Source organism: Eschrichtius robustus, chromosome 5 (assembly GCF_028021215.1).
Source record: "Eschrichtius robustus isolate mEscRob2 chromosome 5, mEscRob2.pri, whole genome shotgun sequence".
Classification (NCBI taxonomy): domain Eukaryota; kingdom Metazoa; phylum Chordata; class Mammalia; order Artiodactyla; family Eschrichtiidae; genus Eschrichtius; species Eschrichtius robustus.
The window spans coordinates 20,362,871-20,507,049 of record NC_090828.1 but is presented as its reverse complement, the minus strand read 5'-3'; positions in this window follow the sequence as shown (position 1 = coordinate 20,507,049).

Here is a 144,179-nt window from a genome sequence, read left to right as displayed (position 1 = left end):
CTAGAACCAATTTTCTGTCTTTGTAAGAGGCCAATTGTTTCTAGTCTTGCTGCCAACATGGTGGTCAAATAGTCACTTGATAATCCCATAGCCACAGTACCTGGCACCTCTGTGGATGAAGCAAGCTGCAGAGGTCTGGTCTTCAAATATTGTCTATTATTATTAGACCACATCTTTGCAGCTTGATTCACACACAGGGGTGGAGAGAGTTTCTCTCCCTCCCATCAGCCTCTGCTAAACACATGGTCTGAGTCCTTGAGCATTTCAGTGAAGGGGCTTGATGGAGGGGCTCAGATAATGTGTTTATTCTTTCCCAGACACCCTGCTCCCATCTTCAGCTCCAAATGCATTTATCTCCCCCATAGAGTGCTTATTGACAGAAAACTTGAGTGCTCAGAATGGTGCCAACTGAAGAAGGGCCTCTCCACGCAGAGCAGTCATGTTTCCCCTTGATCTCTCCAGGCTGAATCCACAGCAGCCATGTTTCTGTCTCAACCTCAAGGATTAGCTCAGAGACTCCCCCTCCTCCCACCACCAACTGCTTTCTTGGGTCATTGATTTTTCGGGGAGAAAAATGCCTGTGGTAGAGGCATGAAATAGCACTGCTTAGCTTCAAGAAGAGGTTTGCAAACTCATTCAGCCAAAAAGTAATTTTATCACGCCTCTCAGAGAGCCTCGGCCCCACCTACATTTGCAAACACTCTCTTACTATGCACTCAGCTTTTAAGTCTCTCTAACACTGACTCTTCTTTTGTTAGGTTAAGAAGAATATGAGTTTCCAGGTGTGCAACAAAGAAAGTCCATCAAAAATAAGATTGAAGGAAGAGGTAGAGCTTTGCACATGCTTTTGAGCCCAATGTCTGATTTCACGTAGACTGCAGCCTGATTTCTCTTGGGTCGTTTCCCCGTAGCCAGGGACTACTTAAAGGATCTGATCTGGTTAAAGTCTGTCATCAGACTGAATTAGATACAGTCTCCCTTCTACAGGAAAGGTAGAAACAAATGACTTCCAGCTTCACGTTCTCCTGAACTCTGTCATCAAGCAGGACCCTCGTTCATGCAAGAAAAAAAAATAAAAAAATAAATATATATATATATATATATATATATATATATATATATATATATATATATATATCAAGCATCAGCTACTATTGGTAAGGCACTGTTCAGAAGTCACACAGTTACACAGAATAACCTCTACTTCAAGGAGTTCAAAGTCTAGTAAAGAAGCCAAGAGTTTCAGTGTAGCCCTTTGTTCATTGGAGAGACAGAGACCCAGATTCCAATCTGGTCTTGTCACTTACTTTGGTTATCTTGAAAAAGTCACTTCACCTCTTTGTACCTCAGTTTTCTCATCTGCAATATGTGGCTAATAATTGTCTGTATCTCAAAGGGTTTTTGTGAAGATTAAAGGAAGTAATGTAAAGCACTTAGGACAATGCCTGGCACCTAGCATTGCTTTTAGCTATTATTATCATAAGAAAGCAACAATAGGTACAACATGTAGCAAAATACTGTGAGTTGAGGCCCTATTTATTTAGGGAGAGGACAGTATGAAGAGTGGGAATATATTCCCAGTAGATGCTAAGCAATAGGCGATGAAACCCTGAATTCTACTGTACTGTATAGTACTGTACACTGTACTATACTAGTGTGAAGAGAAAAGACTCCACCAATTTTAAGAGATATTTTAGTGGTAGTATCAACAAGGTTTTGACATACATTAGATGGAGTGGACAGTTGACAAGGAGTTAAGCACAACTCCAAGTATTGAGCCTTGGCAAGTTGAGGAATAATGGGATAATTAATATCAATTGGGAAGTCAGAAAAACAAACTTGTTGTGGAAGAATTGGACAAACTTGGTTTTGGGTCATGCTGAGTTTGAGGTACCAGAGGAGTATCCTGGTGGGGATACCTAACCTACAGTTGGAAATTATGTTCAAGAGAAAATGTAAGTTTTGGAGATATGAGTTTGAAAGTCATCAGGAAAAAGACATAGTTGAGAATTTAGATTAAGATAACCAGGCAAAAGGTGAATGTAGAATCTTGGACTAGGTGTACATTTAGGGTTCCAGAATAGAAAGAATAGCTATCAAAGAGAGGGAGAAGAGTCCTTTTCTAGAAAGACAATGCATCAACTAGCCAATTAACATAGTTATTCCAGGCTCATTAGTAATTATGAATGGCTTGGTGAATTGGTTCAGCAAACCATCATTACTCAATTTTTTTTCTCCAATAATGATCCTGGTATACATTAAACATTCAGTGTCCACGACCTGGTCTAGAAATATTTTGTCAGAGTTATTCTTCTCACCTGATCTACCATTCCCATTTGCATTGACTCTGGATCTCTGAAAGAAGTACCTTCAAATTCCAGAATTAGTGCCACAGATCCTGCTGGGTTTTCCATCTTTCCCTCTCTTTTGGTCAACCCAGCCAATTCATTGCTTCCTGTTCAGCGTTACTCTCTTAACACTGTTTATATTATTAACACTCTTTACTGTTATTCAAGCATACCTCCTGCCATGCTCTTTCTCAAAAAGGCCCAATATTTCCTTATTGCTCAGTCACTGTGTGTAAACTCCTTATCTTGACCTTCAAAATCCCCCCCCTGTTATTGCTTACCCTCAACTAACTGTGATTTATATTTCAGACAAATAGGACCCTTGATGGTTCTTGAACTCCATCCATGTGTCCACACTTCAATACCAGTGCTGTATCCCAAAATGAAATCTTATCCATACTTTGTGAAGCAGCTGTGTTTTACACCCATATAAAATCTATTTCTATTCCCTCAACTAGATATAAACTCTTTTGGGATCCAGTAGAGTGCAGTGGCCAAAAGCTTGGATTCTAAAGACCAACTGTATGGTTCAAATTCCACCTATACTATTAGCTGACTGTGTGACCATGAACAAGTCACTTTTTACTCTGCATCTGTTTCCCAATCTGAGAAAGGAGGAATATTTATCAAATATTAAATGAAATGATACACATTTAATCTGGTGCGTGGAATCCTGTAAACATGCACAAGTTTGAGCTATTCTAACAGATGCTGTTGAGAGCCCACCCACCTCCCCTTGGTATTCATCTCTACCATCTCAAGGCTGCTTATGGAAAACATTTGTGACTCTGCATAGTCATGAGAGCATGCTTAGCTCCCATGTAGGACAGACCAGAAGTGTCTGAGGCGTAACCCCTCAGGAAGCACCCCTCAACTAATGACAGTTGGAGAGTTAGTGGATGAATACCCCTTGTTTGGAAAAACTCTGAAGTATATTCTACATATGGACAGTATAGAATCTCTATTGTCTCCAGAGTTCCCAAGAAGGCTCTAACACCAGTTGCCCTTAATGGTAACTGGTTTGATATGTGCCCTTTATCAGCTCCCTTCCCTTCCCTGATTTACTATTCACTCTTCTACATGTGTTTCCTGGGATCACCTCGTAAGTAAACTACTTGTACTTGAATTCTTGTTTCAGGATAAGCTTCAGGAGGAATCTAAAACCATGACAGTGGGCTTCCTTCATGGTTCAGTGGTTAAGAATCCACCTGCCAATGCAGGGGACACAGGTTTGCGCCCTGGTCCAGGAAGATCCCACATGCCACGGAGCAACTAAGCCTGTGCGTCACAACTACTGAGCCTGTGCTCTAGAGCCCGCGTGCTGCAACTACTGAAGCCCACGCACCTAGAGCCCATGCTCCACAACAAGAGAAGCCACCGCAATGAGAAGCCTGCGCACCACAATGAAGAGTAGCCCCCGCTTGCCACAACTAGAGAAAGCCCGCGCACAGCAACGAAGACCCAACACAGCCAAAAATAAATAAATTAATTAATTAAAATAAAATAAAATAAAATAAAACCATGACAGCTCTAATCATTAGAGATGACTTCTGAAACCATCAACATACTTCATTTGCATTAGTCTTCTGGTAATCAGAGTCTACCCTCATTAGACTTGAAATCCAACAGAAAAATTAAGACTAGAATGTAAATAACTCTAAAACTTTATGTGCCCCTCACACAGAAGTTATTCAGTCTGTATTTGGAGAACAAAGAATAAAGGGAAATAAAAAAGTTACTTAGTGATTATAAAAATAGAGCAAGAACGGTATAGTGGTCACTAGGAGTATTTGGCTAACTTTTGTGGTCTGACACACCATTTCTCATAAGGATGGATCTGCCTAAGTACACGTGCAGCCACTCAAGATCCCCTCCCTGAGACGTCAGGACTCCCCACCCTCCTTCAGCTAGATCCCACGAGGCATTCGTCATTACCTTATTACCTTTTCTCCCGTCAATGTACTTGTGTAAACTTTTGTATTTTCCAAATATGGAAAATATTTTACAGGGATTACATTTTAGGCAGGCTGCTTCCTGAAGACCTAAAGTTTCTCACTCTAATCTTATTAGCACATTCCTCAGATCTCACTGTGGGGTGGGTGACTTTTGAGAGACTTTTCTATAAATGGCTAATCCAGACTTGGGTGTGGTTTCTTGTAACAGCCAGTCAGGGAAATCTTCCTCCCCAAACTCCTGGCCTGACCCCTCCCCAAACTTTGCCTCCTAATCTTGGGGTCTGCCTTATGTGAAAGACAAGTTCTAGAATCAGTGAACTGTGAACCAGAGCCATAGGATTATCAACAGGTAATGGTGGATTACTCTTGGGTGGCTGCATAAAATCTCTGATTACAAATTGAGATTAGCTACAACCTTTGTGCTACCAGCAGTACCTTTCAAAGCTACCCTTCCACGATAGTGTTTCTCAAAGTGTGATCTGTGGACCATCTACATTAGAAGGGCTTCTGGCACTGCATAAAATGCAGATTTCTGGTCCAGCTCTGGCAGACAGAATCAAAAACTCTTGTGAAGGTGCTGCAATTTGCATTTTCAACAAACTCCCTGGGTGACCAACTCATCCTAGTTTTCCCTGGACTGTCCTGTTTCTAGTATTCAAAGTGTCACATCCTAGAACTCCTTCCATCTTGGGATGGTTGGTCACCCCGTGGTCACATCTTATAAGCATTGAATTTTTAGAGCTATCTTACAGACTCCAAGGTATACCACACTAACAGATGCCACTTTTACTTGGTAGAAGTCTCTCAGCCCTTGAGGTGACTTTAATGGAGTGTGACATTGGGGTGGGGGAGCTCCCACAAACATGGATCTTGGTGAGAGCCTTCTGTGAGGGCTTGAGTATGGGGAGACCTAGGGTGTTTGTTTTGTTACTTTCCTTTTCCTTTCTTTTGAACCTCGAGTGCAGAGTTGAACTTGATCCTGAGTTTCTAGTGCATCGTTTTCTTCTGTGTCTGCAAGACCTCACTCTGGATTTATATAGTTATTCATTCTCATTTTTCCTTCACTCTCCATGCCCAACAGGCAAACATCATGATGTGATTGTTAAATACCCTTGAGTTTGTTTGCATCCTTATAAAACATGTACCCTTGTTTCCTCTGTATTTTAATGTATACACTTTGTATTCTGCTGCACATTTCATTCTAACTCCTACCTTTTTCTGTTAAGTATTATATTTAATGCTGTGCGGTTTTAAAATTTCTTGCTTCTTGTGATAGGCAGCTCCTAAGGTGACTACAGTCTCTTGGTTTTTGTGCCCTGTAGAATCACCTCACCTTGACTATGAGCTGGATTGCAATATATTTTGCCAGCAAGGATTTGAGATCCTCAGTCCAACAGTGTGAGGAACTGAATCCTGTCAACAGCCTTGTGAGTGAGTTTGGAAACAAATCTTCCCCCGGTCTGTTTATGCCTCGAGATGACTGACTGCAGGTCTGGATAACACTTGATTGCCCCCTTGTGAAAGACCCTGAGCCAAAGGAACCAGCTAGAACATACTGGCTCCTGACCCACAGAGATGATAAATGTTTGTTGTTTTAAGATGCTATATTTGGGGTAATTTTTTACACAGCAATAGGTAACTGATTCACTCCTAATAATCGCACGGTATCCATAACATGCTTCTACCACATGTACTTGTCTGTTCCCGGCAGATAGCCAGCTGACTGAATCTAACTCCCACTACTGCAAACACCACTGCAGTGAATACCTTGAGCAAGACCCCCGCTCTGGACCTGTGTGGACATTTCCTTAGGGTGTACATGCACAATGGGACTACTGGGGAAGACCCAGAGACTACAGAAGCACTTGGAACAACACTCTCAACTTTCTTCAATTCCTAAATTTTTCTCACTACTTTTAAAAGACTTCTTTCCCTAAGCATTTTGTTCTAAAGGTGGATAGCCCTTGGGGGAAATAAAGAGACCCTCTGATTAATGGTGAGCCATTTAGATGTGAGATGGTGAGCCAAGGAATAGTCAGGGGTGGTCTTTGGAACAACGTGGAGGGTGGATATCTTGTCTTGAAAAGATGCTCCAGTATGTCGCTTCTTCTGTGATCCAGGCTGACTGATTCATGCTGGGCTTCAGACACAAGGGGCTAGGCCGGGAAGAGGGAGGGCTTGTTCAAAGCTGAGTGGACACATCTATAATCATTAAAACAATGTTTCTCTGTTTGGATTTAGTAAATGGCTTCAAGTTCCTGGAAATGTGTGCAGAGACCCCCGTGGCCATGAGAAGATCTAACATTTTATTCCTTACAGTAGGCTGAAATATATTTAGAAGTCATTGGACTGTGGCTGTCCTACATCAAAAGGCATTTCATAACAAAACACCATCATACCCCATTTATAGAAATGGCGTGCTGTGCTTGGCGGCTGTGGGCAAATAAAATATGTTCTTGTAACATAAACAGCCTCACCTTCCCTCTAAAACTAAAGGGTCATAAAAGATTTATTTAAATAGGCTTTTGAAATATAGAGACACATATAAAACCATGTTAAATATTTATACATACATATATGCATGTATGTATGTATAGATTGATAGATAGCACACACAAGAGATACTCTCATAAATGGACTTTAAAATCTTTTAGATAATATTCAAGGAGAGGATATCAGAGCCCAAAGGGACAATAAAAATCTTCCAATCCATTCATCTCACTTTACAAAGGAAGAAACTGAGGCCCAGAAGAAGTGATATGTCCAAGGACTGTGGCATGCCAGGAGCGGTGTGTAACATAGAACCTGAGCCTCCAACTCCTGGGCAGTTCCATCCCAGACACTCACTCACAGTTAGCACAGATTTAAATTGTTTGCAAACGGAAAATGAGTTATGTTCTTATCTCTCTTGGATTTACTAATGGCTGAATTTCAAACAGATGAATAGTGCTCCAGCTGATAGAGCATGTGATGACTTTAACACATGTCCGCAAATTCTTGATATTTCTTCCTTCAAGAGTTGGAGCTTAAATCCCCTTCCATTAAGTGTGAACTGGACTTAGTAACTCACTCCTAAATATTAGAATATGGAAGAAATGACAGCATGTGGCTTCTGAAACTGGGTTATAAAAGGCATTACAGCTTCCTCCTTGGTCTCTCTCTTGATCACTCTCTCTGGGGATGTCAGCTGACCCTTCACTTCTATGTGGTGAGGAACTGAGGCCTCCAGCCTCCAGCTTTGTGAGGACACCATGTTGGAAGCAGGTCCCCCAGGCCCAGTCAAGCCTTCAGTTGACTGCAGACCCAGCTGACATCTGAAGCTTTATAAAGGACACCAAGCCAGAACCACTCAGCCAAGCCACTCTCAAATTCCTGACACACAGAAACTCAGATAAAATTTTGTTGTTTTAAGCCACTAAGTTTTGGAGTGATTTGTTATGCAACAATGGATAGCTAGTAGAGAGCATTAACCTGGCTCCCTGAACTCACCATCATGAAAGCAGCTACCTATTTTATTAAAAGGTAAAACTAGCCTTTTGAAGAACATTTTTTCTACCAAGGCATTGGCACTTGAGATTCAGTAGCAAGAATAGAAGAGGGAGTGCTTTCTGCCTTCCCATTGTTGCCTGCGTCTGGTCTGCAGACTGATAAGCCTGGGTTACTCAGCCAGAGCACCCTACGTGAGACTGACATGTGGGAAAATGTGTCCCTTCTCAAGGTTTGACTCTGGAGCATTTGGGAAAAAATCCTAGATTTGAACCACATTAAATCAAACATGAGACCTGAGTTCTAGTTCCAGCTCTGCCCAGATCTGAATGTGTCACATTGACAAAGTCTTTTTCTCTTTGTAGATGTCAAATTTGATCTCTTTAAATAAGGGACCAACTATAAAAGATTCTTCCTTGTTCTTTCATATATGCTAGTCAATGCACTAGTAAGACACCCCAACTAACAGCTGGCCAATGTGCTGGGATTTGAACACAGATTGACTAGCTTCCAAGCTTCATGTTCTTCCTCTGGGGTGGCTTTGTCTTCTAACTTCCTCAGTAAAACAAGGAGCTGAAGACACTGGACATAATTGCATGACTAATGGACTATTTCCTCTGCTTCACCAGTATTTATAGTCTGGTCCCTCTTCATCTCCTCCCATGCCTTCCCTTGGCTCTGGGTACTGAGTCCTCTCTGCATGGGCTCATCAATGAAATTAAATAGGAAATACAGCCAAGCAAATACAGTTCATTTAGAAACTCACCTGTGGGCTATGGAAAGATGATGTTACTCAAGAAGACTGAATCTGAGTCAAATGCCTGGAAGTACATTGTCTTGTCTTCGCCACACACTGGCTGTGCAATCTTGGACAATTTTCCTCATCTACCTCAACCTCAGCTCCTTCTTCTTTAAGAAAAAATTAAGTAATAATAACAATAATTATAATAGTCAACTTTTATTGATCACATTCTAAGCACTAGATTACATAAGTTGCATGCATTGTCTTTAACACAACCTAATAAGAATTATTATTATCCATATGTTACAGATGAGGAAACTAAGGCTCAGAAGTAGTAAGTGATAGAGCCAGGATTCAAACCTAAGCTCTTAATTACCAAAGTCATAGTAATTCTGAACCTGTCTCAGCTTGAACTGGAACTATCCAGGTGCCAGGATTCAGAAGATATGACATATGTGGAAGACTGATGAGGTGAATCTTCTAGGTATTTATTTATACAAGAAAACATGGAATGAGTTTATTGTCAGGGCACATGTGTTCACTTCAAGGATATGGTCCACTGATTTAGAGGAAAGGGAAGATTTCCTTTCCCTGATACCAGTCACTGTGATTTTTTGGAACCAGTAAAAGAGCAAAGTTAAAACAAAAGGGCTGGGATACTGGCATGCAGGGCATCTGCAGAATTGACGCCAGTATCTTCAGTAGTAACTGGTGAGGTTGCCCTACCATAGACATCAAAGCTCTTGACATTAGGCAGTGGCAGGAACTAAATGTCTTCAGCAGACATCAGTGACAGAGTTTCAGAAGCAATGGGAGTCATTACCCCAAATAAGCCAGCGTGGAAAGAGATAAAACACCGGATATCACATAGTAGCCCAGAGGACCGGCTTGCAGAGCATATAATGAACACTCTCTGCTCTGAGGCTACTGATGGATACCACGAGAGACAGAAACCCAGGACTACTGGGAAGAAATTTGAGAGGGAGCTTAATTTTTTCAGAACACAAGTGTAGTTTCCTGGAGAAGTTCTATGTTTACCCTTGGGATCATATTTTTATCCTCAGGCTTGGTGGTCTGAAAAATGTAGGTTACTGATTAAATGAAAGGCTGCTACTCCACAATGCTCTATATGGATCTTTTCACTTTGCCTTATGATTCCCAGAATCACAGAATATCAAATGTGATTGACAAAAGCACTAGGGCTGGCAGATGACTATACAGGCTCACTGGTGAATCTTGAAAGGATTTCACTCTCAGGAATAACTGGTATTGAACTATGGTTATCCCTAATATAGTGGGTCCCAGTGCTACTTGTAGAGAAAAGTGAATAATTTCTCTAACTGGCCATAGTCCTCTCCAGGGAAAAACATCTGATCTAGGGCAAAGAGGCTTTGTTCCTCCACTGACAGTTGGAAAGTGCAACTCCTCTGGGGGAAGGGGGTTTGCAGCTATCTTACTGAGGTGAGTGTCTGTAGGGGAGAGGGGTGGGGGGAATGGTGGTGAGGACTACATTCCTCCCACGGGAAAAAGGAGCTGGCTTCCATGGGAGGCCTGCTTTCTGCTGCAAAAGGGCTGGGTGAACCATCTAACCCCACCTTTTGCCTGGAAATGAAGAGCGTCTCCACCCCAGAGGAAGGAGAGGGGAGGAGAGGAGGGAAAAGGCTGCAGGGCATACTTCTCCCCTTCCCTCTCAAGCAGAAAGAAAAGCTGTCTTCAATTAGGCCTGGAAAGGAGATTCAAAACATCTGGCGGGAAAGGAGCTCATGCTGGAGGGCCTTGTGAGGGTAGAACAAGATGACGAAGGGGAGATGAGTGGACAGTGGAGGCTTCTGGACAACCTGTTTGCCTGGGCTGACCTGCCTGCCACTGTCCTCCAAGTCCATCACCACTTTTTCCTCTTCACCTCTGCCTCGACTCCTTGTCAGGACCACGGCTGTCTCCTGCCCAGGCTAAAGGGAGCTGTAACAGCAACCCAAGCTGGGCAGCACAGCCTACAACTTTCTGGGGGTCCTTAGGTAATTTGCACAATAGCACAGACCACCCACTGAGTGGGTACACAGAGTACACAACTTCTAGCATTCAGACAGCTAATCAGCTTGGTTTTGCCTGTGGAGAGCTTCCTCTTTAATCTCAAATTTGCCAAGCTGCCTTCCTCCCCCTTCTTTAAAACACTCCCAGGCTCCCACTTCCTCTAAGAAGCCTTCTCAGATTATCTCTACAGAAACTGCATATTCCTTACCCCCAATCACATACAAAATGTCAGTGCTGTGAAGTTGCTGTTCTTTAGCTGTTGCTTGCATCGACTTTGGACTGCCGGCCTTTCCCAGCCCAGGCAGAGCTGATGGCTGAGAAACGTTGGGGTTGCAGATAGGGCTGTGGTTAATTCCCTGGAAATCAAGCCCCTATCCCTAAGACCCCAGGTTTTGAGTCACAAGGCACCAAAGCCTGAAGGCTCCTTAAAGATTACCTACTGAGTAGGATTTACTACATTCCCCAAGAGGTCATTGCCCAGGGAGGCTCTGATCAGGATTCCCCTGGGGAGTGGGTAGATTAGGTCTGGAAATGAGGCCTAGGTCTATTTGAAGAGATCAAAAGCAAGGTCCTTTCCATTTTCTCAGTTACTAACAGAGCAGGGCAGTGAGCTGAGCAGGAGCTGGGCATCACCAGGAATTGTGCAACTGTGGGCCTGGGCCCAGCATCTGTTTTCCATCAGCATCTTTCATTGAAACGTGGTGGTGTCTTCTGGTTTTTCAGTTTGCATTGAGCATCCAGACCCTGAAGAGTCCTTTGTCTCATGGAGAGTGCATTTTCCATCCCACTACAAGCCACAAAGTCATGTGTCATGTCCCAAAGGAGCAACCATTAAAGACAGATGCCAAAGCATCTTCTCTGCTCTATAAGCAACTATGGCTTCCAAGGGTTACTGCCATGATGGCAGTAATCAGTTGATTATAACTTTTAAACCTCGGCTAGTTTGTGTACAGGGATATAAGTTACTGTCAAGTTATAGCACCAGGGACCTTTAAAAAGGATTTTAAACATTGAGATCAATTTTTGTTTGATGCTTAAAGAAACTAAGGTCCAGAGAAGTTACACAGTTTGACCAAGGTCATACAACCAGTTAGAACACTTAGGTTCTAGAGTCTCCTCTGCAGTGACCCCTGACCCTGGGCTGTTTCCACAATATTTAGGGTCAGAATAAGACACTAAGAAAGTGTAGGTATGAAAAATAAACTAATGTGATGTTCAAAATAAACACCAAATATAAAAAGACAAGAACTACAAGTTTTACTGAAGTGAAAATAGTTTTTTTCTCCTTAGATATTTTGCTTGCAAAATCCTGCAAAAGGTCATTAGAAATGAACTTTTCTGTTTTCTGTCTATTTCCTGCTTAGCTGGTACCTGTAGCACATGTTCAGTGCTACCAAATGAGTAGATAACCCACAATGATACATGCCATGTATTTTGAGAATGAGCATATTTAAATAATGAGGGTCCCATACTCATTTTCCCTTTGGTTCTTCTGTGAGGCTCTGTGGAGAAGGAGAAATCTCAGGAGTTGTTGAGGGCTGGAAAGGGAGCACAGGACCAGGATCCCTGAGCTAAGTTAGGATATGGCAATATCATGATAACAATAGCTCCTGGTCACTGGATACCTGTGCCAGGCCATGGGTTCCTTGGGGATCTGGAGAAGCATAGAAGCCTGCTTGGTGTGATTGCTTCTTCTGCCCTGTTCTTGCATTGCTAGCTAGCCAGGAACCCAACCCAATGGATGAATGAGCAAAGAGCCAGGGAGACCAGGCTGATGGACACCAGGAAGTGGACTAATTTTAGGTCTGGGGACTGGATGGGGATGAAGTTTCAGGGTGGAGATCTTGAATGGGAGCCACTGAGGATTCAAGGCTGAATGCTAGGGCCTAAGATTCTCCAAGAATATGTGAGAGGAAGACTTTATAGGTCCCCTGGAGTGGGCATAAATGGGGGAGTCAGTGATAGGCATAGATGTGTGAAAGTCTCCTGCATAAAGCAGAAGAGGTCTTTTCTGTCTAGAAAATAGACATATCAGCTCCCTCCAATCCAATCTCCTCCTCCGTTTCCAAAGCAGAACTGGCTCTGTCTGCATAGCCCTTTTAAACTGATCCTTTTAGAGCTAAAAGGTGCCTGTAACTTGATAGACCCCAAGAATTGAGGAAGACAGACAATAAAAATGAGCACGAGTGACTGATCATACCATTAATGACCAGTTACTGCTCACCCTTCCAGAGTTAAAACTGACTGTAAAGATAGGAGATTTTGCCCTTCTTTTAGTATTTTGAAGTTGTTATTTTTTTTCAAATCATTTTAATTTGGAGATTTGCTTGCTTAAAATTTCCAGAGAGACAGCAGGAGAAGTTCAAAGCAATATCAAGAACATTTTGAAAGCTAGTCTCATGGTCAAGGTATGAGGTGAACATGGGATTCTTTCATTCTCTCACTGGGAAGTTGCAGTTGAGTGTATTTAGGCTCTTTGCCCCCTAATTTCTAAAACCCACAGGCATGCTCTAGTATGGGACCAACCTGTGCTTTAGTAGTTTTGAAAAGAGCTGACAGTGAAGAGATGAGATGGAGGAAATAAAGAAAATTTCTCCCTGAGAAAATAAACAGGTCCCTTTTTAAAAAAATTTTGGTGATCAATGCTAATCAGATTGGCTTTATTTCAAGGCCTGGAGAACCACATATTATCTGAAATCTTGACTCCAAGTAATGCCATTTGTGGAATGCTGAGCTGAGCCTGAGAAGTTAGAACCAAGGTCTGCTTGGGGAAGGGGTACACAGTGCATGAGGAAGAGGAGGAGGGAAGCCTTGTTTTCATTTGGAAAAAAAGCAAGAAAGTCTTAAGACACCCCTCTTAGGCTGGTGAATATTGAGGTTAATTGCAGGTGGATTAAGTAGCCAGGGAGTCCAGGAAATTTCTAGTCCAGTGACTTTTTGAGAAATAAAGGATTGAAACCTTGAAGTCACTGCATTGACCTGACCTTTTTATACAGAGAGCCGGGAATTAGAGTGCCTGCTAGAGCTTACCTCTCGTCAACCTCCTGATCCAAGCCGGTCCCCCAGAGCCACATATGGGGCCCAGCTGAGCTGCAATGCTAGAAGGGTTTATCACACCCATCCTCCTCTAATTGCCAGAGGTGTCAGGGGAGAGAGGCTCATCAAGGCAACAGAGGGACCCCCCTTCTCTTGGGTCACCCTCTGAGATGAGGGACATATGGAGAGTGAGGTTGAGGGATCCCATGGGTCAGCAAGCTTTTCCAAAAGGGTGCTGCTCATCCACCCCTTTAGGATTTAAGGGGCCATTCTGACACCACCACCCAGTGGCCCCACTAGAAGTAGGTCCATTGAGAGCAGGGACCTTTTCTATCTTGTTCCACTGCCTAGCACAATGCCTGGTACAAGTGGGAATTCAACACATAATTTGCTAAGTGAATATGATAATGGAGGAACAATGCTCCATGGGGCCCAGTCTTCCCAGTAATGCTTCTGCTCTGGATTTATCAACCTTCTTTCTTCTACCTCCCACCAGCCCTCCCCCCACCCCCCTTAACTTAATCTAAGCCTCCCTCTTCAGACCACTTGGAAGAGCATGTCTAAGATCGGGTGACTGCACAGGGCTGCACTCATTCCCAGGTGTATGAGTGTACTCAGGCTGTCAAACTGGTAACTTAAACAAAAGAATTTTATTTTCTCATAGTTCTGGAGGTTGGAAGTCCAAGATAAAGGTGTCAGCAGGGTTGAGTTCTGGTGAAAACTCTCTCCTTGGATTTTAGATGGCCACATTTTTCACTGTGTCCTCACATGGCCTTTCTTGTGTGAGCATGGAGAAAGACAGAGACAGACACAGAGACACACAGAGAAAGAGATCTGGTGTCTCTTCTTCTTCTTATAAGGACACCAGTCCTATCAGATCAGGGGCCCACTCTAATGACCTCATTTAATCTTAGTTACCTCATTGAGGGACCTATCTCCAAATACAGTCACATTGGAGGTAAGACCTTCAACCAGTTTTGAATGAATCTGGGGGGCACACAATTTAGTTCATAACAACAGACAAGAGGAGTGCTGGTCTGGGCCCCACACTTTAGAGGCATCACTCTAGCCCTCCTCTGGTTGCATGAAGATCTGCAAGATCATGAGATCATGCTCACCCAGAGCTGGTGCTCCACCTTCTAGACCATGTTCTGGGTGCTTGAGACTCCAGAGTTCCCTTCCCAAAGAAATACCATACCTCTCACTCAGGAGGTAGCCAAGAAGCAGCTATTTCTAGGATCAGGAACAGAGCTTGGAACCATGAGCTGGGGTGTATACGCACATGCCTACCAGGTGTGAGAAGGTGCTTGGCAGGAAGCAGAAAGGGGGTAATCCAGGGATCAGGGATTGGGGCTGAGGGCCAGCTCACCACAAGCCACCATATTGTTGCAAGGTCCTCTGAGGAGTCTGAAAGCTCTACATGAACTTGACCTTCCAATGTCAGTCAGAAAATGTCAGAAAACTAGTTCAACAAAAGGAATAATAATGCATAAAGAATAAAAATATTTATGCATATCTAAAATAATGAACAAAATAAGCTCATGAAACTTTCTCACTGCCTCCCAGAGCTCTAGGTTATGGTCTGGACAAAGGTTTGGGGCATTTTCTTCACCTACAGCCAAGTCCTTGCTTCCAATTAGCACTCTTGTAACATCACTTCCTGGGGCCAGGAGCATGAGGAAGCTTAAAAACAGGTGAGGACCCAGTTTTTGATTGGGTTGTTTGGTGTTTTTTTTGATATTGAGTTGTATTAGCTCTTTGTATATTTTGGATATTAACCCCTTTTCGGTCACGCTATTTGCAAATAATTTCTTCCATTCTGTAGGTTGTCTTTTCATTTTGTCACATTTATTTATTTTTGCTTTTATTTCTTTTGCCTTAGGAGGCTGATCGAAGAAAGTATTGTTACAATTTATGTCAAAGAGTGTTCTGCCAATGTTTTCTTCTAGGAGTTTTATGGTTTCCAATCTTACATTTAGGTCTTTAATCCATTTTGAGTTGATTTTTCTATATGGTGTTGGAGAATGTTCTAATGTCATTGTTTTACATGTAGCTGTCCAGTTTTCCCAGTACCACTTGTTGAAGAGGCTGTCTTTTCTCCATTGCATATTCTTGCCTCCTTTGTTGCAGATTAATTAACCATAAGTGTGTTATAGATTAATTAACCATATTCTATTCCATTGATCTATGTGTCTGTTTTGTACCAGTACCATGCTGTTTTGATTACTGTAGCTTTATAGTATAGTCTGAGGTCAGGGAGCATGATACTTTCAGCTTTGTTCTTTTTTGTCAAGATTGCTTTGGCAATTAGGGTCTTTTGTGGTTCCATATAAATTTTAGGATTTTTGAAGGCAAAGTATCTGCATAAATTATTTGGAATTTTTCTGCACAGGAGATTTGTCACTTTTCCCCAATGTACTTATTTATTCAGTCATTTATTTATAGCAGTATGAACCCATGGATATTTATTGTATACATTGTGTTATCATTTATATTAGACTGCTCAGGCTGCCATAATAAAATACCATAGACTGGTAGCTTAAACAACAAAAATTTATTTTCTCACGGTTCTGGAATTTGGGAAGTTCAAGATCAAGGTGCTGGCTGATTTGGATTCTGGTGAGAGCTCAGTTCCTGGCTAGTAGGCATCTAATTTCTCACTGTGTCCTCATGGCAGAGAGAGAGTGAGCTATCTCAAGTCTCTTCTTATGAAGACACTAATCCTATTAGATCAGGGCCCTACTCTTATGACCTCATTAACCTTAATTACTCCCTAAAGATTCAATTTCCAAATACAATCATATTGGGGTTTAGGGCTCCACCATATGAATTTGGAAGGGACACTATTCCGGCTGAGACATAATCCAATACTACTTTACTTTTTTTCAATAAATTATTCCAGTTTTGACCATTGAGAGCTTTTTCAGTTGTCTCTTGTGTCCCTTTGATACTATTCCATCACTGTGGGGTTTTTTGAGCACTTCTTTACTTTGCTTTTTACTTTTTAATTTAATAATCTACTTTAGAAACCATCCCCATTGAAATATTTCTCATTTAACTCAGAGCTGCAGAGAATGCTATTGAACAGTCATTTGGCTAACTAATCACTTATTAATGAACATTTAGGTTATGTTCAGTCATTTACTATTAGAAGTAATACAGTAATGAGTAACATGATATGTATGTTGTTATATTGTCAGATGAATTCCTGGATGATGAATTGCTGGGTCAGAAGGATGCATGTTTGTCCTTTTGATAGATATTGCCAATTGCCCTTCAAAGAGGCGGCACCAGTATATATTTCCAAAAGTAGCGGATGTCTTCTAATTTTTATCAGGAGTGCTCTGCATGATGCCTGCCATCACTTGGAATCCAGCATCTCCCTTCAGTAAAAGCCTCTGAATTTTACTGAAACAAGCAACCTACTGATTTAAAGAGTGAGACCTACCCAACAGGGATTAAGTTTCCTCTCCTTGAAAGAAGTTATTAACCTTATAGGAGACCTGGAATCAGAACTTCTCTGCTGTGTGACTTGGGAAAGTCCCAGAACGTATGATGTTGGAGGGTTAATAAAAATTGAAGAGTTGTATCCTGCCTGTCTCACAGAGTCGGCAAAGATGTCATAGAAGTTACCACAAGTACATCTGAAAATTTGACCAACAACAGCAGTGATAGCAATGTCTTTTATTTACAACTTCCATTTGTTTTTATTGAAACAATTACTTCTCAGTGGTGCCAGAAGCCAAGCAGTGGACAGCTTTGCTTTTTCTGATTTTACTTCTCCATTCTTGGGTGACCATAAACAACAATTAACAACTTTTCTATCATGCTTTTTCATACCTGCCTTCTCCCTACCTGTTTTCTCCTTGCTGTTTCTCTCTCCAGCATCTTTTCCCCATTATGACCTTGTACAAATTCCTTCCCCTCCCAGGGCTCAGTATCCTTATTTGTACATTGAAGGGACTGCATTGGTGAGTTCCTTTCTGATACTGAGATTCCATGATGACCTTACCATTTCCATATTATTTTCTCTCACTCCCAATAATGCAAGAATTGTAGTCATAATGGGTTGGGAGCCTGACAGTTTCCTCCTTGCAGAGGAGGCCTCACAATACATACTCCTTCTCACCTCCCATCGCTACCTCCAAGATGAGTCTGAACCTCTCCATGATCCAACAGCTAAAGCATAAATGCTTGATCCAAGAGGAATCTCCATTCCCTGATAAAGGCTGCCTGATGTCCTTTTCCTTTGATCAGTGCCTATGTCTTACCAGTTGTTATGTACTTTGAATATATCCCACTATATTAACACATAGTAGAACACTTTGACTCAGCACCTTTTTTGTTCTCCTCTTTGCCCAAGCCTCCCAAGATTTCCACTCTTCCTGTTCACTGCACAGCCAAGTTGGCCTGAAGCATCCCTATCCCCCGCCTTCCTTATTCAAAACATGGTTCCATCCAGTTGGAACTAGAAAGAAGGAGAATGATCAAATTCACACTGAATTGTTAATGACTCATAATTTCCAGGGATACCTGTGTTTTAACAATAGAATGCTTTAATTTAAAAGAGCGGTTGGCAAGCCATGGCCCAAAGGCCAAACCCAGCTCACACCTTTTTGTGTATAGCCATCAAGAAAAGCATGGTGTATACATTTTTAAATGGTCAAAAAAAAAAAAAGAAAACAAAGAATAATATTTGACAGAGACCATAAGTGGCATGTGAAGCCTGAAATATTTATTATCTGAGCCTTAATGGAAAAAGTTTTCTGGCTCCTGAATTAAAGCAGAGATGCTCTCATGGTGGAAATTCAAGCATTAATAATAGTTTAGAGACATTGATTTTGGAGAAGGTGGACTGATTGGAGAACTAGACAGTAGGGGCTGTCCCGAGTACCACAAATTGTGGGTGGGTAGAGCCTGGCTTATTGGGGTGATGTTCCATGAGACTAAATGCAAGAGCAGGGGGTTATCACCTACTCAGGGGTCAATGTTAAAATTGGAGCAATGAATAAACAGAGACCAAAACTAAGTGAGAAAACTGAGGCAGTTGGCAGGCTCATCAAATGGCAACCAGAGTGTCTTGCTTTGAAGAGTTGAAGACAAGTGTAATGAGGCATGGGCATATGAGGGCAGAGAAGGTGGGTCCTGGAGCAGTTGCCCAACCCACCCTCTGGTATATCCCATTTCCTTTAAGAACCCAAGAGCTGAGGATCCCATGAGAAACAAGGGTAGAAGGAAGTGGAACAGGCGACAGTGAATAAAACCATGTAAAACTAACTGACCTAACTGGGGACATGATTGTTAGTTCTCCCCTTACCTTGACATACTGGTAAAAAGGAGATTAGAGAGTTTGACTGACATGTTCAAACCAACAGATATTATTCTACGAAATATTAAATGTTAGTGAAATTGGTACCTGATATGGCCTGGAATTGAAGTAAAGAAAGATTAAAATTACAACATCAGTAAGAACATTTCCTGGAGAGGACTGGGAAGGTGAGAATGATTTTCTGGAGTAAATGGAGTTTCTCTTTATAGAGACACCCTCACAGAAGATTGTTGCAGCCAGGAGTGAGGACTTCCTAGCACCTGTGACTCCAGTGTGGCATTTCTGCCCTCATGGAACCCCAACACAGAGTGCTAGAAAGCAAGTATCTGCCAAGTGTCATTGCCTGGCATTTCCACTGCGTGTTCGCATACATTTTTGTTTCTCAGGGAAGACTGATGTGTGGGGTGCCGTAGTCTGGGAGACAGTGGGTAGTAAAAGTTTCCAGGAGGACAGAGACAGGCCAGTTGGCTCAGCTGGTTAGAGCGTGGTGTTAATGAGGCCAGGTCATATCCTGGTCCCCCACCACACCCAACCAGCCGTCTCCATTCTGGGGTCACAGATTGTACTCTTCACCAGAAAAGGAGGGGCCAAGAAAGAAGATGGGGATAACTCCATGTAAAACCATGACATCTTCTCTTTATCATGTCTCATTCATTTGGGGCATGATCACATAGCGACACTGTATCAGTTAGTCTGGGCTGCATAACAAACCATCTCAAAAACTAATGGCTTAAATCAACAACCATTTATTTAAACTCACAATTCTCTGGGTCAGCTGCACAGTTCTTCTGGTCTAGGCCAGCCCATTAATCCTTCCTGGGCTTACGTATGCATCTGCAATCAGCTGGAGAGTCATCTGGGGGCAAGATGATCTAGGGTGGCCCCACTCACATGGTCTGGCAGTTACTGAGCTACCAGTCATGACAATGGGGTCCATGGGACAACATGTCTCGTGTCCTCCAGCAGACTAGCCCAAGTTGCTTCACAAGACTTTGATGCTAGAGGACACGCTCCCAGGCATAATGGCATTTAATAGTTACCAAGATATTGACTTAGATTTATTCTAGAAACATAAGTGATAAAACAGTATTACTACATTTTTAGTAAATGGTGGTTATTTTAATGCATTAGGAACTATGCTAAGTGCTCTCTACACATTATCTCATTTAATCCTACAAGGTAGGCAGTAAAGGATTTTATCCAAATTCACTGTGCTATAAAGTAGCAGAGCCAATATTCAAGCTCCACATTTAAACCACCATAACACACAATCAGAACTCACGCACTTGGGAATTACATGCCTCTCCCAACAATGCCACCATTGTTCAAAACTACACTGTCATTCCTCTTGTCAAATCCACAGAGTCTTGACAACACTGAGGCAACTGGGCAGAACAGGCATTGCTTCCTGTGGCTGCTGAACAGGAATTGGATTTGGCTCAGATATACCAGATGACTAAAATGAGCGATCAAGCTGGATATTTTTGGACGACAACTGAAGAGTATAAGAAAGAAAGCAGATTCAGTTGTGTAAATAGTGCTGTGTACCACCTAATTTTTTTAGAGTTGAAATAGGGATTTTTTAGCAGTGCCAATTCTGCTTGGTCTTCCTAAAACATTAGGAAAATTTGCTCCTCCTTCCATGTTTCTGTTTTCTCCTCTGTATAAGAGACTTAGACTATGTGGTTTCTAAGGTCCTTCCAGTTCTAGAAATCTGTGATTCTACTATATATTGTCCCTCAGAAGAGAACATTTTAACTACAAATAAGGTAGATCTCTCACCTTCAAAATAAAGATGTGCCTTTGCTGCTACCCCACTTCAGACCTGGAGGAGACTGAGGAGATGCTATTTAGCAATGAACAAGATTGCATTGGAAACAAGGGTTTGGGGGGGAATATAAACATCACATTCATGCCAGGAATTCAGGTTTGAATGCTGCAAGTCTTGCTTCTCAATCATCCATGCACTATAAATTTTATCATTTATCCATTGACTTTCCTGAGCCAGAAAGAGGACAGCTAAAATAGTATATGATATCCTTTTTATTCCCATGCAGATGTCTGAGGCTTCTTTTTCCTTTGGTCAAATCTGATTTTTATTTCTTCTTGGTTAATACCCCCAGAGCACTGCAGCCTGCTTTCTGCCTGAATGTTACATAAATAAAACCATATAATCTTGCAAGGGTGAGCAGAAGTGGGGAGTCAGCAGGGACTGAGTCGCTGAGGACAGGATGAGCCATTCCATTTCCCTGCTTCCCAGACCTTGTTCTTGCCCTCCTGCAAAGCCTTAGGAAGGCCTCATGGGGGGAGTTTGAACTCATTCCCACTCAATCCTGCTGGTTTCAGCTACTCGAACTTTTACTAAATAGCTCTGCACAGCTGTTTCTCGTTAGGTGTCTGTTTATGTTGTTGGCGTTCGTGTGCTTGTGTATGCTGTGTGTGTGTGCCTTGTCTCTTTGGGTCCTCAGCTATCCAAGTCCCCCAGCAAATCCACTTGGGGTCATTTGGAATCCCAAATGGAGGGAATCGCAAAGCAACATAATGTTCAAATTCAGGAAGCATTTACAAAGGTTGTATTTCTTTTTTTTAATTAATTAATTTTATGGCTGCGTTGGGTCTTCTTTGCTGCACGCGGGTTTTCTCTAGTTGCGGCGAGCAGGGGCTACTCTTCATTGCAGTGCACGGGCTTCTCATTGAGGTGGCTTCTCTTGTTGCAGAGCATGAGCTCTAAGCACGTGAGCTTCAGTAGTTGTGGCAGACGGGCTCAGTAGTTGTGGCTTGTGGGCTCCAGAGCGCAGGATCAGTAGTTGCGGCTCATGGCCTTAGTTGCTCTGCGGCATGTGGGATCTTCCCAGACCAGGGATGGAACCCATGTCCCCTGCATTGGCAGGTGGATTCTTAACCACTGTGCCACCAGGGAAGTCCCAAAGGTTGTATTTCATAGAGCATGCTCTCAAGTCATTCATAAATACAAGGGGAGTTAGAATTGAAGAACAGGGATGCAAAAACTTGTAAATATCTTCAAGCTCCAAAAGAGTAAATTCTTTTCCTGGAGTAAAATTAGATCGTAATCTTCTTGAAACAGGTATTTTTTCCTTTCTAAGTTTCTTTGATGATTAATTTAAAACTTATTCCCCAACTTTACCCATTCATTTGTTCATTCATTCATTCAGCAAACATTTATTAAGTCTCTTCATGTGTACTGCACCACTCAAAGCTCTGTAAGAGATACAAAGGTGTGTTTTGCTCCCTGTGAGTAGAGCAGTATCCCTCCAAGCCAATGGCCTTGGCTAGGTTATAGAGGGGCTTTTCTGCTTGTCTTCGACTTTAGAGACCAGTCTAAACATGGGATGAAATCACTAGTACCCCTGGAAGGGGAGGGACCCTATTCCACACCCAACACATCATCCTAAGTGGTAGGCTTTTAACACAGTCCCATTAAATAGTGAGACACAACCCTGCCTAGGTTTATATAATCAGTGCTACAACATTCAGATACTTTGCTTTTCAAGGGTCAGTCATCAAATCCAGTGAGAACCTACCAATGAGTTTAAAAGGGTTTATTGTCTAGAGACATGCGCCCCATTCTGCCTGCCACAGTTGCCAAATGACAATTTTCTAATTTCATCATCCCTTCTACATTTGTTAAGTGACTTTCTAATATAAGGATGAGCTTTCACTTCTGCTCATTTTATAGTTAGTGGCCTCCTGTTTTATTCAATAAGCTACAATCCTTTAGTACCATAATTTATTTTGATGTCCAAACTGTCCCACAGCTTCCCAGTGGAAGCTCCTACAAGACAACTTCTGTACGCTTTGACATTTCTTCATCATTCTTTGGGCACCTTCTTACTTTATGAAGCAAAAAGATATTCTAGACTCATCTTCTACTTTCCTTCTAGCCATGGAATCACAATTTCATCAAAGACTCATAATTTCATTTTTTTTTAATTAATTTATTTATTTTTGGCTGCGTTGGGTCTTTATTGCTGCGCACGGGCTTTCTCTAGTTGCGGCGAGCAGGGGCTACTCTTCGTTGTGGTGCATGGGCTTCTCATTGTGGTGGCTTCTCTTGTTGCAGAGCACGGGCTCTAGGCACGCAGGCTTCAGTAGATGTGGCACGTGGGCTCAGTAGTTGTGGCTCGCGGGCTCTAGAGCATAGGCTCAGTAGTTGTGGCACACAGGCTTAGTTGCTCCGTGGCATGTGGGATCTTCCTGGACCAGGGCTCGAACCCGTGTCCCCTGCATTGGCAGGTAGATTCTTAACCACTGTGCCACCAGGGAAGCCCCATAATTTCTTTTAATTGTACTTAGAAACTAAGATCTGGAAGCCAAGTGTGCTCATTGCTACTGAGGTTCATTGATTTAGGCCCTCTAAGAGGACAGAGATAGGAAATAGATGTATATGTATACACACACACACACACACACACGTGCACATCTACAACCATATACATCTCTATATTTATGTGCACATCTGGTGATGTCTCTCTCTTTCTCTATCTATGTAATATGTGCCATGAGTTCAGACTGAAAGTTCCAATTCAAATCCAACACCACTGAATTCACTCTATCTTTTCTCCTTACCATGTTTATGGCTCCCTTTCTGCAGATAAGAACACTGACTCCCTTTATCTATAATATATTTACTTATTTGTTCATCACTAGAATTCACACAAAGTAGTTTCAGAATTGCTAACCCATGCCTGTGATGAGCAAGTCTCACTCTATAGCACAATGATTGTTTAGACTTCTTTTATCGTTTGGCCTGAGGACATATAGTCAAAGAATATATTAATTAGTTCTTTGTTTAGCAGCAGGTTAAAGCACCAGCCCTATTTCCTCTCCTGGGTATCCCTTTGAGACATTTCCCTGAAGCCTTTTCTTTGACATCTTCAAAATAAGCTCAAGTCTCATTCCTGGTGCTCTGGTACTAGAAAATACCAAGTAAATATGCAATGCATGTTTGTTTACTCCGCCTGCCCCTGAAGTTAATCCAACAGACTGTAGAAATATCCTCATTCCCACAAACATACTTGCAAGCTTAAACTAAGAGCATTATCTCCTAGGGCTATCCATATTCCCGTGGTTTCTCTACATCCATATTTAGACACCAAAATCTTTCTTCTCTTCCAGAAAAAATACTAACTACTCTTCACTATGAAAGCTTTGCAGTACCTTTCTCCTTACACACCTGGCATGGGCCCACAAATGCCATGTCCACAGATTTAGAAACTTGTTTCATATTTATCAAGTTCTCACACTCTCCATCTTCCATATTTTAGAATATTTATTTAATTAAATTTATGAGCCAGAAATTGAGAAACATGTTGAATTAAGGGAAGGAAAGAAAGAAAAAAAATATATAGCTCATTCATTCAACTTTTCCCAGCTGCCATTCCTGAATTGGGATATTTGGCGGAGCTCTCAAGTAATGCTTTGCAATAAAACTTCCATAACATGCCAAATTTAGGTCCAGCATGAAAAGAAAACAAAATTCCTCCTACAAGATAAACTGTTCAATTTGGAAATGGGATTTTTCTTAGGGTGCCGCATTAAACCTTCATAGTGATAGTTTCCACAAGAGTGAGAATCAGCTCCCCTCTTGGGGAGTGTCTGAATGGGGCTATGTAGAAAATTTTTTAAAGCATTCATTTCCCTGAATGGAGACCTGTTTCACTTGGGGGCTCTGTTTTCTCCTTTTTTGGAAAGAATCCACTTTGCCATACCCTGGTTAGAGGAAGAAAAGTTGTGGAGTGGAAGCAGGGAGGCCAATTCCAGATGCAAGAGATCTTGCACAATGAGTCCCATTTTTTGCTGTTTGGAATCCATCTTTCTCCAAATTGGCTCACGAACAGTCCATCTCCTTTTGCAGGTTTCCCCTCTAGACTAGCCTACAAGAATTTGGGTGTACACCTTCTTGATATATATAAAGTCCAAGATGTGACAAGTGAGAGAGTAGGATGAACCTTCCCAGACTGACATGAGTGTTATACAGTTTCATATATAGGCTGATTGCTTTTATTATTGTATCTATACCTATGTACATAGGTAGATGCATATATATATATATACACATAACTGTTATCTATCTATCTATCTATCTATCTATCTATCTATCTATCTATCTACTTATCTAAGGAAACCCTCAGTCATAGATACACTGGGGAATTGATCTCTCTGTGTTGTAGAATTCCTCAAATGGCAAGGACTACTTACATCTCATATATATTTATGCCCAAGCTAACATGTTCTGAAAACACATCTTCCTTACTAGTTGGAATTTCAGGCTTATTCCAGGATTCCTTTGACCTATTATCCTGGAGAATAACTTATGACTACAAACTAATCTGGCCAATCTCCTACAAGCAAGGAAGAGCCCAAATGCTCCCTTTAAGACCAAACCATGAAACTAGAGGGCTGAGTGGCAGGTACTCAGGAGACCTGCCATGTCAAATGACGGTGAACCTGGGGCAGCAAAGCCAGAAATGCCTCTCACGGCCCTTGTGTGGTAAGAAAGACAATGCTCCTCTGTGCTTCACTTCACTGCTTGAGCCCCAGAATGTGGCAGCATTTATAACTATAACATTTCCTCACCTGGTCCAAGTTCACAGGACACACGTGCCCATTTGGATCTGGAAGTTCCAGCTCAAGGGTCACATTGTGCCTGTTTTCCCTACCTTCTTCTAGTGGTTTAGACCTTGGTGCAGCATCTAGTTCATAAGTCCAGACTGACCATTCCCTGGGAGCAAGTCCCTTCTCAGGAGTCTCACTCTCCTGTCCTGTGATTTGTCTTCAGTAGGACATCCCAGTCCATTATACATGAGGTGGGGCAACAATCATGTCCCCCATTCCTTTGCACATCCATGGATGCATGGGCACCAGGGGAAGGCAGATCATCCAAATCCACTTGCCAGGACCACTTGGACGCCAGAAGAAAATTTATCCATCTCAGACAGTAGGGAAGGAGGAGTTTGTGAGAGGGACTCTGCCCATTGCATTTGTGCTGCAGACCCTAAAACCAGCCAAAATACCTTGCTGCATGACATTTGATAGCACATTACCATCATCTTAGTTAGTCTGGGCTGCTATAACAAATAACCATAGATTTGGCAGCTTAAACAGCAGACATTTATTTCTCATGGTTCTGGAGGCTTGGGAAGGCAGAGATCGAGGAGCCAGCAGATCCAGTGTCTGGTGAAGGCACTCTTACTTGTTTGCAGATGGGCTTCTTTCCTTATATCTTCACAAGATGGACAGCAGAGACAAAAGCAAGCTCTCTGGTGTCTCTTCTGGTAAGGGCACTAATCCCATCATGAGTGCTCCACCCTCATGACCTTACCACATCCCAAAGGTCCCTTCTCCAAATACCATCATCACATTGGGGATTAAGGTTTCAGCATATGAAATTTGGCAGGGATACATTCAGTCCATAGCAGCCATTCATAAATGGCTATACTGAAAGGAGATGTAAAGGAGAGAGATATGTGGGAGTTTACACTTTGTTCAGCTTCAAGTTCATCTAATATAAAATTTATCTTCTATAATATCATCAAGTTCTCTCATCTGGTTTATTTATTTCCTGCCCAAACACCACAGTTTGAATTGGTTGAAACCATTTTCTAATTGGAGAAAATGTGTATCTTGGGCTACTAAGTTATTGTCCTGTGGTTATTTTGATAATTCCCATAATGCTGGCAAAATGACCACTATTATTCTCATTACAGTCAGTATTAGCAGTGGCAGTAGTATTAACAATAGCTAACATCTTTTTAATAGCATGACATTATCAGTCTCATAGGACAGTCCTGCAAGAGTGGGTAATTGAAGGAATTACATGGATAGCTTGAGATGGTAATGCATTTATAAAGAGAACATGGAGCCAAGAGGTGGCTTGTTTAAGGTCTCACAGCTAACAAATGGTTCTTCCCATTTTTATTAAATCAGAGAGCCAAAAACCTCCCTGAAGTCAGCTACTTCCAGGTCACTTAAACAGAGAGATACCTTTGAGAGAAAGGGGAAAGCTTCAAGGGAAATGTTGAGAAGAAACTTTCTAGCTGTTAGCAGCAGGAGCAACTCAGGGAAGGAGGCTTTTTGAAACCCTGATACCTGATGCCGGAAGCTCAGCCTCTGTACACTGGTGCCGAATCTCTGAGACAGAGTTTTGGGTGAAGTAGAAAAGAATAGCTTTATTGCTTTGCCAGGCAAAGGGGGACACAGGAGGCCCCTGCCTTCGAAAACTGTTTCCCAGCCCGGGAGGATTTGATGAGGAGTTTTATAGCAAGGGTTCAAGGGTGGGGTTGCTGATAAAATTAAGGTGTGTGCAAGGCCTCCACTCTTCTAATTTGGTCTCGGATAATCTTCTTGATGAGTTTCTCTGGTTCCTTTAATGTAGCCTCAGGTGGTCTTTCTCTGATATGAGGAATGCTGACACCTTAAAGACATTGTTATATGTATCCCTTGAGGTGGAACCAGGACCCGCCCCAAGCCCACACTATTGTTTCCTGGCTGCCCTTCCCTTGTCTTTGCATGCCTGCTCTTCCTGGATTAGCAACTGTGTGAATCTGCCTTTTGGAACTCAGGGAAGGTCATGGAGGCTGGAGTCAAGAAATGGGGGACAGAAAGGCTTCTGTACCCAGGAGCCCCACAGGGTCCTGCTTGGTTTCATAACTTTACAAAGGCCTTTATTATATGGAAGTTCTGAAAGCTTCCCCCATCTACTTTAAAGCCAGAAGAAGACCCCCATGCAGAGGAGACACAGGAGATGCAATTCTGTGCAGATGTCCCTAACAGAATAATACTTCAGCCCTCCCCTTTAAAGATGAAGGTCATTGCTACCTGGGGAAAGGTTGGAAGAGGGTTATCCTTGGCAGATGCCCTCTGCCTCTCCCCTTGCAAAACAATTTGCATTATTTTCTCTTAGGAAAATGAATCACATCAACAGATTCATCCTCCTAGGAAAGAAATTTTAGCAATCAGTAGTGCTCAAGCAGACCCCTTGGGGGTCTCACATTGTCAATTTGCCCCTACATCCCCTCCCCCTAGCCTTCCCAACTCCAAGGAGTGTTGTCCCTGGGAAATTCAATTTTATCCATTTTGCTGCATTTCCAGTGCAGTTTAGCATCTTGTAAGGACTAGGATTTTAAGCAGCTGTTCCATAAGCCTGCTTCTTTATCTGTCTTCACATTTATACAGACATCAAATTGTATTAGAATTATAAATGGATGGGGGAGGGAGGGGGAGGGTGGAGATAACCTGAGTAATCAATTTGGTTCTCTCCTGCCCTTAGGCAATTTGGTTCTCTCCTGCCCTTAGGCCGTGTTGACACAGCTTAGCTCTTGCCTGCTCCTCCCAGACAAGCTTATCTTCTGCAGTCTGAACTCCATTAATCTTCCTGAAAGGCAAATGCAGTCAGGACAATGTTAACACTTACCTCTCCTAAGAGAAGACAGATACTGTGAGATGCAGAGGACAGGACTCTGGGGCCTGCACTGGCAGCTCAGATGGGCCTCAGCAAGACGGATTCCACTTGGAGAGAGAGTGGATAGCAGGGAGGTGGGCTCTGTAAACTTAAACACCAGTGTCAAACCAAATCAAACTAAACTAGACAAAACCAAGCGAAAACCAAAAATAAACAGGGAACAAAACCAGCTGATGACGAGGACAACCAAATAAATACCTGGGCTATTCTGAGGCAACATTAGCCAGATTTATCTTTGGGGTTACAAGTTGGCAAAACAGCACTAACTGATAATTGTTTTTTTAATTTTAGTAAGTGATTGGTGTTGTGCAAATAGTCTACACAATAATAGTAGATAATTTAAGAGAAAGAAGAATTACGGACTATATATTTTTGGACATTAAGATACCTAAAGCACTTGACTTTGATTTTATTGCATCCTCCGCCTTGCCAAACTCGGCACCCTCCTCACACAGCCAATGGGAAGATGTACCCAGCCCTGTCCAGGCCCTGTTTCAAAGTCCTTCCTGACTCCAGGTTGTCTCTGGGATAAAGACTTCCTCTGAAAAGAAGAATAAATTGACGTCAGCTGTGCCTCTCTTTGTGCTGATCCACTCATGTCATTCCTGTCCTCTCTGGCTCATTCCTTTTCTCCAATAATAAGAACATTTTATAGACTATTCTTGTCATTTGTACATCTACAACCCCTGATTGTGTCCACCTGCCAGCGACCCTGAAAGACACAGAGTAATTTGTAATGTGTTTGGGGCAGGAATTTGAATCACCATCTAGCTCTCTCCTGTACCCCAGTATCACAGTGTCAATCTGTGTGATTCAAATTGACTCTGGAGTGCATACTTCTCAGTACGGCTTTTACAAAAGCTATGGGGACAGTTAGATGAAATTACATTAACTTAGATTGGGGGATTTTTTTTTAAGGCCTCCATGTATCCCTCACAAACATCCAGAGTCTATGGTATGTATAGTTACCCCAGTCCCATGCTCACTGTATTATGCCTCTGTGTCTGCACTTATGGTGTAGCCCCAGAAGGCTTTTCTCCATGAGCAAACCCATAAGGTGAATTTGAAGAACCACCTCCATGAGATGGCTGTGTTGACAACTCAGAGAGTTCGCCTGCAAGGACTGACTCAGAGCCTGTAAAGGTTACAGCTCGAAGAGAGGGAACAAGTGCAAAGCTCAGGTCAAACTTTGTAACCGTGGCCACTGTGACATTGGTTATAGCCAACAGATCTGCACCACCATTGTTCACAATTAGGCCAGCCTCTGCCGTATTGATCTTGTAAATACCTTATAACCACTATTCCCATAAACGTGCCTATAGATAATTTGTGTGAAAGGCTTGCCTTTGTCTACATATAACCCAGATGTTGCCAGGCTCTCCAGCCAATAGGCTCAATGAGGTAGCACACGTATAAGGAGGAAGCTTCCTTTTCTAACCAAATGACTGCCTTGGCACTCAGAGAAAGGAACGCTTGTCACCTCTTAAAGCCTTCTTTCCACCCCTTACTAGCTCTCTTCTTAGAGTAAAGGAGTGATTTATCTAATTAATGAGGGCCTGATGGCCAAGGGAGCACACTGCCTGTGCTACTACATAAGGTGATTTTGCTTCAAATGCAAGAAACGTTCTCATGCTTCTATGCTTTCCTGGTCTGTGGTGGACTCGCCTTGCACTGATAGTATCTGCAAACTAAGTTGATAGGTGATAATCTTTGCTCTCTCTTTTCTTGGTTCTCCACCAGTGCTTGGGGAGGGAAGTTGGAGAGGTATGTCACACTGGAGGCCAATTAGTTCACTTCAAAAGGTGAGAATAAAAATCCCAATTTTGGCCTCCCATTTAATCTGCAACCTCAAGGTGGTTTTCTAGGAAGCCTTATCATCTGGATATCAGAATTAATATTTTGATACCATTTGACTCAAGTCTTTGTGCTTATATTTGATGAGCCAGAGCCCTGGAGGGAAGGAGGACACGAGGTACCTTCACCCTAACTCTCACCAATGACATTAGTAGCATTGCATGGACTTCTTACACCTACTGACCACAGCCTCTTCTCAAAGTCTTCCTTAGTAGTTTCTGTGAGGCATTGGTGGAGTCTCAGTTGCACTCAGAAACAAGTCCTTTCCTGTTCCAGCCTCCTCACGGCAAAGTGATGCCCACAGGTCTTTCAAGGAAACACTGCAGGTGCCTTGGTGAGAACGTTGCTCCTCTGGTCCTCTCTAGGCCACTGCGAGCTCCCTCCTTCACTTTGCTGTTGGGCCTTGCACAGAAATGGAAGGTTTGTTCTCATGTTTATTCTGCAGTGAATTTTGACATCCAGTTTCCAAGAATCACTTCTTATGGCCCAGATTTTGGTTAAGATGCCTTAACCAAAACAGCACCTTCAGTTTCTGCTGATACTTTCTTTCTATATCTGGGTCAGTCCTCATCTCACAGATCCTCAGGAGATTGGAGTCTAACTGGTTCTAGAGCTTTATCTTTATTTTTCGTTCCCCTTCTAAAGTCATTTTAAAAGGCCCTTATTCAAATAAAGCCCTGGTTGCATGATTAGTCCCAAATCTCTATTGCAGTTCACTAGGTCTATCCTGGCTCCAGATTCTAACAGAAATAAAGAAGCATTGGGAGAATTATGGAAAAATAAAAATTGTAGAATCCTTCTTGATCATTCACAGGGGGAATTTATCTAGGCATTTCCTCCTAGAGTAAGATTAAGGTAAACAGATAACTGTACCATTCAAACATCAGCCAAAACTCACTGGAATCCTAGAGATGTGGATATACCACAAACAGGTTCAAGGAAATTTACATTAATATTACTGATGTATTTATATGCCACCTCATGCTCAAAAAGATTTGAGGTAGCTTACAGCACAATACTCAATGAAAGAAAGACTAAACAGGAACAAAGGAAAATGGAAAGAGAAATAGAAAATCTAGACCATGACAAGGAAGAAAACAGATATACAGACCATAAAGGCTAGCATAAATATGACAAAAGAGTTCAAACTTCCTCGTGAGTTTCTTGGCATCACGAACCATAAGTGACATAACTCTTATTAACTGAACAAACAAAAAGCCTCAAAATGGCCATTCTTTCAGATAAGCGAGTTTGAACCAAACATAGAATTTAGAATCTCCTTTGTCAGCCAAGCTTTTGTTAGATATTGAATAGCAGACAGTTCAAGGTTGCGCTTGTTGATGAGAACTGAATAGTGGGTGTTTGCAGAAGTGTTTGAGAGCATATCCATATGTTCCAGATTTTGATGGAAAAGTTGAGTGCGTCTTTTGCCTGCCGTCTGCCACTTCCTCAATAAGCACTTTGGAGCAGATTCCAGCACACAGAGGGGCTCAATTGATTTCTCAAAGCACTCCATTATGAAGCTGTGCCAAGATTATTTAACACTGAAAAATATTCCAACCAGTTTTCAACCTGTTAAAAATAATAATTATAATTAAGGCTTTAATAATGTTCCTACAGAGTGACTAGTGATAGGGAATCTATCAGGTTGAAATAACTGCAAAATAATCTCCCCTCCCAATTAAATAATCCATCCTTCAATTTGGAGTAAGTTGATAGAAACTAACTGAATTTTGGAAAAGTTTGACAAGTGATGATAATTTCAGTTTTGAGCTTGATTTTCCATACTAACTAAGGGCTAGATCCTACTTTCAAGATCATCTTTGATTTGTGACAATGTAACCATATTATCAGTGTATAGAATCATAATTTACCTTCTATTCTTTATTGTATCAACACATGCATCTTGTTCACATAAAGAGAATTTCATTTAGTACAATTATAGGCTAAAAATAAGAGGAAACAGAACACAGTCCAGTTTAGAGCCATCAAAAGTACACTATAATCTGTCAGATAGTTTTACCCAACACTTACTTTTACAGTAGTGTTAAGATACAGAGATGTAGGTTCAATATGAAAAACACCATATAAAGGTCTAAATTATGTAGTTTGCCCCAATAATGGTGTCTGTTATAGGTCAAATATATTAAAAAGTCCTAAAGAGTTGCAAAGTCATATTATTTTAGAGAGATTTTCCTGCAAGTTATTAGAAGTAAAATAATCAGTTGTGAATTATTAAAAACCCCAATTTATCTTTCAATCTAACTTAGCTATTGAATAGATGTTTTGTTTGTTAGGAAGAAAACTGGCATTAAACATGGATTGAATGCCTACAAAAATAATGGATCTATAATTTTGAGAGAGTAGGGGATTGGTAAAAAAAATAGGCAGATGCAGTTTTGAGTTTATTCATACATTATTATACCCACATTTAGTTATAACAAAATAGATTGACAATGACTAGAGTCAGCCAATCAGAACATGGCTCAGAAAATTATAGTTTCATCTTCTGGGCAGGATGTAGAGGTCACAGCATGTCATTGTTCCCACTGCCACAGACAGAAAAAGCCACAGAAATTATGAAAAAAAAAGTCAAAATTTTAAAGGATCAGAGAACTACAGAAGCAATGAGGACTGGATCAACTAAAATTCAGAGAAAGAAAACCATTTCAAGGTGAGCTGATGAACATCAGTAATTTTTTTTTTCCACTGGGGACATTTGAAAACTTTAGTTGTGGGATGAGAATTGCCTATCCAAGACAGAGTGAATCTGCAGAAGGAAAGAGAAACAAGCAAATTTTTGGCAGTCATATGGACCCAAAGTTACCTGTTAGAAAATTTAGAAGGTTTCAGAGGCATGACCCCATGGAACATTTACTGCATTGAGAGTCTATGAGGAAGCCTAGAGAACTGGGCAGAAATCTTCATAAAGAAAGAGTGAAATCCCACACGTGGTGAAGGAAACAGACCCATGGGGCGGGAGGTCTACCTCAAGATATTTGCCAGAAACAGACCCAGAGATAATTCAGATATTGGAGTTGGGATTTAAGGGCTTTAAAATAAGTATAATTAATATTTCCAAGAAAATTGAGGATAAGATGGACAGAAGAGATGAAAGTATGCATAAATTCCACAGGTAACTTGAATTTGTAGTTTTTAAAAAGCAACAAATAAACGTTCTTGAAATCTAAAAGTACAAATGTTCAAAATTAAGAATTCAACAAATATGCTTAATGACAGTTAAGATGTTTTTGATCCAAGAGTTTTGCTTAGGAATAAAAATGTAAAAACTGTAGGAGGCACGTGGAACATGCCAAAAGGTTTAACATATGTATGATTGGCATCCCAGAAGGCATAAAGAGAGAAAATGGCCCTGAAGCAATATTGGAAGAAATAATGTCTTAGAATTTTCAAAAACTGATGATGGACACATGGTTGTAAAAAGCTCAGTGAAACCCAGGCAAGAAAAATACAAAGCAAAGCATATCCAGGAACAAGGTAGCCAAACTGCTGAAAGCCAAAAGCAGAGAGAAAATCTTAATAGCATCCAGAGAGAAAAAGACATGTACCTTCAGGAGAGCAACAATAAGACTGATAGATGACTTCTCAATAGAAATGATGAAAGCCAGGAGATAATGTATTGAGGAGATAGGAGACTGAGTTAAAATACTGAAAGAATGTAAATATCAAACAGAATTTTATACCCAATGAAAATACTCTTTTCTGAAACTGAAAGAAAAATATTTTTCAGAAATTAAAAAACAGCAGAATTTGTTAGTAACAGGTGTGCACTACAGGAAATACCAAAAGTAGTTATTCATGCAAAAGAAAAATCATCCCAGATGAAAACATGGAAATTCAGGAAAAAATAAAGAACACTGGAAAAGATAAATACGTAGGCAAATATAAATTAATATTGATTCTTCAAAACATTAACTGCAATATTTGGTAGATTTAAAAACATACATAAAACTAAAATTAATGGCAAAAATAATGCTTTGCAAAAGGAAATAATAAAATTAAAAGATTCTAGCAATGGCAAGGAAGTGGTAAAAATAATAGTCCGTTTTGACCATAATAAATCAAGATTGTAATCTCTAGGGTAATCACTAAAAAATAGTAAAAGAATATATTCACAATAAAAAAAATGGAATAATAAAAATACCTTGTTAATCCAATAAGTCAAGAAAGGATTAAAAAAAAAAAAAAGGAACAGGACATATAAGCCAAATAGCAAACAAATAATAGAAAGGCAGATATAAAAATTATATCAGTAATTACATTTAAAATAGGTTATATTCTCCAAATAAAGGAATAACATTGTCAGGTTGGATAACATGGTATGGATTCTCAAGTTCTTTATTTTTCTTTTTAACTACAAGCAAAGATGTTATTGGATCCCAGCCTTGGAGGGTCTAGGTTCCATCACATTTGACGTAGTTGATCTAGGATTACAAAGTTGGAAGGTGAAATATATCTCTCAGCCCAGGAAAATGACATCGATCTGAACCAGGTTTAGTAAATGTTTAAAAGTTCACAGAATGCTGACTGTATCTGGCTGTTTGCATTTCTTTAAAACCTAATCTAAGGTATTATTATGTTTTACACACAGAGGAATCAATCAAGAATTCAAAATGTTTAGGTTAATCTTGCTATTTTCTGTGAAATTAAACTACTACATGCGTGTTCATTAAGGGAAGGCATGTTTATGCCAACTCAAAAAAATTGAAAACTACACTGAGAAAAGGATTTCCTGTCTCCCTTTGTATCTAGGAAGACTAAAGAGTTTCCTTGAAGGAGATATCTATCCCTCACTGTGTTTCATCTGTCACTTTTTTTTTTTTTTTGGCTGCCTTGGGTCTTTGTTGCTGCGCCAGCTTTCTCTAGTTGCAGCAAGTGGGGGCTACTCTTCCCTGTGGTGCATGGGCTTCTCATTGCGGTGGCTTCTCTTGTTGTGGAGCATGGGCTCTAGGTGCTTGGGCTTCAGTAATTGTGGGGCATGGGCTCAGCAGTTGTGGCTTGTGGGCTCTAGAGCACAGGCTCAGTAGTTGAGGCACATGCGCTTAGTTGCTTTGCGGCATGGGGGTTCTTCCCGGACCAGGGCTCGAACCCATGTCCCCTGCATTGGCAGGTGGATTCGTAACCACTGTGCCACCAGGGAAGCCCACATCTGTCACTTTTTTGACTGTTTCCTGGTCAGATCCAGCTCTGTCCAGAGGTAAGAACTGGGTTGTCTTCCAAAGGGAGCCAAGAGGCAGAAAGGAAGTTGAGAAGGGGGCTTAACTAACATCTCTTGCTGATTTGGAAGGGTATTGCAATCCCAGTTTTCCAGGTGTGAGCTGCCCCTACAATGACAAAGAGGCCACTCACATATTCCTCCAGCTGACTTGGTAGCTGTCCAGGCCACAGCCCAATCCCACATGGCAGCCATGCTGCAGGGAGAGTAAGGATGTGCCTCTCTGGCTGTCCAGTTGGAAGCCTCTGCAGCCAGGACAAAACCCTCTCGAGACATTCTTCAAATTATAACTTTAAACAGAAGATGGGAGAAATAAGGCTACAAACATTGTTGGGCATTAAATTCAAAGGAAAGCCCAGTTGGTGTCTCAGAGAAAAGTGAACTTTGTCATGTCCATTCAATAGCCTCGAGGTAGCAAAGTGAAAAATGGGTAGAGGATGAGGGGAGGAAGTCCAGTCCTTCTAAAAATGTTCAGTATCTTGATGAAGACGGGTCAAAGGAATTAAAGAGACATGAGGAAGGCATTCCATTTCCCAGTGGCAGCTCCTCAATTCTAGAACACCAGGAAAAATCACAAAGGATCTGTTTTTCTGAGTTTGGCAGGTGTGACTCCTTACATGGAAATGATTGTGTGAGTAAGACTGGATTATTCTGGTTAATTGTCTGCATGCGTTATCTGAAATCTGAGCATTGCCTCACATGTAAATTATTTTATTGTATGCTAATTTCTTGAAAATCAGTAATCCCTCTAGCATAAAAACCATATGGTTTCATTTTGATTTGGTTATTCAGGGAACATACCAAAATCTTGCAATGCCTCACAGATGTTGTATTGAACAATAGTTATCTACAGGACCAAGGGGGAAAATACACTTAGTTAGGCTTTCAAAATCTTCAGATTAATTAACTCTGCATGAGTGTGGGTTAATCATAGTTTATTCAAACATTATTGAATATTCATATGTGCCAGGTACTTTTACCTGTATGTTTTATTTTAAACCTCATTTTTAACTTTTTGGGTAGATTTTGTTATTCGAGTTTTACCAGGGAAGTAACTGAAGCTACAAGGGGTTATACTGTATGTTTAAGACCACACAGCAAGTAATAAGAATTTGAACCAGGGCTTCTGCTTCCAAGCCTAATGTTCTTTCTGCCATTTCTCTTGTTTGTCCACAATTTTTGAATTTTTCATTATTGATAACCACAAATAACAGTAGAAAAAATCCAGAAAGTGGTACTTTTACGTATCTTTCCAGTCTCTGCCAGAAGATTTCATTCCATGAGCGGATTTCTTGGAAAATGAAATCTGAAATGCCAAAATGAGTTTATCATCACTGTAATGAGTTTATACTACAAAATAATAATAATGATGATGATGATGAAATAGAATAAGGATGGGGCTTGAATTTAGGCAAGGAGCTCTGCTTTGGAATTTTCTTGGTTCTTCTTAAATATCAAGGACCAGTAATTTATTTTGGGGACAGGGCCAGGAAGCATGCAAATGTGTTTTGGCCTATGGGAGACTATGGGTGTTTATGATCATGTCATTTCATTCCTGCATGTGTGTGAGTGTGAGTCTCTGGGTATTCAACAAGATCATCAATTTAGCCCCATATGCCCAAGAGCTGATTGCAATGATGGTTAAGGCAGAAGACCACTGGAAAAACAAACTGGAACAGCTGAAGGAAAGATAGCTCAAGGGTCAGCTTCTCCTGTAAAGTAGCAAGTGAACTTAGCATTCGTGAAAATTTCCAGTGCTGCTTGGAGTCCAGAGGGACCTAGGGTGTTCGTTCAGCTTGTCTCTGCCACTTCCTGGCTCTGGCTGGGACATGCATTGACCTCTGACTCTGGCCTGGCACAGCACTGCACCATGTCGAGGTCTGTGCCCTCTGTCCTCATCTTCTCCTCTCAAAGATGCCCCTTCTATGCTGCTCCAACAGTACCTGCCAATCATGATGCCAGGAAACATAGGCACCAGGCAGAGTGGGTTCAAAGAGACTGGCAAAGCAGAGGCCAAGGAAAGAGCCCATTCCCTTGGGGGAAGAGAGGAGGGAAAGTCAGTGGGGCAGAATGGAGACAACAGATGGGAGCCTTTCAGAGGTGCCACTCCCTCCTTCCCACCTCCGCAAGGACCCACACCACCAACACGCACACAGATACCGGCCTTTTCTCTGTTTTCCCAACTCTAACTAGTTACATGGCTCAAAGGGTTCTCAGGAACCACTTAATCCCAGTTTAAAACAGTTTTAAAACTGGTTTAAAGCCTAGATTTCGATCCTGACCCTCCCACTCAATAGCCATGTGATTCCGGGAAAAAACGTTAACCTCCCTGATCCTTAGTTTAATTTTCTCATATATAAAATGAGGATAATGGGTGTTCTGGATATACGTCACTTTTACTCTTCCAGTGTATCAATCAGAGTTCAGTGAGAAAGACAGAGTTACTGTAAGCGTTATAGGAATAAGGATTTTTTTACTAAGAGTTAGAGCCTGCATAAATAGAGAAGGAGCCGAGGGGTGAAGAGGGGTGTTGGACGATTAGAGATTTGGCCACTAAGTGGTCTTCCTGAGTCAGTGGTGAGTGTGGACACGTCAGAGCTTGCAGGAGAATCTGAGAAGCAAAGTGCACACAGCAGCAGAAGTGGGACCACTAATGGAGGCTTGAGGAAAGGGCTATGAAACCACTGTCTGGGGGTCCACAGCTAAGCGCTTGGTGGAGGCCAGGACCGCTGTTGTCAGCAGGACCAAGAGTAGAGAGGACAAGATGGACAAATCGAGAACAAGCCAGGCTCCTCTGTGTCCATCCATGACTGTGTCCGGCAAATGACAACCTTTTAGGGGAGTGGCTTCTGCTTAATTCTCTCCTCTTGAATCTTCCTCTTTTTGGCTAACTCTAAACTGGTACCATAGGAAGCGGTTTTGTGGAAACTTGGTATCCAGCCTTGGATGAATTGAATAATACCTCATAGTCTTTCCTCCTTTTTCTATAACTGCAAATTTGCTTTGGGAACTAGCTCTCTCACTCTCAGTCCTTGAGGTTTGAGGGGGGCTCACTCCACCACCATCCCTTTACCCTGCCCCAGCCCCTAGGGACTGGCATGGGACTCAAGCCTGGCCAACTGAACATCATATACTTGTGGCCATTGATCGGCTTGGGGATGGACTCAAGACTGAAGGATAGCTAATGAGATTCTGTTCTGAAAATTTGTCAGAGCTACGTGAGGAAACAATCCCTTTCTTCCATAGGACATAAGCCTCAAGCTACTAGTGATCAACTAGCCACCAAGAGGGAGCCTGTCTGAGAACAGAGCTAACCCAGGGAAAACTGGATCTAAGGAATGAAAGTGAGACTAAGTCCTATTTACATCATTTAAATCACATGTGTCTGGAAATTGAAACATGGTTGCATTCAAAGCCAAAAATAATGATGTGTAAACTAGCTTGATTAAGGTCTTATCACTTGCAATTGAAAGGGTCCAGATTAATACAGTAGGGTTAATTGGGGATCAAATAAGCAAGAGGATGTCATAGAGTAGTGTTCAATAAATATCAGCTATTATTACTGTTATAATTGTTACTATTATTATTACTTACATAGATTTCCATTTCTAACCCTTCTATTTCTACCCCCTCTCTTCATGTTTATGTAAAGTTTGTTAAGTAAAGTTCTGTCCGAAGACATTAAACCATATAAAACAACCTTGGAAGGTCCCTTTCCTTTTGTTTCTACAAGCTCAGGAGCCATGATCGACAGACAAAGAGACTAAACTAGAATGAGTGCTTTTACGAAGAAACAGGAAAAGAGCTTGAGTAGGAAACTTATCTCATCCTCCAATATTCTGCATCCTGTCATCCTTTCCATGACAGCTTCTTCCTGACCCTGAAGATGCCTCTTCATGGCTCTCTGCCTCAGTCCTTTTCTCTATCTCACTACTTTCTCCACCAAGGAGTACAAGAGGAGAGGATAAGCTAACTCAAACCTCAAAAGGGTTTAGATTTCTTTGAAAAGAACCCTATTAAGGCTCCACTGCCCTTAAGGTACTCTGAACAAGGATGGGAGAGGACTCAGGAGAAGCATTTGCAAGTTAAAAGACTGGTAAATGGCTCTTCTTTATATTTTCTATTGGAATTGGGATTTGCTATACTGGAAAGGAATGGTTTAGTAACAACTGATCCCTGGCTCTTAAAAAATAAGAAACTAAGATGCAGGGAAGAGTAGCCACCTGGTTGGTCAGATCATATAAAGTCCATAGGGTACACAGAATATAGGAGCTGTTCTCTGTCTCCACTGGGTTTTTTTTTTTTAACATCTTTATTAGAGTATAATTGCTTTACAATGCTGTGTCAGTTTCTGCTTTATAACAAAGTGAATCAGTTATACATATACATATGTCCCCAAATCTCTTCCCTGTTGCATGTCCCTCCCTCCTCCCCTCCCTATCCCACCCCTCCAGATGGTCACAAAGCACCGAGCTGATCTCCCTGTGCCATGCGGCTGCTTCCCACTAGCTATCTATTTTATGTTTGGTAGTGTATATATGTCCATGCCACTCTCTCACTTTGTCCCAGCTTACCCTTCCCCCTCCCTATATCCTCAAGTCCATTCTCTAGTAGGTCTGCATCTTTATTCCCGGCTTGCCCCTAGGTTCTTCTGACCATTTTCTTTCTTTTTTTCTTTTTTTTTTTAGATTCCATATATATGTGTTAGCATATGGTATTTGTTTTTCTCTTTCTGACTTAGTTCACTCTGTATGGCAGTCTCTAGGTCCATCCACCTCACTACAAATAACTCAGTTTCGTTCCGTTTTATGGCTGAGTAATATTCCATTGTATATATATATGCCACATCTTCTTTATCCATTCATCTGTTGATGGACACTTAGGTTGCTTCCATGTCCTGGCTATTGTAAATAGAGCTGCAATGAACATTTTGGTACATGACTCTTTTTGAATTATGGTTTCTCAGGGTATATGCCCAGTAGTGGGATTGCTGGGTCATACAGTAGTTCTATTTTTAGTATTTTAAGGAACCTCCATACTGTTCTCCATAGTGGCTGTATCAATTTACATTCCCACCAACAGTGCAAGAGGGTACCCTTTTCTCCACACACTCTCCAGCATTTATTGTTTGTACATTTTTTGATGATGGCCATTCTGACTGGTGTGAGATGATATCACATTGTAGTTTTGATTTGCATTTCTCTAATGATTAATGATGTTGAGCATTCTTTCATGTGTTTGTTGGCAATCTGTATATCTTCTTTGGAGAAATGTCTATTTAGGTCTTCTGCCCATTTTTGGATTGGGTTGTTTGTTTTTTTGATATTGAGCTGCATGAGTTGCTTGTATGTTTTGGAGATTAATCCTTTGTCAGTTGTTTCATTTGCAAATATTTTCTCCCATTCTGAGGGTTGTCTTTTCGTCTTGTTTATGGTTTCCTTTGTTGTGCAAAAGCTTTTAAGTTTCATTAGGTCCCATTTGTTTATTTGTGTTTTTATTTCCATTACTCTAGGAGGTGGGTCAAAAAGGATCTTGTGGTGATTTATGTCATAGAGTGTTCTGCCTATGTTTTCCTCTAAGAGTTTGATGGTGTCTGGCCTTACATTTAGGTCTTTAATCCATTTTGAGTTTATTTTTGTGTATGGTGTTAGGGAGTGTTCTAATTTCATTCTTTTACATGTAGCTGTCCATTTTTCCCAGCACTGCTTATTGAAGAGGCTGTCTTTTCTCCACTGTATATTCTTGCCGCCTTTATCAAAGATAAGGTGACCATATGTGTATGGCTTTATCTCTGGCCTTTCTATCCTATTCCATTGATCTATATTTCTGTTTTTGTGACAGTACCATACTGTCTTGATAACTGTAGCTTTGTAGTATAGTCTGAAGTCAGGGAGCCTGATTCCTCAAGCTCCGTTTTACTTTCTCAATATTGTTTTGGATATTCGGGGTCTTTTGTGTTTCCATACAAATTGTGAAATTTTTTGTTCTAGTTCTGTGAAAAATGCCAGTGGTAGTTTGATAGGGATTGCATTGAATCTGTAGATTGCTTTGGGTAGTAGAGTCATTTCCACAATGTTGAGTCTTCCAATCCAGGAACATGGTATATCTCTCCATCTATTTGTATCATCTTTAATTTCTTTCATCAGTGTCTTATAATTTTCTGCATACAGGTCTTTTGTCTCCTTAGGTAGGTTTATTCCTAGATATTTTATTCTTTTTGTTGCAATGGTAAATGGGTGTGTTTTCTTAATTTCACTTTCAGATTTTTCATCATTAGTGTATAGGAATGCCAGAGATTTCTGTGCATTAATTTTGTATCCTGATACTTTACCAAATTCATTGACTGGCTCTAGTAGTTTTCTGGTAGCATCTTTAGGATTCTCTATGTATAGTATCATGTCATCTGCAAACAATGACATCTTTACTTCTTCTTTTCCGATTTGTATTCCTTTTGTTCCTTTTTCTTCTCTGATTGCTGTGGCTAAAACTTCCAAAACTATGTTGAATAATAGTGGTGAGAGTGGGCAACCTTGTCTTACTCCTGATCTTAGTGGAAATGGTTTGTTTTTCACCATTGAGGACGATGTTGGCTGTGGGTTTGTCATATATGGCCTTTATTATATTAAGGAAAGTTAGCTCTATGCCTACTTTCTGCAGGGTTTTTATCATAAATGGGTTTGGATTTTGTCAAAAGCTTTCTCTGCATTTATTGAGATGATCATATGGTTTTTCTCCTTCAATTTGTTAATATGCTTTATCACATTGATTGATTTGCGTATATTGAAGAATCCCGGCATTCCTGGAATAAACCCCACTTGATCATGGTGTATGATCCTTTTAATGTGCTGTTGGATTCTGTTTCCTAGTATTTTGTTGAGGATTTTTGCATCTATGTTCATCAGTGATATTGACTTGTAGTTTTCTTTCTTTGTGACATCTTTGTCTGGTTTTGGTATCAGGGTGATGGTGGCCTCGTAGGATGAGTTTGGGAGTTTTCCTCCCTCTGCTATACTTTGGAAGACTTTGAGAAGGATAGGTGTTAGCTCTTCTCATTGTGTTTTCGTTGTCATTTGTTTCTAGGTATTCTTTGATTTCCTCTTTGGTTTCTTCAGTGACCTCTTGGTTATTAAGTAGTGTGTTGTTTAGCCTCCATATGTTTGTATTTCTTACAGATTTTTTCCTGTAATTGATATCTAGTCTCATAGCATTGTGGTCAGAAAAGATACTTGATCCGATTTCAATTTTCTTAAATTTACCAAGGCTTGATTTGTGACCCAAGATACGATCTATCCTGGAGAATGTTCCATGAGCACTTGAGAAGAATGTGTATTCTGTTGTTTTTGGATGGATTGTCCTATAAATGTCAATTAAGTCCATCTTAAATGTATCATTTAAAGCTTGTGTTTCCTTATTTATTTTCATTTTGGATGATCTGTCCCTTGGTGACAGTGGGGTGATAAAGTCCCCTACTATGATTGTGTTACTGTCGATTTCCCCTTTTATGGCTGTTAGTATTTGCCTTAGGTATTGAGGTGCTCCTATGTTGGGTGCATAAATATTTACAATTGTAATATCTTCTTCTTGGATTGACCCCTTGATCATTATGTAGTGCCCTTCTTTGTCTCTTATAATAGTCTTTGTTTTAAAGTCTATTTTGTCTGATATGAGAATTGCTACTGTAGCTTTCTTTTGATTTCCATTTGCATGGAATATCTTTTTCCATCCCCTCACTTTAGTCTGTATGTGTCCCTAGGTCTGAAGTGGGTCTTGTGTAGACAGCATATATATGGGTCTTGTTCTTGTATCCATTCAGCCAGTCTATGTCTTTTGGTTGGAGCATTTAATCCATTTACATTTAAGGTAGTCATCAATATGTATGTTCCTATTACCATTTTCTTAATTGTTTTGGGTTTATTATTGTAGGTCTTTTCCTTCTCTTGTGTTTCCTGCCTAGAGAAGTTCCTTTAGCATTTGTTGGAAAGCTGGTTTGGTGGTGCTGAATTCTCTTGGCTTTTGCTTGTCTGTAAAGCTTTTAATTTCTCCATCAAATCTGAATGAGATCCTTGCTGGGTAGAGTAATCTTGGTTGTAGGTTTTTCTCTTTCATCACTTTAAATATGTCCTGCCACTCCCTTCTGGCTTGCAGACTTTCTGCTGAAAGATCAGCTGTTAACCTTATGGGGATTCCCTTATGTGTTACTTGTTGTTTTTCCCTTGCTGCTTTTAATATTTGTTCTTTGTATTTAATTTTTGATACTTTGATTAATATGTGTCTTGTCGTGTTTCTCCTTGGATTTATCCTGTATGGGACTCTCTGTTCTTCCTGGACTTGATTAACTATTTCCTTTCCCATATTAAGGAAGTTTTCAACTATAATCTCTTCAAATATTTTCTCAGTCCCTTTCTTTTTCTCTTCTTCTTCTGGGACCCCTAAATTCGAATGTTGGTGTGTTTAATGTTGTCCCAGAGGTCTCTGAGACTGTCCTCAATTCTTTTCATTCTTTTTTCTTTATTCTGCTCTGCAGTAGTTATTTCCACTATTTTACATTCCAGGTCACTTATCCATTCTTCTGCCTCAGTTATTCTGCTATTGATCACTTCTAGAGAATTTTTAATTTCATTTATTGTGTTGTTCATCTCTGTTTGTTTGCTCTCTAGTTCTTCTAGGTCCTTGTTAAACGTTTCTTGTATTTTCTCCATTCTATTTCCAAGATTTTGGATCATCTTTACTTTCATTATTCTGAATTCTTTTTCAGGTAGACTGCCTATTTCCTCTTCATTTGTTAGGTCTGGTGGGTTTTTGCCTTGCTCCTTCATCTGCTGTGTGTTTCTCTGTCTTCTCATTTTGCTTAACTTACTGTGTTTGGGGTCTCCTTTTCGTAGGCTGCAGGTTCGTAGTTTCCATTGTTTTTGGTGTCTGCCCCCTGTGGCTAAGGTTGGTTCAGTGGCTTATGTAGGCTTCCTGGTGGAGGGGACTAGTGCCTGTGTTCTGGTGGATGAGGCTGGATCTTGTCTTTCTGGTGAGCAGGTCCACGTCTGGTGGTGTGTTTTGGGGTGTCTGTGGCCTTATTATGATTTTAGGCAGCCTCTGTGCTAATGGATGTGGTTGTGTTCCTGTATTGCTAGTTGTTTGGCATACGGTGTCCTGCACTGTAGCTTGCTGGTCGTTGAGTGGAGCTGGGTCTTGGCATTGAGATGGAGATCTCTGGGAGATTTTCACTGTTTGATATTACATGGAGCTGGGAGGTCTCTTGTGGACCAGTGTCCTGGACTTGGCTCTCCCACCTCAGTGGCACAGCCCTGATGCCTGGCTGGAGCACCAAGAGCCTGTCCTCCACACGGCTCAGAATAAAAGGGAGGAAAAAAAAGAAAGAAATTAAGAAGAAGATAAAATAAAATAAAATACAGTAAAATAAAATAAAATACAGTTATTAAAATAAAAAATAATTATGAAGAAAAAAAATTTTTAAGTAATAAAAAAAAATGGACAGACAGAACCTTAGGACAAATGGTAAAAGCAAAGCTATACAGACAAAATCACACACAGAAGCATACACATACACACTCACAAAAGAGAAAAAGGGAAAAATATATATATCTCGTTGCTCCCAAAGTCCACCTCCTTAGTTTGGGATGATTCGTTGTCTCTTCAGGTATTCCACAGATGCAGGGTACATCAAGTTGATTGTGGAGATTTAATCCGCTGCTCCTGAGGCTGCTGGGAGAAATTTCCTTTCTCTTCTTTGTTCCCACAGCTCCCAGGGTTCAGCTTTGGATTTGGACCTGCCTCTGCGTGTAGGTCGCCTGAGGGTGTCTGTTCTTCGCTCAGACAGGACGGGGTTAAAGGAGCAGCTGCTTCGGGGGCTCTGGCTCACTCAGTCCGGGGTGAGGGAGGGGTACGGAGGAGGCGGGGTGAGCCTGCGGCGGCAGAGCCCGGCATGACGTTGCAGCAGCCTGGGGCGCACCGTGTGTTCTCCCGGGGAAGTTGTCCCTGGATCACGGGACCCTGGCCGTGGCGGGCTGCATAGGCTCCGGGGAGGGGCAGTGTGGAGAGTGACCTGTGCTCGCACACAGGCTTCTTGGTGGCGGCAGCAGCAGCCTTAGCGTCTCATGCCTGTCTCTGGGGCCCGCACTGATCGCCGCGGCTCACGCCCGTCTCTGGAGCTCGTTTAGGCGGCGCTCTGAATCCCCTCTCCTCGCACACCAGGAAACAAAGAGGCAAGAAAAAGTCTCTTGCCTGTTCGGCAGCTGCAGACCTTTTCCCGGACTCCTTCCTGGCACTAACCCCTTCAGGCTGTGTTCACGCCGCCAACCCCAGTCCTCTCCCTGGGATCCGACTGCAGCCCGAGCCTCAGCTCCCAGCCCCGCCCGCCCCGGCGGGTGAGCAGACAAGCCTCTCGGGCTGGTGAGTGCTGCTCGGCACCATTCCTCTGTGCGGGAATCTCTCCGCTTTGCCCTCCGCACCCCTGTGGCTGCGCTCTCCTCCGTGGCTCCGAAGCTTCCCCCCTCCGCCACCCGCAGTCTCCGCCTGCGAAGGGGCTTCCTAGTGTGTGGAAACCTTTCCTCCTTCACGGCTCCCTCCCACTGGTGCAGGTCCTGTCCCTATTATTTTGTCTCTGTTTTTCTTTTTTCTTTTGCCCTACCCAGGTACGTGGGGAGTTTCTTGCCTTTTGGGAGGTCTGAGGTCTTCTGCCAGCGTTCAGTAGGTGTTCTGTAGGAGTTGTTCCACATGTAGATGTATTTCTGATGTATTTGTGGGGAGGAAGTTGATCTCCGCGTCTTACTCTTCTGCCATCTTGAAGCTCCTCCCTCTCCATTGAGTTTTAAATAAGAAATGGCTCAGCATACGATATGGGCTTCAGAGTAATCATTTGCAAGGAATTCTAGATAGTGAGCAATTTAATAGCATTAGATAAATAATGAAATTCACCAAAATACCTTCTCTGGAAAATGTTAGAAACTCAAGTACAATGACTTAGAAGCATGGAGGTGATGACTTTCAGAATCTAGTCCAGTACAGGAATACCTTTTTTTCCAAAACAGATAATCACTTTTCATGGGTCCAGGGATGTGAAATAGTCATGGTTATTAGTACAGGGAAAATATAGGAGACTTAGAATGCTCACTTCTTTTGCTTTCTAGCTGAGTATAAAGATTCTTTCTCTCATTCTGTTGTTATCCTCCACTCCTAGTTCCAACTATTTTAGACCCTTCCTCTAAATGGATCTCATAAGTGACATTTGTTTTATGTTTACAGTAGATGTTCAAGCTAGTACTGATGTAGGTTTAGTACCAATTTTAGCTGTGCTTACCAATGGGCTACCTGGAGACCCCACTTCCAAAGTCTGTTTCCATGAGGGACTGAGAAGTCTCCTATAAATGAATGAATTCATCAAAATGAATGAGTTGGGAGTAAGAAGTCTTGGCCAAACAACCAAACCCTGAAACTGCAGGGGAGAAAGGATTTTAAGTGCGGCATGGTTTTTAAGGGCAGAGCTGGCAATTCTTAGCAGGAGCCGAAGTGGTGCCCAGCACAGGTGGCAGCACTCAAAGGGACCAGCAGTCCCCTGGAGAAGCAGTGGGAGTACTCAGTGGATCCTCTGTGGGAGTTCATCAGACTTGTTCAAGGGTACACATGAAATTATCAACTGGGAGCTATAGTTTTGGGGTGGTAGCAAAAAGCAGTGAACTTGGGGTCACTATTGTTTTACACTCTGAGGGATGAAATCTAGAGAAACATGGGTTATACATATATATTGGACAACTCGTGTATTGCTAAAGATCCTATCCATTTCAGCTCTTATTCCCCCATAGCTATGGTGACCAGTTCCCTGAAGATTTCATCAAGCTTCAGCCATGAATCACCTGATAGCTCCTCACCTCCTTGCTTCATGCCCTGAAGCTTCATTGATGTCACAGCTTGGGATGTCTGTGGCAATCCCTCAACATTTCTGATGCACAGCCCCAAAGATCTGGAGGGTTAATACTTGTGGGCGAAACTCTTGAAAATGAGAAACAAGAACTGATTGATAGATGTCCTTTTGCCCCCCCAGAGGACTAGTTCTAAAATGCATTTTATAAGGCTTCTCAGACAGCCCCACAGGTCAAGTACCTAGTCACCCCTAGTGCTTACCAACCCAATGATATATTTTGGATGGCCTGTCCCTCATGCCTGTACCTTAGGATCAGATTCCTGAATAACCCACTCACATTTCTGCCTTATCTCAGATTCTGCTTTTGGGGAAACCCACAATAAGAATTCGACTTTTGAAGTTAAGCATTGTTTTCATTCTACAAAACTCTTTAAAACTGGGCCTTGAAGACATATTACCATTGGTAGACAGTTTTGGTGTTCTTCCCCTTTTTCTACCACTACCTTTGGGTTTTGTTTGACCATCATCCAGAGTTCCATGACATCTAGAGCCACTTCCATTAGAGAAGTACTTTCATCATGTTTTAAATGGTTCACCAGATTGTATCATCAATTGGGAACCAACGGAATGAATTTGCAAGCCAAGAAAAAAATATTAGCTAATATGTGTCATGGAATATTATGCCTGGGATAAGGAAAAATATTTGCAAGTGACAAAAGAGAATTAACAAATACAGCCCCTCCCTGGTAGTTTAGAGTTGGAACTAGAGCTTCTCTCTTCTTGCAGGTCCTCCTTCTTACAGATAAAGAATCTGAACACAGGAAAGTTAAGTGAAGAGCTCAGGTATTCAGCTCCCTAACCTAGTGCTTATTTTTTGAAGAGATACAAGAAGGGGTATGGATGAAGCCATAGGCTCATTTGTAGTTTCTCTGTTGATGACAGTGAGGTTGATAGAAATAAAAGAGTCAAACAGAAGAGGATACTGATTTATCAGCTCCTAGAATATGAGTTAGTTAGAAATCTAACCTCCTACTAAAGCAAGAATCTATTAGGTATGTCTAATTTAAAAAATACCCACCTATGTCAGTGAATCAAGTCAACTTCCATGCTAGTAGAATGCCATTACGGATGGACTGAGTTCATGAAATCAGATTCTTCTTGTCTCCATCCACCTCTATTGTATTTATCCTGCTTCCTGTCTGTTCTGTCCTTGCTTTTTGATGACCCACTCAGGAAATACCTTGCTCTTGGTCCTTGCACATCACTCCTGGCTTTACCACCTATATCCCTTTTCTTGACACAGGACCTCTTAGGGCTGCTATCCCAGTAACAGGTGCCACTCGGGTTGGCTCAGTTCCCAGGCCTCACCCCTCCCTGGCCCTGACCCTGGAGGACCAGAGAGGACAAACTCTCCCTACAGTATGCCTAAAGGTGGCTGCAGAGCCTCCATCTGAGCTTTTGGTGCAGGGGAACATGCTACCTCACAAGACAGCTGTGTGCTCTGTTAGAAATCTTTGTTTAGAAATTGTTTCTATCATTGCATGAGAATCTGCATCATTGTAGGTTTTGTGCATCGATTCTGGTTCAGCCTTAGAAAGCAGTTAAGCCTGCTCCATGTGAAAGTTCTTGATAGTTCAAGGCATTTCTCAGATACATTCCCATTCTTCACCTCTCAAGACTAATATCATATCCCTGAGCCCTTCCAGATTCCGTATATGATAAAGGTTCTGAACCCTACACTGTCTTATTCACCTGCTCTGTGTTCCATCTCTGTCTGCCCTCCTAAGGTACTGCACCCAGGGATGAATTCTTCCCTCCAGATGACATCTACCCAGTGCAGTCACCACGAGGTTATTACTTTTGGTTCACATTCAATCTGTGGGTTAAATAAATTCATAGATCTTTATGTCATGAACCAAATCCAAATTAAATCTCTTGCGCTAAATTATTTTGGGAACAAGGTGAGCAATAAGTAAATAAATACACAAATGAATACAAAAAAATATTTAAATGTGCTCAATATTTTCAGTCCCAGTTTGAATCAGGCATATCCCATGCTATACATTTTACTGAGAACACTTTATATGTTCAAATTATTAATATTATGATGTTATATTTCACAAGTCCCTACAGTATCACTGCCAGCTTCTTCACAAAGAACCCTGAAACCTTCATATTTCTGAAAATCTTAATTCTAGTCACAATAGGCAGCCTAGAAAATGGCAAATCAGGATCATTTTAGGCTCCTGACTATAATTAAAATCCTGATTTTTATGCAATGGAATGGGGACCATTCACTCAAAATATTTTTTTTGTGATAAAAGAGGGAAAGTTAGTAATTTATTCAGAATTTTGGTAAAAAGAATGACATTTTGTTTGAAAAACAATGGCTGGTTCCTTTTTGCTTGCCTTGTTTTTGAATTCTAGTGTGGTAAAGTCTAACACAAATGATGTGAAAGGATTCTATAAAACTAATTTATCACACTCACTTTGAAGAATTACCTTTTCTTACAAAACTGGGAAATGGACTGAACAGTAGCATTATGGAGCATCTACCAGGAGAAAGGCACAGAATGAGGCATGATGTCAATGGTTAAAAGAGTCTGTACTTAATCTCACAAAATGTGCATTTTATTAGAGGTGACACATATAAATGGAGATAAGGCACTTCAACAGCCTGGATTTGATCATGAAGAGCTTGAGAGCATTTGGAGAAGAAACGAAAATCTACAATGTTTGGCTGAGTGTTCGGATAAGGGAAGGAAGTCACATAGGATAGATGACATCTAACTGGGCTCTGAAAGGGAGGCTAGAATTTAAATAGGAAACATTATGTACATATGGGATTACAACGTACTTTCTCATGGAGGGGGGCTTCTGAGAGCCCCCCACAGTGCTCCCTTTTCTGACCATCCCTCGTTAAGGAGCATGTCAATTTGACCTCATTCTGTTGAGGGGTAGACTAACAACAGAACCAGAACAAAGTCCAAGGAGAGAGGGTTGTATAGACGCCCACCTGCCCAGTTTCTGTAGTGAGATCCAAGTCACGCAAGACTTCCATTTAATTCTTCATGCACTTGGGCTGTGAATTAATGCAAAAATTCCAGGAAATCCAGGTTTCAGGCCAAAAACTAAAGAGCAAAAGAGGATAGCCATGGGGGAAAGAGTTCTAGACAAAGTAAATCTACATGGACAGATGGTGATGAGCCTAATTACTCAGTTCTGTTCCATCTTCCCATGAAGGTAAAGATGTGTGTTCTTTTTCCTGGAATAGCCAAGATGGTCTTGTCCTTAAATGAAATTCACACATGTGTGAGTGTAGCTGTAAATGAATTGCATGGGGGTTTTTGTTTCCAGTTGAAAAGGAAAGAAGAAAGTATGTGTAAGTAGCAGATGGTGATGGAGAAGAAGATATGGTGTCTAGTACACTACTTGGCCTCATGGACCATGGCTAGCCAGGTTAGAGGTAAGTCCAAGGAAGCTACCACCAGAAGGGTCTCAGTAAGTGCAGTTTTATGGAAATGTGTGACAGACAACTGGAGAGTGCGTCATTGTCCTACCTTGGCCAAGGCCATAGCACTACTCTTGACTGACAACCTAGGGTAATGGTCCCCTTGACATAGACATTGACATTAACAAGGAGATCAGTCTTAGTGATGGCAGAATTCAGATTCCTCTAAGTGGCTTTGGAAATTGAAGACAATGATCGGGGTGCAGAGCAGGAGACAGACTTAACGGGGTTAAGTAGTGACTTGTGTTGACAGATCGGTGAACACAAGAGTGAATTCCAGTGAGTACCCCAAGAAATACCCGAGGAGTTAAAAGCTGTGTATGAGCAGGCAGGAGTAAAAGCAGAAGATCTGTGTTATTACTGATCATGTGTCCCTTTTACAGTCTTGGAAAAAATCATAACTTTCAATATTTTCTTTGGGGCCCAAACAATTCTCTCTTCAAAAATACCAGATTGGAGCAACACCAAGGTCCATGGGTGTTAAAGTAATTTCATGAGACCGATTGACCACTGAGAGCCAACATGACCCATTCACTCTTATATTCCCAGCACCTTAAAAGCCATGATCTTGTGATGTACTTGATAAGCTCTGCATAGTTTGGACTGCAGGGGTGAAGCAATAAGAATTGGCTCTAAAATTTCCTGTCAAGTGAAGAGTGGCCATCTACCTTGTAGGTGGCTGATTGAGTGCCTATAATAAGATTTGCTCTGATGTTGAATTTCCACTCTCGTATCCAGCTATCCTGGTGTTTAGAGCCCTAGATGGATAACATTTCCTTCATGTGCAAAGCCTAGATTCTCCACTGAGCTCTCTTTTTCCACACATATTCTTTTGGACCTTGATCAAAATTATGCTCCAGAATCTGAATTACCTGAGCAGGCAGTGGCGCCAATGGCAATAAGCTGGAAAGATGAAGTATATAGTCAGGGGTGAGAACTGAAGGTGATGGAAATATCTGTAAAGTCATCTAACAGCTCAAACTATAGAGGAAGAATGTCTGGGAGTGAAAGGGGACTAGACCCTTCATCTTTAAGCAAAGTCAGAGCACAGCTCCAAGAGCACGTATATGGAGAGTTGATTGGAATATGAGCTCTGGGAAGCACTGAGAATCCTAAGAAAATAGCCACCTGCTAACCCAAAATTAAAACTCCTCTGTTTAGCACCCAGTAGAGAGAGACAACCAGACTGATTCAAAGACAAAGGACCTTAAAGGTAGCAACTAACAAAGTGAGTCAGGATGCACAAGACGTCCATAAGATTTCCTTTGTTTATTACTTACATTATTCCTCTCTATTTACATATAATGTATATGTATAATGTATAATACATAGATTTTAAATACTTACAATAAGCAGAGTGTATATGGTTTTGGAGTTTTTTGGTTTGTTTGTTTTTTTTAAGGAGAAGCAAAAAAGAGTGGAGCAGGTTGTGCTAGTTTACAGATGGTCCTGAAAAAGTAAGAATACTAAGAAATCCAAATTAAAAGAGTAAAGCAGGTTACATCCCTGAGGCCTTCCAGCAGTTGAACTGTCCCAGCCAACAAGAGGCAAGTCTGTGTACTTTCCAGTAGTAAACTCTGCAATATTCCAGGCTGAAGTCAATGAGCAATGGAGTAAGGCAACAAGAAGAGAACAGAGAAGACAGGAAGACACAAAACCAACTAGAGCCTAGGGACCAGCCTTCATCCATCTTGGAATATATGGTGCCGAGTGTACCACCTGGCATGTAGCAGAGGCTCTGTGTGAACTTTTCAACATCAGTAGGCTCTCAAGAATTTGGGGCAATGCTAATGCAAAAAAAAAGAAAGAAAAACATTTTTGTACTCTTTGTAGGTGAGGAGCTCTATTTTTCTTACTTGTATCTGACAATGAAGAATAATAGAAATGGAAATTCATTTATTGAGTTTTTCTGCATGGATTAGGTAGATTTCCCAATAAGGTATCTGACATGTGTTTGCTAAAGGAATGAACAGATGAATGAATGAATAAATCAAGGAATGAATGAACAAAGAATGAATGAATCTTGTTCATCTTTTCCTGCATAGTGTTATAGCTAATGGAGTGGAAAGAGCACTAGATTTAGAATCAGAACCAGGGTTTCTCCTCTATTTATTCTTCCCACAAGTATTCACTGAGCATCTGGTTGGTAACCTGGGCTCTCTGCTTCTACTACCATGACATGGTAGGATGCTGGAGCTAGAGTGCACACAAGACAAAGTTCCTTATTTGTGAAAAGGAAGGAAGACACATCATCAACATCATCATCATAAATCAATAATACTAGTCCAGATAGCACAAAGCTATGTGGAATTGAATAGATAGGTACTCTTTTACAAAGGAAGGTTAGGAAAGAATCCCTAAAGATGTGACATTTGAGCAGAAATATACATAATGAGAAGGAGCAAAATAAAGGTCTGGAGCAAGAGCATTTTAGGCAGAAAATACAGGAAGTGCAGAAGCCCTGAGGTAGAAATGAACCCAAGGTAGAAAAACAAAAGACTGTCCCACTGTGGCTGGGGCATATGCCAAGGAGGGGAGCAGAGTAAGACATAAGGTCAAAGTAGTAGGTATGGGCTTCCTTCTTTTATCTGATTGTGACTTTGGGCATAAAAGTAATAGCTAACAGTGTCACAAGTTTAGAACATGTCCATCACTGTTTGGACCATCTTATTTAACCCTCACAACAACCCAATAAAACAGGCAGGTGATATTCAAAGTATTTAATGAGTACGTCATAACTACCAACCAGTCAGACAATGCCAGCCTCAACCACCACTCTGGCCATCTAGTACAGACTGGCTTGATATCAGGTACCACCATGGCTCCTTTTAATAGGTGAGGAAACTGAGCTCAGAGATGGGGTAATCACCTCAAAATTACACAACTGGCCATATTAACCCAAAATATATATGAAAATGGCAAGTAACCTACCTTTGATAAATGCTGCTTATAAGACTCAGAGAATTCTTAAATAATGGGAAAATAGGTAACCTAGAGATTTACTATACACACAATGGAAGAAAGAGCACTGTGCTAGGAATATAAAATCATAGAACTACTCCTGGTACTGACACTAACTAGCTTTGAGACTTTGAGTAAACCACTTTACCTCTCTCATTCTCAGAAAACCTCTAGCATGGATGCTAAATTCACATATTTCTAGAGCAGGAATTCTCAACTGGGAGCAATTTTGTTTCACAAGACACAACTGGAAATTTTCAGTTGTCACAACTGGTTGGTGCAGGGGGGTGCTACTAGCATCTAGTGGGCATTCCTAGAAGTTAGGGATGCTGTTAAACATCCTACAATTCACAGGACAGCCCCACTGCAAAAAATGATTAGTACTGAGGTTGAGAAACCCAGTTCTAGAGGCCAGACAGGTTACAGACACTGTGAGGAGTATCGGGTGTGGCATTAGGGAGTGGTGGAGACTAGAGCAAATTGCAAAATACATACACTTTTCTAAAGGCATTTCATATAAAAATGTTTATAAACCTATGTAGACTAAAAAGAAGACATATGCAGGCCAATTTCAACCTGCGTGTGGCCTAACTGCAGCCCTGGTTACAATTTCCTTTTACAGGTAAAGATGAAAGTGTCTTCTAGTCATCTAGAAGTGTGTGTGTGTGTGTGTGTGTGTGTGTGTGTGTCTACACATAGGCACCACATATGTGTTCCTATATATGCACTGCCAAAACGATTTACTTTTAAGTGCTTTCCAAAGGGAGACCTTTCATCTCTCTTAGAATTGAGTCTCGGTTCTTTCACTTCTTTCCCTGGTCTATACTTTCTCCCTCCTTCAATTATACCAGCCCCTTCCTCTTGTTCTGGCTTTAGCAAGAGTGAAGTCCAGATGCTGCACGCCACCCACAAGAGAAACTTCTGGTTTCAGTTTTGATCTCTTCATGTTGCTTAAAGCCCCTGGGAAGGAGGCTCCCTAGCTCACATCACTCCCGTAGCGTTTAGAGACAGACGGGCTGGAAAAGACAGGCTGGCCCCACATTTACGATGTGCCCACAGAGTTATTTATGGTTTGTTTATCCAGTCAGTGTGGAGCAGTTGTGGCCTATGACTTTCAGCTCCAGGGTGCATTAACAGCTTCTGGGGGGGAATTGGCAGTGTCAAACTATACAGTTGCACTGGGCTTTTCAGCCTCCCCCTGAAAAGCAAAGCCAGCATTAATCCCCAGACACTCAGGTATAGTAGCATTTCTAGAAAGATACCAATTACCCCATTGGCCAAGACACTGGAAGAAAGCCTGCAACAGGTGAGGTCAGAGCTGCACCAAGGAAGTATATTTCTGCAATGATGTGAATGAATGAATGAATGAAAAATATTTCCTCTGGGAACTTGGCACTTTAGTTTAAGTATTTGTTTAACACCTCTATGTACAAACATCTTACTTGATATTCTGCAAGTACAAAGGTGAACCCATAAGCTACCTGTTCTCTATAGTTTATCAGGGGAATAGATGTATTCATTTTCTATTGCTGCATAACAAATTCCCATGGATCTAACAGCTTAAAACAACACACATTTATTATCTCACAGTTTTTGTGGGTCAGGAGTTCCAGCACAGCTTCTCTGGGTCCTCTGCTCAGGCCACTACCAGGCTGTAGGAAAGGTACTGGCTGGGCTGCTTTCTCATCTGACAACTAGACTAGGGAAGAATCCACTTCAAGCTCAATTAGGTTGTTGGAAGGATTCATTTCCTTTGTATTAGTGAGGGCCCCAGCTCTTTACTGGCTTTTGGTCCTTAGATCCTAGAGTTCACAGTTCCCTATCACAAGGCACTCTCCATAAGCAGTTTACAACATGGTTATTTGCTTCCATAAGGAGGAGAATCTCTCTGTATAGTTTGTATAGTTTTCTAAGACAGATTCTTATATAATGAAACATAATCACAGGGATGACATTCCAGTACCTTTACCATGTAACGTAATCTAATCATGGGACTGTTATCCCATCACCTTTGCTATATTCTGTTGGTTGGAAGCAAGTCATGGGCCCTGCTCACACTCAAGGAGATTATCCACAAGGTGCAGATCCCTGGGGTCACCTTATGGTAGGTCTTCCATCCTCCACCTTGAAACCTCAAGGAGATCTCATTTCAATAATTTGTTTCAGATTACTGGAGCCCACTCTCATTCTAAATATTTGGAAAATTCTTCTGTCTAGCTATATTATAATGAAATCTAATCTGCTACTAATTTAATAAAAGAAGAGCAGTGTTCCCACTTAGCATGAGTTAGGACTCCATGCAATTCCAATTGTCAAGAACATAGCTTACAACATGTATATGTAGATATGCAGATATATCTACATGTCTGGTGCATGCAAAAGAATATCTTCAAGTGTTAATGCACAATAATAAAATGAATTCATGTACCTACGTTCCAATTTAAGAGCTAGACCATTACCAACTCTATTCTATCTACCTGTGTACTTCTTCTTATACCATACCAGAGGTAATCATTCTCTTACATTCAGTTGTTATAATTTCCTTGACTTTTTGATAATTTTATCTAAAAAAAAACTTGTGCACTTTTGCTAAATTCTGAACGTTATGAAAATGGCAAGATATACCACAAAGTTTTCTGCAACTGGCTTTTTCCACCGAACATTATGTTTTTGAGATTGTTGTTGCTTCATGTAGCTGTAGATCAATCATTTCCACTCACACTATTCTGTTGTGCTGTGCAAAGATGGCACAAATAAATATTCATTTTTTATCAATATACATTAAGTTCTCTCCAGTTCTTACAATCATGAATAATGCTGTTGTGAACATTCTTACATGTCTTCCACTATACTTATGTAAGAATATTGCTGGAATATACACCTAAAATTAAAATTACTGGGTCTTACGGACTGCAAATATTCAGCTTTACAAAGAACAACAAATTGTTTTCCAAAGTAGTTGTATTAATGTAGACTCAGCTTATGAACGCCCTTTAATCTACTTTAACCCCACCAACACTTGGCGTTTCAAGACTTCTTGATATTGCCAATTGAGAAGCTTTAAAGGGTATAATTTCAGTTTGTATTGTCTTGGGTATTAATAAGACTAAGAATTTTATATGCTTATTTGCCATTTACAATTTCTTCTGTGAAAGGCTGGTTCAAATAATTGGCCTGTTTTTCTATTGTTTATATTTTGCTTACTGATTTGTAGCAGTTCTTCATATATTCCAGGGCTAAATATTTGTTAATTCTGTGTCAATAAAATATCTTCTCATAATACATGACTTGTTTTTCACTTTCTTTATAATATCTTTTAATAAAGAGAAATGTTTATTTTTATTGTAGTCAAATATATCAATCATTTATTTGTGCTTAGCCTTTCTGTGTCATATTTAAGAAATATTTTCCTAGCTCAAAGAATAGGGAAAACAAAGATATTTTCTTTTATATTTTCAGTTTTTTAACTGAAAAAATATATAAATGAATGAAGAGCCTAAATATCATAAAGATGTCATTATTTTCATCTTTGGTGATTTATATGTTCAGTGTAATTCACATTTAAAAAAAGTCCTAAATGACTCTTTAGAAACTTTGCAAGTTTATTCTAAAATTTATATGCAAGAACAAAGAGCTATGATTAACCAAGACACTCCAAAATAAAAGCATACAATAATTGAACTTACCCTACCATACATCTATATGCACATTTATATACCAATATAATGATAGGTATCTATACTCAAATACATATATATGATACATATATATATCATATATATACACATTTTTATATGTATATATAGACTATATCTAAATCTATGCATTTATATAAGTATATATCACATATACATAAATTATATATGTCAATATGTTTAAGAATATACTTGTACAATTATATAAGGATATTTATATAACATATAATTATATATGCCCATTTATACATAAGTATATATAAGACATATACATGTATAAACATATATTAAACTCTATGGAATATGTGTTGGATTTCATCAAATGCTTTTTTGGCATCTATTGAGATAATTATATATAAATATGTTTCCTATGCTCAGTTCATGTGGTCAGTTACATTTATAGATATCTAGTGTGCAACCACTGTTGTTTTGTGGAATAAACTTAATTTTGTTATGATGTATCATAGTTTTATATACCATTCAATTTATTTTGTTAATGTTTTGTTTAAACAATTCTGCAACCATATTTGTGAAATTAACTTGAATTTTCCTTTTTCTTTGTCTCCTTGTCTGATTTTGAAATCAAGAGTATACTGACCTCATACTGAATTGAGGAGAATTTTCTCTTATTTATCTCTAAAAGAGTTTTCATATTATTGGAACAATCATTTTCTTTAATATTTTTTAAAACTAAGACTGACATTCAGTAAGTACACATCAACATGCCTATGCTGAATGTCTATGACTGGCATTGAACATGATTGTTTGAGACACACACTATACACATTGTTAATGATTTTAAATTATGCCTTGTAAAACTATCCTGTAAAATAATTTGGGTATGTTGTTTTTTTCACAGGATTACTGTTTACTACAGACTGAATTTTATTAATTTTTATAGAACCCTTGAGGCTTTCTATTTCTTATTGAGTCAATTCTGATTTTTTTGGAAAAATTTATTTGTTTCATCTAAGTTTACAAATGTATTGCCACAAAATGTTTCATGCTATTTTCTCATTTTATATACCTCTGCTTTGTCTATACTTATGTTCCTTTTTTATTTCCAATATTTTTACTTGTGTCCTCTCTTTCTCAGTCAATCTTGGCACAGCTTTTTCTCTGAAACTATTAATAAAAGAAGTTGTGTTTTGTTGGTCTGTTTCATTTATTTATTTCATTTGTTTTCCATTTCATTAATTTCTATTCTCATCTTTATTATTTCCTTTCTTCTACTTCCCGTGATTTATTCTGTTTTCTTTTTTAATGTCTTAAATTGATTCTTAGCTCATTAATTTTCAGCTACTAAAGTTACTAAAAAGTAACTTTTCATCTTCTTTTGTGATATAATTATGCTAGTCTGTAACTTTCCTTCTTAGTACCCTTTTCACTAGATGTTAAAGATTGTAAATGTATTTTCATTCTTATTTAGCTGTAAGGATTTTTTAAATATTATTGTTACTTCTTTTTTGACCCATAAGATATTTAGAACTTATAAAATTAACAAATATGGATGTATTTGAATTTATCTTTTGTTAATGACTCCTATCTTAACTTCACTCTGATCAGAGAACTTGTCCTGTAGATATCTATGTATTAGACATCTCTTGAGACTTCTTATATTGCCTAGAATGCTGTCAGTTTTTATAAATGTTTCAAGTGTGCATCAAATGAATGTATATCGCTACTTTTTGGAAATGTCTTCTATGTTTTTAAATCAAGCTTGTTGATTTAATATTCTATATTTTTAATATGATAACCATCACTATTAATAATATTATTTTACTTCTTGACCTATTAATAACTGAGAAATGTGTGTTGAAATCACTTGTGAATACAGTAAATTTGTACTTTTCTCCCTGTAGATGTATCTTATTTTATTTTATTTATTTTAAGTATAGCTAGCTAGGTGTTTACAAGTTTATAATTGTTATTTAACAATTCTTATGGAATTAAACCTTTTATTATTATGTAGTAACTCTTTCATTAAAAATGCCTTTTTTACTTGCAGAATGATAAATATGATATGATATCATTTATATAAATTTTGAAAACACGTAGATATGTTTATGAATATTATGGAAGAGGTTACTTAAATGAGATTTTTTTCTATTGTCCCAATTGTGACTATGTTCCTCAAGCTGAAAATATCCATCCATTCTGAAGAGGTTATATATATGGCAAATCATCTTCTCCAAATCTGTGGCTAGTCTTACTTCTTTTCTTTAAAGGTACCTTTTGGAGATCTGATGTACAGCATGGTGACAGTAGTTAACAAGATTGTAGTATATACTTGAAATTTGCTGAGGATAGATATTAAATCTTGTCAACACACATACACACACACAAACTCACATACATACACACAAAATGGTAACTATGTAGAGGTAACGAATAGGTTATCTAGCATGATTATGGTGATCTTATATATATGTACATATATATCTAAAATATACACAATTTTTACATGTTAAAGATATCTCAATGAAGTTGTTTTAAAAAAGACACACACACACACAAAGATTGATAAATTCAACAACATAACATTTTTAAATGATTATTTCTCAAAAGGTAACAATAACTTTTGTTTTCAGATGGCTATCAAAAAGTTTTAGTATTTTTTTCTGCCATGTCTTTTTCCATTCTTTCACTTTCAGGCATTTCATCTCCTTATGTTTCAGATGAGTTTCTTCAAAAAGTATTCTTAAATATTTTTTCTCCAATAATTAAACTCTTTGCCTTTTAACAGTTGGGTTTAGTCCAGTCAGATTATTGAGATTATTAGTATGTTTGCATTTGTTTCTACCACCTTCTTTTTACTACTTATTTGTTCACTTTTTTATACTTTTATTTTTCTCTTCACCCTCTCACCACATTCTCATTCTGTCTTCAGATCTCTTAACACACTCTCTTATTCTCCTTGTCCCTTTGTTTTTCACTGTGGGTAATTTGTTCATACATATATTCCAGTTCAGCATCAATCTCTCAGTTTGTGCCTCATATGATGTTTTCCCATACATTGAGCATTTAATTTTGGCAATTTTATTTTTTATTTATTTTTTTATTTTTTTGATGCAATGTGGTTATTTATTGAGAATAAGAGAAGTCAAAATAAAGCACAACTTACTAAAAGCTGATTGAGACCACAAATATCACAAAAAATGAGGAATTAAAGCAATATTTATATTCATTAACAGATTAACACTACTTTTATAATACTTTTACCCTGAAATTTTTGGCTGAAGACTTATTGATTGCATCTTCCTGTGATGGCAATTTGTAAATCATTTTCTATAAAGAGAATTAAAACAGAAAAATGTTAGTTCTTCTACCAATGTAGACTGAATTTTTTATTGATAGTTTAGAAATGAGTTTTGGCTTTTTTTATGTTCTATTTGTATCTTTTCAAAATCTGTCTGATCATCTTTATCATCTCTTTTTGTTTGTTTATTCTGTTTGAGATGTCCAATAAAGAAAACTGGATTTTTGCGTGGGGTATGGAGGATACAATTTGTCTCTAAAATAGGACCTATTTATAATATCTCCTTTTCTTTCAAGTAATTTAGATGCTTTCTGATTAATTTTCACCACCCCACAGTTTTTACACATCCCAAACATAACATAAGGCATGACTCTCTGTGAATTATTATTAGCACTAATAACAATACTTTAATAAACATAAAGTCCTGGAGCTCATCCCATTTTTCTTCCTCCTTGTTACAGAGTAGGTATTATTAGCCACTAGTTACCAGGCAAGTGGACTATTCTCCTGTTGTCATTTATCTACAGAATTATTCTTTAATTTGCCCATAATTGCCCTTGGGCAAGCCTAAGCCCAAAGACAGATTGATGTCTCCCAGCTCTCCACCCCAACCAATTAGGCACCATTCACGTTACTGCGCTATGTTGTAGCTCAGATCTTATCCAGAAGCCCAAGGGAACATCAATCAGCCCCACTCAGTGACAGGACCCAAGGCCCCAGGGGTTTAACTTAGAAGTGATTATTGACAATTGAGAAAGTTTTTTTTTTTTTTCCAAACTACCACCACGTTGACTCTGTTACTCAAGTGATCTCCCAAGCTGGACTTGTAGAATCATCAGAATAAGAGAATGTAACTGTGCAGCTGGTGATGGGAATGCGAGAAAGAATTCTTTTCTCCACAGCCTACATTTCTCCACAGCCTTTTAAGAAAGCACTGTACTGAAGTTTCTCTTCACCTGACTACATCTCATTTTCTACAGATGACTCTTCCTCACTGTGTTGGACCCAGAAGGAATGAGAGCAAGTCCAGACAGTGACATCCATAGACAATCACTTGAGTCCCCTTTGATCAATCCATACCTTTCACCCAGTGAGCGATCACCATACTTTATCTTTCTTTCTGATCCTGTATAGCAGCTGTTCAAGGAGTAGAAACTATTACAGTTTTTCAAAGTTTCACCAGGTACAAAAGCATTTTCCATATATTATCTCATTTAATGCGTACAACATCCCTATGAAATAGGTACTGTTAGGATTTCCATCTTATAGGTAAGGCACTTCAAGCCTAAAAATATTCAGTTACTTGCCCAGGGTCACATAACTGAAAAATTGTAGAGCTAGGGTAAAGACAGCTGCTTTCTTGTTTTATATTACTTATCTTTACAACAACTCTGTGAAGCAGGTGCTGGTCTCATTGTACAGTGAGGAAACCAAAGCACAGAGAAGTTAGGTAACTTATGCAACACCACACAGCTAAACATGTGGCCGAGCAGAGAATGACACCAGAGCAGCTTGAGTGGAGAGATGATGCTCTTAACCACAGGCTATGCTGCTATGTCTTCATCTGCCAATAAAACTAGAAGATGTGGTAAGAGTGTTGGTGCATCTCACTTTATTTTTATAACCATCCAATGCTAATAAATTTCTGTTGCTGCCCAGCCCTCCACCTGAGAATTGTATTTATATTAATATACACTTTCAGAGAATAATGTTATTGTAGAGTGAGAATAAATAGTGGTGCAATCTGGAAATGAAGTGAGATAGATAGAGAAATTTATTAGCATCAGAATTCAGGAGAACCTTCTTTGACGTACAGTGGTGACTTGTTGTGTGTTACTTTACGTGTTGAAGAGGGAAGTGTCCATTCTCTATTACTTAGAATAGGGTTTTTCTCAACTCTAGCGCTATTGACATTTTGGACCAGATAATTCTGTTGTTTAGTAACATCCTCTGCATTGTAGAATATTGAGCAGTATCTCTGGCCTCTACCAACAATATGCCAATAGCATTCCAGCCATCCCAGTTGTGGTAATCAAAACTATCTTCGGGAATTCCCTGGCGGCCCAATGGTTAGGACTCGGTATTTTCACTGCTGTGGCCCCAGGTTCAATCCCTGGTCAGGGAACTAAGATCCCACAAGCCATGTGGTGGGGGGAAAAAAAAATTTCCAGACATTGCCAAATGTCCCCTTTAGTCCCCTAAAATCACCTTTAGTTGAGAATCACTAATTTAGAGGATCTCAGAGAGCAAATATAAAATAATTCATCTGTCTCTAAAATTAGACACTGCCTACACTGAGTTGGTTAGACTGAGCAAGAGACCCCAGGGAGGGGTGTTTAGCTGGAGTGAGAGATTATCTGCACCAGAGCTGAGTCAGGCCCGGTATGCCCATGCCCTCTTTTTAGCAAGAAAAAGGAGACGAGGGAACTGAGGGGACAGCCAGAGACCACAGGTGTGTTCTGAAGATTCAACTTCAAAGAAGCTAGAGTGTGTTGGAACAAGTGTTTAGTAATAGAGGGGGAAAAATGACACCTTTTATTTACTGAAATATCATACATTTATATCATTTAATCCTCATGATAACCCAATAAATGAGGTATAGTGTATCATTTCTGTTTTACAGATTAGGAAAGGAATGTGAAAGATGCTGAAAGACTAGCCCAAGATTAGAAAGTGAGGGAACTGGAACAGAGGACAGAGTTGTCTGACTCAAATGTCTATACTCCTTCCAATGTACCCTAAGGGTATAAAGAGAATTCTCCAGAGATGATGTGGAACTGTTAACACTACACTGTCCTTTCATTCATTCATTCATTCATTCATTTATCTAACAAAATATATGCACACCTACTCTATGCAGATACTATGGTATCCACCAAGGATACAAAGATAAATAAAATCTGATCCCAGCCTGACAGATCTTAGATTAGTGAGAGAAAAATATATTTTAAAAATTACAATGCAGTGTGCTAAACACAGTGAAGAAGAAATGCATGCAGAGGCTGCTGTAAGAGGGAAACCTAATGCAGCCTTGGGAGTGTGATGGGGATGGTCTCAGGGAAGGCTTCATAGAAGAGATGGCATATGAGCTGGATCCAGGGATGTCAGGAGTTGAGATTTGTTCTAGGAAATGACAGAAATCCCATAATTTACCACTACAAATCAACTGCTACAAATTGAAGTTTGCATCTAACAACAGAAAAGAGCACTAAAATTTTAAGTTAAAAGGAGTGACCAAGTGTGTTGGGCTGAGTCATTTCCTTAGGGAAGTAGGAGGACTGATTGCTATTTGCATTAGTCAGGGTTCTCCCAAGAAATAGAACCAATGAGAGAGAGGGAGAGAAAGAGAGAGAGAGAGAAAGTGAGATGGAGAAAGAAGGAAAATTTTAAGGAATCGCTCACATAATAATGGTGGTTGGCAAATACAAAATCTGTGGTTGCGGGGGAGGAATTTCAGCAGGCTGGAAATGCAGGTAAAAGTTGATATTGCCATCTTGAGTCTGAATTCCACAAGACTCAGCAGGTGGGGAAACTCAGGCAGAGTTTCTACTTTACAGTCTTGAGGCAGAATTTTCTCTTCTTTGGGAAAACTCAGTCTTTTCTCTTAAGGTCTTCATCTGATTGGATAAGGCCCACCCACATTATGAAGGGTAATCTGCTTTACTCAAAAGTCTATTAATATAAACATTAATCACATCCATCCACATCTAAACTGGTGTTTGACCAAACAACGAGTACCATAGCCTAGCCAAGTTGACAGATTAAGTTAACCAGGCTACCACTAAATTTAGTTGCATATTTTAATACAGTCCTAGAGTCATAAATCCTAGCCCTAAATCAGGTCCCTGAAAGAGACTGAGGAATTCTTAAAGTTTTGGTGATTCAACACGCATTTTAAATACAAAGGAGTTTGCTTTTTAATGAACTTTAAGGTGAATTTTTTCATAAAATGATAAATTAAGTAGTGATATTTTAGTTTGAGGAAACAGTCATGTGTTTCTAATGGCATACACTAAAAAGTCTTGACTTGAGCTCTGTGTGTGCATGGACTTGTGTTTATTCATTCTTGTTTCTTAACTGACAAAAGGATGAAATGATTTCATTCAGGTCTAAGACACTAGTATATTGTATGCATGTGTATAAACAGGCAATAATGTCCACGAAGAGAATTTGTTGATTACATCAGGACTATCATTTCGACTTTGAACAGTGAATTTTCCAAGAAAGAAACCCCCTTGCAGAAGTCTATAAGATTATCTCCCTGGAGTTCACTGCCACTTTTTGATCTCTTCATTTTTAAAAAATGCATTTATAAGGAACATATCAAATTCTTAGTTAGAAATCTTTAATTTAGTAGCCAGTTAATTTGTTGCAGAATTCACACACTTTGAAAGGCAATGCATACAAAGAAATCTCTCATAAATCTAACTAAAATGAATCAGTCAGTAGGAAAAAAGCACTTTCCCCCCAAACTTCACCCTGACAGATAAGAGGGTGTCAGAAGTCCATAAGAAATGGCAGGCGTATCCAAACTAAGTTTGATGACAAAAGCAAGAATTTTGCTCTGTCCGTAAAATGATGGGGTTGAGGGGTTGGAAAGAACATGATAAATTATTCAGGTTTAAGAGAGAGCGATAAAAATGTAAATGCAACCCTGCCACTGAATCTTTGCACCAGCTGAATAAATTCAGACTAGAAGCTGAATCAGCATCTTGCCTCTGATTAAAACCAATTGAAAGCACAAAGACAGGAAGAAGAAAACCTCAGAAGCTCTTTGGAAATGACAGATAAATTGATCAAGCATAACTGCAACCCTAAGATGAAACAGTTCTACTGATATTTACAACAGGCCAAAGAGTCCTTCCAGCTCACTTCAAATGGAAATACTTGTAATCAAAGAATCAGGCTTTACTTAAGTCCAAAAGTGATTATTACTTCATTAATTATGGTTATGTCTGCCGTTTCATTGTGAGCACATTTAATCTTTTCCCAAGAGCAGTACATTAGCTTCATTTCGTCTTTAATCAGAATATCCCTTTCCAAGGATGTTCTCTGCAACGCGGATCTAATAGCTCTATATGCCAAGCGGATTACCACCTTCAGCCCTGTGCTAGGCCTAACTTTATAGTCTAGAATGCAAAGTATAAGAAAACCTTCCCACTTGGCAATGAAATAAAAACAATTTTTTTGTAACTATTTTAAAACAGATCAAGAGATAGGGTATAAATGTAAGTGAACATATTTTTCTTGTACAGCCCAGTGATTAAAAGCATGGGTTTGGAATCCAGGCTGTCTGGGTTCAAAGACAGACCTGCCACTCAAAAAAGCCAGCTGCTCAACTTCCCTCAGCCTTTCTTATCTCTAACACAGGGATAATTACAGGGTTTGTTGTGAGGATTAAATGAGTTAAAACATGTAAAGGGCTTAGGACATGTCTGGCACATAGTAAGTGCTCAATAAATGTTAGTTCTTATTAATATTATGCTTACATTAAACATATGCCACCCACTTAGGGGTTAGACAAATGGGTTGAGTGCTTAATAGAAAAATCACCAGTCAGTCCACTGAGCCACTCATGTGCATCTGTTTAACAGGACCACCTTGTCTGTTCATTTATATGCATAGATAGAATTACATGGATAATGGCTGATGTCTATATTCTCTCCCAATTTGGCTATAAGCCCTTAGGAGACATTTTAACGTCATGGTGTAGTGAAAATTATAAAATTCTATCAACATCAGATAATAAAGCTGATTAATGAGCCCATTCACATATATCCATTGGGAAGTGCCCATGTGCCCAGAACTATGTCAACCATGGTAAGGCACAAAAAGAACCAGAAAACACTCTAAAGCCTTCCAGACATTGACAACTGTTCAGGGAGAAAAAGGCTTATCCTGAACTACTAAAAGATGAGGCTATTATGTGAATTATGTAATTACAGACAGTTATACAATAAGGTAACATATCATAATGTGCTATTTGTGGGTTGACAACTTTCTGCAAAGGAAAATGAGAGGTGATGAAGCTGGACTCGGGACCCATGTGTTGGAAGAGGTGGATGTGCATACACATATTTACTCCATCCTCCCACTGTCAGGTAAAATTTCCTGGGCTCTACATCCCTGCCCATCCTTCTTTTCCAAGGAACTATTTAACTGACAACTGTGGGGGAAAAGAAAAAAAAGAAAAACTCCTTCCACGGCAAAATGGCATTCTGCAGGGATGTTGACAGTTTCTTATCCACTTCATCTTTGCATGTGGCTCCAGGGAGTTTCCTCCATGATTAACAGGGATCCTGTAAGGGCCAGTAGGACTGGAACAGCCTGCATTGTCCAGGCAATGGCACCAAGCCCACACCCACCCTGACAGCATCCTGCAGCCGTGTGCTAACTCCCATTCCTCTCCTGCGTGTCCTGTGTTTCTCCCTGGCTGTCTCCACGACCAGCAGAGGAAGGTGAATGTCACCCTTAAACTATGTCACACGGCGTCACCAGGGAGTGGAGGTGACCTGTTTACACACCGTTGTTTCCCCTAACCAGGATTTTGTTCCTGGCCCTACCCTCCACGGTCACACCAGAGGGCACAGTATGGGCCTGGCTTGCAGCCTGGTGTACCTGTCTATCTTGGGGAGAGAGCACATTTAGGCTTGGGCATGTTAGCTTTTCTGTTTAAACCAATTTGTTGGCAAGTCAGTGACCTAAGCAATTCAGGGAAGTTCATACAATAGCTTCTTCTTTGCCACTGCTCAGTAGCACTCTCTGCTCCTCTTCCAGCAAACAGCTCGTCCTCTTTGCCTAAACATTTCTGCTCTGGAAGGACAACCTGCTCGGGCTGAGCCGTCAGCTGCGGTTTTCAGTCACAGGGAGTGATAGACTGGACTTGCTTCTTTTGTGTGAAATTCCTGGCTGAGTGACCTCACCTTTGAAGGAACTAGGTCATAAATTGCACTGACTCTTTTTCTGGTACTCAGGACCCATTCTGAGCCCAAGACACTGTGCTAGGTGCTGAGTGAGGACTTAGAAAAATAAGTCGTGTATAATTCTTGCCCTCATGTTGATAAGAATTTAGTTTTACTATGGGATTGGTAGGAAGTGGGGACAAGAATATCAATTATTTTTATATAAGGCAGAAGCCCAGGTAGGTAACTCAGGAGAAGCTTTGAAAGGGAACAGTGTAAGCAAAAGCACAGATGCAGGAGAGGCCAGGGGTATGTGCAGGCCTATGAGCAGAAGTGGATGGAGGCCATAGGTCACTGAAAAGCTGGTCACTTCACTCTTAGGTGAAGCAGAGAATTTCAGAGAACAGGTGCCAGCTGTCCTTCTCTTAGGGTTTTGAATCTTGCCCTCTCGAATACCACACTCTATTTGGGGCCCACTTCACATTAGTTTCTTGAAACTCAAAATGCATAGTAACGCCCTGAAGAGTTGTCCCAGACACTAAGCCCTTGTGGTTTCTAAAAATCAGAGAATCATTACTTGGAAGGGAGAGATGCATGAGCTATTCGCCCTGCCCAGCAGCTCCTGGAAAGTAACATAATAAAGTTACTGGGCAGAGAGAGTCTCATACAGAACAGCCAGTATACTTTTTCCTATCTCGCTAATGTTAAAAACTGGAAAACTATACCATTACTAAAACTATCAGTCATTAGAATGGGCTCCTTTGGGAACCAAGGAGCATTGAACAGTGTAAACAGAGGCCAAATCATTTTGTCAAAAATTCTTTGAAAGGGACCCTCTGCTAAGTGGGAGATTGGCTCCACTTGTGTTTCTAAATCCAAATCATGCTGTGGCCCAGGAAACTATTTATAGTCCATAACATGGATGACAGGAATGAAGAGGAGGAGAGAGGCAGAGAAAGAAAGAGATGAGCAGTCACTGGAAACAGAGTGAGGAAGCCAGGAAGGATGTAAGAAGGAAGAAGAGATTGCTCTTGCAACACGTGGGCCAGGATTTAGAAGATATTGAATGATAATAACCCTGAATTCTAGCATTATGACTATCTTAAGTGAGCTCTTCATTTCTGTGACAAAAGTGTGTGTATTGCCATTTTGGTCATGAATTGGATAAGAGAACAGATTGTACTACCCTGGTTAGAAGGAGAGGGTTAAGGGTCAGCTTTAGGATGAGCGCACATCACCAAGGACCTCCAAATACTGAGAGGAGGTGGTCCTAACTAGGGTCCTGGGTTGTGATAGCTGGCGTCTCTGCCCAGCACCCTGAATTATAACAAGGGCTTGGAACCATGTCAAGTGCAAAAAGATCTAGAAGGATTCTAGCTCTTGACCACCAACAAGCTATGGGACATTTCCCTTTGTAACAAAAACTGAACCAGTCAGATTAAAACTACCAGCCTGTTGAATGAGATAATTTATGTGACAGTGCCTTGAAGTAAATAAAAATCACTGTGCCCTAGTAAGGTATCATTATGCAAATCGAGGTATAATATGAGGTTCCTGATACCAGCGGTCTGGATACACTCCATCTTTACACACATGCTCTCTTGCATGTGGATATACTAGGGTAGCTGTACACTGAGAATAAAAGATCTTCCAGACCCTCTAGTATCTAGACAACTACTGTGTGGTCAGCAGAAACTAGAAGTAGATGGGAGGGTAAAAATAAAAGATTTTGAATTATGCTTTACAGAATTTGGAGCTGTTCTGGGGCTTTCATTGGAATGGAAGAGGTGACTATGTTGTAAATTCTGTAATTGATAACTTCATGTCTTTCTCTGCAAGCTTAACATAGAACATAGAAGGTGCTCAGGCAATATTAGACCTACACATACATCGTATGCATCATTCAGTATGAGTGAGGTTGCGCTGTGATAACAATACTTCCCCCCCACCCCCCACCCCCACACACAAATATCAGTAGCCTAAAACAACGATGATTATTTCTCATTCATGCTACATATCCCTTGTGGCTTGGCTATAGGTTCTGTCCCATATAATCCTCACTGCAGGATTCAGCTCAATGAAGCAACCACCATCTAGGGTATTTTGGGTCCCTGTGGCAGAGGGAAAGAGAGCTCTGAATGGTTTCATACCAGCAATCAAATGCTCTACATGGAAGTGACACATCACTAATATTCACAGCTCATTGGCCAACACTAGTCACATGGTACCATGAGTAGGATGGAGGGTTAGAGCAGTGATTCTCAACCAAGGGAGATTTTGCACCTCTAGGGGACATTTGGCAATGTCTGGAGACTTTCAATTGTCATTAACGTGGGAGAGGTGGGGGAGAGGTGGGAGGGTAATACTGGCATCTAGTGAGTAAAGGACAGGAATGCTACTGACATCTTACAATGAACAGGACAGTTACAACAAAAAAGAACCTGGTCCAAAATGTCTATAGTGATAAGTTTAAGTAACCCTGGGTTAGAGGGAGGCACATCATATCAAATTTTGGGGGAGAGATAAGCAGGGGGATGTCAGAAAGGACATACTGAAAACTATATTTGTGATTAGGGGATGAAGTGGAATTTTCATAAGCAGAGGTAGAAGGCAGAGTATAGTAGAGACAGAAGCATAAACATAGCAGGGGAAGGAGTATAGCAGATATTTGCAGAAAAGTAAAAGCCCATGCATAGGGAAGAAATATCAATAGAAATTGGAAAGGTGAGATGGAACTCAATTTTGGGAGATCTGGAATGCGAAGAATTTAAGTGCATAGGGCCTGGGACAAAGCAAAACAGTAAATGATCTCAGAGTATTTGTCTTGGAGCTGCCAACCCAGCTCACCAAGAATCATATGTTCATACATAAATTAATTCCCTTTTTATTCAAGCATTCAGCATCAGTGTGATCTGTATATTGCCTTAGTCCTACCCCATCATTTGAAGAAGGGAAAACTAGGGCTCGTGGGATGAGGTCATTTGCCCATGGTCACTGGCAAGTCAGTGACTAGGCTGGAACCAGAATCTAATCTTAGCATGAGATCCAGCCTTTAGCCCCATTAAAATCACAGTCTAATTTTGTGTATATACTTGGGTCCCTGGGACCCCAAAACACAGCTCACATTTTCTCCCTTCAGTTATCCTTTATTATCTTTCTTATGCTTACATAAAGAAGATTGCTGATAAATCTTCTTTATTACCTCCCTCAGTCTTACTTAGCACCCAAAATGTGCAAGGCCAAGTGTTCTTGTACAAACCAAATAGCATTTTCCAACCTAAAGAAAAAAAAAATGTTGTTGAGAAAAGAAAGTAGGAATAAATGGAAGAGTGGTGTTTGCCCTTTGGAGGCACTTTCAGAGAATCATGATTGGGCCAGACAGGTAACTCCCATTTCTAGCATCGCATGTGGGCTCAACTTTAATGAAGAATTGAGATTTGGCTAAAAAGGCAAGTAACGTAATCTTAACAAGCATCCCAGGGATGGATCCAGTTGAAGCAGCTTGTGCACAGAACCAACCTTCTTTGACCCACAGAACATTTCACAACCAGAGAGCTCAGTTCTGGAATTTTTGTATTTCTTCCTCTCAACTGGGCAAAGAAATTGCATTCCCAAGACCATGCTGCTGCAACATAAAAGTTATTTATTTTCAAACAAAAGAATTAGGAAATGTGAACTTTAAGGCTTTAAGACTAGCATTAACTCATCTGCTGGAGACAGATGGTATTTAGTATTTTTCAATGAAGAGGCTGTTAAATGTGAAAACTTAATACATCTGGGATGAATCATCAGGGTGAGTTAATTCGCTAAAATCTCAGCTTTCACATTTCCTGATTAGACTTTTTTCTCTTTTTGGTCTTTCAACCTGGCATCTGTGACCCTAACAATTTTCCATTTAACACAATGGAAATACTTTTTATTTTCCTTTATTTGCAGTCTCACCTAGGGTTATTCTAGGGTATTGTCCTCAGGCTTGTTTCAAATGATGATGAAACAATTTACAACAAAGACTTTAATATAAAAGTACCATTTAAGATGAAGGTGTCAGGGCAGCTTGATAGCATATTTCTACTTAATAGCATATGTCTTTTCACCTCCTTCCACCCCTGCTTATTCCTGCTAAGTGTTTATATGAGTCCCACCTAGAAATTTTAGACTGGGGAGATAGGATTTTGGTTTTGGTTTTCTTTTTTTCTTAATGTGCCCCTTTGGTGTGCTGGATTTCTTATTAACTCTATGAAATAGAAATCCTCACCTTCATTTAATGTATTCAATAGATGTTTCTTAAAAGTCTTATATATGCATCCCTTTTGTAATTTCCATGACATTTGGGAAACTGTGAAGTTTCAGGATATTACCAGAAGAAAAAATGTTATTATGAGACATCCACAGATAACAGTTAGCTCCAGACTGTGGTACAAAACATTTCTCTTCTTTTCTCGTTGAGTTACCTATCAGTCCACAGAGTCCTCCCCCAGGGGACATTCTGAAATTCCATTTCTTTTGGGTGTCCCTCCTTCTTCCTTTCCCTAAGGACCCCTCAGTCCTTTCAGTGACTCTGTCCATCCCCTGGCTTCACCCTGGAAGTGTGGTTGGTCAGATCCTTTCGAGGGAATCTTCTACTGAACCAACAAACATTACTCTTGCTAATATTTGTTGGAATGTAGAGGTGATCATGAATCTCATTTCTCCCACTTCACTTTGGAACCAACTGAAACTTCGATGCAGGAGTCAGGTGATGGGGAGAGAAAAATATCAGCTTGATGGCTAATAAAACTACCTTGGAAAATATGGCCTGGATCCATGGTCACAAATGAGCTTCTCAACACTTCTTAATTCTCAGATCTAGACCTTAGGACCTATTCTCAATGGAGTGTGAGGGTCTGCAAAGAGAAGTCCTTTACCCAGTCTCACTCTCTCACACCCATTAGGTCCCAAATGTCAGGAAAGAAAGTCTGTCCTCTGGACAGTCTCTAGTAGTTAGTCACACCCAGCCTCTGACCCTCATGAGCTCAATAGGAGAGAAAGGGCAGAGGCAGAGCCATGAAAAAGAAAACTCAGAGGGACTGAGCCACATGTTTCTAAGTCCTAAAATCCAATTACACAATCAATTAAGACAAGGGTGGAGAAGGGGAGGAGAGTTCTTCCCTATTTTTCCTTTCTGAGTAGTGTAGTGGAAATGTTTTCCCCTTTTTGAAAACATGAGGAGTGGAGAATGTCTCCTCTAACACCCTCAAGATTTTGTTCTCTTAAACCATTGGGTTATAATTGAACTCATGGTCGCCCAGGGGTTAGACTATTCCCTCAAGTTCTCTCATAGTGGTCCTGCTTCCACCTTGGTGAGGTCTCTCTCCTCATGTCAGTGTCCTGTCCTTTGGGTAGATTCTCTAGATCATAATAGAGAATTTAACCTTAGCTCTGGTGGGCTCTGAAATGAGTTAAACACCCTAGGCTGGAAATCCATTGTCTATTCTTTATTCCATCTCAAGTTGTCACTAGCCAAGATATGCCCAATATACTTCATTAGAAGTTATACAGCAAGTACAAGGAACAGCAATACAATCCAAAATACGATGTCAGCAGAATAAGAATGACTCAAACTTGAATTTGAACTGCCTCCCAGTATTAAACTCCTGGGGAGCAATTAAAGTCCAAAATTCAAATCCTCCTTTACATTATAATCCAAACAAATTAAAGGCCGACATTCTTAAAGACTGCAGAAATTGAAGTCTAAATAATATCTTCTCCATTTGTGAAAAAAAAAAATGTTGCTTTGTCACACACGGCAGGATTCTCAGATTCCTTAATAGAGTGTTCCTTTGCATCTATGGCCTGTCACTGCAATGGGGGTGGTTTCTTTAGGGTCTTGGATTAATTAGCCAATTCTTAAGTATCCCACTTGTAAACATGTTAAGAAGAATTAATACAAGTGGAATTATCATAGCATATACCAATGGACTTACAAACAAAACTACTTCTAGAGCAGGTATGCAAATACATACATACATGCATGCATACACACATACATACATACATACATTTCCCAGAACCCAGTTTTAACTATAATTGAGAAGCATGTTACTGCTTCCAAAGACCATAATAGCAGCAGAGGAGGGGCAGAAGTTGTAGTAGCCAGAACAGTTTGGCTCACTTAAAAATAATTTCTAACTTCTCACTTCTCTTCCTTTGTAAGAGAAACTAGATAACTACTTGATTTTCTTAGTCATCCTCCAGCCTGGATTATCTATGTGACACAAATCTGGCCAACACGGTGCAAATGAATGTCTGAATAAATAAGGCCTCAAGTAAAACCTTTTGGCCCTCAGCCTTCTTCAAGCCTAAAACACAGATGTGGAGTTGGGAGATGTAACAGCCACCCTATGACCGGGAAGGCAAAAGGCATGTGCTAAAAATGGAGGAGCTGAAACAGAGGAAGAGCCTGTGTTTGTGATGGATCTCAGATCCATGGTATGCTTAGTTCTAGATTTCTTGCTATGCCTGCTTCTGGATTTCGTGTTATGTGAGAAAAGTAAATATTTATATCTTTAAACGACATAGAATTTCTGTGACTTTGTAAGTAAACACACTTCTGAATGATTCAAAGAAAAAAGAAAATCCCAGTTCCAGCTTTACCAACATGCAAGTCAGTCTGCAATCGTTGCCCAAAGTCTACCACTCATAAGAGTCAGGAGAAATATCCCATCACTAGGTGGTTTCCACCATCCTTGGGGAAAACGTTCACCAGTGCATGCTGTTAGAAATTATACTGATGGCATCACAGTCACTAGACGTCCTTTGAAGTGTTTTTATTTCCCAATAGAACCTCTTAATTTCCTTTTTTTTTTTTTTTGAGCTCCATGTTACAGTGCCCAACCCCACCCTCCCCCAGTGCTGAACTATTAAAATTATTCCTTAGGGTGATCAACCCTGCCTCTAATAAGATAATTTTGATGAACTACTACGTTAACAGCTACTAAATCTTGTCAAACACCACCTTCAGGAAAGAGGAAAGTGGGGGAAAAAATGAGAAGATGGGGTAAAACTTATATTCTCTCTCAAGTGCAAGGTATTATGTCTGGCGTTGGGCTCCTCCATAACATTTACCAGGTGTAGATCTCAAAGGACTCACGGCTAGTAGGCTAGACACAGTATACTCACTTATAAGGGTTACACACCTTTGGATATCACAAGAAACACGTGAAAAATATGGCATCTTATGGGGCTCAGAGGACAGAAATAACTCCTGCTCTGGGTATTTGGGTAGGCATCAGGGAAGCAGTATTTGCATATTGTACCCACCTTTTCTATTCCATCTCAGAAACTGAAGGAGGAAGAGGAGCAAAAAAGGAAACATCCTGGCAGAGGGAACAGCGTGAACAAAACACAGAGTCAAAGAAGGGCTGGGCATGTCTTGAAAACTTTGACGTGTTCAGAAATGCTTGCACCAGAGTATGAAAGCAGTTTGGATGAAATTAACAAAAAGTTAGTTTAGGTCAACTAATGAGTCTTGAATGCCAGGCTTAAGTGCTCCAACTATTTTTCAGGTGATATGAAATCATGGACAGTGGAGAGAGATGGATCAAGTTGAACTTCAGGATGGTTGGTCTAACAACAGTAGATAAAATAGAGGTGATGGCACTAGTCTCAGAAAGGGGCAGAGAGGGACAGAAATGAGGAGGTATAATTCCCAGGATCTTATGGCTAATTGGATATGCTGAGCCAAGGAGAAAGAAAGTCGCTAATGACAGAGGTTTCTGGATGGGTTCCCTGGGAAGATGGGGAGGTCTTTAACTGAAATAGTCATGCCAGGAGAAGAGAAGAGAATTTCTTTCATTTCGGATCAGCACAAAAGACATCAAGGCAAAAATGTCAAGCACACTGTCAAAACTGATGAACCAGAGATTAGGAGAAAGGGTAGGCCTAAAACTGAAGACTTAAGTGTTCTCCCCACATAGGATGTAGTGGAAATCATGACAGTGAATGAATCTGCCAAGGGAGAGAATGCAGAGAGAGAAGACTGTGGACCAGAAATTTGGGGATCATTTTCAGAATCATGTGAATGCTGATATCACAGAAATCCAAAAGAGGAGAGACTTTCTAAATTGAAAAGATGAATATATTATTATCTCTGAGATACAGAGTGAGTGGAATTTTTCTTATACCTTTTGGTTTTTACCAATTTTTATTACTTCTGTAAGTAGTAAAAGCAATAAATTCTACTTTTAAAGAGTAGGTAACTAGTGTAACATACTAATGGAGGCAAACTGGTAATGTCAATGACTGATGAGTTTTAAAACTTAAAAAAGAACATTTCACTGGGCTTATTACTATGTTCAATATTCATTTGCTTATTCATTTAGAACTTTTCAATAAATATTTATGGACCACTTGTTAAATGCTAGGCAATGCTCTAGACATTTGGGGTATATCTGTGGACAGACCATCAAAGATCCCTGCCCTCTTGTTGCTTTCATCCTCCCTTCCCTTGTTAGAATGCAAGGTTACTTGGACTTTTTAATGCATCTTATATACCCAATGTCTTCAACTGGTGGAAGAATCACAGCAGCATGATCTTCTAGTCAATTCAGTTTGTTTACCCAAGATTCCAGTTCCTCCACTGCAGAATTCAAATGTGTGCCCACTTTTCAGGGTGAGGAGTACAAATGGCATAGAGAAAGCCCTTCTTATGTGCCTCAAAAGTTCACCGTGAATAGTATCAGCATAAACAATTATGAATTATGAATTCACTAATGAATAAGAGAATAGAAATTTTGCATTCCAGGTTTTGATTCTAGTTTCAAAATTCACAGTATTTTCTTAGACTTCAGTTTTATTAGCTAGAGACGGATAGATAGATAGATAGATAGATAGATAGATAGATAGATAGGAAGGATAAGGAGGGGATATGACTCAAGCCTTCATAAAATTTCCAAGTAAGCCCCCAAATATCATAGATAAATGAACTGTGTACCCAGAAACCATGGGTATTCTTATACAATCAGGAAATTTCCTTGAGGTCATATTTTCTTTTAATATTTCTGTAAATGTTTTAATATTTATTTTCATTTAACCATACCACTTCAAATGGTTTACCAATAATTGATATTGATAATATCTATTGAGGATATTTTTAGTGTTATTCCTAATGCTAAGTCCTTTTCTTGCATCAGCTCATTTTATATTCCCAATTGCACTTGACTTGGGCATAATTATCATCCCCATTTTACAGGAAAAATAAAAACAAAGGCTTACAGAAGTTGAGAAACTTGCCCAGGATTGTATAGCTAGGAAGTGGTGCAAGTGGGATTCAAACTTTGGCAGTCTAGCTTCAGGTCCACATCTAGGATCTTAAGATGTGTCTTAGTTCACTGGTGGCTCCTTTTCCTACTCATACCCTCAAAACACCATGGTCCATCCTAGAGGTATTCAGGAGCGCCATGTGAGAGCACCAACGCATGGTTTCTCCAATTCTACACCCTGCCCATTCATGGAGTGCTCATCCGCCTTGTCTGAGATTGGAAGATGAAGGACCATAGTCTTTCCTAGCACATATGTCCCAGATACTGAATTTTTCTAAAGGATACTAAAGTCTTCATTTCACCGTAGTTTTGGCAAAAGGAGTGGTGAGTTGGTTATGGATGAGGTGTTTCTCCCGCAGTTCTATTCTTGCTGGGATGATTTACTTAATGTCTTCCTCATATTTTGTGAAGCAAATGGGAGTGAAAGAGTTGGGGTTGGGGGTGAGATGGGTGAAATGGATGGGGGGAGAGAAGGAAAGATTTATATTTATACAGGACAGTGCCTTTAGTCTGCCTCACAATGGAGGCTATTCATCAAGGCCACCAGGGCTTCAGGGAAATGAAGTGTTTGGATTTGTAACATATTGCATCAGCCTATTTGCTGGTGAAACTTAAGGTGACATGGGAGAAACTGATCAAGTGTCTGCTGACCTGCTTCTAGCTCCTCTGACCCCAAACACAAGGTTCTGCTTTCTTTATGGGTTTCTAATCTCACTTCTCTATGTGTTTCCTCTTCACCTCTTTACAGTTGGTAAAATGATGAGCTTCTTTCGATTTGATATTCTTAACCCAAGGAGATGGTGGCTGCCCTGACAGAATACTCAATTTTGAAATAAAGGCAGCAGATAAATCTAATTCAGAAGGAATACAGTGCACTTACAGAGACCTTATTCTTCATTCATACCAGTATCCTGGGCAGCAGGAAAAGGGAATATATATCTTCAACTAGTATTTCCTGAGCATATATTTTGCCTCAGGAGCTATAGACATAGCACTGAAAAAGTCACTTAAGGTCCCTACCCTCACAGTTTAGGGTCTGATGGGAGTGAGAAGTATTAATACCACCTTGACATAGGGTTAAGGGATATGACAAGTATGGGGATATATGTGACCCCAGAACAGGAAGGTGCATTTAACTCTACTCAGGAGGGTGACTACATAGGGTCCTTCGAAAATCCTCCATTTTAGGACCTTTGTCTCAGGAAAATGCCACCTTACAATGAGACTTCCTATTTCTGATCACCATAACATTCTCTAAATCAATTGAAACTATAGCCTGCAGTTATAAACAAGATGATGTATCTCTCTTAAAGTGCAGTGGCCCAAAAACTAACTTTGAATTTGTTAGAGTGTGCTTGGCTTTAGCAATATAATATTTGAGAATGTTTGTGGTTATTTGTAAATGATGACTTAGCTCGTGAATCCTAGCTGTACTGGAAGAGTTCCGCGTCTGAGAGGGGCATCTGCTCCTGTCAAGGAGGATAAGCACTCACTGTTCATGTCATTGCTATTCTCACTGATAGGACCTGTTGGGGAACCTGCTGAACTTCCCCCAACCAGGCAAGGTGAACCCAAGACCCTACGGGGGCCTACAGGTACTGGGATGTCATATGCCCTTCCCTCTGAGTGGGTGCATTATGCCTAGAGCTCTAAATTTCCTTTCCCATTGGCTAAGGACTTTCCATTCCCTCTGCACTAGGTCCACCAGAGGTGAGAGATGAGAATAAAGCTTGCTTTTGTTTTGTTTAGAACTGGTAAGTCTGTCCCCTCTGTAGAAAAGATGCACAGGTAGAGGAAAAGAACCTGCTATTAGTTCTACTTCCGGTTTTGTTTTGGGTTTTTTTGGCCGCACTGTGTGGCATGCAGGATCTTATTTCCCCAACCTGGGATCGAACCCATGCCCCCTACAGTGGAAGCACAAAGTCTTAACCATTGGATCACCAGGGAAGTCCCATAGTTCTACTTCTGGAACTAGGAAATTTCTCTTTCTCTGGAGTTAAAGAGTAAGAATCCAGGCAGTCTTCCCATAGGAAGGCAAGGTCAACTGAAGAATGGAAAGTGCCTGGCAAAGGTGTAGAAGGGATTGTTTTATGAAAGAACATCTTGTATGAAAGCTCAGATCTCTGAAGCACAGAGACCACAGCACATATAAGGTACTAAAGAGGGGTGAAAGCAGATGTGGGGTAGGCTAAGGAAGTGAGGCTTGTAAATAATGTTAAAGAATTTAGAGTTTATCCAGAGGTCAAGAGGAAGCCAATGACGAGTGTGAAGCAGAGGAAAGATATGTTTGATTTGCTTTTGAGAAATATTCTGGCTACAACATGGTGAAGGAACGGGAAGGGGACAGATTGGAGGTATATTGGAGACTAATTTGACAGCTGTGGCCATTGCCCAGGAAAAGAGAACAGGGACCTGAATTAGGGTGGTGGTAGTGAGTATACAGTAAACTAGAAACATTCAAGAGATGTTGATGTCAGATGCCAGAATGACCTTGATAGATTTCAATTATTTAGATGGTGAAGGAGAGAGAGAAGTCAAGGATGCTTACTGGGTGTCTACTGGCTTGAGCACCTAGAGTGATGATAGAATCATTCACTATGTGCTATGGACTGAATGTTTGTGTTCCCTCCAAATCCATATGTTGAATTCCTGACCCCCAGTGTGGTAGTATTCAGAGATGGGCTCTTTGGGAGGTAATTATGTTTAGATGAGGTCATGATGGGCTTACCCTTATGAGAAAAGGATGAGACACAAGTGCTTCCTCTTGCCACCATGTGAGGACATAGCAACAAGGTGGCCATCTGCAAGCCAGGAAGTGGGCTCTCACCAAACACCAAATCTGTCAGCACCTTGATAATGGACTTTTAGCCTCCAGAACTGTGAGAAATAGATGTCTGTTGTTTAAGCCACCCAGTCAAGGGTATTCTATTATAGCAGCCTGAACTGACTAAGACACTGTGACAGGGAAGAGAAGGTAGAACAACCCTGATTTCAGACAGGAGCAGGTGCGGATGAGGGGTTGCCAGATGTCCAAGTGGTTGAGTAGACATCAGGGGTCATATGAGAAGTCTAGGCTAAAGATATGGATTCTGGGCCATACCCCTACAGGAGGAATGTACAGTCATAGCATGTATGAGGTGACCAGGGAGGTGGGGAAGGGTGAGAAGAGAAGAGCCTTAGTGACACCAACATTTAAGGCAGCAGAGACAGCTTTGCCCAACATGTTCACAGTCACTGAGGTCCAGAGTGAGGAAGAGTGTAAAGGTCACTGAGCCATCGGCAGGTAACCTAAGTACATAATTCTGCCCCACAAGAACTTTAGCTTCTAGCCTAACAACAATGATACCCTAAGGCAGCGGTCCCCAACCTTTTTGGCACCAGCGACCAGTTTCATGGAAGACAATTTTTCCATGGTGGGGGTGGGGGAGGATGGTTCAGGTGGTAATGCGACAGATGGGGAGCGATGGGGAGCGGCAGATGAAGCTTCAATCGCTCACCTGCTGCTCACCTCCTGCTGTGCGGACTGGTAGTGGTCTGCGACCCAGAGGTTGGGGACCACTGCCCTAAGAAACTGACATCTATGAAAAGGTCTGAGTTAGACCTGAGGTCTCCTGCATACATCATGTGGATTTTAAATGCCCTGCAGCTATGAAGTACTACACTGATAACAATGTTCACTGATTCAGGCTAACTACTATTCTCCCCCATTTTAAAAGTGGAGAAATTACATTCACAGAAATTACTTGGTTTGTCCCAGTGAAAATGGTAGAGCCTGAAGTCATCCTGGGTCTTGTGACTTAGGCTTACTGCTCTAACCCTGTCCTTGTAACTTACTACTTATTGTTCCTATATGTTTATGTTAGTTTATTATCTTCTGAACATGTGGGTCCTCTCCATTAGAACCCATAAGAGAAAAAGAAAAAAACCTTCAGCTGAAGACATGGAAAAATACAGCGTGAGAGAATTTCTCAGAACCTTTTCTGAGACATAAGATGCCCTACTCTTGCCACCTTGGCCTGTCAGCTGTTGCTGAGTCCTGGAGAAAACGAGGAGTCTGAAACACAAGCTGTGTTTGTCTCTGCTTCTGCCTCATGTTTTCTATTTCTTCTTCACACCATCATGGATAATGAAAGTCGACTGGCTGCTTGGGTTTTCTTTCTCTCTGCCACTGTCATTTCCATTTGCTGGGTCTCATGCCTTTTTAGCACGAAGTTGTTGTGTTTGGGCTCTAATTTACCAGGCAGTGATAAATTCCAAGAAAAACCTATTCTTATTGAATTATTTTCTGAATGTTACGCAAACATGTCTAAATTATGTGGCAGCCAATTCTGCTCTAAGATCTTGTTTTGACTTCATGTTAATTCAAGTAGGAGAGAGAAAGAGAGAAGCAAAACCCCAAAATGCTGAGATGCCATCTTTCATTCTCTAGGAGAATTCTTTTTTTTAAGTCTACTGCTTTGATACAAGAGCTTAAGATCCCTTTCAGAACGCTGCGTAATCAAGGCCATGTTCCAGTCCTGGGTACTCATCATGGAATTCTGAGGGGGAAAGCTTCCCACTTCAATTCTGTAGAAGATGAACAGCTAAAACATGTTGAAAGCTCATCACTGAATGTAGGGTGAGGCTATGATTCCCTTTATTGAAAAGAATCAAACAGGACTTCTTTCAGTGAGTTGAGACATTAAATCTAAGCTGTCTTGTCCCAGGCAGCTTAAAAAAACAAGTAATAATGGCTATTTTCCACCCCTGTGCTCTACATCACCAACTCCAAGAACCAAGCTCTAATTCCAAAAGAGACAATATATTTCTGATACCAGTGATGGATCTGTCCTTCTTCCATTTTCACATCTTCTAGCCAGAATCCCTCTTTTTTTTATGGAACATTCTATTTCCCCAGGAGCCACTGATGACTCTTATCACCATCATTGGGGCACTTTTCTGAAACTGAATCCCGGATGGGAGAATGGACAGTCCTGCGGCAGAGTGCAGAGTCCTGAGCACATCATCCGAGCTCCAACTTCAGCCCATGCTTGAGCCAGGTCCACCCCTGGGCTCAGTAAATAAACCAGTAAAACTAAGAATCTCGACTACTGTGTGTTTCAAGTTTTAACATCTTCATCCGAAAAATTTAAAAGCTCAGTATACTGAGCTTTTAAAAATATTCCATGGATCTCTGAAATCCCAGAAGGCAAGTCCACCATACTCTTTTTCAAAATGCCATTATGTGCACAGCAGATGATTATATAGAACAGAATTAGTGAAGAAGAGAGACTCAAATTCCTGAATTAAAACTTTATTGCAATGGCCCCCATTGTCAAAGGATTCCAATCAAAACTACTCCACCTGGCTCTACCGGCTGCCCATCTACATTTTCAGTCTTATCCCTCAACATCCCTTCACATTTCCTATCCCCTGGCCAGACCGAGCCCTGCACTTTTCTCCATGCATCCTCAGTACTGTCCTTCTAGGTCCCTACAATCAGGATCTCCTTTTTGTGGGATGCCCTTTCCATCCAGCCCCAATCCATATATATATACTCCCCAATCCCACCCATCTGCAAAGTCTCACATAAGATCCAGCTTCTCCAAACATCATCTCTCAACTTCCTGTCCCCAACACCACTTTTAAGGAGCAACTCCTTCTCTGAATCCCCAAAGCACTTTATTTGGACCTGACTTATGTTACTAGATTAAGTTCCCCTTATGCATCACCTGAGATTTTCCCCCACCCTCCATCCACCCTCCCCCAACCGACACACACACACAACGCTCAGGTGCTTCATGGGCCCTTGTTGACCCAGCTGCCACTGAAGCAAGCAGCTCTGTGTGGTCTTGGGCCAACTGCATATGAGCACAAAATGACAGTGACTTTTTTCAGGTCCGTGTTCTGAACCTCTTGCTTTCCATTTTGACATATCCTTGTCGCTTCTGAAGCATTAAACCCAGTGGGATATACATGAAGCTTTGACCAATGGGAAACAGGAGCAAGTGAATAACTTCCCCATCTACCATGCACTTCCCTGAGACCCAATAGTTCACAGGTCTCTAGGAAGACAGTCCTATGAGACTGAGAAATTAGAGACACTTATTACCCAGTGGTGTCCAGCTTGGTAAACATTCCCTTGTAATTGTTCTCCTTTCCTTCCCCATCCTGTCTTCCTTTCCTGGGTTCTCACTCTCTGGTAAAAAGGTAGCACAATACTTTTTATGGTTTCTGGTTCTGTTTTCTAGGGTACACAAACCTATCACTTTTTACTTTATAATACAGTTCCTTATGCATGTACCTTGGCCCTCCCTTACTTGATGACATAATTATTGTAGGTAGATTATATATTTTCCATCCATGTACTACAATATCTCAGATAAGTGCCTGGAATAGTATTGGTGCTCAAGAAATATCAGTATTGTACTAAATAGACATTTCTCCAAAGAAGATATACAGATGGCCAACAGGCAAATGAAAAGATGCTCAAGATCACTAATTATTAGAGAAATGCAAATCAAAACTATCAATACAATGAGGTACCACCTCACACCAGTCAGAATGACCATCATTTAAAAATCTACAGATCATAAATTTTGGAGAGGGTGTGGAGAAAAAGGAACCCTCTTACACTGTTGGTGGGAATGTAAATTAGTTCAGCCATATGATCCAGTAATCCTGCTCCTGGGCATATATCTGGAAAAAACTCTAATTCGAAAAGATACATGCACCCCAATGTTCACAGCAGCACTATTTACAGTAGCCAAGACATGGAATCAACCTAATTGTCGACAGATGAATGGATAAAGAAGATATGATATATATATATATATATATATATATATATATATATATATATATAATATATATATATATATATCATATCTTCTTTATCCATATATACACACACACACAATGGACTATTACTCAACCATAAAAAGAATGAAATAATGAAATACTTCCATTTGCAGCAACATGGATAGACCTAGAGATTATCATATTAAGTGAAGTAAGTCAGACAAAGACAAATATTATATGATATCACTTATATGTGGAATCTAAATAAATGAAACAAATGAACTTATTTACAAAGCAGAAATAGCCTCACAGACATAGAAAACAGACTTATGGTTACCAAAGGGGATGAGGAGGCATAAATTAGGAGTTTGAGATTAACATATACATGCTACTATATACAAAATAGATAAACAACAAAGACCTACTGTAGAGCACAGGAAACTATATTCAATATCTTGTAACAACCTATAATTGAATAGAATCTGAAAGTTATATATTATGTAATTTTATAATATATAAGCGATTCAGTTCCATTATATATATGTATATATATATAATGGAACAGAATCACTTTGCCGTACACCTGAAATTAACACAATATTGTAAATTAACTATACTTCAATTTTTTAAAATGGTTTAAAAAAAAATGTCTGAGTTATGAATGCCAACAGACTTTGGGAAATGTATTGTCAACAGAGACCTGAAGACCCTGAATGGCACACCCATTATGGAGGGATGTTTGTTCTTATATTATGACTTCTGTTCTCGTGCCAATGACTCGTTAATACAATCAAGGGCTGTTGGATGCACTGGAGCACATTTGATCAAGGAATATTTTGTTTCTTATCCCAGTAGAAGAGTGTGCCCAATGAGACAGAATACAGAAAATAATTAGGTCAGACCCTTTATCTGGAAGATAAGGTAGCAAGGCAATGAGGAGCAGACCATAGGGAGAGAAACTGGAGTGACTTCCCTTAGTTTTGTGAATGTAAGGCCAGCAGGCACCCATGGCTTTGGGGAAAGAGTGTAAAAACAGTCTAATACTTTCTCACTTCCTCCCAACGAGTAGCATTGACATATGTATGCTACCAAATGTAAAATAGATAGCTAGTGGGAAGCAGGTGCATAGCACAGGGAGATCAACTCCGTGCTTTGTGACCACCTAGAGGGGTGGGATAGGGAGGGTGGGAGGGAGGCACAAGAGGGACGGGATATGGGGATATATGTATACATATAGCTGATTCACTTTGTTATACAGCAGAAACTAACACAACATTGCAAAGCAATTATACTCCAATAAAGATGTCAAAAAAAAAAAAGACAGTCTAATACATTTCACAGTATGTGCAGAGGAGAAAGGCAAATTCACAAAGGACTGAAGAGCTCCCTGGGAGAGAGACCTTATTACAACATATTATGGACTGAATGTTGTGTGCCCCCCAAATTCATGTATTGAAATTCTAACCCCCAAAGTGATGGTATTAGGAGGTGGGGCTTTGGGGAGGTAATTAGATTATTATGTGGTGCCATCATAAATGGGATTAGTGTCTTTAGAAGAGAGACAGAGAGCTTCCTCTATCTCAGCTCTCCACCTGTGAGGATACAATGAAAAGAGAGCCCTCATCAGACACTGGATCTGCCAGTGCCTTGATCTTGGACTTCTCTACCTCCAGAACTGCAAGAAATAAATATCTGTTGTTTAAGCCACACGGACATGGTATTCTGTTATAATGGCCTGAACAGACCAACACAGAACATCAGGAGGATTGGGATGGTCCCAACTAAGATCTTCTAGAATGAAAGGAGAGCATAACCCCAAAAGACAGAATTCACCCTGAATGAACTGGAAGCCCTTCTACGAACCCCTCCCCCAACACCACCACCACAATGACCTCACCACCTCACATTGTGGATCACTGTGGCTAGAACCTGGGTGTCCATGTGTGGCCTTGAAATTACTGGCAGTGTTCATATCTGGGTCCACAAGGGCATGGCCACAGCCTTAGTAGTCTGTATCAGGGCAGCTTTTAACAAAAGCACTCATGGGAGGAGCTGAAACAACATGCATCCACAATTGAACGGACTGTACGCTCAAGTTCTCTCTCAGCCCTGTATCTGGAAACAGGACTGTGCACTTTGGACTATGTCCCTGGAGTTCTTGAATCTCAAGAGAGAAGTCTTCCTGCTAATGAGGACTCAACGAGTTAATTGCAAATTAAAAGATGTGACCACATTCTTTAGGTGATGAAGTGGTTCCTCCTGGTCATTGCAGGACTTGCTAAGCCATCTCCAAGAAGTACACTCTGTTGACCACAGCCTTTCTACTGTACCAGGTGTAGCTGTGGCTTGTTGGAAAGTGTGACGCATGCAGAGAAAAACAAAACAGGAGATGGGCAGAGGAGAGGACATGAGTAACTGCACCTGTCAGAAAGTGAGGGTAACGGTTAAGCATACATCAGCGGAAGCTCTGAGTTCTACGGAGAAAGACACCAGTGCAAACATGAGGAATCGTTTGTCCTCAATCTCCCCTGGAGAAGGTAGCATTGATTGTTTGGGCCCGGTGGCCTATATCACCTTCCAGCCAACACTGTTAAAAGTGCCTTCTCACACTTGGTGGTTAGCACAGGCATTTCACAACCCCTGACCTGCTGCCTATCCTGCAGATAAAGGCAGCTCTAATTTTGCAAAATGTTATTTTTAAAACAACCAAATTGTTCCACATTGCCCCCACTGCAGCCCAGAGGAAGGAGCTGTTTGCCTCACCACATCTTTGGCACCAAAGGACTTCACTGTGGATGTCATTTTTCTGCTGTCATACCATCTTGATTAAGATTAATCTTTCCAATTGAAGTGAGTCACTCAGAAAGGATGGGAAGGATAGAAGAGGGCAGTTTGCTTTTTTTTTCTACTTCAATGTTTGTTCTGAATGATCCAGAAGAATACAGAAGTGAAGCAAAGGAATTTAAAGTGTGGAACATGTAATAAAGGACATCAAGTGAAAAAGCTCTTATGGGCTCCATGTTTATCTTCAGCTCAGTGACTTGCAGAAGAGCATGCACTTGGCTGGTAAGCTTGGAGGATTTGACTTCTCCCTGCCAGCTGGAGCCTTGACCTGAACTCTCAAAAACCCAGCTGACCTCATCCAGCCCCATCTACCCTAAATAACAAGGCTAGGACACCCTCCCCTCAGCAGACTCACATACGCATACACAACCACCCTCCAGATGTATATATTGGAACCTCAAAAGCCCTTTTTGGGTGGAGAAGTTATATATAACCAAGGAAGAAACTGAATAAGAGCAAGAAAATATATAACCTCTAAACTCAAGACTGCACGAAGGTGAAATAAATATTATTTATGGAACAGCTTTGACTTACTGGGCATTAGTGCAAAGGTTTACTCTGTCTGAATCACTTCTCCAAGGCTCAGACTTGCATATCCCCTCTGAATATGTTCCCCAGGCTCTGAGACCACACCACACAACTTGTCTGCCAAGCACGTCAGGCTGCTTTGTTGGTAAAGTGGGCCTAGATGAAGCAGCTCAGGCTACTTGGGAGTATTTATAGAATATTTATAGAGACTGCATCCAAACCCACGATCACTACTCTCATTCCAAATAGAAAAGATCTATCATCTATGCTTTTTCCTCCATCCTATTATCTTAACAAAAGGAGGAAAAGTTTGGCAATGAAGGAAATGTATGGCTTTGCCGATTTTTTGCATTCAGTAGGAATCAAGTTGTCATGACCTGTTGGGAAGACAATTAGGTAGGGTGTCAAGATACCAAAGCACACAGCATTCAGCCCAGAATATGGTACATTTGACATCTATCGGAAAGTGAGTGAAATAACTTGGGTATGAATTCCAGACCACCAACTAACAAATTGTGTGACCTTAGAAAAATTACTACTTCTATTTTCTGGGCCTCAGAGATTATCTAGTCCAACTTTCTCTGGTTACAGGGGCTCTAATCTAGGGGATGGCATACCTGTTTTTGCCAAATCCAGGTTACTGGCAGATGACTCTGCAGCAACTCACTACCCAAACAATTACTCATCTGAACTCCCTCTACCTCTCAGCCCCATAGATGCAACATGCCACATAATGGTTGATGGTAAATCAAATACATTGCCTCTTTGGGAGGTTTGTGTGGCTACATGCTTAAGGTATAGAGAAGACACTTTTTATCCCCAAACAAGAAACCAAGGAATGTTATCATAATTCTGTCTGCCCCAGTATTTGACATCTCCACCATAGTTATTCTTCTTACCCAACCTAGATTTATTCATTCTTAAAATCAATCTGCCTCTCTCTCTCTCTTTCTCTCTCTCTCATCTCTCTCTGGCTCTTGTTCTCACTTTTTGTCTCAAACTCAAAAAATTAGAAGGATTTCCAACCGAGATTTATTCGTTCTTAAAATCAATCTCCCTCTCTCTCTCTCCCTCTCTCTCATCTCTCTTTGGCTCTTGTTCTCACTTTTTGTCTTAAACTCAAAAAATTAGAAGGATTTCCAACCGAGTTTTATTCATTCTTAAAATCACTCTCTCTCTCTCTCTCTCTCTCATCTCTCTCTGGCTCTTATTCTCACTTTTTGTCTCAAACTCAAAAAATTAGAAGGATTTCCAATTTTTTAGAATTATCCTTCTAAAAAATTAGGAGGATAAATTTGTCCATTCATCTAACTCTTGGCCAGAGTTAGATAAATGGACAAAATTCAGGTAACATTTGGTCATTCAGAAGGTCGAGCCTAGATAACTTCAGTCCCGTATTGTCCCATGATGCTTGTACTACCAATCCATCCTTTTCTTCCCTGGGTCTCAGACCTACTTAAGAACTAGAGAATATCAGACAAAAAAATCTCAAGATCCATTTTAGCCTCACTCTTTTCCTTCTAGGGATGAGGCAGCTGAGATTCAGAGAGGTTAAAGTGACCTGTCAAAGTCACAAAGTCAGCATACCCCAGCCTTGTCTCCCAAACCCCCTCCTGTATCTCTTCTACTACCCACAGGATTCTCCCAGTCATCCCAGTTTCTGCAGGGCCTTGGGCTTCCATTTCCAGCTGAAACTCTTTTGGCAACAGTCTTTGCTAGTAACCAACTCAAGCTTCCCTGAAATGAAAAATCAGGAGGTTAAGCTTAAGCACACAAGATGGTCAAGGGATCCACAGAGAAATAAAGGGCCCAGGAGGGAGGCCGTTGTCACCCAAATGTTCCCCTAAAAGGCCAGTGCACACTGGGTATTTGACTTTGTTTTGCTGTTTTTTTGTTGAACTTCCCCCTCATTTGTGACCCAACTTACTTTTGTGTGGGAAAGAGATGGTCAAGGATCTGGAAAGGCAGAGAAGATATTTTATTGGCCAGAAATTGGCAAGGCCTTATATTCCTGCTTCATCAGTATGCCTGACCTGTTGGTTGGAGATGGGTCTTCACCTTCTGGCTCCTTTTGGCCCCTGTAAATTCACGCTTTTTAATCTTTACAGAGGAGTTTATGGGCTGCACAGAGGGGGAAGCTGGGGAATCTGTTGTCAGGGGATGCATTGAGCAATGAACCATCTTCTCGGTGTTCTTTTTCCTCCTTCCCTCTGTGAGTCTTGTAAATGAGCATTTAGACCCTCTGGGAAAGATGGAAAAGGCCTCTTTGGGAACAAGGCATGAAAAAACAGAAGGGTCATGAAGAGGCTTTCAGGAAAATCTGAGACACTGGTCTGTCTCTAATCAACTTGGTTATTCAGGGAGCAGGAGAACATTTAGCAGATCATCTTCACAGCCCACTCTGAACTGTCCAACCTATGAGGGAAAGGGAAATGTGTGACCTGATGATTTAAGCCAGAACTTCTCAACATGTTTAACAGCTCACATTTTGAAAGGAGTGCTTTGGGAGGAATGTGGTGGGATCTAAAGAAGTATAAGTTAGAGAATTCTCTAAGTCTCTGGAGTTACTACCCAGGGTATCATACTCTACAAGTGACAACCCCCATAGCAGCCAGATAGTCACTTAACTGATAACTGATAGAGACCAGCAAAGATGTAACAAAGAACTGAAGTTGAACTTGAGAAACATGTTATATGTAGGCCAGTTTAGTAAGGGGCAGTGTAAGTTGCTAGAATTTTATTTATCAATAGAGCAAATTTTGGGGAAAGGACTAGGAGTTTTTCTAAGTGTCCTCATCTTTTTAAAGCTTGAAAACCCCGTGAGAAGGGAAGGTTAGAGCAACTGAAGAGTCATCGTTGTCATCATCATCATCATCATCATCACTTTCCTGCCTCTTATTGGACATTTATTCAAAGCTTTTTGGATGCCAAGTATCTTATAATTGCTTTAATACATTATCATACATCATCTCTCTTGAGATAGGGCATGATGATCTGCCTCTTACAGATCATGAGAATGGGAGGGGTCTCTCTGTCTCTCATACCCTGAAAAGGGGTGGCAAAGAGAAGAAACCTCAACCTCTTCCAAGGTCTAAACTCAGTCTCTACAGGTGAGAAAACAGACTCTCGGAGGATTTCAGCTCCTATTCAGGTGTTCAGATTTTCCCTTCTTCCCAAAGAATAAATCAGTTCATGCTAAAGTATGGAAGCTCCAAAGGGAAAGAAAAGAAAAACATGACTTTTAGAAGAAAAAAGAAATTAGACCTATGGTTCCACGATGATTTGGGAAGATCCTGATGATGATGGTTTGAATCCCTCTCCGTGCCTCTTTACTGCGATGTCTCTGTTTGGTTTAGGAAGACTTCCAGGAAAAGCCCCAGGCGACTCATGGAATCTTCTACATTTACTCCATCTTCTCATGGCCCTGCATCCTTGGGAAGGTATTATGCGTGGAACTGGAGAGAATTTGAACTCTGTGGGTGGTAGCGTGGCAGAGAGGTGGTCTTGTGTCTACGTGTGCAGAGCACTGCCAACAGCAGCTGTCCACTTAGCCTAACGGGCCTGAGAGGTGGGGGCAGTATCTCTTCTCTCTACTCTCCCTTGATTTCTGTTACTAAAGCCCCTTGAGTTTTCCTAGTGTGTATCCAGTACCAGAGGTGGGGTGGTTATGTTTTATGCCTAAGGAAAGTGAAGAGGGAAGAAAAAAAAAAAATATGACCATAAAAGCAAACTGGAAAAACTGGAACTGGAAAAATTCTACTAGGGAAACATACAATATGATTAAAGCAATTTAGATTCTTTTGGGAAGAGGTGTGTGTGAGGGGGTGGATGGTGATGTTAATAAACAGCACATACTTGGAGTCTCTAAAAGAGCAGGAAACCAGACTCTTTCCAAGGACAGGGGTGATACATTTAGAGAAACAACACCCTGAGATTGTCATAGGCAGCCCTGCTACAGACACAGCAAGGCATAGTGCCGGAACCCATGTACTTTCAAATTCGCAAATCCCTTGGATTATCGGGAATTTTATTTGTCTTTAGAGTGGACCAGCCTTATACACCATAAACATTTCATTCAGGCATTAAGTTCTGGGCACTGCCTCTCATTTCCTCAGCACTACTCCTGCTGAGAGCTTACCTTCCATCCACTTTCTTTGGCTGAGCCTGATACAGTTAAGCTACAATCTCCAGTTGCCCAAGGCTGCCAATGTCTTCTCATATACCACTTTTTCTCTAATTCCTCCTCAGGTTTAAATACAGGTGCTCTGGTGTTGCCAGCAGAATAATGACTTCTCAAAGATGTCCACATCCCCCAAAACCTGTGAATACATTACCTTACGTATCAAAAGGGACTTTGCCAATGTGATTCAATTAAGGACCTTGAGATGGTAAGATTATCATGGGTGATTCAGGTGGGTCTAACGTAATCACAAGGGACCCTAAAAGATGGGAGAGAAAAGCAGAAAAGACAGAGAAGGAGATGTGATGATGGAAGCGGAGGTCAAGCATTATTTCCTCCAGGGACCGTATTGTGTCTTCCTTTACGAGGTCAAATCTTTTCATACAGCCTCCCTTTGTACCATACACTTCTTCTTCACAGCAATCACCATGATAACTGTGGATGAGTTTGTGTGACTATTTGATTAATGTCTGTGTCTTTTATTAGCACACATGAAGGCAGGGGCTACGCCAGATTTTGCTTCCTTCTGAAGTCCCAGCCCGCACCAGGCACTCAATAAATATTTATTGAATAAATGAGCAAATGAAAGGGTGAACAGGATCTAAACCTCCTATGGTTCTGAGTATTCTTTAGTGTGGGTGAAAACACAGCAGTCCATGAGGTATCCCACGGATTTGCTCTTTGCTTTCTGTTTTCCTACCTTGCTCCAACCAGAATATTTATCTTTACATATGGTCTTAATACATTTCTGCTGAGAGAACAGCAGTATCTGTAATTCCAATCAATGGCTCAAGGATTTTGTAACGATGGAAGATTTTCTTTTTCTAGTTTATGATTTGTATTCAGATTATTCTGATTTTAACTCTTGACCCAATTGCTCCACCAGTGTACAATGATCTCTGTTGTTAGACTGGAGATCTCCTGTTGCTTTCCTCTCCTCTGAATGTGAAAGATCATCCACTTATTCCAAGACCGAGGTCCCAAGCCCAGTTTTGCAATACCCCAGGGGGATCCCATTTTCAAATTAGCAGAACAAACTTTGTTGAAATTCGCTTCAACCTTGGTTTTCTCCTGCATATATTTTTAAAGGAAGTTGTGAAGCGATCGCAAAAAATAAACGATTATAAATACTGAAAAGGCAGATACACTCAACTCAGAGCATTATTGCATACCAACTATGTGTAAACCTCTGAAATAAGGTCTTTTTCCAGCACTCTCCTATTCCCCAACAATTGATTGCTTCTGTCTATAGGGCACAGCTAGAACATCTGCACATTTGACCCTCACAACTTGCCTGGGAGGGAGAAAAGGCAGCTGTTACTAATCTATTCAAGTATAGAAGTCACAAAGTAATTGCTCACTCTCTGTTTACCTGGGCATTTCATCTTTGTTTCCTGGTGCCTCTCAAGCTGCCTAACACATAATTGTCTTGGGTAAGTAATTTTTGAAGGAGTAAGTGAATGCCTGGCTTCTTTTTAATAGGAGCATTTTTGATTGACTTGCTCAGCATTACCCAGTTAGTAGATGAAGGGCTGTGGACTTGCAATCCAGCCATCTGGATTCAGTGCCCTTTCCTCTCTGCAGGCTAGGAGTACATTCCTCCTGAGGGGCGAGGGATAGTGGGGACATGAGGTTTAAAACTGCTTTGTACTTGAAGAGTCCTGTGTGAACAGTGGACACATGGTGGGGAGTTTAAGTCTCTCAAGGCAAAGAAAAATAAGCACAGAAGTCAGAAATCATTCAGTTTATTCCGTCAAGCATCAGGAAAAAATGTAGATAGACAACAGACACAAATAAAGGAACAGCGTTGCCTGGAATCTTCTCCCCACCCCAGCTGTGCCCTGCAAACCAGAGAGAACCCCCACAAATCAAGCAAGTTGGGCACACTCCTGACATGGCATTCAGTCCAACCCAGAGGATTTTCTAGCCCTCAGGATGTTTAAAGAAGCAAAAGACCTGGAGGACATGTATTTCTGGCTCATTAAAGAAAGTTTATTTTAAAATATTTAACATTTCTTTATTAAGGGAGAACAGGCAGGATATAAGCTCTATAAACTTTCTGAGGAGAGAACATTGCTAGCGTTCCAAATGGAGAAATTATTGCCTTGTGTGAGAACCAAGCCTTTAGCCTATTTCACTTTACAGGTGGCTGCGTATGAAATATTTTTCTTACAAGATCGTAATGCATAATGAGTTTTGAAAATTAAAATTGTAGGTGAATTTTTCTTGCTGCTTCATTACTATATGAGTTAGGGAGGAGGTTAGTGGTTAGTTCTCAGGACAGGTTTACCCAAGGCATACCTTATGCTACATGGAATGTCAGCTCGGGGCACCCTGTCCTGCAGAGATAAACTTTCTTCTCAGATTTTCAGGGACTAGGGTAAGAGAACCAATGGAGGCTCCTGGACTAATCCTTTTCTCTTTCATCCCAAGCTCCATCCAGCACCAGGAGGGGCTCACACGTGTGAATATGGACATCCTAGGGTCTAACACCCAACTTCCATCCACATCCTTGCAAACCAAATTCCTTGGCCACTCCTCTGGCCCAGAAATATACACACTGGTGAGGTGATTTAATCTCCAGAGGGACCTGGGCAAGAGGCCTGTGCAGGCCTAGGAAGCCAGCTTGGGATGAGTAGGATAGGGGATTCCAGGTCCCACGGATCCAGAAGGGTATGGGTTCCAGATGTGCATATCCCCATCTCTGCAAACTCCTTACTCCACAGGGAGGGGCACCGCTGGAGGAGAGCCGGAAAGGGGGCCTCTGAAGTGCAGAGCCCAGAAGAGGGAACCTGGCTCCCTCCATCTGGGCTAGTGCTAATCAAATTTAGGAAAACTTCACTTAAACTCCCCCAAAGCCCAAAGATCCCAGCATAACATCTGTTATTTTCTCCGGGTTTGTGTATTCATGGTCCCCTGCTCTGGCTAATCTCCTGGCAAGTACTGCTTCTGTTTCACCTCACACTAATCCAAATTTGAAATGCCACCACTTGACACATTTTTAGGAAAAAATATTCTCATGTCAAACATCTTATTTTTAGTCAATTCTACTGAAGACTTGGGTGTCGAACAGTTCTCTTTTTATCTCGGCTTCCTCCTCTTTCCAAGGAACAAAATGAATTCTATTCTTATCATCAGAAAAAGGGTTGAGAGAGTGTGTGTAATGAGATTGTAATACATGTGTCTATACACAAACACACATGTAACTAAATTTCAATAGAAGCGAAACAGACACACGGGGTTCAGCTGGGGCACATGAATGACAGAATAAATGACTAAAGGTCTGCAGGGCACAGAGGGTCCCCGGGGCTCCGATTCCTCAGTTCTAAGTCCTAGTTAGAGTTGAGTTTCCCTTGGATACCACAAAATGTTTCTGATGAGAAACACCATCGTCCAGTCACTACCTTTATTTGAGCTAGCTGGAATTTCCATTCGTTGCAAAAAATACTGGTTTGTTTTTCACTATTTTTTCAAATGGGGAAACTGAAATTTAGAAAAATTGTGACTTGCCCAAGGCATGCATCTACTAAGTGTTGGGCCACAAATAAAACAGCATATGTGACTATAATTTCCATGCTCTTTTTCACCCAAAGCCACAAGTTCACTAGGTGCACAGGTAGATCGTATCATGGTTTAGCTCATACCTACTGCCTCCCCTACCCACTCCATGGGAGGAATATAATTCTGTGCTCCTACTTTTCATCCCAAGAAGAACATGCCTCACTTAGCCACTGTCTGAGGATCTGAAGAAACACGGTGTAGACAAAATTAACATGTAGCTGGCGCCAAGCCCAGTTTAGATCAAGTGATCCCCAGACAACTTACAGACACATGAATAAGAAATAAATGCTTACTTTTGTATACCACTGAGCCTTGGGGTGGTTTGTCACACAGAATATATATATATATATATGCATGTGTGTGTATATACATATCTACACACACATTTTTGTATAAGATAGTTAGATGATAGAGAGATAGAGAGAGATACAGAGATATAAATACAGGTATCTTATACAGGAACATAATCTACCACCTTCTAAGATACTGCAAGTAACAGTTTTACCGAATGTTTCTCCACTGAATAAGAGAGTCACCAAGAAGTTTCCTTGCTGTGTAACACTTACCCTGGAAGCCAAAGGTGCACCTTGTTGGTTTGCTGTTGCACTCCGGTTCTGGTACCAATATTTTTATTAGCCAGCTTTAGTCATTTATGTTGCAGCAATAAACTACCCAAAAATCTCAGTAGCTTACAACAACAAAGTCTTATTTCTCACTGACCTTCATGGCAGCTGTAGCTCTTTTCCATGGATCTTCTTAATTCTGAGATCCTGGCTGAAGGAGAAGCCCCTCCCTGGGACATATTATTCTTGCAAAAGAAGGAAAAGAGCAACAGAACCTGATGATGCCTTTTAAGGCTTCTGCTCAAACGTAGCCTACATTTCTGCTCACATTCCAGGTGACAAATGCAAGTCACATGGCCAAAGGTAATCTGTGGGGTGGGTATGCGTAACCCTCTCAAATAGGTCGAGGGTAACTAATTGAGAACAGCAACACTACAATAACGAGCAACCTCTTCATCATCTTTCAGGAAGCAGCTCAAGATGTCATCTCCTCAGTATCACTCTGAGGACAACTCCCAGTCCTCTCTGTCCTACAGCATACATCACAACATTGAGATGTGTGAAAAAATACCTTCAGGACAATGTACTGTCTCCCCTACTACTTAGTGAGCCCTTTGAGGGCAGGGACTATCCTTTATTTTATTCTATTTTCCCAGTACTTAACATAGTCCTTGAGACTTCATTTATTTCTATATTAATGCTTCCTTTAAAAAATTATATAATAATACATGGAACCAATTATGAGATCCAAAAGATGTTAGGAGAAAGTGATACAGGAGGAGAGGGAGGAAGACCAGAAATTGAGCTTTGCACTTTTTAAAGTCGTTATCTAGATCTAGATCCAGATCCAGATATAGATATAGGTGTAGGTATAGATATAAAATACATATACAAGGATAAATATAGAGTAGACAAATGAATTTATAAGCCTAAAGTTTGGGAACCATGTCTGGGGTGGAGATACAAATTTGGTGGTCATCAGCACACAGATGATATTTAAAGCTCTGAGACGTGGTGATATCACCTAGGGAGAAAGTGGAGAAAGAAAAGATGTTTATCATGTTTCCCATTGCTTATCTCAGTTCTTAACCTGCCTGAAGTCAGAACTTCAGTGGTTTCCTTGGACAGGCTGATTGGTATCTCTTGAATGGGTCTCCTCCACTCAAGAAGTCAATCTTGAGTGACCACAGGTATCTCATTGAAACGGGAGTATATACTCAGTCTCAAAGCTCAGATTTCATCCTCTTTGTACCCTTAGGCTTACCTCAGCATTGGGCTGGTCTATATTCTAGAAGGACCATTAAAGGACATTCCCTTCACCCTTGGACTCCTGCTGCATGTGTCGTCCCCACATATGTCTGTCACTTCCTTCCTTCCTCCTCTCCCATTTATCATGTTGGTAGAAGGGCAAACTTGTATCGAATGTGTAATAAGTGTCAGGAATGATAATGTATGCTTTGCATATGCTATCTCATTCCATCCTCACCACAAACTGGTAAGGTAAACATTGACCCAATTTACTGATGTCATAGCTGAAGCTCAGAGAAGTTAGGTAATGTGACTACGTCACATTTAGTAAGGAGCAGGATTCTTGAATGGTACTTCAGTGAAGAGTCCCCATCTCTATACAAGCCACTGAGCTGCCTTAAAAACAAGAAAGGAGCTGTTACTTGGGAGCTGATACTCGTACTTTGCAGATAAAGAAACATGCACGAAAGATAGGTAGGTAGGTAGGTAGATAGATAGATAGATAGATAGATAGATAGATAGATAGATAGATAGATAGCATATAGATAGATGAGGATAGAGATATATAGAAATATTTGGAATTTTTAAAAACTCAGTACATAGTTCCCTACCTTCTTAAATAGATAATGAACAACATAGCTTAAACTTTCCTTCATACGTGTATTTTATGCCCATTCTGTGCTCAGCATTGTGTCAAGAGCAGTGTTTTTAATTTATTTCAAATTAATTTTTGTCCTCTAAAACTCTCAAGTGTTTGTAATCTAGTTGAAGAGGGATAAGAAAGTTCCAAGTATTCCCATTCATAGACATTAAGAAAGATCATATTAAGAGGAATAGACAATTCTTTTTAAACGTTGAAGACTTTCTAATTTGCAAGACATTTCCCCATGCATTATTTCATTTGATCCTCACAATAATTAACACTATTTTACAGGTGAAGAAACTGAGGCTTGGAAATTTTTAATACTTTGTTGAAGATTACACAATGAGTACAAGGCTAAAACTGAGATATAAAACCTAGGGTGTCATCTAATGTTCTCACTAATACTGTGATGGTAACTCAGCACAAGTAAAAACTCTCTTATTCTTTAAGACTTTCAGGGAAAGAGATACCACTCCCTCCTTCCATCACCCAGGATCCCAGCTCCTTAGGAGCTATTGAGTCTTGCTGTTCGTTTCTGTTAAGCTGGGGTTTTGGATTCGGCTGGCTGATGCCTGAGGGAGAGGGTGGCAGGTGAGAGAATGTGTCTGCTTTGCAGCTCTTGCCAGCCCTGGAGAGGTAGCATTTTCTAAAAGAATGCCGGGTTCTCAGAAACACTATTGATAATAAGGTTGCTCATTTCTAAAATACTGTAACCAGATATTCTAGGAAAACAGACCTGGTTCCAGGAGGGCAGCCGTGGTGTTTGGGTTTAAGGGTTGAGGTGGTTGCTCAAGATGAGCTTTCAGCTGGCCTGCCGACCTGCCACTGGACTGAAACAAGCCTGAACAATCAGGCCATTGTGCTAACGGAGAAATCTCAGGGCTCCTTGGAGCCTAAACCTGGCACATACTAAAATGGACTTTTCACCTCCTGGGACTCTGGTGAGAATGAAGTGCATGCATGCGTGTGAATGTGTGCGTGTGTTTCAAATCAGAGGAAACCAGCTCAGGGATTACACAGAATCCCCTCTAGCCTCAGTAAGCCTTGGAGAACAAAGCAAATGCATTTGGATTGAAGAAGAAGATCTGAGGCCAACGGGAAACAGGGTGGCACAGAGCAATTTCTCAGCCTTGGAGAGGGTGCAATTTTCCAGGAGGCAGAGTTTCAATTTGTGTGTCTCCCACGGGCTGGGCAGGGGCCCCGCAGAGTAATAAATGAAGACTCACATACCACGGACAAGCCTCTATCTCTGCTTAGAGAGTCACAGATTCAGAACTGAGTGGGTCATCAATAGGCTGTCCAACCCAACCCCCTACCTCCTGGACCACATTCTTTCCATCATACCTCTCACCCTGTATCTGTTTTCTTCATATTGAATGAGACAGGAAATGAATGCTTACTACATTTAATTATATGCCAGGCGTTTCACTTAATTTATGATGGGAACAACACAGCATGACAATAGCTAACATTTATGGAAAGCCTACTAGGTGCAGGCATGGGTCTAAGTGTTGGATACATACTAACATATTTATTTCTCACATAGACCCAAGTGGTAGGCTTGGTAAGTATCATCATTTTACAGATGAGGAGACAGAGGCACAGAGAAAGACTCTTGGCTAGTAAGTAGAGGAACTGGGTTTCTGCCCTTCAACTCCAGAGGCCTCCACTTAACACCAAGCCAAGCCTCCAGGCTGGATCCAAACAAGGTTCTCCACCCCCAACATGGCCCATGGCCTTTCCCTGAGGTCATTTTGGTAAGGTTTCTTCCTTTTCTTCTTCCATCTGCTATCCCCCCTCCAAGGGGCAGAGCCAAAGATGACCATCTACTCTAGAGCTTCTCAAAATCCCTGAAGACCACCATCTCTTAGCATTACACTACCAAGGACTTTAAAACCCTGTCAACCCTTAAAAGTTCACCAACCCATATGTGTAGCTGATCCACTTTGCTGTACAGCAGAAACTGAGGCAACATTGTAAATCAACTATACTCCAATAAAAATTAATTTAAAAAAAAAGTTCACCAACTCTAATGAGTCAGTTGACATCTGTTAGTGATAATATTGGTTCTACCTCTGAAAATTAAGGTGTGTTGTACCCAACAGTTCTATTTGGTCTGGGTTCTTTTTTACATTGGTGCTTATTATTCTACAGAATCTAATTGTTAAATTAATGACTTATTAAAGTCATTTCTTCAGGAGCTATGAATGTTAACTGGTAAAACGTGAACCCAGTTCTTGAGATGATGACGAGTTGGAGTTAAAGAAGAAAAGATCTTTCCAAAATGCAGTCTTGATCATAGTAACCTTTAGCTTACAACATACATGGGTTTTTTTTTTAACCTTTTAAGATCTTGTTTTTTACCATCTTGCTACTCTCTGCACCCTCACCCTGGAGATTCCAAGCACAGATTCTCAGTAGCACAAGTCTTCCTGGGGAGACTGAAAACCACTCTCTGAATATACCTTCTCAGACTTCCCACTCCATCCCCTCTAACCGGCTAAGTCCTGCTAATCTTTAAAAACTTCATCACCTCCTCCAGGATACCTTCTCCAGAGAATGTCTTGGAGGTCAGGCACACTTCCTGGAGGCTCCCACCGCGTCCTGAGCCCACTACTCACAGCACCCATCTCCTCAGACTGCTGTTGCTAGATTCCTCTTAGCGGTTTGAATTCCTTGAGGCAAAGACTGCATTTCTTTTACTCTGTATCTTCAGAGTCTGACATCGTTCCTGGTACATAGCAGATACTCAGAAAGTACTTGGTGAGTGAATGATTCATGTATATAAATCCGCTACTTAAATGTTTTTAAGGCTTTAAAGGGACTAAGGTATATGGACCAGGCACCCTAGGTCAAATACGATATTTACAATGATTCACACGGAGGGGCTCCATTAAACTAATTAGGATGACTATCTTAAGTCTATTCTTTGTTTTTATTTTAGTTTTTCATACTAGGCAGATTTTTATTGGGATCATGTTTTGGAGTACCATGGTATAATGTTCAGCACCATAAAGAACAGAACTAAATTTAAGCATTTAGAAGGCAGAAATTAAGACTGATTGTAGGTCACACCAAGGTACAGGCATGTCGAATGTACATTGACAAAGAGTGCAAACAAACACTGAGCCATTATATAAATAGACTATATCTGTATCTATTATATAGATATAGATAGGTAGGTAGATACAGTTTATTGTTACATATAATAGAGAGGAAAGCCTTGAACTTAGTTTTAACATTGGACACAGTGACAGTAATTAGCAAACTCATGAATCAGTGCCATGTTTATATAATTCCTGACAATTATAATAACATATTTGTTTGAATGGGGTACTCACAGTTTATTACACTTACTGTCCCCCTCCAGAGTGTGGATTTAGGTTTCAGAAGCTCTTGTTAACTTTTGGAGACTCCTCTGGTCTAGCTATTATTTTTTTTTCTTTGATTCTTTACTGACTATTCTCTATTTTTACACTTTCATGTGCAGAGTTAGTGCATCCATGGGGAAGGGGACCAAGACAGGACTGAATCCAGACAGAAAAGGAACAGAAAGTTTTCACATCATTCTTTCTGGAAGCAAGAAATTAGAAGTAGAAAGGGATTGTGTGTGTTTGTGTGTGTGTGTGTGTGTGTGTGTGTGTGTGTAAAAGAGAGAAGAAAATCCAGGATCAGGAGGCCCATACCCCCCTCCCTCTACCTCTCTGGCCTTGGAAATTCTGTCTGAAATACAGCTGGCATTCACTTCTTATACACTGAGCCCCATGACCTTGGCTTGTACCCAAGTCTAAACTGCATCTATGGCATCCAAATAACTAATTTGGTGTTGAGGAAGAAAGGGAAGGCAGGTTGGAATTAAGGAATGGGAAGGAAAAAAACTGCAAAAGTTAGATTTCCTGCCAGGTGGCTTCCAAATCATCCAGCAGCTTTGTTCAAGGCTTTGAAGTCTTGATCCAACAGTTCCAGATCTGTAATATTTACCCTGCAGTCTCCAAAAACAAAAGATGACTGTATTCCTTGAAGTCAATCTCACCAGCATTTCAGGATGACAGATGGGAGAGTCTGGAAAAGACCTATTGGATAACCTGGAACTCCTCAAACTCCTCAGTAAGTTTTTGTTATGCCTCAATCTGTCTGTCTGTCTGTCTCTCTCTCTCTCCTCTCTCCCCTTCCCTCTCACTAACCTGCTCTATTTCCACTATCAATTCCTGTCCCCGCAAGCCAATCACCTGTTGCGTTATTCATCAGGTATGTCAAGAACTCACCCTGAAACAGCAATAGCTAACTAAACTCTAAATCCCTTTAGCCCAGTAGTTGAATTCTGCCACTTATACCCATGGACTAAGCAAATAATACTATAGAGCCAGTTCTGTGTGTGAGGTAGAATCTCTATCCAGCTATGAACTTATCTAGGATAGACCTTTGTGCAGGGGAAATAGGTGATGGGTGAATATAAAATTCTGAAACTAAAACATACTCAGGAGGAAAATACTATCCCAATCCAGCCTTGACGGATACTTCTCACTTACCTTTCTCCCTTGCTATCACCCATCCCTCCGTCTTTGCCCCTCCAAACCCTACTCATCTTTTAAGATTCTCTAAAGGTCACGACCACCACACTCACTCAACAAATATATATTGAAAATCTACCATGTGTCAGGCACTGTTCCAGGCTTGAATTAAACAATGTCTTTGCCCTGTTGGAGTTCATGTTCTGATGGAAGGGATAAAGAATAAATGCATAAATATAATAAATAGTATGTCCTGTGGTGAACCATGCTATGGATAAAAATAAAGCAAGATGAGCAGGATAGAGAGAGTGCGGAGCAGGGGCATTATTTGTTGTGTGGGCAAAGACCTGAAAGAGATGAAGGAACAAAGAGGCTGTATGAGAGAAGAGCCTTCCAGCAGAGGAAACTGCCAGAGCAAAGGCCCTGTGGTAGAAGAGGAAACAGCAGCAAGTCAGATTGGTTGGGCCATGGGAGAGAGAGGTAGGAAATGAGGAGAGAGAAAGACAGCAAGAAGCTGGCTCACAGAGGGCCTTGGGAGGCCTTTAACTTTAACTCTGGGTGAGATGGGAACCACTGGAGAGCTTTTAGCAAATAAGTGACACAATTTGACTCCTGTCAGACTTTGAGCTGCTCTGTTGAGAATAGACTATTTAAGGGGAAGAGCTGGAGCAGCAGGACAAGAGTCTTTTTTCATTCATCCAGAAAAGATAATGGTGGCTTAGATCAGGATGACGATGGTAGTGATTGAATTCTGGATATGTTTTGAAGGTAGGGCCAACTGATACAATTGCTGATGGATTTGGATGTGAAGAACAAGAGAAAATGAGATGTCAAGGATAACTTCTCAGTTTTTGGCTTGAACAACTGGAGAGACTCATTCTTCCTCTGTGCCCCAAGTACTTTTATTAACATCAATATTATAAAACTCTAATAACAGTTGTTCATGTGTGTATCTTTCCTACTAGGTGCACTGTCTCTTAACTTTCAGGTCTTAATATGCTGAAACTCTAATGAAAGTTATGGACTCTTACCTGTGAGGGGAAAAACACACATACACAAATTCATACAAACATTTGTATTTAATTTCAAAAGGTTTATTTATCTCCTGAAACTCATCCATGTGTCTCTGAGTTGTTCATGGATCCAGGATTTGAAAACCCAGGTACTAGGTTTATTTATTCTTTTAATTAATTATTATTGAGTACCTGGGACTCTGAAGACATTGAGGATCTGATGGTGACCAAATATAGGTGGAATCCCTTTTTATGGAGATCACAGTTTGATGTGGGAAATAGACAAGATGCTAGTAAGCAAATAAACATGTAAATAATTATAACTTTTGAGAGGAACTATGGGGAAAAAAAAGCAAGGGGGTGTAATCTGCTACTATAGGGTATAGTAGAACAGGGTTTAATCGGGAAACAGAAGTCATCCAGTTATCATAAACAGAGGGGATTTAATACAAGGAGTTGTTGTACACATGATGGAAAGAAAAGAGGACAATGAAAGTCATCAGACATCAGACATTAGCAACATAGGAAGTCCATTGCCACCCCCAGGGCTGGAGGGGCAAGGGGAAGAGGTGGTAATAGCAGAGCCTGAAAACCAGGACTACCTGCAAGCTAGAATCATAGAAGGGGTTCTGCCCATGGGAATCAGGACTTGAAGCTTATCTATTAGAGATGCCAACCAAGATAGAGCACGAGAGAGAAAAGTACCCTGGCTTCTCCCTCTCTCTCATACCCCAATGTTCTACTAGTGCCTCCCCTTGGCCAAATCTGGCTAGAGCCAGTTCCCTTGGTTCAGGGTGGAACAGGAAAAGAACAGGGATGGATCAATCAGATAAGAGAGCAATCAGGCAAGTGACTGACACCTACTAGAAAGAGCAGTCAAGTAAGCTACTTGGAGAAGCCAAAATTTAAGTTGAAACAAGCTAAATCAGAAGATGACTACCAAGGGAGGAGAGCATTCCCAGCAAAGGGAACTGCAATGGAAAGTTCCTGAAGTGGTACAGAACTCTGCTTTTTTGTGGGTGGTGGAGCCTCACCTAAGGCCAATCTGGCTGTTCACTGCTATAGCGTTCTCTAGACAATCAGAGTAGGAGGTTAGCCATACGGCTGCTCTTCCACAACCATGTGCCAGGTGGCATATTGCGAAGGAAGCAAGCCTCAAACAAAATTCCGCCGGATGCCCAAACATTTATTATTAAGAACACTAAAAGATAGCCACACAACTTGCTCTGTCCTTCGGGGCACCCCACAAATACCTTGTCTGAAATGTGAACCCTGAGATAGAGGCATATTCTGACAGCAAGTATTTTCTGTCGAGGTCCTCCCCTAAGTGGAGGCACACAGGCTAAATGGAGTTTTAGAACAAGGAGGTCATTTAGAAAGTGCTGGTTACTAGGCTTGCTAGGTTCTTATAATTTATGCAAAGGTGAAGGTGCTATACAACCTTCCAGCCAATCACATACCTTGAACACCACTCATTTCATCACTGAAAAGTTATTTGCAACACTGTTTATAATAATTAATATATCCTTTAATGCAGATTTGGAAATTGATATTTAAAGCAATTGCTGAGGCCATTTCTAGAGCATGGCATTTTTATTAGGGTGATTTAAATATTGCCTAACTGCCCCCTAGAGTGTAGATGGAAACTAAGCTGCATGGTCAGTTAACATGTACATCACACAGTTTATACCGAAAGTTAACTAGAGACGGTGAGACAGATGGCATGACGGGCACCCAGTGTGGCTCAAGTTTTGCTAGCAAAGAGGGGAGTAGATCGAGATGAGGCTGCTGGAGTGGGAAGGGGCTAAACCTCATAAACCACCTTAAAGAATTTGCATTTATTTCAAACTGCACTGAAGGATTTTAAACAAAGAGGTAACATAATCTGATTTGGTTTTTAAGAGCTCATGCTGGTGCTTTGGGAAGAATGGGTCATAGAGGAGGGAGAGTAGAACCAGAACATTCTAGAGGTTCAGATAGAAGTAAGAGCATCCACCCAGCTTGATGGCAGTGTGGATGGAGAAAAGTAAGCTGTATTTTGGAGACAGAGACACAAGAATGATGACTGGATGAGAGTCTGGAATGGGAGTGAGGGAGAGTTTGGAATCAAGGATGACTCTGAGTTTTAGCTAATGTACCTAGTTATAGAATGGTATATTTTACTAAGATGGAGGAGACTAACAGGAAAAGATTTGGTAATAGAGTGGAAAAAATAAGGTAAAAGAAGGATTCCACTGTGTATTTAAAAACAGGGAAAATGAGCTGGTCTTATTTATCTGTGTGTCCACCAGCATGACCTTGGTTGGTGCTTAGTGCATGCCTGAGGAATTGAAAAGCACAGATATGCTACTATTTTTGTCATTTATCTCAGTGTTTAACCTCTCACTCCCCCCCTTCCCCTTTATCTTACTCCCCACCCCCCGTTCTTCTCCTCCTTCTTCTTCTCCTCTCTCTCTCTCTCTCTCTCCAATTCTAGATGGTGGCCCAAATAATCAAAGACAAGATGAATCAATAACATAATACACTTTAGACAGAATAAAGATTCTCTAAGTCATGAGGACTTGGCTTGAGTTGGCAGGGTGATATTAATAAGGAATTAAAAGGAAATGAGCTCAGTGATCAAGTATGGAATCTGGATAAAAAGATGTAGACCACGAATTCCCTTGTCTCTGAGATGGCCTTCCATTGCACTTGAAGCTTCGACCAGCTCTTTGCAACTCTGATAGATGACAGCATCACAAATGTTACCATCCCTGTGAGTGGATGTGATGATGGTTTCCTCAACTATAAAATGAAGGGGTTGGATAATCCCAAAGACTTGAAAGGCTCCTCTCAGATCCATCACATCTACCTTTATTTGCAAATGTCTTCCAGAGAACCAGCAATACAACAGCCCCAGCTGTGGCGACTTCTCTGGTAAGGCTTCATGCAGTAGACTGAATAGCACCAGACCTTTCTGTAAAAATAACAGAAGTTGGGGAGAGGCAGAAAAGGATCTATATTGGACTTCCCTGGTGGGAAGAAGAAGCCGCCTGCCAATTCAGGGGACAAGGGTTTGATCCCTGGCCCAGGAAGATCCCACATACCGTGGCACAACAAAGCCCATGCGCCACGACTACTGAGCCTACATGCCACAACTACTAAAGCCCGTGTGCCTAGAGCCTGTGCTCCACAACAAGAGAAGACACCGCAATGAGAAGCCCGTGCACCACAACGAAGTGTAGCCCTCGAGAGCTGCAACTAGAGAAAGCTCGCACACAGCAACGAAGACCCAATACAGCCAAAAATAAATTAAAAATAAATAAATAAATAAACACACAACCCAATTAAATAAGAGGATCTATATTTATATATCATTTCTGCAGATGGAGGAAACTCTTATTCTTGCTTTCATTTGGAAAAATATTACACTCTTTCTGTATTTCTTTATAGTTCACCAAAGAAAAGAGAGAATAGTACTCTATGGTTTACTTAATTCTGAAGCACAGTTTAAGAGTTTTCAAGAAAGAAAAACCTACTGAAAGCCTCAAAAGTAAATTAAAGTAAAAAAATTATCCATGCTAGTCTCATAACAGCAGATTTCCCAGAGCTGTTCACCATATTAAATTATATATAGCACCTTTTGCCTAGGAAGGGAAATAGATACAGCCCTTTACCAGAAAGAAAACTTTACCCTGAGCAGATTATGCATATTCATGGAGTCCAGACCATCTAACAAAATATGTTATCATATTCCTCCATTAAATCACTAATCTATCCATAGTGAAAATTGAGTCCAATTTGGTCCCAAGCCTCCTGATAGCCAATGCAGAACAAACACAGAACTGGCTACAAAATATTAATTATGACAGAGAAGGAGGCCTATCCTTTTGGAACGACAGTAAATATCTCCTATAAGCAGTGTGAGGCTGTGAGGAGCAGCGAACGATCCGGCAGTAGTCAGTAACCTTGTCACTCTTGCCTCTGCTGGCTGTGACACTCCGTATGGCTGTGTTCTTCACCGAAAGTCAAGGGCAGCCTGTTAAAAACACAATTCATTGAAGGGTTAGGGCCAAACAGACCTTGGGTGGTGCCACTGAACCCAAGGATAAAAACAAAAGATCTAGAATGTCTGATACAGAGGCTATGATCTGTATGTGACTTGAAATGTGACTGGTCTGAATTGAAATGGGCCGTAAGCATAAAATACACACCAAATTCTGAAGCCTTTATACAGCAAAAAAACCGAAAAAGTATCTCAACATTTTTAATATTAACTATGTGTTGAAAAGATATTTTGGATATATTGGGTTAAATAAAATATATGAGTAAAATGAATTTTACCTGCTCATTTTACTTTTTTAAAAATACCACTCCTAGAAATTTTGAAATCATAAAATTGTCTCATATTTGTGCCTTGCGTTGTATTAATACCAATGGAAAGTGCCAAGCTAGAGGGGTGATCTTGCCACTTTACCTTGGATGTGTTGCTTTCTCTCCCCGCCCATCTTTTTCCTTATCTGTAAACTGAGGAATCCTGATGCCCATTTCCAAGGGTTAAGTGGACTGGCTTGTATAAAGTGCCTAACATGGTACCCGACACGTTGTAGGAGGACACAGAGTCTTCCTTCCCTACTTCTCAGCCCAGAAGCCTACCTTTGGGGCCGAAAGTGGGAAAATGACAATATTCTGGCTTCTAAATAGCAATAGTCCTGCTAAAAGATCTGCCTGTAAACCTCCTTCCCCGAGGCCTGGGGCTATTTTCTCTGCCTTGAGGCAGTGCAGTACTCTGTGATTTCAGCGTCTCAAGACAGATAACTCTGGCCCTGGCGGAATAGCCAGCATGATGACAGAGAGGCCCTGTTTATAGAAGAGAGGGCTAGAACACTACTCAGTGACTTTGTTTAAAATTCTTTTTGTAACCACACGGCTCTCTGTTTGGGTTTGCTGTTCTCATTAAATAAATATCTGGAGAGTCTTTAGGGATCATCTCAGATATGTGTGACCAGGGTTTTTAAGATAATGAACCACACTCTTGAGTCAAACTCAGTGGATTCCCAATTCAGCTTTCATGAGTCATTGAAGGATGGTCAAGAGGGGTCGGCAAGGGATGCAATGAAGTTCTTCCCAACGAGACCAAGAGAAAGGGACCCTTGTAAAGTTACATGCAAGGTTCCTACCCACCAGTTCCTTGCATAAATTTCTGACAGACAGTGTTTAGATCAGTGAGAAGGCACAGGGAGGAGGAGAAAGACAAGACGTATGATCTGAAAGGACAGAATTGGAGGGAATGAGAACATCTTGTTAACTTGAAGTCTGCCTGAGACTCTGCTTCATGGTTTGCGTGAACATGTGCCAATTAGTTACGGTTAGCACAGAAACATAAATTTATATGTTTTTAAAAACATAATTTGAAATGATGATGATGCAGGAATATTTGGTGATCTAAATTTGACCCCTCAGCAAGTCTAAGTCACTTTTAACTCAAACATTCCGGAAAGGAGATACAGGAAATAGGGAAAAATACTTGGGGTAAAAGGAGCCTTCCTTTTTTAATTAATAAGCTTTAGTTTTCAGAAGAGTTTTAAGTTTATAAAAAATTGAACAGAAAGTACAGAGTTCCCATATATTCCTGCCCTCCCTCTATTTTTAACACCTTTGCATTAGTGTGGTACATTTGAAAATATTAATACACTATTTTTAACTAAAGTCCATAGCTTACATTAGGGTTCACCCTGTGCTGTACAGTTCTATGCGTTTTGACAAATGCACATGTCCTTTTCTCCTAATACAATAGGATACAGAATAGTTTCACTGTCTTAAAAGTTCCCTGTGCTCCACCTATTCAGTCTTCTCCTCTTCCTCTACTCCAAAACCACTGACCTTTTTACTATCTCTACAGTTTTGCCTTTTCTGAAATGTCATATAGTTGGAATCATACAGTTTGTAGCCTTTTCAGACTGGCTTCTTTCACTTAACCATAAGTACTTAACGGTTCCTCCAGGAGGTCTCTTTTTTAAAAGATCAAGAAAATAGTGCCTTGCAAGAGAGATGAGGAGCATGAGAATAAATAAAAGGAAAATTTTAGGCTGTGCTATTGTCTTTGGGTCCCAGTATCTGAGAGACATACAGGACAAACTCACTCTGGAAGAGGAGATCCCAGGATAAAAGGAGTAACGTTGGCATAAGGTGAAGGGTATGAGCACAAATAAACACAGTACACACCATGGGAAAATAGGGCTGGGGAGCAGGGCAACCTTGAGTTTGTCCACAAAGAATATAACCCAGTTGTCCAACAAGATGGTAGGTACAATTTCTCCTGGGGGCAGGGATATGAGACGACACCATTTAGAGTTATTACTCTATTACGTTGTTTTTTTCTTGTCTAGTTTAATTCAATTTTCAATCATTGATTCAAAAGGATAACTTGGCTCTACCATGAGTCAAACTGATTTATTTACTTTTCTAGACAGTTTTTTGTCCATTGCTATCTTTTTCTAGAACCATATACTCTAGCTCATTTCATTAGAGGATCCTCACTGTAACACAGAGGGATCTGCCTTAAATATATCCTAAAGACACAAACCTGAAATAATAGTAACATTTTCTTAAGCAAAATTTAATTTGGAGTTTTTCATATCAGAGAATCCTGATCAGGCCAATGTCGATAGAAGACATGGTTGAAGGAGATCTTTGGGCTGGAGATTAGTGCAGCCTGTGAATAGGCAGAGCTGTGGACACCTGTCCTACCACCAAACTACTGTCCATCCTTGAAGACAGCAGTCCTCAGGAAAAGGCCATCAGTTAACCATGAACTAATAGCTATTCTTCTGAACTTCTGGGTCACTCAGTGTCAGTTAAATAGAAGATGCAGGAATCTGACCCCACTGGGAGCACCACCACTCATGCCCTCAACCTCTACTGCAGTCTTTGATGGTCACTCCAGGAGAAAATCTCACTCTCCAAAGGGTCTTTGCCTAAGTGAGCCAGTGACACACACTCAGATTTCCTCTGAACAACATGCTCAGGAAGCCATGGACTAAAGGGGCAAAACGTTTCCAACCTTCACCCTTTCAGAGTAGTGTCAAATTTGGAGGAAGAGGCAGGCCATCACACCAAACATCGTCCATGAAATCAAATATCCTGGCAGTGTGAGGAAACAGAATTTATCAGGGCTCACCTCAGGAAGAATACTGTACGTGCTTAGAAGGTATATTAAGGCACCTAGGGGCAAGGAGGTGAGATCCTCCTTCCTCCAAGGGTTAGGCTTAAGGAACCCTAGATACTTGCTAAGTAAGGAAAATGAGCCCATTTAACTTCAGGTCTTTGACTTGTTGAGTGGAATATGAAAGTCTGGGGCTAGAGTGGAATTACCATGGACAAGAGAAAGGGTTTGTATGTCCCCAACTGGGGTCCCTCTTCTCCAACTCCCCCCTACCCTCACATCACTCAGTCTTCTCTTTAAATGAACTGTGAACAGCGTTGGAAGGAGTACCAAATTATTATCTCACTCAGAGGACCTAATCAACTTATCCATTTTCCCAGGATTCCTTAATGTCTGTTCAATCCTGAATGAAGTCAAGGTCCCAGATAAAGATCCATCTCCTTGAAAGGCAATGCCTTCCAATGCAGGTGGCAGCAACCTGAAGTCAAAGGTTTGCTTCTTCTACTTCCTCCATTTGGAACTTTTCTCTTTCTGTCCTCCATATCTGCCTGTCTAAACTCTGTCTATCCTTTAACATCCAGCTCAAATGCATCTCCCCCAGCAGGCCTTATCTGGAATTAATTCATCCCTTCTTTGTATACTCATAATTACTTGTATGCAGAAACAAAGGAAATATGATGAGACTTTAGAACAAGGTACAATGTGCTCTCTCTCACTAAAATGTAAGTTCATGAACATCAACAACGTCTTCCTTTCTATCTTTATGTAGGACTCAATCTAGGTACCAAAGGACACACACAGAAGGTACCAACTAAACATTTGATACTGTTATTGCTATTGATTCAGGGGCTACCTAGATTGCCATCCATTCTCCAAACTTATCCTTTAGGAGCAAAACAATGGTCCACTTCTCTGTGATCCATATCAGACTCCAAGAAGCCACTGTGTGATGTGAGGAGTTCCAGAGAGCCCTGCCCTAGAGAATGCCTACTACTAGACCATGGAGTTGATGTCTGGCTAGCATTCATCTTTCTTCTGGTAACAGCACTCTGGTTAGCCTTTGGGAACACGCCTACCCACACTTAATCCACGTGGTTTAGATGGTGCTAACTCCACATCCCAGTTGTAGAGGTAGAAACATGACCCAGATCTAGCCAGCATTTCATCCCCTTGGACAGAGTGTTTACTTCTGAGTTGCCCACGAGACCCAAACCAGGTCATTGAGATGCAGCCCTGGGACTTTTGCTAGAACTCTTGGGACAAAAGGGCTCTTCTTCCATGGTTCTTGGCTCTGAGATGTGAGTCTAGGGCTTCCAACAGTCATTCCGTCACCTCATGGCTAGAGCCTGCCAGAGAGTAATCCTAACATGAGAAGCAGAAGAAAGCTGACATAGGGTGTCAGGTAGAGATAAAATATAGGAAGCAATATGGGACAAACTTATATTAAAAAATTGTGGGTTTTTTCCTGTCTCTAAAATCAAATCTAACTAAGTGTCCTGTATTTTTATTTACTAAATACGACAACCCGAGCAGCAGGAAACCTGGGTCTTGGTGACCAATTTTGAACCTCTCCATTACTCTACACCTTTGAACTTCTCAGCTATGTGAAGCATTACCTTCGTGTTTTTGCTTAAATTAGTTCGAGCTGGGTTGCAACATAAAATTTCCTCACTAATGTAGAAGTTCTGCCATTTTAAAGACCCATAGGTGTCCTTTTCAAAAAGAAAATATTCTTAGGAAAGAGTCGTAGACCAGAGAGATTAACAGCAGGACGAGAAATTTTTGCCAGCTGTTTAGGACATGAAAGGTACTCAGATTGGGTAATACCTTATGCACGGGGGTAGTAGAAAATAAGCCAGTGAAAGACCACATAGCCTAGGACTATAGGCTGCATGGGCTGAGATCAAAAGTGTGTTACCATCACCAGTGTAATCAGTTCTGAGCATTCCTACTTGTCCCCCAAAAAACACTTCACCTCCAAAGACTGTACCCCTACCTTAACTTCTGGGCTATTTACAGGGAACAAGAGCAGACTCAAATCTCCAACACAAGCCCCAAGTGATGGAAAGAAGCCAAAATGTTCTTGTAGTTTGAGGGGGTAGGAGGAAGAAAGAGAGGGGAGGAAGAAGAAAGATTCTTTTCAAAACAGCCCCTGTCACTTGCCATCACCACCTGGGGGAAAGACAAACTGAGGGCAGTCTGGGTGGGAGAGCAAACAGAAAAGTGTCTCTCTGACACCTGGAAGCAAGCAATCTGATCCGAGGGCCCCAGAGACAGAGCTTGAGGACAGAGCTTTTGGAGGTGGGGGAGGGCAATGAGCTGTGCAGATTCCAAAGCCTTCCCTGCCTGCCCTGTCTCTGGGTGCCAGCGTGTCAAGTCGCTGCAAACAAACAACATGGGAAAGGCTGCCAAGAGAAATGACAAGGGTGTTTGTGAGTTGAGGAGGTCTGCACTGATCAGGCTGGGCAGGGCCACTGGAGATCTCCCCCTTCTTTACTTGGATTTCTGCTGTGTTAGCCAGTGCCTTAATGAAGCGACTTCTGTATTGGGGTGCTGGGCTTGGTGGTCATTTTAATTCACTTGACAATAATTTTTCTGATTTTCTTGCCCTGCTTTTTGGAAAAATAAGTCAAAACTAGTATCATAATTAGGGGAACAGGAAACAGATGTGGATCCCCTTAGATCACACAGGACATCAGTGCAGAGGAAGAAAGATCTTTGCATCTATGCCATCATTCCCAAGGCAGGACCTTCTCCTCTCCAGTAATCAACATGGCAGCTTACAGGTCAACAATGGGGAACCCAGTCTGTAACAATTCTCTACAATTAACTACAACAGAATCAAGTTTTTATTATTGTTTTCAAAAACTAAAAGTTGTACTGATGGAGATAATATCGAACCCCACAATTAATAAAGAGGGCACGAAAGGCTTTGTCAATAGGGTGTTTCATTCAAGTTTGGGCAAGTTCAGGAAATGTCACCATTTATTATTGATTTTGGTATTCTGCATAGCCTGTATTTGTGTGGTTCTTTGAATTCTCCTTCAAACCAGTTATAACTTCTTGTTGGTTCCCTCATTAATTATTGAGTGATATAAGATCTTTGATATGTGTTCCTTTTATAATGTCCGAGAATTGTAGCTTTACTCTTTAACAATGACTTGGCTAAGGAGAAAGCACGGGACACAATGCACCTGTGTTACAAGATACCACCAAGGCAGATTTTTCTCAAAATTATGAAAAGAATAAAAGCTTTGTTTCTGCATCATTACATAGCATTTTCTGCACCCTTATCCTCTTAAGGTGAGCCTCATTCCTAGTCCTCTCATTCTCCTCATTCCTCTCTCTGCTCACACATTCAAACAACCCTCATCCCTTCCCTGGAAAAATTGGTTTTATGTAAAAGCTCATACTTGTCCCTAATCAAGTGTAACTGAGAGATAAGCATTAACGAGTGTCCTTTCCTATAGAACTTTTCTAGCATGTTGCCAGGAGACAAAGCCTGAAGTTTAAGAAAATAATTTCTAAAGGTTGAGATTTCTAGGAGAAAATCTCAGACCATTCTGTGGAAAAGAACAAAAGCTTTTCAGAGGCCCTGAAATTAGAATTTTTCACTCTGCCTACGCCCTCCTCTACCCCCTGCCAAAAAAGAATATATTTTGAGTAATAACCTTGAGATGGGCTGTTTACCTATGGAACAATGGCAAGTTATGGAGAATAATTCTGAAGGATAGGGTCCTTGCTGCTAGAAGAATTTTATTTGAGGTATAACACTATCTTAAACAATCAAGTAACAGACACACAGAATACACACATTGAGTACACAAAGTGAAAAAAAATCTTCTATTACATAATTCACCAAGACCATATATTGGGTATGAATGTGGAGAATGGCTGGACGGCAGCATCAGCTTTCCATTGTCCCCCCTCTGGAAGGGAAGACGCTGGGCTGTCAGAAGACCACTTTGACTTTCCCACCCTGGCTCACTGTGATCTGCCATCACCGATGGCTATGTTTGGCTACCTGCAGCTAAATCTTCTGAGTTTTCCCACTGAGCACATAGGGGACAAGACAAGCAGTATTTTCTGAGAATGAGTGTAATGAGAAGGCTTGATCAGATCAACAGACAAGCTCGTCCCAGGGGCTTCTCCTGATGTGACCCTTCATCACTGTGTAACCTGCCCACTCACCCTCTGATATACAGTTAAATTGCTGAGACAGGGTTTGGGGCTGGCACCAGAAGCCCTCAGAATGCAGTGGCATTGTAGATCAGACTCACCTTCCACCAAGTTTAAATGGGGGAAACTGTCTATAAGGAGACTTCAGGGGTCTCAGACCAGAACCAGCCTGTGAGTATCCAATCTGGGGTCTTAGATGTGATGAGCTGAAGCCAACAAGAACTCAGTCGCCAGCGGTTACCAGATCTATCCAGAGTTATGACTCCATTTATTCCCTTCATCTCACTGCTGCCAACACTCCCACAAACCTTGTGCAGGACAGTCAGTCTATGGGAAAGAGCCAAAAATTCCTCCATCTAGGGCTCTGCCTCCACAACTCTGAGAACTAAGTACTAGAGATGATCTGCCTTTCAGAACTCATCAGCCAATCTTTAAAAAGAACCTATGACTGAATGGCAACCACGTGGTTTGACCTTCACCCCTCCACTCCCTCTGCCCTCACACCCTCAATTTCCAAATATGGACAGAGTTCATGTGACACTTCTGGAACACATGTGATTGTACAGTCATCTTTAAACTACATCACTTGAAAATGATTTAGTCTAATTCCATCAGAGAGCAAAGGGCAGACCAACAGCTGCTTGATTGTGCTGTTGTCAGAACAAGAACTAGAACACAGAGCTGGAAGTATTAAGAAACTCATTCATCTGGAAGTCTCTGTCTTTAGTTCCTTCACCTTAGCGTCTTTAGTTTACTTCACTTAAAAATGAAATAATTTAGGATGATGTATATAAAAGTGCCTTAAAAATAAAAATATAGAACATCTATTACATACTGATCAAATGACTTATATGAATTATCATATCTAACTCTTGAAGCTGAGGCTCAGATAAGTTCAGAAATTTGCCCACAAACACATACATCTATCAGATTCCAAAGCCTCCGTTTCACCAGTGCAGCTATATGTCCCCCGAGCTATGTACCTGGTTTGTTCACCCTGATAGCTGATCTAATGCCCTCAGCTTTAGTTCTGGCTCTCTAGTTTAATATATCTAAATGAGATTAAAAACAACCCCACAGTGTCCCAACACAAACTCCTTCACATGCCTCCACACTCCCAGAAAAAACAACTGCCAACAAGGAGGGAGTGATTCAATGACAAGGTGGGTGGCATTGTGTGAATAAGAAGGAACAAGGCTCTTGCCCAAAGGGCATTTCTACTCCACTAGCTCCAAGGCTTGCAGACTCACCTCCTTTCAAACACCACCCATTATATAAAATGTGTCACCCTGCATGAGCCCCACCAACTCTGAGTCTTCATTTCCCAACCAGGCTGAAACAGTGGGTGTTTAATTATTATTTTTATTACTTCCTGTATGTCAGCACTTTGATGGATGTTTTCAAACACACAAGCTCATTTAACACATTAGTAGAGACAAGCAAAATATTACCCCCATTCTGTTGATATGAAAACTGAGTCCAGTAGAGATCCAACCTTGTATATTCTATATGCCTGATCAGAGCCACTAACCAAGATGCAGAAGGCAATGAAAAACCTGGCTCCTTTTCCACCTGGTCTAGGTGTTGACAACATGTGTGTCTTGGTCGATGGCCAACCTATTTGACCTGAGTGCCCTCCTGGTTACTGAAGGAAGTTTCTACGTGACTGTAGTTCCCTAAGCGGGTGGCACAACATTTCTGTCCCTTTCTAACAAGCTGATGTCACTTCTCTGAGTGATGCTTTGTGGTATATGAGAGGGCTATATCACATATCTTTTAGGCATCTATTATTTCACTATGTAAGTCTTAGGCTAAAAGGAATTTCAGGGGTCATTTAATAAAATAATATCATGCGGTGAATCGTTGAGGCTTTATAACACTTCACCATTTCTAAGCACTTTTACGTGCATTAGTTCATTTGATCCTCACCACTCTAGAAATTGTGTAGGAACAAACTTGAAGAGTTTTATAAGGATTCAATGGGAAAATGTGTAAGCACCTAGCATAATGCCTGGCATATAATACATGCTTGATAAATTTCACCTTTTATTACTGTTAACGCTTTGAAATTGGTAGGCAATGTGGTCCATTTTCTATCACACTCTCAGGGATCTTCAGAGGATGGAGAATCCTGAGTTTCCTTGACCTCTCCTTGCCCTTCAATTTGCTTATTTTCTTTGCTTGTTTCCAGGTGATAGGTAAAACTCATGTTGTTATGTACTAGCATTCTCTAGTCAGACTTGCATCACATTAGGATAAGAAATTTCTCTCCAGCCTGAAAACTGGGGAAGGTCCAGTATTTTCATGGCTGACAGATCTGAGAAGTTGGCATTGGGGTCTGTTGCTCATGATGGCCTTTAGAATGTTCAACCAGCAGCTTTATAGCCTTGGGTCAGGTTGGACAATGGGGTGCTCTGCTGGAATGAGCTCTCAACTGGGATCTAGGAGCCAGAATTTAAAGGCTTCATCTTCCTCTACTGAGTCACTGAAGCCTTCCCTGCATGAGTTCTTGCCTCTTCAAAACAACCTGCTCTGCTTCACTCATGTATAATTATAAAGCTTCACTGCATGAAGTTGAAACACCCCAGTATGTGACCTTATTTGAGGATAGGGTCTTTACAAAGGCAATCAAGTTAAAATGTAGTTATTAGGGTGGGCCCCAATCCGATATGACAGGTGTCCTTTATAAAAAGGGGAAATTTGGACACAGAAACACACATAAAGGGAAGACAATGTGAAGAGACACAGAAAGAAGATGGCCATCTACAAGCCAAGGAGAGAAACTTGGAACAGATTCTTCCCATGCAACCCTCAGAAGGAACCAGTCCTGCAGACACCTTGATCTTGGATTTCTAGCCTATAGAACTGTGAGAAAATAAATTTCTGTTGTTTAAGGAACTCAATCTGTAGTACTCTGTTATGGCAGCCCTAGCATGAATGGAAGCAGGAGTATCTTCCTAGCCCACAGAAATCAGGGTTTCTGGGAACTTAAAACACAGACCCTCTCTTTATTATGACCTGAAGCACAAGCTGCTAAAAAAGAGCCACATCTGGTGAACAGGCTTCCATGACCAAGTTAAGCACTGTTGATGCAGAAGGTTTTAAGACTCCTTCTCCTACTTCCTTCCCCAATATGCACTTTTCTTAGCCAAGAACATAAATGAATAATGACATGTATACTATGGAAAGTTCTGTGGGTTTTACTTTTTCACCATGGATCTGCCATATGTTTATCTGCATACAGATGTTGGAACTTTATTTTCTGATCAATTATGAGCTTCCAAACAAAGCTCCCAGAACAAGAAATCTTAGAGATGCTCTAATCCCACCGTTTCATTTTCTAGGTAAGGATACAGGGACCCAGAGAGCAGAAAAAGAGAAAGCAATTCAGCAGGTTGATAGACCCTGGCCGATGTCCTAACTCCAAGTCCAAGGTTTCATCCTATACGTTACATTGGTTTTCCTTCACAGAAATACTTTTAGTATGGGAAATCTGATTAAATTCTCCCTTACTCTGTGTAGGATTCCCTTTATTTACTCCCTCTTTGGTGGTTAAGGAAAAAGATAAGGTCTTGCCCTAGAATGAGGGACTCTGAGGTTGTCTAACACCTCTACGATATTTTTATCAAGTGGTTTGCCAGTCTCTGATTAAACACTTTCAGAGATGAGAAACTTACTATTTCATTTCAGACAGCTCTAATGATGAAAAATTCCTTAAAAGTGAACCAGAAACATGCCAGTATCAAGAAGGCAGGGACTTATTTTTTATTAAAAAGTTACTTAGCTTGAGCTGATGCCCAGGGCTTTTGGTCTGCCAAAGTCTCTGTGATGATCCCAATGGTGACATTGGTTCAGATGACACCTCCCTTCTATTGGGAGAACTCCCTTCAGGGTGGTAGGACTTGGTGCCCAGCTAGCTCAGAGGACACTAAAATTGTCCAGTCTTTTGAGAAACAAGACTTAAAAAGAGTGACAAGGAGTAGTGATTTCAATTTCAAAGAATCTACAAAGTGTGTTGAGTTAAAGAGTGGGATTCTGCCATAAGGAGAAGCATTAGCTTACTTGTGAGGAGAAAGTAAGGGGGAACCCAGGTCATAGCTGTGGCCTGCTCAGGTCTGCTCCATCCTACATGCTGAAAGCTGCCCCTGATCCTGGCCACTGGCCCTTGAGGGGGTGCCACTGCAGGAGATGAGGCGTGGGGGAAGGGCAATGGATCAGGTGACATTTTATAGCTCTTCCACCCAGAGAATTTCTCATGGGTACCATTCTGCCCCTCCTTTACCAATAGTCATTGATGGTCATGCATGGATGGAGCTCTAAATACTTTAAGGGTAGCTTGCTGAAGTCAGGAAACCTGGTTTTATAGTCCCAGCCTTGTGAGCTAGGACAAGTCACTGAATTTCCATGGTCATTGTGTTTCTTATTGGTCTAATGAGAAGACTGAAGTTAGAAGAGAGCATGGCATTCTATAGGGATGCACGTCTAAATATGTCCACTTCCACCCATTCAGTCCCCTTCCTATCAGGGGAAATTCCTGATAGACAAGTTAGAGAGAATAAAACAAATTCTGGGTTGGAATGAAACAAAATTCTTCACTAGGAAAAGCTGGTTTGGACTGTTACTTTTAACAACAAATAACTGCTACCATATATTGAGTGATTACTGAAGTGCCAGGCTCTGCTTATCTCATTTAACCCTCCCAAGTTCCTGTGTCCATCAAGAGATGAATGTATAAAAAAGATGTGGTGTGTATATGTATATATACATTATATTTGTGTGTGTGTGTGTATATATATATATATATATATATATATATATAATGGAAAATTACTCAGCCCTAAAAAGAATGAAATTCTGCCATTTGCAGCAACATGGATGGACTAGATGGACCTAGAGAATATTATGCTTAGTGAAATAAGTCAGGCAAAGAAAGATAACTACTGTGTGATATCACTATATGTGGAATCTATAAAATAATACACACGAATGTATATAGCAAAACAGAAACAGTCTCACAGAAAACAAACTAGTGGTTACCAGAGGAGAGAGGGGAGGGGGAAGGGGCAAGTTAGGGGTATGGGATTAAGAGATACAAATTGGTGTGTATAAAACAGATAAGCAACAAGGATATACTGTATAGCACAGGAAACCATAGCCATTATCTCCTAATAAACGTTAATGGAGTACAATCTGTAAAAATACTGAATCACTATGCTATACACTTGAAACTAATATAATATTGTAAATCAACCATACTTCAATTAAAAAAATAAAATAAAAAGAGGGCGAAAAAAAACAATGTTTCACATTTTGCAAGAATATATACAAATAATACACATTAAACATATGAGGAATGATTGCCTATGGAAATTTGGTGTGTGGGCAGAGAGAGGAATGAATGAATGAAGGTAGGGACATAGCAGGAAGTAAAGAAAAATATTGTCAAAGTCCCTTCCAAAAAGTAATAGCATTTACGTTAAAACCTACAGTATAAGAGAGTGGCCATTTTTCCATACCATTTCCAGTAGTGGATGTTATTGAACTTTAAAGTAATTTTTCCAAGCTGATGGTTGTTATTAAACCTAAATTTTTTTCCAGTCTGATACTTGGGGTTGCATTTTTCCGTGATGAGTGGGGTTGAGCTACTCCTTTGTCTTTTTCTGTAACTCAGGATACTGTCCACACCAGAAATGTCTTTTGCTCCTCAGGGGGTTGACAGACCTAACAGGACAGAGTCTTAGATCAACAGGTCTTCTGCTATCCACAAGAATGTCACGTGGCCAGTGACCACACAATCCAGAATGAAAATGAGTGTGGGTGCCATGGTCACCTCCAAACCCTCTCTCCAGCTTTGAAGTCACCAGCTAATGACTGGTGACCCCCCAATCTTTCCAAACCAGGAGCCAATCTGTGCTTGGCTGGTAACCTCAGCTGCATGTTCAGAGCATTTCCAACACTGTTTCAAATTCATTCACACTTAATGCATCAAAACGCACTGCTCCCTCTGCACTGAGTTAATGTTGTGGAGCTGTTTCCATGAACCCTTTTTGTTTAGCTGGGCTTTTTCTAAACCTTCCCTTCCACCTCTCCTCCTCCTCTTTTTCTTTTTTTTTTTTTTTTTGGCTTTTCTTGGAAGAAGTTGATTCTTTGCCAAAACTAAATGAAACTCCGGCTCCAAGTTCAACTCAGAATTTACTAGCTGATAAATTAGAAGTAGGGTGTGGGTTGTGAAGGTGGGAGGAAAGTGGACGGGGGAGGCAGGCTTTCCTTTGGGAGCAAGTTCAAACTTGGAATCAGAAACTATAAAAGTGTCTGATATGTGCTGAATCATATGGGGCGGGAGTCAGGGGATGATGCTGGCTACCTGCCAGCCACACACACTGCCCAGGTTGATGGACGAGCCTCCAAAGGAACTACAACAGGATTATAATTTCACCAACATTTGAAATATATCATGAGAAGCCACGTGCATGACACTGAGGCAAGCCACACCTCCGGGGCCACTTGTGTTCATCTATCTAACCGGCACCTGAGTTTTCGTCTTACTTTCTTGAGCCCCAGACTCTCATTCAATTTCTTACCCAAACTTCACCCACTATTATCCTTCCTCTCACCCTTCCCTCCCTCCTCCAACTGAGTCTTTCTAGAAACTTCTTTTTCAAGAAGAGGTGAGGTGGAACCATGGAGAAGACTCTAAGCTTTGATGAGTTGAGAGGAGACTCTTTCCTAAGAAGAAGATGATGATGATATTAACTCATCTAACATTGAAAACAGTCTTATAAGGTAGATAATGTTATCTCTATTCTTATAAAGTATCAAAGCACAAAGAACTTAAGCAACTTCTCCCAGGTAACAGAGCTAGTGAGTGCAGAGCTGGAATTTGAATCTAGGATGTCTGTGCTCTTAGCCTACAACTTCTGCCCCGCTTTCAAACGCTCTCATCTCAGCACAGAAGTACTCATCATCTCCCAAAGAATACCTTCTCTCTCATGTTCCTGAGCCTTGGCGTTTGCAGTTCTCTTAAAAGGCAGAGAAGTGGAGCAAAGAACAGGTCATTCCAGGTCTCTAGTTCCTTCCATGCCGTTTCCTTGCTCAAATTCTACTTCAAAGATCATCCAAACATTCAGTCACTCCCTTTTCTCTCCCAACACTTTATTATGAAAAATTTCAAGCATGAAACATCCATGTATGTACCCACCATCTAGATTCTACAATGAAGATTTTGCTGTTTTTTCATCATATCTGTCTATCTCTTCATACCTTTATTCATCTACCTGATCCATCTAATTTTTTGGTGCACTTCAAAGTAAGTTGTAACCATTATCACATTACACCTCTAACACTTCTGTGTTCCGCTTCTTTTTACTTTGTGCAAAATAAGAATCACAGTTAACAATTACTGAGTATTTACTCTGTCAGGCGCTGTGCCAAGCACCTTCTGTGCATTACATAATTTGATTCTATTGGTAATCATATGAGGCAGGTGCAGTTACCACACTCATTTTACAGATGAGAGGAACTGAATTATAGAGAACAATGGCTGCAGCCAACATTTATTTAATGCTTTCTATGGACCATGGGCCATGCCAAGTGCTTGTCATCCATTATCTCATTTAATCCTTACAACAACCATATAAGGTAAATATTATTCCAGATGAGGAAACTAAGACTTGGAGACTAATGTTCTGCAACCTATTAAGCATTAGAACATGGGTTTGAATTCATTCTGACTCCACTATGCTCCACTTGCTCCCATCTGCTCACATCCTACTGTCACATCTCTTTTTCCTACTGCATTTTAGTTTTTTGCCTCCATTTATGTTTTGCATCAGACCGTGGCCTCTCACAGGAAAGAGCCACATTTTAGTCTTCTTAGTCTCAGGTCCTCAGTCTGATACAAATAGGTACTTTGTAAATGTTTCCTGAATGGATTCATAACAATGAATAGTAGTAACTGAAAGCCCCATGTCTTAGAACCAGTAAAGTATTGCTAAGTTCATGACTATTCTAGAAAAAGCAATGGAAATCTTGAAAGCTGATTCAGATGCTTTTGCTGGTCCCCTGAAGCTTTCTTTACACCAGTAGAACCTGCGACTCATCAAAGGCTCCCCACTTCATGCAGTCTGGGTGACCTGAAGGATGGGTTGGTAGCCTGGACCATACGAGTGCTCTTGCTTGCCCAGGCTGGAGCACACATCTGTGCTCTTTGATTCACTGGGCATCTTTTATGTGGCCCATACATGGAGGACACCAGGCTACATGCTGGGGAGGACATAAAGGTAAAACATGCAAAGAATTACTTAAGAGTCCCTACTCTAAGCAGGGCACAGTAAAGACAAGAACACTCACCACTAGAACAAAGGCTATGATTGGGTACTTCCTAAGAAAGAGACAAGTCTAGTTTTAAAGGACTTCCAAGGAAGGACAAATCAGATTCCAGCGTGGGGAGGAGACTCAGGGAAGGCCTGACCAAGAAATTTTGTCATTTGGGATGGGCACAGTTTTCAACAAGCAGAAGCATGGCAGAAACGAGAGAGTAAGAGTGGGAAATACAGTCCTGTGATGCTCCAATTGCCAATCAAGTTGAAAACAGACCCAGGAAGGCCAAGTTATCCCATGCAGGGTTGGAAAACAGGCAACACTGAGGCCAAACTCAATCACCACGTATGTTTATTACCAAGCACAGCAGTACCATGGATGTAGTGGTGACCACAAACCTGACTTTCAGGTAGAAGCTCATGCAGCACATTGCCCAGGATCCTACCTGGTACTGAGATGCAACAAAAGGCACAGTGTGGGAAGAGAAGATCCTGAAGGACCACCTAAAATTTTATGTCCCAGGCACCAAACACAGGCTGTGCAATGTTCAAAGTTCTTTACTATATATCACTTCATTTGATGCCCATAACAAGATGTGAGAGCTGTTACTAGTCCCAGCTTTTCAAATGAGGAAACTGAGGCTAAGAAAGCCTGATGACTCACCCAAGGTCAGATGACCCGGGAGAGACAAACCATTGACTCCAAATCCAGTGTTCTAGGAGTTAACTCTCAGGAGGGAATAGGAAAATCATGGTTTTGGAAATGGTTATGGCACGCCAGAGATAACTTCCTTTCTCCAAATCTGAGTACTTCACAGTCAGTCTGTGTTATTAACTGCCTCTACTGGGGTTATAGAGTAAAAAAAATTCTAAGAATTTTGAGAAGTTAGTCAAGCTTGACATTGGGCAAAACTAGCCACTCAAATGGAGTTTACTCAAGAACACCTTGTGATAATGCTTTGTGGTTACAAGTGCAGGCTCTGAAAGCAAATTGCCTGGTTTTGAATCCCATCTTACTACCTACTGGCTGTGTGACCTTGCGTAATGACTTCACCTCTCTGTGCTTCAGTTTCCTCATTTGTATAATGAAGATAATAATTGTACCTACACATGCAGCTGTTGTTAGGATTAAATGCTGTTTTACATATAAAAAAGCCTAGGATAGGGCCTAGGTACATAATAATTGTCCTACAAAAGTAACTTGATGTGTCATTTATATCCCATTTTACAACTTTTGTTAGGCACTTTAAGGTTTCAAAGAATGGAGACCTGTTCAGATGACCTCAGACGACTGGGGTTTATTATAAAGATATGTGGCATAAACGAAGTCCAGGAAACTCCACAGCTGCATGACCAGGCCTCAGAGGTCTGGGAAATCATTCCTCACCTTTTAGGCTATTGCAACCATAACGGGTCATATGACCAAACACTGTTTGTCTGCTTGTCGCCAACTTTACTGCATGCTCCTCACTTTTTCTCCTTTCCATCTTTTCCTCCTTTTGTCAGTTGAATAAATTGTGTTCCTCAGGCCATGGTTATTCTCTATCTTATTTATTTACTTTATCCCCTTTCCTGCATCCTAGTCTTTTTTTCTCCCACCCCTTAAGCAACCACTCTGATTTGCATTTAGTGTGTATCTTTTGGTTTGTACCTGTTCTCGTAAAACATGCATTTTTTTTTAATGCATGTACTTTTCATCTTGAAAAATACTACTTTGTCATATATCTCTTTCCATTTCTTATTTTTTTCACACTTCACTATTTATAAGTTCATCCATATTATTAGAAGTTCCTCTGGGCTGTTCATCTCACGTTGCTTAGTTCTCCATGACATATACCGACCATACGTTGCCTATCTAATCTCTGCTGATGCAGTCCCAGATTGCTGCCAACTGCCAGTCACTACAAACAACACTGTAATGAACATCTCCACACGCATCCCCTTATGGGCCTATGTAAACTCTTGGGAAATATGAGTAACGTTCATTTTAATTTGACTAAGTTGTGTCAGATTTGCTCTGTTTCTGGCAGCACCCTCAACAGCGGTGCATAAATCCACTCCAAATCATGGGCATCTTGCAGCTTTCTAACTTCGAATAAATGGCTTCTCAGTCATTCTCCAATTTCCACAATTCTGCTTCTTTCAGTTGCTGCTTCTGCTTTAATCCTCCACCCGCCCCAACCCTGCTCCCTTGCACTGCAGCTACCTGCTCTTGTTCTTTCTCTGATCTCCTGCACACTCTGCATGGTTTCTTCTTACTCATGGCTTCTATAGATTTCAGGAGCAATAGTGTCTCTTGGCCTCCTTGTCTTTCTGTTTTACCTTCAAATACACTGACTGGGTCCCTCAGTCATTATCCAGTCTTGTGCACTTCTGTGTAGCAGAGTTCTGCCCCGGGCCACCTCTCTGAGTATCATTGACTCAGACATCTACCCCTGGTCCAATCGGATGTCTCCATGGTTCTGAGGGTCACCTGGTATATACCTTATTGACCTCTAGGAAAGAGAATATCTGTTGCAGACTCTTTCCATCGATGAGGGCTATGGATATGGCAGGCATTCAGAGTTTCATGGACTGTCCAGTATACATATTGATTTGATATCTTATTAAATTATTCAAAATTTACCAATTTTGATGTGAGGTAGCTGCAATTATTCAGGTAGATCATAAATCTCAAAGGTTATTTTATATGTAAACACAGTGGGAAATAATCTTCTAGTTGCCCCTTGTTTATCTTGGGTCCCTCTTTTTCTTCTCCTTACATTCCTTCTTCCAACCCATACACATGTTAGTAGAGAAATCCTGTCTTAATCCAAAGGACATATTATTCCCACTGCCTGGAACATTTTTCCCTAACTCTCTTTTTGGCCTGGCTAAAGCAACTCCATTCTTGAGCAGAATTAAATTTCACTTCTCCAATAAGGTCTTTACTGACCTTAACTCTGGGCTAATTTCTTCTGCTGGATGTCCCCATCCCCTCCCATCACACACATCACGTTTTATTATAATACAGTGTTGTTTTACCCTACAAGATATGAGCAACCTGAGGATATGGATTGTACCTGTCCTGTTCACTGATGCATTTCTTTTGCTTAAAAAAAGTACTTTGCATCTAGTATGTGTTCAAAAATATATTGGGGTGATTTTGTTGAATGATAAAGCAACAACATTTCCAGGGACTGGGTTTAAATCCCAGTTCAGTTATCAGGTCTGGGACAAATTGTTGTTCCTGTATTATCTACCACACAAAGCTTTATGTATGAAAATGATTTTTCACATTGTAAGGGTCTACAAAAATATGGCAAGGGCACTGGATGGGTAAAGGTCATTAGATAATGTTATGTTTATTAAGAGGAACGTAAATGCCAATTACTTGAGTAAGAGAATTAATACTCTGATCCCACTATCATTTCATGAAACAAGAGGACCCTGGAGCTTGTCTTGTCTAGATACTTTGTTTTAGTGGAAAGTAAATTAACCAAGAATCTATGACTTGTCACTTAGCTATATACCAACAGGGCTAAGAAAAGGGGTCTTCTAGTGCTGCCTCTCACATATCCCAAGACATGTGTCCTTGTGGGAGGAAGCACCATCCAGCTGCACGTGGTCTCTGAATGCTTACAGCAGTCAAGCAGCCTCCTCTTTGCCTGCTGCCAAGCCGACCTTGGATTCCAGCCTCCCACAAGCCATTATTTCTTAGAATCATAGACTCATCAAATCCTCTAGTGTTTTTTTTTTTTTTTTTCTTTCCTCTGTGCCTGTTACTGATCCAGTTCTTCCCACTGACCTAGGAAGGAGTAGCAAAAAGAGATACACATACTGGGTCAGAGCTTTCATGTGCTATGATACAACATGTACCCTACTTCCTGCCACCCCACATCAGATGGCTGTGGAAATATCCGGGGAATTCAAACACTAGACCTCTGATTTCCAGGCAAAGTGAAGTTGTTCCCCAACATACACATGGCTTCCCAATAAGAAGAATTATAATATTTATATTTTTTGTAGTGACTACAGGAATTAGAAGCAGTAACAAAAAATAATCCTAATAAGGAGTCCTTTGTGCCCAGCTGTTATAAAACAGGGTTTTTCACAAGTATTTACTCTCTCTGCAGAATGAAGCATTGAAGTGAAAAAGTTTACCCCAAGTATGCCCACTGCTTTTCTTTAAACCCTCCAAAAGGCACACAAGCCTCTTATTTTTCAGGGCCCATCTGGCTATAAATTGCAATCGACATTAATTTATGAAAACAAATGACACCAGCCTACTCCACAACATTTTGAAATGGGAGAATTAAGCAGGGCAATAAAGCAGGAATAAAATAAAAACACTCACTCAGACCCCATAGCTGCCCTGGCAATATTCCAAGCCACACAAAGACCCTGAGTATCTCTATTCCAATACATTTTGCTTTTGCAAAGTTACAGTTATTTGATCACAAGACATGAAATTAGCTCTTTGTCACAGAGAGTGGCAGGAAATTAAGCACATCCAAGTCTTTCCCCCTGTGACCGGAATCACCATTCCATCTGCAGAGTATACATCAATGGTGATAACCACAGAGAGAAAAGAAATTGGATCATCAACACTGGCTGATGATGTAGCTAGTGGTTTAATCCATTTTCTCTAGGACCTGCAGGACTTATTTTGTTCCTGGGACTATTATCCAAGATTTGGGGCATGGAACTCTAAGGAAAGTCAAGAGCGTGGTTTATAAGCATGAAGAAGGAATTGAGGCAATTTTGACCTCTTTATTATGGCATCTTTATTTTTTGGCATTAAGGAGACAAAATGTCAATACATTGTGCCAACTAAGATACCATAAGAACGATGTGAAGAGAAAGGGCTTCACAATGTGTCTATGACTCTACACAAGGCAGCTGACCTCTCTGGGTCTCCATTTCTTTGGATGCATGAACATTTTGCTTCTGAGTTTTTCAGTCATGAACACCAAAGGTAGTAAAACACACATATACACACAACAAGAATATTTGGAGCTCTGGGAGACAATCAATTGGCATAACTTTAAAAACCATTTTCATTTTAAAAGGCTACATTTAACATAAAACATTTAGATGGAGGCTGGAATAGGGGCTACAGACTCTTCCTCTAGACTCTGCCCCATTGAGAGAAAAGATACAAGGTTCATGAGACCCAAATGAGGATCAAAGGACCAGACTGTTTATTGGTGAAGAAGGATGTACCCAATCACTCTGTGAAAGTAGGATTTGTAGACAACTTTGGAGAATAGGACTTAGACCTTAAGCTTAATGGGGCTTCCTATTCGAGCTACCCAAATCTTGGTCCTAGGAGCCATCTGTTTAAACAGCTGATCTGTGAGTCTGACCTGAATCCACCTTCCAGCTAGTTTCAAGGACCACAGGCTTGTCTCTACACCCTGGCACAGCTAGAAAACAGAGAAAGGATAGAGAGCCTCTTTTCCCCCTCCAGACTGAGAGACTTTGCTCAGGCGAACTTACCACATGGAGTTTACCACAAGGAGAAGACCCAAGACCATGAGCCCTCAATTCCCATGAGAAAACACAGAAACAATACCATGTGTAAACTGTGGGCAACATTTAACACAGTCACTCCACCCACTAGTAAATGTGGTTCAGTGAAGGTCAAGCCCTCACCAGTCAACTTCACTATCCACCCCCACCCCCTTTAGGGAAGAGCAAATAGGCAGTTGGAAGGATAAGATGGAAGTATTATATTCCTTCTCTAAGAGTCAAAGAGCAAACGTGAGGAGAGGAATAAAATAGTTTCTTCTCTCAGCTATCAGGAAGGATTTTCTAACTGAAGGAATGGAGAAAACAAACAACCAGAAAAAGGAACTTTAGAAAGAACTTTCCTCAGAATATTTAAAGGCTAGGAGAGAACCATATCATTCTGCACTTGAGAACAGAGACATATCAAGTGGAACAAAATTCCTAATTTCCCCTCTTGAAATGCATTCATGGTGAGATTTCTCTGATTGATCCCATCTTACAGTCTTCTTGGTTGGTCCTGAAGGATGGACAAAAATTATCAAAGCCGAGTTCTCCCTGATCTTCTTCTGGAAGGTGAAGTGATGGTCTAAGGCACCTGTGATAATACAACCTGAGGGCAGGGTCCTCACCATTAAGGGAGAAGATAGAATGTTATCTAGACTTTCCCAAGACTGACATGAGAGAAATATACAAAATGTGAATCATTCACTTGAGGACAGCATTGGAAGAACCGATGAAAGCTCAGAGGAAGACAGGGGGGAGAAAAAATTACAGGAAAAGATTTCCAGAGATACAGAGAACAATTCCTCAGTGAGCCAGCTTGGAAAAAGTAATTTAAGGGAAGCACGTCTTCAGTCTGTCTTTAACAGATTTTTACTAACTCACTGTGGTCCTGGAGCCAGCTGTGGCTGAATAGGGAACATTTTCCATCACAGATCCTTTGTGGTGAAAAAGAATAAAGTTGAAAATGGATGGCACCAGACTGTCCATGATTTATCATTTTAGTCTTGTCACCAAAAATCAAAGAGCCCCATTCAGGGAGGCTAGAGCAAAGGAAAAGGCAAAGAAATATATTTGATATGAATCAGTTATTTGAGGTCAATCTGGAAAGTTTCTTTAGAGTAAAAAAAACCCAACATTTCAAAGAAGTAAAGAATAATAATCTGGTGATCTCTCGTGGCAAACTTTCAAGAATAAAGAATTTAATTTATTAAGGATGTACAGCAGCACATTTTGAGGGTGGAGCAATATCTCAACAACTTAATAGGGATAGAATTACTGGGAGAGCAAGCTTTCTCCAGAGGTTATTTTGTCCTTTACCCTGACTCTAAGAACAGCAGTAGTCAAGCCAAATATGGAAGTCCTCAGTCCTTATGGCTATTACTTGTTCCTGTACTTTGTAGTATTTGGAAGTAGCATGCTTCAATGATAAAATTTAGGCCAATTTTTCTTTTACCTCTTGCCTCTTCTCAGATTCTTTTTTCTTCTCTCCTGCTTCACAGCTTTTGCACTTGTTGCCCCTATGCCTACAGTGCTCTTGCTTCAACTCTATTTGGCTGATACCTTCTTACCCTTCTGGTCTTGGGTGGAATGTCACCTTCTCCAGGAAGTCTCTCCTTATGGCCGAATCTAAAGTAAAGATGATCTCCTATTATTTTCTATCCCATTGCTTTGTTTATTTACATCATAATAATTATCAAATTATCACATTTTTATAATTACCAGATCATTAAATAGGAACTTAAAAGGGAAATTAGAAAGTATATTGAACTGCATGAAAATCAAAATTCGTGGTATGTCACTAAAGTAGTTCTTAGGAGGAAATACATACCACCAAACACCTACATTACAGAAATAAAATAAAATCTCAAATAAATTGCTTCAGTTTCCACCATAAGAAATTGTAAAAAGAAGAGCAAATTAAACCCAAAATAAGTAAAAGAATGGAAATAATAAAGTTCAAAGAAGAAATCAATGAAATGGAAAGGAGTAAATTATTAGAAAAATAAATGAACTGATGAAACAATAGGTAGTTCTTTAAAAACATCAATAGAATTGATCAGCCTCTAACCAGATCAGGAAAAATCAGAGAGAGAATGAGAGAGAGAGAGAAGGTATGAATTATCAATATCAGGAATGAGAGATGGCATTATTACAGATTCTACAAAAATGAAAAGAATAATAGGGGAATATTATGTACAACTTTATGCCAATAATTTGACAACCTAAATGACATGGATGCATTTCCTGAAAGACACACATTATCAATGTTCACTCAAGAAAAAACAGGTCACATTAACAGGTATAGCCCTATATCTAATAAAGAAAATGAATTTGTAGTTAAAAATCTTCCCACAAAGAAAATTCCAGGTTTAGATGCCATCATTGGTGAATTAATTTTAGGAAGAAATAATACCAATTCTAGGGACTTCCCTGGCGGTCCAGTGGTTAAGACTCTGCACTTCCACTGCAGGGGGAGTGGGTTAGATCTCTGTTCGGGGAACTAAGATCCCACATGCCTCGCACCTCGGCTAAAAAAAAAAGTTACCAATTCTATACAAACAATCCTAGAAACTTAAACAGGAGAGACTATTTTCCAACTCTTTCTATGAAGCCAGAATTACCCTGATACAAAAACCATACAAAGACATTATAGGAGAAGAAAACTCCAGACTAACAGCCATCATGAACATAGATGCAAAGCTTCTAGACAACATTTTAGTAAACCAAGTCCAACAATATGTATAAAGAATATGGCACATGACCAACAGGGTTTATTCCAGGAATACAAATTTTGATAAACATTTGATAATAAATCAATGTAATTCTCTATATTAGCAAGCTAAAAGAAAAAAATGATCATCCTAATAGATACAATAAAGCATTTGACAAAACCCAATATCCGGTTCTGCCCAAAAATTAAAATTAAAACACCCACACATCTTTCGGCAAGCTAAGAATAGAAGGGACCGGCCTCAATCATACTTAATGGTGGAAAAATAAATATTTTCCCACTAAGATCAGGTACAAGCAAATGGTATCTGCTCTCACCATTTCTATTTAACATTGTACTGCAGCTTCCAGTCAGGAAAATTAGGCAAAAACAAGAAAAAAAATCTATATTAGAAAGAAGTAAAACTTACTTCAGTTACAGATTCTATGATTGTCTGGGTATAAAATCAGATGAAATCTACAAAAAAATCAATTGTATTTCTATATCCTAGCAAGGAACAATTGAAAATTGATATTAAAAACAATATTACTCACAATTTTGAAAAATCAAATAGTTATGCATAATTCTGACAAAAGATGTGAAATACCTATACCCTGAAAACAACAAAACATTGCTGAGAGAAATTAAAGAAGACCTAAAGAAATGGAGAGATATATTTTGTTCATGAATTGGAACATATATTGTTAAGATATCAGTTTTGCTCAGACTGATCTATAGATTCAATGCAATACTGATCAAAATTTCAGCAGGTGTTTTATTTGACAATATGACAAGCTGATTCTAAAATTCATATGAAAATTCAAAAAGCCTAGAACAATAAAAGCAAGTTTGAAAAATAAAAGCAAAGTTGGGTGTCTGACACTACTAGACTTTAAAACTTATTATAAGAACTACAGTAATAAAGGCAGCATAATACTGGCATCAAGATCAATAAAAAGAATCAAGGGAAAAGAAGAGTTCAAAAATAGACCCAGACAGACATGCACATTTGATTTTCTTTTCTTTACCAAGGCGCAGAGATGATTTAATATAGAAAGGGTAAGCATCAAAAAATATGCTGGAATAACCAAAGATATCGATACGCCAAAGGATGATCTTCAATTCATATCTCACACCATATGCAAATATTAACTCAAAATGGATCGTAGAATGTAGAACTTATACCATAAAACCTTTAGAAGACAACATAGGAGAAAATTTCTGTGAACTTGGATTAGGCAAAAATGTCTCTGTTACTATACCTAAAGCATAATACATAAAAGGAAAATATTAACACATTGAACTTCATCAAAAACTTCTGCTCTTCAAACATCACTGTTAAGAGAGTGAAAAGACAAACATAGCCTGGGAGGAAATATTTGCAAAAAATATATCTGATAAAGAAGTTGTGTCCAGAATTTATAACGAACTCTCAAAATTCAATAATAAGAAAGCAAAAAAACAAACAAAAATACCCCCAACAACAACAATAAGAACAGGCAAAAGGTTTAAACAGACACTCACTACAGAAAATGTTTGATTGGCAAATAAGCACATGAAAAGATGCTTACATCATTGTTTATTAGGGACATGCAAGTTGAACGACAATGAGATACTATTGCACGTTTACTGGAATCACTAACATTTAATACATTGACTCATTCATACCAAGTAGTGGAAAGGATCTGGGGCAATGTAACTTTCATATATTGTTGGTAGTAATGCAAAATGGTATATCCACTTTGGAAAACAATTTAAGAGTTTCTTAAAAGGTTAAATATACACTTATCATAAAACCCAGCAATCTTCACACAAAAAACCTATACATGGCAGCTTGTTTTATAATTGTCCCAAACTGGAAATGATCTAGATGTCCTTCATCGGGTTAATGGTTAAACAAAATGTGATATATCTTGTATATATAATGGTAATAAAAAAGAATTAATTATCAATATAATCCACAACATAGATGAATCTCAAAATAATTGTTCTGAGTGAAAGAAACCAAACCCCTCAAAAAAGATGCAACAATAAGGTAGAAGAATATCTAGTGCTCTACCCCAACCAGTCAATGGGATTCAGAAATAATTTTTGTTTGTCAGTTATACCCATGGTATAAAACACGTAGAAGATGTCAGAACCCATACCACTTGATTATGCCTGCAGACACTAGCTTATTTTCTGGTGTGTATTTTGGGATCACATCCTTTTATTTGCCATCACTTGGGTAACTGACATTTCTTTGGACACCTCCCTCCCCCTTCTACCACTGCCATCACAAGGCAATCTCCAGAGTTGTAACTCAGAACTTAGGAGCTGCTCGATCCATGCTCTGGGAAGATTAGACATTCTGTGATACTACCCTTGAGTTGCAACTATGATGTTTCTAGCTGGAAGTGGGAAAAACTTAATCATATAAGATGATCCCCAAGAGAGTACTCACGCCAGAAACCTCAAAGGTCAAATTCTCCAGAAACATAGCCTTGTCCTATATCCTGACTCATTCATCTCCCTTACTCTTTCCTGAGAATTTGAAGCATGGAGAGCTGCTCTTGCCCAGTGTGGACAAATGGGGTAGGTATATGACAGGTGCAACACATGTTCACCTTATGCTCTACGTTATGCTTCTGCCTTACCCCTCCAGTTTGGCCTATGGGTTGTTTTATTCATAGCTTCTAAAACCAGGATTGACTTCTAATTATATTTTTTAATCTTCTACTTAACAATTTTATGACTAGTTTTCTGGTTAAAACCCCCAATTAAATCCATCCCAGGGGAATCTATTCTGTGGTCTGCCTTTATGGTCAACATCTCCCGTTCCACCTGTCACATTCTAATAAGGGGATCCAGCCACCCATCAGTGGTCCTGAGTCTTCCATGCTGCTCTGCACCCTCCCTCTCAGGTCTACCTGAGTTGCAGGAGTTGCACACCCGTAGGGATTGGAGAATTCTTAGAACCAGCTTACTCACAGGAATTCTTTATACTTCTTCCAGTCCAAACAGCTGCATGTAAAGTACATATTCTTAAAAGGGTTATCATTGACTAGGTCATCTGTCTCCAAAATCTTCTCCCAGCAGTCTCTAGTCCCTATCACCTCCATCTAATTCAACTCACTGGCATCGTTGCCTACCCTAAACCATGAGTGGGAAAGTGAGAGTGGGAATTTCTGGGCCAGAAGCCATAGCCTAAGTGAATGGGAGAAGGATTTGAATACATCCTGTTGGCATCTCAGAGTTAATTAACCCCTGAGGAACCAGAAATACTAGATAGTCCTATGACATTTCAGTAATGCCAACATAGCAATTTGTATTAGTGCCACATACTTATTGAAGAAGGAAGTGAGTGAAGAGGGGCAAAGAAAAGAAAACAAAGTAATAAGTGGGGAAGGCAGGATGCTAGCTTCTCTTTTTCTGCCTTCCTGGACTGTTTGGAAACCAAGAGTCCTAAGAAAGTTTAGTCATGACCCTCCAGCTTCGCCCATCTCTGGACTCCTTCTGGGTTACCACTGCCAAATATTTGAAAATTTTTGAAATTATTTTTATGGAAATATGGCCAAAAGTTTCAGGGAAACAGACAAGTTTCTAAGAAGTTGGACTTCAAGAAAGGGTTCAGTGTGAGTAGAAAGGAATATTTTAAACAAATATGGTACTAAGACCTTGGCTATATTCAGGAATGATTAACAGCATTTAAGAATTGGTGAGAAAGATACCAAGGGGTATAAAGTTGTTTATTTAAAAGATGAAACACAGTTTCTGAAGGGTTGATAAAGAACTACCCAGTTTTGATAGAATGATTCTCTTTTTCCTTTTCTTTCTCTTTTTTATTTTCATTTTAATAATGTATATGGCACTGTAATCCACTCCCATTAACTCTCCAGACTGCAGTGGTCAAACATCTCAACCATGGGTTCAGGATTCCATTTGCTTCTTGGCAGCAGTGTAGCCCAAATGGAGGTTCACCTCTTAGAGTGATGGCCAAAGGTCCTGAAAACCATACAGAAGCCATACAAACCAGCTATGCTTCCATTTGTATCTCTTTCCTTGATGACTAGAATCTCTGCATTAGCATGCAATGAGCACAGCTATAAAGATGGACTTCACCACTTTTCCTCTACTTATCTCACCTCCAGACACATGGTTTTTCTACTGTGTAAGATTTCATTCTAGTATGCCCTTTGGACCTGACATTCCTAGGTATCAAACATCCTGTGTTTTAGGTTTTTCTATCCCTACTTTATTTCAAAACTAAGAGTATGCCATAAATAAAATGGAGTAAGATTCCTCAGGTAATGTTTATTTTATCTGCTAATCAGTGGCTTCCTAATTTTGTTAGAACAAGCCCTCTAAAGAGCTTGCTACAGGAGAAGGAACATAAAAGGTAAATTAGAGAAAGCAAGTGAACATTCAGGAACATTCTAGGGGTCTCCATAACCCTCAGACACAGAATATTAGAATTTGGAAAGAACTTGAAATTATGGTTTGACTCCTGCCAGTTTCACTGGTTGTGGAGCTAGCCAGGTAAGCCTGGACACCATTTGCACTCTCTAAGTGAGAGTGACAGAGCCAGATCTGGGACCCAAGTTTTCTGATACCTTTCTTCCATGAAGACTTCCAAATTACATTACTTAGATGCTTGCTCACTCTTGAATGCAAATGGAGAAATACAAGCTTTGTTTCCATCTGGGATGAGCATTGTACCCTTTATTCAAAGTATTCTTAGCCCTCACAGCTGCAGCTATGAATGGTCAGGTCACCTTTAGAGGGCCACTGGGAGAGAGGCCCCAAATCAATCATACAACGTCCACTAGCAGCTCTGAAACCTCCAAGGAGCAGCAAACCTCTTCGGAGAAATCAGCACTGACCATTGGTTTCCCTTTTCTAGAAACAGGTTTTCTATCTCAAGGTTCTCAGCCCTAAACCCCAATCTCAGCTCTGGAAAAGCAGGTCTTCCTTAAAGAGCCAGCTCTTGACCTTGTTCACTAAGGCCTAGAGAGCTCTTCATTCGTCATGGAAAATTTCCTAGGCAAAAGGAATGCAGTTATCTTAATTCTACCATTATGTTTATATGATTTTTTTCCTGGGGATTTCTACTTTTAATTGAAAATAGAGAAAGAGGAAGAAAAGAAAATCTTTGAAGAACACACTTTATAGCTCCCTGTACCCAGGTATCCACCACCTCAAGCAACCAGGATTGTGTGGTCAGATCATTTCCAGAGAGTATTCTCCTCTCCTGAAAGCCCACCTGTTTCAGCCTGCTAGACCTGCCTTGAAATTCATCTAGTTCTCAGGATGTTAGCTGGACTCTGAAAAGGCAGGCTGCAGAACTACTGAGGAAAAGACAAGAGAAAATAGGAATTAGCATGACAACAGCAATTTAAGTTATACAATTGGCAAAAGTTTGCCAAGGAAGATTTTGAGTGCTAGAATAGAGTTTTAAATCTCCATGAATAGTTTAAGATTTAGGTCAAGCCAGGGGTAGAATAAAATAAAACTAAAAATAAATCAAATGACGGAGATACTCATCTAATTCATTTTCCCATCTATGAATAACCTGGCATGCAGGCTAAGGAGAGAGTTTGTGCGAGGCAAATATTCTGAAGGGATGTTTTCTCCCTCTGGTTTTCTATGCTATCCTTCCTTTTGGATTTTGTCTCTCAGTCCCAAGAACCATAATACCCTCATGTCCTGAACATGTTTTGTAGATTAGTCACTTTCTAGCATTTGCTTTCCTTTTCAAGCTCAACTTCTGACCTTTGAAATCTGAGGCTTTTTGTCATCCTCATTTAATACACCCCAGCTTCTCTCTTTTGACCTATCTGTCCATGTCTCAGACTTACCTCTCTACCATCTTAGCCCTCAATCACCCAGAACCAGCCCCAACCAGAGATGACTAGATAAGCCAAGCCTGCTTTCTGAGCCCTCAAATTTCCCCAGCCCCAATCTCCTGTTGTTTTGGGGATTTAATGACCTACCTTATATTAATGTATGAATCCCCAACATCTTCATGGACAAGATTGCCTTTCCTAGGATCCAGGGTCCAGTTCTGTGGAATTCCCTATGTTTTTCTTCCTTAGGAATCTGTCAATAGGTAAGGATTTGAAAAAAATTTAGACCCAGTCATGAGTGCCTGAAAAGTTAACCTCATAACTTGAGTTCTAAGAATAACAATGCAATTTTCAACTCTGTAATCTCATACAATTCTCACAGTCATCCTGTGAGGTAGCATAGAGACATATTACAGATAGCTGTGGCCCCAGGTGAAAAAGGAGTTGTCTAAGGTGATGTCAATAACTTTTCATCTCAGAGTAAAAACCAATGTCCTCAGCATGGCCTTCAAGGACCTATGTGATCTGTCCTATAACTTTCTCTCCAACCTCATTTCCCACCACTCTCTGATTCTTCATTGATTTTTTATACTTTCTGTTAACATATAATTTTCCAAAGTTTAAAAACGTCATCTAATAAATATATAAAATCAAGATATCAAATATTTTATTCAACTCACTAATTAATGAGAGAACCAGTAAGCTCTTAAGATTGGTTCAAAAGAGAATTTTAAGAACAGAGATATATGTGTACATATACTGTCAGAAATATTGAAGTGAATTTGTTAATGGATGCAAAACTGGCTAATATTGTATGAGACAATAAAGTGTAATGTTTGAATCAATAAAGTTGACATGCATTTATCCAGGAGAGTACTCAGATTGCTAAAATCAAGAATGAAAGAAGAGACACCACTACAAATCTTATATAAATAAAAAGATTTATAAGGGAATACTATGAACAACTGTATACCAACAAACTAGATAACTTACATGGAATGGAGAAATCCCTAGAAATACACAAATTAAAGAAACTTCCTCAAGAGATACAGAAAATATGAATAGATCTATAACAAGAAAAACAATTGAAATAGTAATTTAAAAACTTACCATATATTCAAAGAATTAATAGCAATCCTTCAGAACCCTTCCAAAAAATACAAAAATAGAGAACATTTCTCAATTCAACATTTGAGTCCATTATTACTAGGTCTTCACACATGAAGACACCATAAGAGAATAAAACAACAGACAAATATCCCTTATGAATATTGACACCAAAAATAACAATAACAGCAACTCAACAAAACACTGGTAAATCAAATCAAGTAACATAAAAAATATTCCCTTATAAATCTTTTTATTTATGTAAGATTTGTAGTGATGTCTCTTCTTTCATTCTTGACTTTAGCAATCTGAGTACTCTCCATAAATGCATGTCAACTTTATCGATTCAAACATTATACTTTGTTGCCTCATACAATATTAGCCAGTTTTGCATTTATTAACAAATTTACTTCAATATTTCTGACAGTAACATAAAAAACATAAACTAAAACCAAGAGGGACCTCTCTCAGAAATGCAAGATTAGTTTAACATCTGAAAATCACTTAATGTAATGCATACCATATTAATAGAATAAAGAACAAAGCCATATGGTCATCTCAATGGATATAGAAAAAAGTATTTGATGAAAATTCAACACTCTACATGATAAAAAATACTCAGCAAACCAGAAAGAAAGGAACTCCCTCAATGTGATAATGACCACCTATGGAAAACCCACAGCTATCATATTTAATATTAAAAGACTGAATGCTTTCACCATAAAATCAGGAACAAGACAAGAAGGTCCACCCCTGCAACTTCTTCAACATCATAATGAAAGTTCTAGCCAGGGAAATTAGACAAGAAAACCAGGGCGGGGCTGGGGGAAGGCACCCAGATTGGAAAGGAAGATGTAAAACTCTCTCTCCTTGCATATAGCATGATATTGTGTATAGAAACTCTTAAGAAATCCACTAAAAACTATTAAAACTGATAAATGAGTTCAGCAAGGTTGCAGGATACAAGATCAATATACAAAATTCTCTTGTATTTCTATACACTAACAGTGAAAATTTTGAAAATGAAATTAAGAATTCAATTCTATTTACAATAGTATTAAAAATACTTAGTAATACATTTAATAAAAACAAGACATACATGGAAAATTACAAAATATCATTGAAAGAGATTGAGGAACATGTAAATAAATGGGAAGATATTCCATGGTCACCCATCAGATAATGTACTATTGTTAAGATGACTTTACTCCCCAGTTTGATCTACATATTTGAAACTATTACTATCAAGATACCAGATGCCCTTTTACAAAAATTGACAAGCTAATCCTCAAATTCATATAGAAACGCAAGGAACGCAAAAAAGTTAAAACAGTCTTGAAAAAGAAGGATAAAATTAGAGAACTCATTTTCCAATTTCAAAACGTACTCTAAAGCTATAGTAACCAAGAAAGTATGAGAATGGAACAAGAATAGACATACTGATCCATGAAATAGGCCTGAGATTCCATAAATAAACCCATAAATTTATGATCAATTGATGCTCAACAACGATGCAAAAATAATTCAGTGGGGAAAGAACAGTCTTTTTAACACTTGGTGGAGGGCCCACTGGATATCCACAAGCAAAACAATGAATTTGGACCTTTACCACACAACATACACAAAATTAAATCAAAATGGATCTTATATCTAAATGTAAGAGCTAAAATATTAAAACTCTTAGAAGAAACCATAAGAGTAAACCTTCATGGTCTTGGGTCAGACAATGGTTTCTTTGAAATAACACCGAAAGCACAAAGAACAAAAGAAAAAAATAGATAAATTAAATTTAAAACTAAATGTTTTATTCTGCAAAAAATACCATCAAGAAAGTGAAAGACAACACTCATAATGGGAGAAAATAGTTGTAAGTCATATATTTGATAAGGGACTTTTTTTCCAGAATATATACACATACATTCTTTTTTTAAATTGAAGTATAGTTGATGTACAATATTATAAGTTTCAGGTGTACAACATAACAATCCACAATTTTAAAGGCTATATTTCAATTAAAAATGTTGGCTACAGTCTCTATGTTGTACAATATATCTTTGTAGCTTATTTATTTTATACATAGTAGTTTGTCCATGTTGTTCCAAATGGCAAAATTTTCATTCTTTTTTATGGCTGAGTATTATTCCATTGTGTATATATATATACCACATCTTCTTTATCTCGGACACTTAGGTGGCTTCCATATCTTAGCAATTATAAATAATGCTGCCCTGAACATTGGCGTGCATGTAATTTTTTTAATTAGTGTTTTTGTTTTTTGGGGGCATATACCCAGGAGTAGAATTTCTGGGTCATATGTTAGTTCTATTTTTAGTTTTTTAGGCAACCTCCATATTGTTTTCCACAGTGGCCACACCAATTTACATTCCCACCAAAAGCACAAGGGCTCCCTTTTCTCCATATCCTTGCCAACATTTGTTATTTGATTACAGATGATAGCCATTCTGAGAGGTGTGAGGTGATATCTCATCGTGGTTTTAATTTGCATTTCTCTGATGTTTTAATTTCATTATTTTACATGTAGCTGTCCAGTTATCCCAGCACCACTTATTGAAGAGCACGTCTTTTCTCCATTGTATATTATTGCCTTCTTTGTCATAGATTAATTGATCATCAGAATATACATTCTGAAAATTCAATAGTAAAAGACAAAATTTTTAATGGGCAAAAGATTTAAATAGACATTGCTCCAAGAAAAAATACTAAAATGGCTAAGTGCATGGAATGATGTTCAACATTATTAATTCTTAGGGAAATGCAAATTAAAATCACAATGAGATACCTCACAGCAGCTAAAATGGCTATAGTTAAAATGATGGATGATAATAAGTGTTGACAAGAATGTGGATAAATTAGAATCCTCATACACTGAGGAAATATAAAATGACACAACCATTCTGAGAACAGTTTGATAGTGCCTCAAAATATTAAACATGGACCTACCATATGACCCAGCAATTCCACTGCTAAGTATACACCCAAAAGAAATTAAAACATACACTCACACAAAAACTTATTTGTGAATGTTTATAGAAATATTACTTATACTATCCAAAAAGTAGAAAAAAAACCAAATACCCATCAACTAATGAAGAGAGCAACAAAATGTGTTATATCCATACAATTGAGTATTATTTATCAATAAACAATGAAGTACTAATACACGCTACAACACGGATAAACCTTGAAAACATATGCTAACATGTAGTTGCAAAAACCATAAGTTGTATGATTATATTTATATGAAATTTGCAGAATAGGCAAATCTATAAAGACAGAAAGCAGATGAGTCGTTGCTTAGGGCTCCTAGGGGGAAAGGGAATGATGGAAGGGAATACGGAGTATCTATTAATGGGGTTTCTTTAGAAGGTGGACAAAAATTAGATTGTAGTGATATTTGTACAACCCTGTAAATATACTTAAAAAAAAATTGAATAGTAAACTTTAAAAGAGTGAGTTGTATGGTATAAAACATTTTATCTCAATAAAGCTGCTTGTTTGGGGCCATATTTTCTATAGGGTAGAATTCAGTTGTATCTGTACTGGACAAAATTCGTTATACTGCTTTGGAAAGAATCACTTACATCACTCTCAGTTTTCTACAAGTTGAATTCTGCCTCTACAGAATTATAAAATAACTTGGGCAATAGGAATTCAGTCAGAGAGGAATATCTCAGTATAATCAGATAATCTCCAGAAAATACCCTAGACAATTCCCAGCTGTCCACTGAAAGGATACTCAGTATTATCTTGCCCATTTCCAAATCTTGGACAATTTTTCCTGACACGCCCTTGAAAACTGCAAGCATGTTCCTACCACAAGGCCTTTCCAGTTCTATTCCTTCTGCTTCAATCTCTCTTCATACATATTATTACCTGGCTTATTTCCTCTTCTCCTTCTGGTCTCTACTCAATTATTACCTTCCAGAGAGAGCTTCCCTAGAGTACATACATTAGTTATTTACTGTTATTTAACAAATCATCCCCAAAAGCTCTGGCTTTAAGCAACAAATATTTAGTATATCACAGTTTTTCTCAGTCTGGAATCCAGGAGCAGCTTATCTGGGTGGTCTGGCTTAGGGTCTCTCATTCAGTTGCAGTCAGGATGTCAGCAGGGACAGCGGTCATCCAAAGGTTTGACCGAGGCTGGAGAATTGGTTTCCAAGACGGCTCCTTTACATGGCTGTTGGCAGGAGGCCTCAGGTCTTTGCCACATGAGCTTCTTAAGCTGCTTGAGTGTCCTCACAACATGACAACTAACTCCCCGCAGACCAAATAATCCAAGAAAAACCAGTGGAAGACACAATGACTTTATTATTCAAAGTCATACCCTCTCACTTCAACTTCATTCTACTTTTTAGAAGTGAGTCATTAAGTCCAGCCCCTGCTCAAGAAGAGGGAAATTAGGCTTCACCTACAGGAGAGAGTGTAAAAGAATTTGTGGACATATTTTAAAACACCATAACACACTCTTACACAAACATACCCTCTTGTATGGTACTCTCTATTGCCTTATTCAATTTTTGTTTTCTTCATAACATTTGATATAATTACATTATATATTTATGTGACAATTATTGACTTACCCACTACAATGTAAGACCTATGCAAACAGGAAATTTGCACTCTCCTACACTGAAAACTCAGCACCTAGAATAGTACTAGGCATATAGTAGCTCAATGACTATTTTGTTTCCTAAATAAATGAAAGTATGGATGAGGTTTTAAGTTACAGAAGGAAAATCAGGCTTGGAAACTAGGTGTTATGACTCCTAAACTGGTATGTTTCCCAATATTTTATCTTAGAGGAATTCTACTGATGAAATGTAACTTAAACTGTGGTTTGTGGGAAGGAAAAGAAAACCCTCCCAGTCCTCTATGAATTCACTCCAACTGAGGCCTCGTCCACTCTTTCTACATCCAAGACAAACCCTGCTGACCAAAACTGAGGGAAGTCTTTCTCTGCTCCATACACACAAAGACACTCCCATCTTTTAAGAGTCAGTGAGGGGGCTTGGTGGGGGCCAGGGACCATGAAAATGTCTCTGTTAGCCCCACATTTCCTCCCCTACTTATAAAGAGAAAGTTGGGGAAGCACTGAAGCAACCCTAGAGCCTAGGGTTGAACACAAGCATTGCATCTGGGTTTAGGAGTAAAAGATCTTGAACACTACCTTGCATATTCACTTTGGTTTATTCAGGATTTAGCAGCATTTCTGAAGCCACATGTTGATGCTGCCTGGCTCTGTGGAATAAGGAAATCCACATGCAATTGGGAAGCAGATTGTAATGGAAAGTACACAGGATTGGTAGTGCACTGCTAATTTGCTGAAAGTGTTATTTTCCATACCTGTAAAATGGCAGGTGCAATTGGAGAGAGCATAGATAAGTTCAAATTCCTTCTCACGTTCTAAAATTCATATAAAGTTCAGAGATGTCTTAATATCCTTTGAGTAGTCTTTTTCAGCTTCTCACCAGAAATTTCAACAAGGATCAGCACAGGACGCACTTGCGTTTCTCTCTCCCTTCCCTAGCAGCCTCTAGACTGTAGGAAGATGGGACCACACACACATGCACACATGCACACATACACACACACACAAACACGCAAAGTATATGAAAGGAAAAAAGTCATTTCATCATAATTTTTGTAGAAAAGAGAAAGGTGATGGGAGATGATGAAGACAAACTCTGTCCATTCATATTGTATGACACGAGGCAATATGAGGCAAATGCTAACACTGGGAAGCTGGAGAATGAAAGTCTTAGATCTTCCCTATCACTGCCCAGCCTGAGTGGAGCCAAGAAGAATGCAGCTACTCACAGGTTGAGAGGAGGGTGCTATTTCAAAAATGATGGTGAATTCACCAGCTCTCAGCAGGTGTACCATCTCACCATCCCCCTTGGTGTCCCTTTAGTGAAGCTTCTAAATTAAGACAAAAGGAGCCCTGGTCCTCGGGGCAACACCAAGCCTCAGGAGTCACCTCATTGAGCCTGGCATTCTGGTTGAAGAGATGGTGATGAACGTAGGATGAGGACAAGAAATTGATATTCACCATCTAGTTAATCTGCAGCAGGAAAAAAAAGTGTTTTAAAATCTCCTGTCAATGTTATCTGCCTCTGCTGAGTGGAAGAGTGGCACCCCAAAACAATGTGTCGATAAAATAAAAACAATGGCCACTCTGTAAGCCTTGGCTCCAGGCAACTCCCTTCCCTGCTGTGACAACAGAAGGAAAGGACACGAGACCGTCTCCCTTGGGAATGTCTGGGAAATCATATCCTGGCTAACGGTTTGGGTCCTAGGGCTGCCACACTGCAATCAAAATCTCCTTTAGCAGAATGGAGGAGGAGGAAGAATGAAAAGGTTATTGGGAGGTGGGGAATGAGTGAAAGGGCAGAAAATTCAGATTTTTACTTTGGGGCCTGTGATATTTGCAAGCTGACAAATAAATGAATATCAGAGCTAAGAAAGCTCTCAGAGATGTAGTCCAATGCCCTCATGTTTTATATGAAGA